Source organism: Aptenodytes patagonicus, chromosome 5 (assembly GCF_965638725.1).
Source record: "Aptenodytes patagonicus chromosome 5, bAptPat1.pri.cur, whole genome shotgun sequence".
Lineage (NCBI taxonomy): Eukaryota > Metazoa > Chordata > Aves > Sphenisciformes > Spheniscidae > Aptenodytes > Aptenodytes patagonicus.
In genome coordinates, this window is record NC_134953.1 from 32,438,121 (window position 1) to 32,582,299 (window position 144,179).

Sequence of the window (144,179 nt, forward strand, 5' to 3'; positions counted from 1 at the left end):
CTACATCACATCACAGGGGCAGTCCCACCACCTCTGTGCATGGGGCTATGGGGTGTGGGTTGAGTAGTGCCTGTACCGTTATCTCCAGCATTGCTGAAGTACTCCTCCTGCAGGGTTGTTTCAAACCAACCCCATGCAAGAGCTGCTTGCCCAAGTTTTATTTATCTATGCAAGGAGCCCCTACCTACCATTGACTGTTGGGAGACGTTGAGACTGAGCTGAAGTGCCTTGGAGAGATCCCGAGGAAAACATGACACCACTGGCCCTTTTTTTTAGCAGAGGCAGGTGTGCCAGCACCAAACCTCGGAGGGGCTGGGAACAGTCAAGAGCAGCCTGGGGAGCTCGGCTGGTCGCAGGCACCCAGAGGCTCAGCACAAAGAGTGGAACACATTCTGCCAGGGGAGGAAGATGCCAGTTATCCAGGTGACTTGACAGGCAGAAAATAATAGGAACAGGCGATTCATGAAATTACCTGATGACATTTCCAAAGTGAAATTTTAAAATCATAATGCAAAAGTGTAAGTTCTGATTTTTAATTTTTTTTTTAGTGACACAGAAATTCCCCATGCAAGCCACCCTTGTTAGACAGCTGGCCACTATTACATGCCTCTCCTTCCTCCGTCATTTTACCTGAGCCCCACGTAGCCACTCCAACATCAGCAACGACTCTCCAGTGCAAAGGATGAGGAAGACCCTTTGGCAGGTTATAATTCAGTCAGTTTGTGTTTTATTTACTGCACTGTATTTTGGGGGTTTTGTTTAAATTTTTTTGGAAAAAAAAAATTGACAGAAAAAAGTCACTCATGCAGTTCATGGAAACAGTGAGTGGAATATTCATGCTTTTAATTTCAGTATTGAATTTAGCAGCTTGCATTTTATTTTAAATTAAAAAGTCAAAATAGATTTTTTTCTAATTGCCTAAAGCAGATACTTTAATTTTAAAGCAGTACACTGATCTGCTTTTTCCAAAGCAACCTAGGGCAATAGAGACTTTGGCGTAACAATTTCAAAAGTTGACATGCTAGAAAACTCTCTTTGTTCATAGCAACTGCAGAGATTTTAGCAACATAAAGAGATGGCAGAGATTTGAAAGATTTAATAACTTTTAATTAGGCAATATTGGTGCAAATTGGCATTGACAAAAGTATTATCTGTAGAGTGCATCTGCCACCCATAATTCTCCCCTGTGAAAAACGAAACCCCTGTCAGTGCTTCACCTGTGCTTGTCTGCTCTAAATGTCAGAAGCACAGAGATGATCAGTTCTGCTTTACTGAGACCTTTCATTGCTCATCAACAATGGCAATTTATTACTCACTCAACCAATACCCACCTAAGTGATTCCAATACAAAGACATTAACTTTACTTTTAGGTCACCAGCATTAAGTTGCTGCAGGTTATAAGTGAGAGAAGCCCTGCAGGAGGCAGCAGCCTGACCTCGGCTCTCCCTGTGCCTGTATGAGAGGCTCAAAATGTAACCTCACCTACACACAGGCTGCTGGGCATTTTGCAGCTTAGACCACAGAGGCGTGCTCCACATACGCAGATTCCGCTCTGAAGCCGCAAGAGAGTCAACGGGAAGGCCTAGTGGTGAATTTAGACATGCTGAGCATCCTTGCAAAGGAAAATGCAAAGCAGCCCTCTCCCACATCACCCGCAGCCTGCAGCCCTGAACCACCACCATCCCCGGAGGTCTTTGGGACAACTGCATGGATGGAAAGTTATCCTGGGGGAAAAAGTTACAGCATCCCTTATAAGCAACTGCTTTGAGGCCAGAATAATACATGGAGATTGCTAGGGCTAAGAACAATGTCTGCTTAGAATCATTGAATCATAGAATCATTTAGGTTGGAAAAGACCTTTAAGATCATCGAGTCCAACCATAAACCTAACACTGCCAAGTCCACCACTAAACCATGTCCCTAAGCACCACATCTACACGTCTTTTAAATACCTCCAGGGATGGTGACTCAACCACTTCCCTGGGCAGCCTGTTCCAATGCTCCAATGCAGCCTCCAATATCCGATCTAAACCTCCCCCTTGAAAAGCAGCAGAGGGTGAGGGTTTACTTTGTACCATTTTTGCAGACACCATGCAGATACTCAGTGACCCAAAGAAGTAAATGAGCCAGCCCCACCGTCGCCACAGGCAGTTATGTTGCCCAGATGTCAGATAAAGGCTTGTGAGGCTCCTTTTGGGCCGTTCCCCAACTCAGCATGAAGCATGCAGACTGCCTGGGGGGTATGTTCTCCAAAAAAGATCTCCAGAATAAATATGGACCGACTACATCATCTGCCTTATCTGTGCTGTATTCAGCTGTGCATATTTAGAGTTACCAGGTGATTATATATTTGGTCTTGAAGAATGAGGATGTTCCAGTGCTGAAAATTATTTCATCTTTCCTGTAAGGAGGCCAAATACTCATGAAACCTGTGGCTTTTCTGACAGAGAAAAGAGAAGAATTTATAACTTTCAAGAATTAAACACCATAAGGATCTCTCATAAGACAGGATCCCACCCCAGAAGACTGGTGCTGCAGATGACAAGCAATAGCTGCCCCCACTACTCACTTCAAGCTAATTAAACACAGAGAAAACCACCTAGGGAATATATTTTTTCAGGATTTTTTTTTTCCCCCCTCTACTGCTTCGCAGTAGGGGATAAAGGGATGGCCAGGTTTCAAAGATGCAATAATATGCTCAAGAAGAAGAATAATATCCAACAGAAGCAGTTCAGGTAGCCAACCTACCTTTTGGCTTCTCACTGGTCCAAGGAGGACAGGAGGGACCTCCCAGGGCAGCTCATCCTGCCCAGAAAGGCTGTTTGCTGGAGCTGGTGGGCAGGAGGGGTTTCCTCGGCTGCAGACACAGCCTGGACGGCCACCAGCACTGACCGACCATCCCTCCCTTAATGCAGTAACACCATGTTGACACTGGTCCCCTCCAGCAAACAGTCACATGCAATTCAAGAACAGAGATGCCTTCCTCCTGGTTATTGCCCACCATCACTTCTTGCTGGCTTTTGCTGACATGTGCATGTCAGCATCACATGCCATGCCGCTTCTTGTGGCTGAGCGGGACCAGGACTTAAATCAGACAGATACTCCCTCTAGAAGGTATTAAATGAGGAAACGGAAGAGAATAGACAGCTCTCCAGTGGTCTGTAAATAATACATTTTAATTAAGGCCTGAATTCCACCTTAGGCCACTTACAAATACTTATGAATGAATAAAACACCTTTAATCTCCTTTAGGATTATAAGTATTACATGGCAACAGAGTGGAAAGAAGAAACATTGCACATTGTGCCACCAAAACCAGCTCATCAGCATTGCTTGAGTTCTTCTGAAGTTTCTGGTTTTGCTATTTTATGACCTTCCTAGACAAAACATCCAAACACATTTCCTTTAAACATGGACAAGTTTTGGCATAGTCCCCTGTGTCTTTTTGTGCCTGTCACGCCGCTCCAAGCACAGTCTTCACTCTGAGCAGTGCTATCAGGTGCTGCAGGGAAGAGGATTTCCCCCACTTTGTAACGTTACAGCTACTCTGATTATTCTTGAGAAAATATTAGCAGTTTTTGTTTAAAAATAAAAACATACTGTTGCAATTTGTAAGAACATCTATGCAGGTTAGACATATCAACCCCCAGTTGACTACGTTTGAATTATTAAATCAATATTTTATTCTTTTAGGAGGAAAAATATCACATCTTGTGGAAAATTATTTTTAATACAAACAAAACACAGGCCTTGAAAGTCTCAGCCTACCGTGCTTACAATCACAGCCCTTTCAGATGTAGAAAGTCTGTATTAAAAATGCTCTTTAAAGTTAAATATATTCTTGTTTTTCATGCAGCGCTTGTTCCAAGCAGAAACACTGCTCTCCTGTGATGCCAGGGAAAAGCTTTGCTCTTCAAAGTAGGAAAAGGAGAAATATATAAAAAAAGACATTTTGCTTCATGAGGTAAAGCCTGATCTAAGAACACAGCAATGTAATGCTTGCAGCTTGCCTTCCAGACCGCTGCACCCCGGCACGGTGCTGGACTGCCCGGCATTTCCTAACGCTCACCTCTCCTTCTCCCTTCCTTGTCAAGTAGTTCAGCTGCTTTTTGAGCAGTTAAGACTTGATTTAGTGTCAGTAGCAATTTATGCTGCTCACAAAGTTGGGGGAAGGTGGTGAAGAATGTAGCCTGTAACAAGTGCCCCTTGAAGTTGTTTTATGTTTGAGGAGAAGACACTGCAGAAGAAGTTTGAGGAAGAGTCAGTGGAGGTTCTCGTATCAGGAAGGACAATATTGGAATTTAAATCTCACCACAACTACGCTTTGCCATGAAAGAAACAACAGAGAGGATTTAATAGGAGAGCTGTTCTAGCTGACTACATAATACAAAAATTACTAACAAAAGATGACACTATGTTAAGAATAAGTTTGATAAATGCTGGGAATTGCATAAAAGAGCGAGTTATATATAAGGAGAAAACCCCAAATCATTGTGATTGGTTAATCCTGAAGTGGTTTGGTTCAAAGTCAATGACAGCTAAAGAAAAACGGATTCCAACAGCCAAATGTGGAAAAATTAATTTAGAAAGATATAGTCTAGTCCTTACAGCACAGCAACTCATACATAGAGTAGAACTGGAGACTCTTCAATTCAATTGAAAAGCTGCCTGAAATTTGCATCTCGAGCAAGAACGAGAACTTACAAGGACAGGTTTTTTTTTTCTTTCTAGATAAATAACAAGGTCACAAAGAAGGGGGAGTGTTCAGAGCCTGCAAATAAAAAAAAAAAGCTGAATTGGCAAAGAAAGCTGTACGTTTTTTTTATCAGAAGCTAACTAAAAAAAAAATCAAACTACAGAAGACACTGTGATATATATCTTGAAAATCATTTTCAGAGTTAAATACTGACAAATTATTCAGTAATATAAACAGAAAGAGAAGAAAAGGGGGATGTGTTGTGGTCTTCAGTGAAGATGAGAGGACAGGAACAGCTATCTAACTGTAGTTTAAAAAAACAAAAAAAAATCCTTCATTTTTCTCCCCAAAGCTAAACCCTGCTGAACACCTGGGTATGGAAATACAATGGATGAGAAATGAGTTGTAAGCAAACACAAACACTTTTGATATGACCACAGTCCAAACATCTTTAATGGGTAGAAACAGCAGGAAACACAACAGGCACAAGAAGGTTAGAGAACAAACCGAGAGGAGCAGCTCACAGCTCCATGACTGAAGTGGGGAAGAGCACTGGTTTTTTAGGCAATTTGTAGGCAAACACAGTTCACGTGATGCATCTGGGCTTCAGAACAGCTTTTGAGAAGGATGCCACACCGGCAGCTGCTACGCGAAAGGGAGGTTGTTGGGGGTTGGTGCAAGAGTGGTGGGAAGGACTAGGAAGAAGCTTTACAGGAGAGAAACACTGGGATGTGCTGCAGGAGAAACTCTAGGGCTGCACAGCATCATCTTCAAGGCTTTGCATGACCTCCAACACGTGCTAACTGCCGATGTGCTAATGAACCCCACTCAAACTTAGGAGGCTTAAATGGTAGAAACTGATAACCTGTCAGGTAGGATGAATAACAATGGGAAATGTTTAACAATAAGAAATGTGAGATCAGGCACATGGGGATTAACTTATGCTAAAACAAAGGCGGTCATCAAGCAGAAACATGAAATACTTAAATTTACCTTATACCTGTATGGTAACTGCATCTAATTATCATGTTTTGCTGTGATCACTGAAAAAAAAAAATAGATATGAACTGAGGTAGGTACAAAGAAAAGCTAAGAGATAATTGCAAAAATGAGTGTCTAACCTGAGAGGCTGGAAGAAATCTGCCTTACTCTGGGTGAGTTGTGGCAGGGCAGGGGCACTTTCTACCAACACACTAGGCAAATGACCACTAAAGGAGGGAAAGAACAGTTGTTATGTGTTTTCTATGATTGCATTTGGACTGGAAATTAGATAAAAAATAATATTGTCAACATGAAAGGACTGAAGTCTGGGAAGGTGTCAGGCATCTCTGCAGCGATGTAGGAGAGCCAGAAAGAGCTGAGAAGGGAAGACCAAAGTCCCTGCTTTCTTTGCTGTTTTCCAAATTTCCAAATTTAAGCATTTATGACCCAAGAGGTGAAGCCTGACTCTGCTGATGTCAGCAGAAACTTCAACAATACCCTTTATCTACACATTAAATTAAGGTTATCAGTTATTAGGAGATTCAGATGCTTAGAAAAATTTAAATCTACTGTTCTCAATGTCACGTACATTCAGCCAAGCCAGCGACTGCAGTGGCCCATGTGCTGACACTCAGACATTGGGTTCCCAACACATTTTCATACATCCGCCTATTTCATTTACACAGCTACATATTTTACCTTGTATCATGAAAAACCACATTAATGCACACCAAAACTACAGATAGACATCTGCAGGGTTTTGCATTAATATCTTCCCACACACACAGAGTGTAGGATGCTTGAGTAAAAAAAGTCCAATTTATAACAATTTTGACAAACTATAAAGCATTCAGTCAGGGGTAGACTGAGTATCCAGTTTACTATCTCAAGGTAACTTTTCACAAACTCTTCAAAAGCTAAATACTCTAAATCAGCTTCACATCTCTCTGCAGAAAGGTGTGAAACTCGGTCCCCTTTCTGAGAGGAAGCATTTTTTCCTGTGTTTCCAGTTGCTGCCCTGTTTTCCTTCCCAATGTGAAGACATTATTAAATATAACAACCCCAAGACAAGTAAATGGAAGAAAACCATGAAGAACTGTCTGGATACAAAACAGCTCCGATACAAACAAACTTGCCAGAAGTGTATTCATTATGAAAAGCATGTGGAGAGGCAACAATTCTGGATGTCACAGCCACTGCTGAAGAAATACAATATATAGATATTTCATTGATGGTTGGAAGGATAAATCAAGTGAAATTGCTCACAGAAGCAAACCCAAAGCATCTTGCTGTGAATCTAGAAAAGTAAATTCGTAGTCTCTTGGGAACATTGCCATCATTTGTTTTCATTTCTTTGACTTCTCTTCATTTATGCTAGAGATTAGCTCTCCCAACAATGATCACAGCAATATAAAAATGTGTTCCCAGAGGAATGGGATGAAAGTAATATTTACCAAAGTAAACCCAAGTGAAGAAATCAAAATAGGAACAACGAAGTTTAAAAAAAAAGAGCCACAAACTACTTAAGAAAGGGAAACAAAATCACTTTAACTGTTGCTGAACCACTAAACATCTACCCAAAAATCTGTAGCCTTGTTAGGCCAAAAAGCAGATAAAAACCCCAAGCCAAAACCCATAAAAACCCGCCATCAACAGTCTTTTGTATATTTTCACATTGCCCATATTGTTCAGAATTTATTCACTAAGTGCTTTTCATTTTTCCTAAAGAAAAAAACCCGTAAGATTATCACCTTTGTTTTTCCTCCTATTTATCTCATTTTTAGCCAAATATAATCCTGCTAAGTATGTAAACAAACAAATTACTCTTGAAAAAGCATTATTCAAGCTAAGCGATTGTTAGTATTTTATCGGCGTGTGAAGCTAATATGCAACAAGCTCAAGCCTTTGGCAGTCCATTTCACCTCAACTTAGTTTTAAATTACAACTTCCTTAATTTTTAGCGTTTTGTTCATAGGGGAGGCAAAACCAGAGCTCCATCTGGATATGTACCCTGTGGTCAGCTCAGATTCATTCTTCTTCCTTGAGCGGTTTCCCAATGACCCAACCAACTTATAAATATATCTGCTATACATGTCCTGTTCTGAGTATTTTTTTGAGGTTTCAGAGCTGTTCTCTCTACGCTGTTGGTTGAACTGAAAACCATTACATGCTTTGTAATGTTTTTTTCCCAGCTTGAAAATTGAGAAAGAGGACTGTTGTGGCTTAACCCGGCAGGCAGCTAAACACCACACAGCCATTTGCTCGCTCTCCCCAGTGGGATGGGGAGAGAATCAGGAAAAAAAAAAAAGTAAAATTCTGAAAAGTAAAAGCTGAAAAGTCCTTGACTAGTTGTCCTGGTTTCAGCTAGGATAGAATTAATTTTCTTCCTAGTAGCTGGTACAGTGCTGTGTTTTGGATTTAGGTTGAGAATAATGTTGATAACACACCGATGTTTTAGTTGTTGCTCAGTAGTGCTTACACTAGTCAAGGACTTTTCAGCTTCTCATGCCCTGCCAGCGAGAAGCTGGGAGGGGGCACAGCCAGGACAGCTGACCCAGACTGGCCAAAGGGCTATTCCATACCATATGATGTCATGCTCGGTATATAAACTGGGGGGAGTTGGCTGGGGGGCGGTGACCGCTGCTCGGGAACTGGCTGGGCATCGGTCGGCGGGTGGTGAGCCATTGCATTGTGCATCACTTATTTTGTATATTCTTTTATCATTATTATTACTATTATTACTATTTTATCATCCTTTTCTGTCCTACTAAACTGTCTTTATCTCAACCCACAAATTTTACTTTTTTTCCCAATTCTCTCCCCCATCCCACTGGGGGTGGGGGAGTGAGCAAACAGCTGAGTTCACTCAGCTGCCAGGTTAAACCACAACACTAGTGTAAGCACCACTTAGCAACAACTAAAACATCAGTGTGTTATCAACATTATTCTCAACCTAAATCCAAAACACAGCACTGTACCAGCTGCTAGGAAGAAAATTAACTCTATCACAGCCGAAACCAGGACAAGCAGATATCCAAAAACCCCAAGGCACTTGCCTGAGCAAAAGAACACCAAGTCCATCACAGACAGGAAATCATGGAGCAACCAAAGGAAGACACAGAGCAACTGGAGACTCCAACGAGAAGCAACAAAACCAGTTCCTAAACAACCATCACTGTGTGAGCAGATGGCAGGGCAGGAGCAGGAGGAGCTCCAAGGCGTGATCTAGCCCGTTTCCTTGTCCCATGCCAAGACTGGGTGTTGCTCAGACAAGAGAGTCAAGTGTTTCAAATGTACCAAGTTTCTAGGCAAAATAAAAAGTATATACATTGCTTTCCATGCCCATGCAGGTCAAGACATAATGGACTTTAATTGCAATGAAAGAAGTTCATGTCGGAAGGGGAAAACCCTTCCTGCCAAGAGCAGTGAGAATGGGGAATGAATCACCTGGGGATCTCTGAAATCTCTGTTTCTGCAGGTTTAGAGAACCAAAATAGCCAAATGCCTGTGAGGAGGGATTATACACAGCTGAGGCTCCTGGACACAGGGAATGGGTTAGAGGAACAGGGTATTGGGTCTTTTTAACCCTCAAATATTTCAAGTTTAATTTCCATAACTCTTTCAACAAAGCAGACCAGGATCTGGTTTACAGAAATACAGCAGTGTTGAACAAATGCTATAGGATCAAAGTCTTTTCATTTTGATAAAAGATTTTCTGGTCCTAAGAGATTCAATATGCTGAAAGTTTCACCAACACTAGCAACTTCTTTCTGAAGGTGTTTTAGCTCATTCTTGCTGCCCACATTCCCAAACTCATTTTTAGATCGGTTCCTCGCTGCTACAGCAGGCTTGGACTCTGCTGCTGATTCCATTTCATTTTCTTGGTACTTTCAAACATAGCAAAGGTTTTTTTCCTCTTATGACAAAGAAAGACTACACTTATTAAAAATCTTGTTGAAGATTCTGTTTTAGCTATTTTTCCTTTTTTTCCCCCTGTAGAAATAGCAAATTCAAGGCTCTTACGCAGTTTTATTGGCTCCTTCAGGACCACTTAGGGTCGTTCTAGAATTTTTGTTTTCTAACTTTAAAAAAAAAAAAAAAAAGGAAAGCCTCTCAAACACACACACCCCTATTTTTTTCTTTTTAATTTTCAGAAATCCAGTATAATTTGACCTTTTTCTACTTTCAACAACCAGACCATCACTGCTTATCACAGCCTCAGGAGAATCGGGCCCAGCACACCCACACCAGGAACCCCAAGTCAGCTTCTCTTGCCCAGCCCTGGCCCTGGTGATCCCTAGATGGGTCTGTGACCAGGGCAGGGCAGGTTGGACTCACCTGAGCCCAGAAGCTGAGAAATGGCTGCAGGTAAATGTAAGCCTTCATGGGATCAGGCTCGGTACTTACCTCCAGTTTAACAGATGCACATAGCTGTGAAAGGCTGGGTGTTTAGTGTGAGTGTTTCTTGTCAAAAATCCCCCATGTGTGAGTTGGAGAACCTTTGGTACAGGGGCTCAGAGGTGATCAGGTTGTTGTAAATAGACCAGGGTTAGAAAAACTGTGTTGGGTCAGGGAAGATGGGAGGGAGTATGACGCCCAGCAGCCTCCCACCCCTGCATCAGGGGCAGTGACCTGGGATAAATGAATCCCCCTCAGGTGATCCTGGTGAGCCCAGGACTTAAGAGATGGATTTCACTTGTTTTAATGTGACAGGTATTAGGAAACATGGGATTCCTGGAGAGCTGAAGATGAACAAAATTTGTAACAAAATAATTTGAACAATCTAGTCACAATCCACCCAGAGTGCTATGCCCTTGAAACCACCCTAGAAAAAAATTCAATGGGTTACTCAAGTCAGGAATAATTAGATTTTCCTCTTGGTTACCCAGGTAAAAGGAAGAGTGCCCTCATGTTAGAAGGTAAAAAGAGAGTCCTGAAAATTAACTCCTAACTCACGAAAATCTGTTTACTCCAATTTGTTCTTGTGGAGTTGTTCAGGTTTGGTAAACATCACCTCTCGCTATGCTACCACCTCCTAGCATGATCGTGCAGAATAATGATCTCCCTTTCTAGACTTAACTGCACTGGCCAAACAAAGTCTGAGGCTTTTAGGTTTTTTTTTAGTCTTCTCTTACATGAGCACCTCCTCTCCTCCTTGGTGTCCTCTAGTGATGGGGGCTGTGCTCCCCTGGTCCAGCTGCCTCCGCATCACCTCACACAGGTGAGCTCCATTCAAAAGTATTTTCGATGAGGTCTTGCCAATGATGCAATGGTAGGCTGGCCTGTTTGTCTGTCCTTACTGTATCTTGGCTAAGACACTTTGAGGTGTGCATCCCAGCATATGAAAACTTAAGATATATTGCAGAAAAGAAATAACTAATACTGGAAAAATCTTATTTCCTGAGAAAAATAACCATCTCTGACCATTTAATGGAGCCTAGCGCTTTTCAGAGTTTCCTGAAGAGGCTCAAAGCTGTGTGTGTGCTCTGTAAGCGAGCTGTGTGGATCAATGCTGCCTCCAAAGCTGTACCCAACATACAGGCAGTGCTCTGCAATGGCGCTGGGGTATTATGTATGACTCCATAGGTGATGTCCCCTGGACTTATATAGCTATAGTTTCCTGGCACCCACTATATGCTGTTAATGTATGATGGTCACACATTTGTAGCCATCATTCTTGTGTGATTTCCAAATCAGCCATGAAGTTATCCCCAGTGACAGACTGAAACGGTGCAGAGGGCTCCTGCACCTCCCTGGTGGCACCACTCAGGTGTTCCCTGGGGAAACACAACCAAACCAAGCATCAGGCCTCCTTTTTCTTTAAGAGTTGCTGGATTTGGCATCAGGGATGATAGCCTCATTTTTCACTGCTTGGAGGCCAGACCAACCTCACCTCTAACCTTGACAAAAACAGCCTCACTCGACCATCTGCAGGACAAATGGACGGACCTGGAGCCAGTCTGTATGCCGAGCTTTTGGACCCATCAAAGGCACTTGCAACCTTCAAGGCCTTCCTGACTGTAGACTAGTTATATTTTATTAAAGTAATATGACTATAAACAATAATAATTAGAATGAGAATATTAATGGCTATTATGTGCTACATACTATACCAATCCAAAGGATAACTTGGTAAAGCAAAATGCAGCTATATTAATCTTAGACTGGACTAAAAAATTGTGATAGGTGTTTTTTCTTTGACATATTAGACATGAATGCTAATTCATTTATATTCACAATGCTAATGCGTATATTTTGACAATTCTTATACATGGTGAAAGTGGTACGTAAATAAAGGGGATGTAATGGTTCCCCTCAACTCCTTGGAGTTTTCTGCATTATATACAGGATACACAAAAGCTGTTTAATTTTCTAAAGGCCTGGCTCCAAGAACAGACGCTCCTGCTTTCGGCAGAAGTACACCCCTATGAGCATGGGGGTGTCTCGCTTGCACCCACCCCAGGACCGGCTGCGCTGTATCTGCCCTCCATGCTTGCAAGGCAGGTGAGGAATCAAAGCCGGACAAGGAACAGCATCTCCACTACCACCTATAGCCAAAAGGAATAAATAGGGCAACCTTAACAAGGTGCTCTGTGATTTAAGTTAAAATCTAAAATGGTGGTGGTGGTGCTTCTTACTGTTATCCAGGTTTCTCTTTCAGCTCAGCAAAAGTATTTCTATATAAGAATAGGAGAAGGTAACGTGGAGGATGGGCTCTGCCATCATCTGAGGAGACTTCTGATGAACAATGAAAAGCAGTCACTCCCAACAAAGTCATTTTTCTTACGTATTAATAACAAGAGAAGAGAATGTTTTAATTTGAGGCACCTGAAGTGAGATTAGGATTTGTTAAGGGCATTGAGAAATTAATATGCCATAAAAATATTATTTGGGATGAGATCACACTCTTCCACAATCTTGAAGCGCTTCTCTGAACGTATTTTACCTCGGTGACTATCAGTATTTTGCACTATAATGTACCTTAATATACACATTTCCTTCTGTTGTGTCACAGGGCTAGTTGTGTTTATTTTAATATTCCTCCATTTTAAATAAAGAAAACAGAGCCGAACTTCTAACAAATACGGATCACCACCGGCACTGATCACTTCTTTTGTTTCAGAATTTCACAAGAAAATCAGATTATTCATTCACTATCATACTTACATCGTGACGAGGATTTCTGACATTGTCAGAAAATGCTAAAATCAAGAAGAATCCCCAAAATATTAATCCCCCATTTTATTCATATTTGAAATAAGGGATGGCAGTATAGGGTCTAAATATGCACATACATTTAAAACAACACAAGGGGTACAAGCCACCGAAACAGAAGAGCTTTCAGTCATAAAAGCAAGATCTCACTGCTTTTCTGCACCTTTTTTTTTTTTTAACAGGAAAATTTGCAAAACCTTATGAAAACCCCTATGAAGTCTGTCTTCAGGTCTACTGAAAGACCTACATCTTTTTTCTGGGTCACTGCTGCCTAGTCCTACCACACATACAAGTGAACAGCATTTGTCTCTACGTAATTCATGCAGGACTCCTGAGTCACACAGGGGTGGGAACAAACCAGGCTCTTCCAGAGATGTAAAAATAATTGTTAAATAAAGTTGTGAGTGAGTAGCTATCACAAGTCTCACAAGCCACGTAAAATCAAATCACATCTACCAGCTCGCACTCCAGCTCGCTCGGTCCTGCAGTATAACCCTCACTTGCAGAGGTGAGAAAAACTGGCAGCATCTGTTTAACCTGATAATGCCGACACAGCAACGTTTCCTCACTCACACCAACAGCAACTTTGGGTCAGATCTTGCTCTCATAGAAATAAATGACAACTTTTTTCATGTAGAAGTTTGAAGCTCTACACACTTTCTAAAACACATCTTACGTTATGTACTCTTCTTTGAATTATTCTGAGTTCATTTTTCCAAAGCATTAGAAAATACCCTTCATTTCCTTGATTATAAAAAATATCCAGCACACATCTAAAGAAAAATTACCATTAGTTGAAGAAAATATCAACATCACTCCTAGCAAATAGAAATCTATAAATCTAATGAGTAATAACTTAAAAATTAAGTCAACTGAGAAAATGATTATGATCACAGACAAAAGAGTGTCTTTCCTGCAGCATAAAGGAAGGGACATACTGATGTTCAGCAGAGCTGTGCTGATTTACTCTAGCCATGATATCCTACCTTCGTAGTCAGTGACTATTTTGCTCTCAATATGCTCAGAACTCCAAGTGATATTAGTGGAATTTGCATACAAATCATGAGTGGTAGGGACTCTCTCTGGTTTTCTATCTCTCAAGTAAAAACCATGAGACCTGCATTATTTTACCCAATTTTTCAAAAAGTTTAGAAACTTAAACCCCCCTGAAAATTGGCTTAAAATATTTATTAATTAAAAAAGTTAAATATTTATTTATACAAATATGATGAGAAAAATCTCATGCAGACTTTTCACATACAGTAACATAATTCAAATCATACTGTGATGGTTTTACAAAATAACTTCTTTTAGGAACTTTGACGGAGAAGCGTTGCTATCACCTGTGTGCCTGAAAGCACCATTCACGGTAAGTAGAAAGCAATTTCTGAAACTTAAGAGTTTTCCTATGGAACATATGCCAAGATTTTCACACTCTTCACTAAGATTAACAATTAATACCTTATTACTACTACTCATAGAACTGGACAGAGACGTAAGAACACCAGGTAATGAATTCCTGCATACCACCGTACCTTTAAACACTTTATGTTAACACATAAAGTTGCCAAAAGATTGCTTTAGATAATTCCCCTAAATGATGAAAATATCTTGAGATTGTTATGGATGGCATCTGCTTCTGCTTAATTACAAATCTGCATTGGATTCATAATTTGTGTATATTACAAGTAATTTGCATAATTAAAACAATTAAGGGATTGACAAATCATGGCAATTAGAAATACATCAAACTCTGGATGTTGTACAAAAGAGAGCTTCAATATGAAACATTAATTCTTTGAGAACAAAATATCCTTCAGATTCCTGCAGAACAGCCTTCACAAATTCAATATATGTTCAATAAACTCCGTTTAGAGAAAGTTTTTCTCAGGGACATCCGCTTCCTCATCAAGCTGTTGCAAGTTTAACCCCGAATGCTTTAGCCTTCATTTGAATTTCTTACTGCAGTCACAGCATGGACTTGTGTATTTATTGCCAGTTTCAGGAGTTTTTATCTCATTTTACGTAGCCTTATCCTGTTTTCTTTGTCCCTCTTTTTAAGAATAAGCATGAACTGATTGAAAAAATGCTCTTGGTCCTTCTTCTTCTGAACAAGGCGAAACCGCTGATCTCTTCCGTACTTCTCTGCAAATTCTTTGAATGTTGTTCTGCAGAAAAGAGAGACATTTTAAAGCTGTGACTTTGTCAATCCACACTCAGAGTCTTTGACCTGGATCTCACTTCACTTTTCACACAGACACTAAAAATGGGTGTTCTGGGAAATATTTGACAAGAACATGAAGGTAACCCCCTGGACGAGGGAGGCGAGACCATGCCAGAACTGCCCAGGCTTTGGACTCACAGATCAGCTCGCAATAGTTAACTTCCATTTTTTGTTTTAGAAAAATCTGGGTGATAGCTGACAGGACAATTTTGAATCATTAACACAGTACTTGCTGCAGCACAGGTTACTGCAGCTTTAATCTATGCCTGCTGCTACTTATGGCTAGTATTTCAATAATTAGCCTATAATAGAGCAGAAGACCACACCCATGTCTAATTGCAAACAAATGCACTTTGACTGTCAGTAGTACACGACACCTGATGAAATACCACGCTAGTTTGATCTTTTCTAAAAATAGCAAAAAATTAATTGTAACTTTGAGTGATGGACACAATGCAATTGAAATCCACCGGCAGCTTTGCCTGAGCATTTCATTGTCAGGTCCAGCATTTTCCAATACAAACATGGCATTTGATTGCATATTAAAATCAAGCCAGAGACTACTGCAGGTAGATGAGTTTCTTTGATGCTGTGGTCTCACAGTTAGCTCAACAAAAACATTAACCGGTAAAATGTTCTCTGTCCTGTAGGCCAGCACGATTTTGCCCTTGCAGGCTGAAAACATGGAATGTTTTCATGAAAACATGAAAAAAACAAATGCCGGAACCAGCATTTAGCTGCTGCGTTAGCCCAGAATATTCTCAGTTTTGTGGTAAAAAAACTTCTCATAATTATTACTTCCATAGAGCCTGATGTGTTGTTTGTATCTACGTGTCTAGGCAGGTAGTGCTGTACAATTACCTGCATATTTTAGTAGAGAAAACTGTAATTTCTTAGTTTCGACAATTTAACCAGACTTACAACATACAAACCTCTTTATTTTCATGTAACTTACAAATGAGCAAGTGCTATCCTAAAGCACTGCACTCGCTACTGCGCAGGTTTGGATCCATTACTTAAAAATCAAAATAAGTTATTGCATTGCATGCTTTATTTTAATTTAGTGATATGGCATTAATACTAACTTTGTTAAATCATGTTTCTCTTCCATCAAAAAACAAACCTAAATACGTTTTTTCACCAGTTACACCTGTAGGCCTAAATGAGATTTAACATTCAGGTACTAATTTTATATAGCTAATATGTATATGTGTGTGTTCTATAATTATACTATATATGCATATAAAATAAATGTGTTATGCAAAATATTGCACATTCTGGATGAGAAAGACAGAAAGGAAGAGAGAGAGAGACAGTATGTTCCCTTTCCCAGTAATATAACAAAATATCGTAAAATATTAGGGAAGAAATATCAACACAGCATTCTAACACTAGATGTACAAGCTTGCTATAAAGAGTATGTTCAGTGTTACAGCGTTCCGGCGCTGATAAGCACAAGCTAAACGAGAAAGCTTATCTTAACAAATCTTCATAAGGCAATGCCATACCTTGGCGATAACTTGGATTCTTCAAGGAGCTTTTTAAATTCTTCTTTGGCTAACAACAATTTATTTTTCTTTTCTTTGTACTCTTCTCTGATCCTGGTCTTGACAAACTGTTCAAATATCTTTCCAAGAAAGGGAAACAAGATACAGTATTTATTAACAAAGCCTTTATGGTATTTATGCTTGACCAAAGGGCTGTCAATCTCATGACCTACAGTTCTTATCTCCCTCAGTGTAGGCTGACTCGCATGCAGCTGAATCTGTTTCATGCGGCACTGATCATGTTCTCACAAAATAAGTAGCTGGAAAAAGGTATAATTTGGACAGATAACATCTTCATTCAAACATCAAGTGCAACATAAATCAAAATTTCCTGACTTTAGTGTCTTGCTCGCATTTTCATGCCTATAGCATTATTTTTGTGCATCTGTACAACGGATTGCAGTCATTTAGTTTGGATCTCGCACCTTTCCCAACTTGCTAGAATTCCTGAAAATGTCTGTAACGCTAAACATCAATATTCTGTAGGTTACCCCCCAAAAAGCCTGAAGACCTTTCAAATCAGTTGTCAAAAACCACAAGTTTACACATGATCCTCTGTACACATACACCCAAAAGCTTTAATGTGTTTGGAAAGGTCGGCTACCTTCCTTTAACAGTATTTGGTAGCTAAATATGCAGCAGGGTGCTCAGCATCAGGATTTTTGGTGTCTTGAAAAGGAGTTAAGGAGTTTACTATGTCACAAAATTCTGCCAACGGCTTTAATCACATTTTTAATACCAAAAATCTGGCCCAACTGGTTTCACACTCTGAAAAGCGTGGCACGCTAAGTTGTTGAATAAAAGGAGCTACTCCTCAAAATGCTATTAACTTTCCATACTCACCATCCTTTTCACCACAAATTACATACATTAAATATGATTAGTATGGTTACTACCACAGTTGCTTTCTCATCAGCCATGAAGATGCACAGCTGCAAATCTACATTTTATGAAAGCTGAGGTAACCAAATTACAACTGGTATTTAGTACGGTATGTGGAAAAGGGAAGAAATAGCACTGGAAAAGTAAACAACAAAAAATGGCCATGAAAGAAGTACTATGAAAAACCTAGGAAATCTAATATATTATACCGTATGCAATTGCATAAGTTGATTGTAAGAGGAGATGGAAAAAATGGAACAAATAAAGTAGGTGACACTGTTATTACTTGCCTTTTTCGTATCAGTGAAGCTATTATGAAGGTAATAAATCAAAATTAACAGATAGCTCATTATTTTAATACAGTTGTTCCTTTACCCTTCACTGTTCCTTGCTTAAACATAGTAGCATCTTTCAGCTGTTAATAATCCCTTGGAAAATATCGGTAAGTAAGCGGAGCAAACCGCAGATGTTCAATACAGATCGTTATGTTCCTCGGGCTGTGTAAGGACACCCACCGACAGCAGAGCTTGCACTCCTGGAAGTCAAACTCACCTCAACACAAGTTCAAGTCAAGAGGAAGTTCCCTCAAACGCTTGCACATCACAGTCAAAATGCTTTCCCTGCCCTTTCCAACCTATCCGCCTGACCATGGAAAGCAGAAAACTGCAGTACAGCCAGCCATGCTCCAGCACTCATTCATTCCTTCATTCCTTCATTCATTCTTTACTTTCATTGTGAGCCACTTTTCATCTCTAACCCCCTCCAATGTAAATTCATTTGCATAATTTAAAAAGTACTCAGACGCTCGCTATTCAGGCCACACAGCCAGCATCCGTGAAGGTAAATGTTTCCATAAACCTAAATAATGTCTTCCACTAATGAGTTGCACTTCAAGAAGTACTTTCATTAAATCAGGCATCTACTCTTGTCCGAGTCTAACTTTCTTCTTAAACTACTTCTTGGAGGAAAACAGGGTCTAATTAAATGGCACTACTCATAATGAACATCTAGAAATCTTAACTTCAAGCTTAGTAGCTAAAATGTATTACAGACCTGGCATGCGCTCCCAAGCTTACTGGTTTTTTAACCCTGTTTTGCAGAAGAGCAACTGACGATCACCCTCTTCCACCTTAGCTCTCAGCCCAAATTACTGTCACTCTCAGAGCCAACCTCTACCTGACTACAGGTTTCTACCTACAGGACTGCCAGCTACTCGCTTTTCATAACCCTTTCCTTAAATATACCCCACAAACGAGGTCCCCCTCAGCAGTGCTTCAAGCACATTATATTTTGTGTATTCGTGATGTATTTTTATTATATCATCTCCAAGGTTAATAAAATGAAAAAAGTAATATATCTTGATTAACTCATCAAGGTCTAGGTTTTGCCCTCGCTGATTCCCTGAAATAAACACAAAATTCCCCGCTTAGTCTCTTGTCTAGCAGTTTCTTTTATATCTTTATTCCCATATTTCCTTATTATTTTATTTCACTTTTTTTCTTAGGAAAGAAAATATTGGAAAGAGAGTAAATGAAGATGTATGTGCTCAGTCCCTCAGTAAATACCTACAGGAAGCTCTCTGGAGAATCACAAGACAATATGGGCCCCACTGCAATGGAACAGGAATAAGTACATTTTTCATTGTGTTTATTTAAAAAATGGACAATTCCATATTCAAAATTCTTCCTTCTCCAGGATGACAAAAGACTGGTAAAGAAGAGAAATAACTACAGAATGGAAGCATTCACCTTCTCTGCAACATCCCTGCATCTCTCCTAAATTTTCTAGACTAATCTGCAGCCCTCAAGTCCTTTTAGGTCCCTAGTGATAATTAATGCCCAAATAAACAAGGCAGCAAAAAGTCCACTTCCCTTTGCAGCTTGCCAGAAAAACTAAACCCATTCAAACAGATACCAGCATAGCCACAGTGCTCTATCCATTTATGTCTAGCAAGTTTAGTTATTGCAAAATATAGCAGTAAATACTGCCAGACTCCTAGAAAATATTCTAAGTAATAAAAATGAAGTAGTCTCTCTACAGTGTTTAAACAGTTCAGAGTGGAAACATTACCTTATGGCCATTTCCCTTCCTACAGCCCAGTTTCCCAGACTCAGTAGGAGTTGTTCTACAACCCAAGAGACCGTAGCTCGTCTCTATGGGCAAACTCACTTGTTACCACTTGCTTTTCAAAGGAGACAGCACTTTCTTATGAGCAGAGCCTAAATTATGAGTCTCACTGAAAAACTCAAAAAAGAAATTTTAATTTTATGTAATTCTTTTTATCCTACCGAGATAATTACTCTGTTATTACAGTTAATTTGGGAGATGTTTGCTGCCAATCAGAAGCTACGCTGGAGGTAATGCTCACCTGTTTACGTTCTTCTGAATTTAGTAGAAGGTAGCGTGGATCAAACACTATTTTGTGTAACTCTTTCTCCCATGTAGAAAATGCTGAAACCTGTGAAGTACACAAACACAGCTGCATTAAGGAATTTTAATAAGGACGTGAAAGAAGAAAATGTTCCAAGGTGAAGCAAAAGAGTAGTTCAGAAAGCTAATGAACCCTCTAAAGGATGCCTCAGAGTGGTTGGAAGTTGAATATTAATCTGTTTCTGGCAATGCTCTGGTCACCCCCACACCATTAGTATTGATTTCCTCTAGGACATCTCAGTGAGTATCTGGGAGACGCTTATTCCACATTTTTGATGGAAAGAATCTGTAGCAGAAAGGAAAATGCCATTTTATTATCCCCTTTGTACAACAGAAGCATCAATTTCCATTTAAGTAATTATCTCAGCTTTAACTCCCCTCCTCTCCAAAACTTAAACTGTAACCCAAATGAGGCTGTCAATGCATGCACACACTGAAGAACTAATAATGAACATCTTCAAAGCACCATGTTTTTGTAGCAAATGTGCCGCTTCCCTCCAACAGCACGGCTGTCACATCTCCTCCATTTCGAGGCTTCTCCCCTTTTCTGCTGAATCCAGCTCTCCGGAGTGGGACCCTGGGTGTCCACCCAAGCCTCGTGCATCGCTCACATTCCTGCAGCCACATGAAATGAGAATATCACGCTCCTACAGAGGTTCTTCCATCTTCATCAAAACCTCTTTACGGTGAGTGGGCTGTAAGGACCACCACGAATCTGAGCAGGTCCCTCACTTGCCCAGTCCCCTTTGCCCGGGGCTTTTACAAAATGGCAGTCTGGGAGCATAGCACTGAAATCCCCAGCCTGATTTCGGTACCTTATACAACATCACTGTTAATTAGTTTGTTACAGAAAACTCTGGAGTAACATAAAATATTCTAATCACTCCATCTCATTACAAAGAAGAGTAAATTCACTAAAAAAATTAAGTATGTGAAGTATAATTAAAGTAGAGTAATTAACACTCAAACAGGAAAGCTCTGATGAAGCAAAGTGGGTTTAAATGGACTGGGTTTCCTTTTAGAGTGGTTAGCACTGGAAGCTCAGAAATGTCGAGGTTCAGGGTAACTTTCCAGATGCGCAGTGGTTCAGGGCTGCCTCCTCCAAACGTCGTCTTCTCGCAGCTTGGGGTTCACCCTCCATGCCCACGCAGGTGGCGAAGTCCTGAGGTTTGGGGTTTTCCCCCCTTCAGAAGGACCAGCAGCAGGAATTCTTTTTTTTCAGGATGTCTTTTATACTCTCTCTTGAACATCAGCTTTGCTCCCACTACAAAGACCAGTTTGAACTCAAAGCTAGTTAAGCTCAGGCTAATTTATCATGTAATCATTCCCATTTATGATTTTTTGTTTAGTAATTATTACATTTCACATACCGCAGACATACACCTAAAATAAATGTTGGCTACTGATATTTATAATTTAATTCTAGCTACACGTCATATGCTGTTCAGGATACTCACTTTGGAGCTCTGCAAACGCATATAAAATATTAATATTCTGACTAATCTCCCAACATGTGGAGATGCATGCATTGTGGTCTTCTTCCCTACTATGGGACATTCAACAAGGGAACACATGCACTGGGGATGGTGGGGGTGGCATCTCTTCCCAGAATAAATAATGACTTCTGTGGCCCAGTATCACCACAGACAAAAAGGAGAAGAGAGATCTGAGCTTGTCGTGGGTTTCCAGTTCTCCACTCCTGCTCTTAACCAGAGTGCAAAGTACAGGGAAAAAACTCACAAAAATTCAACGTATTGAGTTTGACCAGTATGTTTAGAAGTGAAAGGACGTCTGTCTGAATAGCTGATTTTATTTTTAATTCACTCTGGAAGCCCAGCAATGATAGTATGTTGAGATTTTGGCTTTGACTAAAAGATTTATAAGAAAGAAAGGTAAAGTGCCTGATATTTTCAGCGGATGCATTTATCTTCATCAGCAAAGGATTCCCAACTTTCAGGAGACGTTGTTCTGGTAGAGAATGATGTCCACCCCGGACACAAGCTACCGAAACACACAAAACCCAGCAAGAAGGATGGAGTGGCAAAGGGCTAAGAGGAGGCACCCGGGTCGGCAGAAGCAAGGACCACCCTGTGCCTGAGCTGGGAGCCCCTCCCCGCGTCATCACCTGCTGCTGGCTCCGACACGCTCCCAGCATCCCAAACCGACCGATGACCCTCATTAAAAGATATTAGAAAGTGGGATTCAGTGGCTTGTCCTTCTAGAAGGGGGCTCTTTGGGTCTGTCTGAAAAACAGGCTGGGGGAAATAAACCCAAAAAAACCCTGTTTATTTGCGTTTTTTTAATTTATTCTTTAGGATAACACGGACGCTGCAAGAATTGTTTCGAGACAGGAAGGTGGGGGTTAGGACCCCTCAACCCCCCTTTTTTACCCCCAATATTAAGAAGGTAAAATCTTGAGAAAAAATACCATTTGGAATCCTTTAAAAAAGTCTTGTTTCACTGACAGCATCCCAGCAAAGACAAGACTTTCCTAGAAATGCAGACTGTAGAACGTGGATATTTTGATGCCATGGCTGTGAGGGAGCCAGGAAGAGGCTTGAATTTTCCCCTTCCCCTCAGGACTTTGTGGAAACTTTTAAACTTCCAGGAGGATATCAGAGGTTACATTTTTACATAGGAAAACTTGCCACAGACTTAAGAATAGTGCCATTGTTCTGGAGCTACACCAAAAATCACATATATTTTTAAAATGTTACAATAAATATTCTTCCGTTGATATAATTTATGTAGGAAGATTCAGAACTACTCTGAAGAATTCCATCTAGTTCAAGCTCTTTGTAATGTCATCAAGCAACTTCTCGAGAAATAACAACATTACGAGAAAAGGGCAGGAGGCGTTCATTAAATAATCAGTTTAAAATAACACTAAAGGCCTTACTGCATTTCAAGCAATGCCAACCAGCTGGTGCTAACCAGCGGCTTGTCTGGACATTTAAAAAATGCTCAGGGTGACAGCAAAGTAACTTATTATCTATACATTTTTAAATAATAGCAAAACCAAACAGTACATTTCCTGATTTTCTTATTTTTATGAGCAAGTCTGACTCTTACACTGGAAACACTTGAGGAATCCTATTATAAAACATCCCTAATACTTTCAAATTTTGACTTATTGCCCCGACTTAAAACATGTCAGCAGAAGCCTTCAACCAGTATTCATTTATGGCACTTCTGCATTCTTTAAGCATAAATAACAAAATATATTAATAAAGCGGGTCTGGCGTGGAGGTAATTTACTGTTGAGCTTCTGAAGCTCTAATTATCTACCTTTAAAGTCTGCTGATTACTAGTGATAAATTTTATAGGCTTTACTGCCTAACAACAGACACCTTGGATTTTTTTTCTTTACAGAAATTACATGAACTTCTACAGAATACCTATTTGCAGAGTGTTGGAAGGAGGTATAAAATCTGCATACACTGCTCCATTATGCACTCATTTACATTCGCAGGATTAGGACCTAAACCTGGTATGCTTATTAATTCCACTCATGCTCAAAATCATCAGTTCTCTGGAAGAAGGAACACTGTGAGATGATCTTTTGTGGAGGTGATTTTATGTTTATAAATAACGGTATCCAAAATTGCTTGTATCAACGGTAATCTTTATGCAGCCAGTTCAACACAGGTTTGTAAGTGTTACCACAGAAAACAAAAATCAGGCTGATGCTCTTTACAAAATTAGTCACCGGATGCTATTACGCGATCTGTAATTCATATTTCACCATTGGTCATGAGGCTCATAGCGCTGATGGGCTCTATCTGCAAATTGAATTTATGCTTCATCTATTGACTCATAATCTTGATTAGGTCATGGTAAAATGGCTGCAATAACTCTGAGCCCTCCCGTAACCTGTACCAGCTCCGCAGCTGCCAGGTCTGCGCTGGCCTGGATGCGGGAGGGAACCATGCTCCAGGTGCTCTCGCCTGGCTGGCTGCAGAGGGGCCACCTCTTCTTGTCCCTGTTCAGCCCAAAGCCCCGAGCATCCCACGCTCCTGCACCTCAGCCTCAGCTGGAACTACCAGCTCTTCTCAAGGAAGTCCAAGGACAGTCGGGGAGGTCCAGTGAAAAGGGCAGGTTTTCTTAACCCTCCTGAGACTCCAGTATGTCCTTTTGTAACAGACTGGGCAGATTTCGGATGGCCAGTAAGTGAATTTGGCTTCCCACTGCTGGGATCATTGGCGTTTGCGGTGATGAAACCTCTCCCATGCCAAAAAAAAGCAAAGAGCTTGCCAGGAATGTTTCTGAGCCTGGTGTTGTCTTTCAGGTGATACACACGACACATCTTTCACCCTCTGCTCATCACGTAACAAACGCTTCTGGGGTCCGTGCGGGACGCCCAGGATGGCGTGTGGCTATGGTCCCCATGCCCTGCTGAGCCACTGGTCTGCGCTGGAGGAGCTACCGCCTCTGGTTATCTTTGGGTCTGTCTATAGGAATTTATTTGGAACTGCACCTGTAAAGTGCTGTCAGTTCTGCACAGCCAGAAGAAAAGTCACAGTAAAGTACCACAAAGCCTACATGGCTAATAGACAGAAAACCCCCTCTCAATAATTCTTCCTTTGACTGCTAAGTCATAGTTATGAAATGATTCCTGTAGTGGTCCCAGATGATGCCCTATTTTCATAAATGAGATATGTCAGAGAAAGCAAGCGCATTTCTTACCCCTCTCTCCAGAAGCATGTCTCGGAAATGACTGATGCGTTCTTCTAGGGGAGGCGTGATCTGAGGTGCTGATGTTTCCTCATTTTTCTCCTCCGTTTCAGCATTCTCCTGGTCAGCAGCTTGGGAATCTTCTGTTCTTTAACAAGGTAAGAGAGAAAATAGTTCAGCAATTGTCAACTCGGGAGGGGAATTTTAACCCTCTCTAGAAAATCCTCCAGGACGGCAGGACTTCTTCGTGTGCACAGAGCAGCCAGGGAGCAGACGCTGACAGCTGAGAAGTGACCCAAACCTGCAGTTCATTATTAAACCGCGGGGCTTGAGGGCCCTGCCAAGGGACCTCCAACAGCTCGTTATGTGGAAGGATGGTCTATTGGTGTGATCAAAGAGGAACTCAGCAGCGAAATACTATGCTATATTTCAAGCTACAGAAAAGTGACAGCTTTATATAAAATTTGTCAAGGAGTGGAGACTTTAAAGGAGTGACTGAAGAGACTCATCTTGTTTTATTTTTCTTTCCTGTTTTTGTGCCCTCAGACTTGAAAGTCAACACTAATCTTTATTTTATGTTCCCATGCACCCCACGAGCTCACTCCTAAGGGAAGTAATCTGGCAATGTGTCGCTTGCACAAACCTGTAATAAAGCATCAGTGAAGAACCTGCCCTTTGCCAGTGCCAGAAGGTCTGTATTTATCCCGACAGCCTTTTTCCAAGATCGCATCTGATTAGAATAAATAGGTGTTTCTGAGAAAATACTTACTACGTATTGCCTGAGTCCCTTCGCCTACAAGACCCCCTGGATAAAGGCACGTACGTAGCATCGCTGTGCTCATTTCAGGAAAGGACAGTTTACTGCAAGTTGCAACCATAAAGTGGCAGCAGTGTAAGAGTGACGCTCTCCTCATATCCTACATAATTGGTGTCATCACTGGAGCTGAACTGTTTCACACCAGATAAATATCTACATAATTTTATCAGAATTAGAGACCATTAACACTGTACTCTCACAGCGCTGGAAGCAAACACCTATTTCCCCACTGTTCGGAGGGCTGAAGATGTGCCCCGTGGGCCCTCAGCATCTGCAGGGAGAGGTTAATTAGATGGGAACCTCAAAGGTAGGAAGGAGTCTGCTCCAGGAGGGTGATGGGATTTGAGATGGGGATATGAAACTCCTGACTTCAGAGAAGTTGGCCAACTCAGACCTCGAAATCAGACTTCTGCTCTGGGTCCATCCTGCTGTTTCTTAATGCTCTGAGCAATGAATGAGTTCAGTACAAATTAAGGCTCCTTCTGGAAAGATCAGGAGTCTTAACATGATCGCAAGGTTCAAGTAAGGGTAATGACAGTAAGACGATTCGATTTTTAGCCTCCTACGAGGCATGACTGCATTTTCTACTGATGCAATTTTCACCACTACAGAATAATACTTAGTTTGAAATTTCAACAGGAAAACACTTTTTTATTTCTAAGTAAATGAATTAGATCAGTATGTAACGTGAGCTCTAGCATATTATTTTCCTTATACAAATAATTGCATTACACTTACATTTATCCTAAAATGATGCTGTATTACTAGTGATTTGAGAGATATCAAATTGGTGTTCTTCACAGAATGACAGTGACTTTTATATCGTAATAGCAAATTTTATTCTGTGACATGATCCATGAACGGCCCAATCCCATTTCTAGTACACACAAAGAGCTTTTTCAAGCCAAAACTGAGAGAAATACAGTACACTACTCCACCCACCAAGCACCAGAAGAGCCACTCTTTCCTTCAGTCGTCCTTACGCAATTGAAAATGATGCTGCACATCACAGACTTCTTTCTCGTGCCAAAAATGACAATGAAGAATACAATTTTCTTTAGGAAATACTACAATAACCTGCACAACAAACTATGTGACTTCCTACTTGGACACATATGTGCAGCCTACCAGCACAATCTTGGAAGCCTGCAAATCTCAAAATGGATAGGGCAGTGAGACGTTTGTATATAACTGTGGTACCCACTGAAAGAAGAGACAATGGGCACAAACTGAAATACAGGGAAATCCATCTAAGAGTAAGAAAAAGCTTTTTTACTGTGAGGATGGTCAGACACTGGGGCAGGCTGCCCAGGGAGGTTGTGGGGCTCCATCCTTGGAGATGCTCAAACCCGCCTGGACACATCCCTGTGCGACCTGCTGGGAGCGCGGTGGGACAGAGACCCCCGAGCCCTTCTGTCATTCTGTGAAGAAAACCCAGAAAACCTAAGTTTCTCTGAAGATTGTTTTTTCTCTTGTAGAGAGTACAAACAGAACATTGCCCAAGAAAGATTTGACTTCAGAATTTTTAAGCAGTTTCATTATACCCCAACAAAATGTAAATAAAAGTGCAACAGCAGCTTGTGGAGCCCAGAGCTCCTAAACCTGCAGAGGCAGATTCTGGCTGGAAGCACTGGACAGAGGTTGTGCAAATGTCCACAAGAGAAAGGAGTCCTGCTATCTTCTGCAGCCAGCTTTGGGTCAGGTCCTCTGCTAGCTCTGTCACCAAAGCGAACAGTAGGAGAAGCGAAATAGCAGGTCTGTTCTTACCAATGTGAATTGGTGATCCAATGTGAACCTTTGTGTGATGACCCTCTAGTTGCATTAGAAAGAGTTGTGCTGCATCTTTGATGCAATTAGATCTTATCATTAGCACAGCACTTTCTGTATAGCGGATGATTTACTGTATGTCAAAGGAACAATATGATTTACTAAGTAACTTTACTTAAATAAAATAGAATAGGATATACAGCATATTTAAAAACAAACCCTGAAAGCATGTAACACCTCCTTTTTTAGTTATACTTAACCAAGAAAAAATGTTGATATTGCAAACATAAGTGGGTAATGGCTGTGCAGGGGTAAAAATGGGGTTCAATTCCCCGTTCTGCTGCAGATGTCAGGTGCAGGGCTGTGAATGTCCAGCTGCAACCTGCCTTCCACTTGCAGTGGATCTCTGTGCATGCCGAGCCCTGCCCGGTGCGGGAACGCAGCGTGCTGAGCCAATGTTGCCTGCCTGCGCAGTGCGGGGCTGGGCTCCAGGGGACTCCTGGCCCCGGTGTGACCATCCAGCCCAGCTGCCCGGGCACCTGCAGGGGACAGAAGCTCAGAGCATCATGGTACGGCGGGATGATAGTGCTCCCTACCTCCCAACAGCATTCTCTGTTAAATGTAGGAAAACATTCGCTGTCTTCATATGCAATTATTAATGTGTATATGACAACAATATAAATAGTTTTTCTGTCTGTCCAGCACCAAAATGAAAATTTGTTTAGTTTTCTGTAAAGACAAATCTTTTTTCACCTCTGGATTCAGTCTGGAGTGTCCATTCCCAAGTAAAACAAAGCAGAGGAAACAGAAAGTCAGATTTGGACCTTGTACATGCAGCTTGGAAGATGAAAAGCTGATGATGTGTATTCTCTTATCCAAAACTCAGAGCTTAACCAGCACTTTAGTAGACTCTACATCTTGAGAATTCCCCTTTTGCTGTTTATGGCACAGAGCAACTCAGCTGCTTTTCTTACAAGGAATTACGGGCCACAGTTTTTAAATCAGTTCTGCTTTTGGCTGACTAATTCAGACACACACAGATGTAGGCAACTGAGACCCACAGCACTTAGAAACAATAATATCAGTTCCAAACACTGATGGCAGCAGCAATTCTAACTGCTGTGCAAACAGCCATTACTAGGTCTCAGCTGCAGAGATGGGAGGTTGCCCGCTGCAGTGGATACCCAGCTGAGATGGTACCACACAATCTCCAGTGGGATATCTCAATCACATTAACGAAAACAATCTTAGAATAGCAAAAGAGTTTATACATGACTTTCATCCTGAGGATAACTAAATTCTAGTTTGAAATGCAAATCCTACAATATTTTACTTTTTTATGTCATGAACTGTTATCTATAGTCTAATATTAATACATTTAAACAAGCACTTAGACTGCATTTCTTTAGTAAAAGGTCAGTATTTTAAAGGTCCATCCATGAACCTCTATATTCTGCCATTGTTTCAGGGTACAAAGCAAAATGCCAGATCTTCACATGTTATAAAAGAGAATTTAAAATTCAAAATGGCTGTAGAAATCCTGTAGTAGTTTGGGGATGTATGTTGCGCTGACAGAAAAATAAACACTTTACGGCTTTTTGGTGACAGGTCAAACTTCTGGGGAATTGGGATCATCACAATGAAGTCTGAGAAAATGCTGTGTTGTCAAGCCAAATCTTACTTGTTTATTATGTGAATGCTGCCCTTGACTTTCATAGGACTAACTGCCCAAATACAGCAAATAAGAATCGGTTGCTACTAATCTAAAGATTTATTTTTAAAGATAGAACTTACGATAGGGTTCTCAGAGCTTTAAATATCCTCTCAATACATATCTTGCCACAAATCTCAAGTATGATAAAAGTTGTATTATTTGTTATACCATACATAAATATAGCATAATATAAAGACAAATGATGACATAAACAGCAGGTGATATACATTCATTATCATGCGCTATTTAACTTTGGTGGCATAAAGTCACAGCTGAGAGTAGTTTGTATTGCCCATGACTCAAATGACCTTTTCAAGACCCAAAGGATGCCTTCCCGTCCCGTGAATGCTCTTCTCCATGCGAGATGCCTTCGCAGCACTGGCAGACACCACAGCGCCGTTTTGCTGCCCATACCGCAGCAGGCATTGCTGGCAATCGGAGGTGCTTGCCACCATGCTGCGGGATTTCTGACATGATTGAACTTTTAGCTAGATGGCTGCACGATTTATGCTTATATATGTATATATACCTATCTATAAATATATACCACAAGAAAGATGCTACAATGCATTAAGGCAGGAGAATCATGCAGCAACTCTGCGATGGGCTGAGATTGCCCAGCTTGAACTGTATTTACCTACTTGCTTCGGGGAAAAAATATGTATATGAAAATGGATTTCTGCAAGTTAATAATAAAATATAAATTCTGCAAATATATAAAAAGATGGTCCATATTTGGGTCTCATAATTTTGACAACGTCCTTTTCAGTGTAAAGAAAATAAGAGACTACAAAACCCAAAGTTAGTCTTTCAAGTGAATAAGTCATGTAAACCCAGTGAAAATGAGACAATATTCCTTATTCACAAGTAGACAGTGAAAGAGGCACTGCCTGACCTTCCGACACATGGCACAGTAAGCCCAAGACTACTGTGATACAGTACTCTCTGAATAAGTGCATTTTTCTGGAATTCTATGAACAAGATTCTGGAGTTTTAGAATTTTATTTACGTACATTAATGGAAAGACGTTTTCACATTTTCTCAACCAATCACTGAAAGGAATCATCTTAATAGCACAGGTCACAATACTGGCCTATTATTGTCAGACCCACTGATATCAATAGAACTATTCTTAAATACTTTTACACTAAATATAAACTTTTATACTGTTTATAAAAACTAAATACTACATAAAGAGTGAAAGTACATATTTAGCATATATAAAGTATACTCTTTTATACCAAGCATTAAACACTTAAATAGTCTGAGTATTGAACTCAGAGTATCTTATTCTTCCCTTCATAATAATACAAATCCACAGAAAGTCTTAACAAGGTCAAAAGAACCATCCAATGTAGGAGGATAAGAATGACAATATAAGAGAGAATAGAATTATCTTCAATATATTCACTTGGAAAATACAGAAATTTGTTGTGCTTACTCGGCACAATGCCCTCAAAAATATAACACACTCTCTATGCAGATTTATTTTACAGACTTATTTTTTTAATGGTCCAAACCAGTATCTTAATCATAGCCAGCCCGCATCAACAGCTAATGCTATATGCAGTTACCGGCCAAAGGTTAAATAGAATGAAATGTCTTTAAGGTACTTAAAACAGAAGTGTTTACTTCATTTTCTTGCTGTTTTGGCAAAGGGTGAGGGAGTTGCTTATTTGGCACGGGTTTTTTGCCTGTTACTTCATGAAAATTTGAAACACACATGGTAATAAAGGTCAAATAAAAGCACAGTAACAGAAATACCTCCGGATATTTCTGAGCCAGTAGCCTGGAAACCCTGACACCAGTGAAAAAAAATCTGCTTCACATCAATGAAGATAAAGCTTTTATCCAATAACTTTGAAATAACTACTTATCCATACAGTCTTTTTTTAACCATTTCAAAGTATGTAAGAGTTACTCAGACAAAATAGTTGGATACCTTAGGAATGACTCTCATAATTTATTGCTGAAGTTATCCATACAGAAGAAAAGAATTGTATTTCTCTTTGCACTTATTTGTACCAGACGTTAGCTTCCAAACATTACATATAGATAAGTAAACTTTAGAACTTACTTATTTCTCTTAGTTTTGATGCTAAGATCATCATTTTCATCCCCTGGACAAGAACTAACACATTTATCTGCTAAAAAGAAATAAATAGTTATTAGATTTGAACTAGATAAATGGGAATACAAATTCCTCAGATTAACCTTTCATTTTTTGTCTTTGGCCACTGCTCAGGTATTCACTATTTTTCACTCTCCACAGAGTGTTTTAAAAATAACACATATTTCATCAGATCCTCAGAAACACCTTCATCCAAATGAAAGAGTTAGCAATAAAACCAACCATTTTCATTCTGAAAAATCGCTCACTGTTCATGTTGTGAACAAAATTGTTCATTGTCCATTTGTGACACGATTTTATTTAAATCTTGTTATTGTTGCACCTGATACTCCCTCCTCCCTTCCCTTAAAAATACAACTACAAAGACACTTCTGCAAAATTATTTCAGCCCTGGCAGCCTGAAGGATTCAATAGTGTTAATTCACAGCAGAACTTCCCTCCTTAGCCCATTTCTCTTTCTTTTATAAGCAAATATAATGCTGCTTTTCCAGAAAGTCAACCACCAGTATAGCAAGGCTATGGAGATACCAACAACCTCCACATTCACGGTGTTGCAAACGGTAACTCCAAAGCAACGTTACATTCCTGGTTTGGCCTGGACACTCGCCCTTGAAGGACTCTGAGGTTGCATTGTCAGTCGTAACAAACGTGAAGCATATGGAACAGATGTTTAGTTCTGGGATCTGAAATTTTTTTTCATGTATACAAACTGCAGTTTTCATCAACATTCAAATGGACAGACCACCAGAAGTCATGTCCACCCAGTGCTTGGTTTGTGTCGGGGACTCTTCAGTAGTTCACCATGAATTAGTTGAGAAATATAAAAATCGAACTGTATGTGATTAGCTTGGGAATATCAGAAACACCGAACCTCATCCTTTTTGTATTAGACTGGTAATGAAGACATGTCTTGCTATTTAGGAAACTATGAAAAAATAAATTAAAAATAAATATAAAATTGAACTTAGGTTATGGAGATAAAAGGTTTGAATAACTTGATATGGTGAGGTCTGATCTTCCTGAAATCAGATGAAACTCCCAAGAGATATGCTAGAAAATGACTGAACACAAATAGACAACAGTGGGTATCTGGAAATTTATTATAAACTTATTTCAAGTGCCTGTTACTTGTCCAGGTCCAATCTTCATATCATTGAAGCTAACAGAAATTTGGCTATTTATTTCAAGTTTCAATTTAAGAATGTTGTTTTTAGCTCATTTTGTTTCCCTATTTTAAGGAAATTTCCTTAAAAAAAACATGTTTATTAGTATGCTTTCAGTAAATGTTACCTTTTATTTATCTTAAGTGCATGAACACAGCATACACTAAATCACTGCAAAAGGAATGATAAAAAAAAAATAGCAGCTGTAACATTGCGGCGTGGGAAGACCAGGAACAGAGACCGCATAAGGAGGAAATACACAGCAGGTGCAAATGGACACCTTACTAACTACAACTTAAAATGATAATAAGGAGAAATGAATGGCATTCCAAAATAAGGATAGTTTGAACTCAACATTCCTGACAATATACGAGCATTATGAATACATAAATGAATTTAATAATGCTTTAAATATACATAAATTCACTGGAACTACTATGTCTTCTTGCTAAATTCTTCTTTGGGTTACTAAATTAAAAATACAAAGTAATAGGAAAAACAACCTGTAAACTCAGAAGGTGGAATGTAATTCAACAGAGATATTATAAAGCTATTAATCAGGAGTTGAACAACCTGCGGAGGCAGCGGTGGTCTTAAGTTTAATGAATTCTGAAGGTAATAATATGAAATGACAGAGTACTTGATGGTGTTTTCAGAGAGAAATGAAGTTAAAGATGTCTCTAGGTTCAGTGCTGACTGGGCAAGCACCGTCCTATTCCTACCAAATTTCACCACTATTAAAGAAAATAAAAGAAAAAGCCATGTCCGCGGGGCACCTCCTGCATTTGTCACACGCCATAGACAGCCTTTCCAGAGCCGGCTAAAGGACATACATTGTGGTACGCTCAGACATTATGAATCCTGATGGGCTGTTCTTTTAGTAAAGCAAGCAAGCGGTGAGAAGCCTGGCCCACGCAGTGAGCCTTTCCTGTTCGACATTTCCACAGGACAAGAGAAAACTCACTGGTGATGACAAACGATTATGTGAAGTTCTCCAGCTACTTGAAAGTGAACTCAAATTTGAAGCCATCTTACGATAAGATCTTTCACAGATTTCTGAAAAGCATATATAATTTTTAAATTTTGTTGTGAAAAATACGTGAACTGGGCATTTATAAAACCAAATCTTAGCTACCATATAGCCTTCAGATAAAAGAAATGTGATACAGTACACCCTGATTTCAGTGTTTACTTCCATCTGCTGGTTCCTGACACACCTCAGGTTCTCCCAGAGAGCAATGACAGCCTCCCTGAGGGAGGGACACCAATTCCTTCTCGCTTTGCCTGCATGAGTGACTGCTACGGGTATACTGTCTTGGACAAATGGGACAAGATTAGAGTCAGCATCATCACTTAAAATTTCAGTGCAACGGAAAACTCAGTAAAACATGACAAATGGTATCTATACTCTCACTCAGGAACCTACTGAATCACATCACTGGACCTCTGGTAAGATTATAAACTGACTTTGAAAGGAAAGAGAGGCAGCCGAGCACAAAATCTAATAATTGATTTAAAGCTTTGAGGAAGAATATTACTTGACAGTAATCTTTCCATGAAATCATGAAGCGGAGCACTGCCCCCATCTGATGGTCTACCAAGCTTAGTGCTGATTAATTAAACCATTCAGCTAACCCCAGCCATGTCACGAATTCTGGTTCATTTTCCAGAACAAAGAGGAAACACCAGCATTTACCAGGTGAGTTAAAGTGTTGTCAATCCATTGGCCACATGCAAAAATCTGATTTGCAATTTTGTAGAGAGACCTGGCACCCGTGTATTACACATAAGCCTAGGAGCTTACCTATGCTGTTTCTAGGAACCGTGCTTCATATTTTTGTCTGAATGCTAAAGGGTCCAAAATATTTGTGGGACAGAGTAAACTAAATCATAACTGGTTTTGAACAGGGATCATACCAAGTATGAATCAACATGCTGTTTTCTGTACTCAGAACGTCAGTTTTCTTTTAATTATCTGAGAAAATAGCTTCCTCAGCCTAAACATCTAGACCAACCATTTAGCAGGTGGAGGAACAGGAATAGATAAAAATGTTTTTCTCCATTGCAGTAAGACAGAAACATTTTAAGGAATCTTTGAGGGAAAATAGGGATATTATGGTCAGTCTGTGACCGTACTAAGACAGAGGAGTAATGACAGTCAGGGACAAGAAGAGAGAGCTGTCACCAGAAGATGTTGCACTCTGCTGTCAGACAGCTCTGACTTGGGAACATAGAAGATCAAGGTATGAAAGTCCTGGAAACGCCGTCTCTGTCCTGGCCCTGTGTCTGGTCAGCGGTGGGTCCCTTCACCCAGGTGACGTCCCCATTGGAGGGGCTGGGGTGGTGCTGGCCGAGAGCTGCTCTACCACAGCAGAGATGCCCGTGCAGCTGCTCCGGAGGCACGGGAGGAGCTGCTCCTCCTCCCCAATTCCACAGGATGTCCTGATGGGAACCCATTAGTAAAGAGCCATGACACCTTCATAAATCTCCTTAAGAACTAATACTTTGTGGAGGCGGAGTAATTGATAAATGAGTAATTTTTCATTTATGCCTAAATTATAAATGCACTTGATCTTTCAGCGGAGTGATGCGCAGATAACCTATAGCACCCCATGAATAACTATGCTTGCCAACTTTTTTTGTGCCTTTGATTTAAAAATTCTAATTAAAACTCAGTGGCAGCAACTAAGCTAAATAAATGTGGCAACCATTGTTGCAAACACACAGCTCATTTGTGTTATTTATTTACTCAAGATTACAAGCTAAGAGAAATGGTAACAAATAATTCCTTTCACCTCAGCAGCTAATATATACTAATTATAACCTGACTGTCTCAAATACTGAGCAACCACAAGTCCCAATTATATCAAGGAAGATGAAGACTATTAGCAACAATGAAAACCATGGTCATAAAGAAACTGGTGCATGAATCAAATCTTGGTGCTACTTATAGATAATAAATAAAAAGGATGGAACACATAGCAAAACACAGATTTTTGAAGTGGCACGTATCATCAGTGACTTTAGGCTCTTCTCATTAATTAATTATAGACCATGAACAATGACCCTCAGTTTTGTCTTTGGCCATCATTCCCCCTTGTCAATAATTAATTGATCTTTCAATATATCCTGTAATAAAAAACATATGCAGATACACTTTGGAATTATTAGATATACAGCTAAAGTTATTCAAGCCATATACAAAAATGATATATATACAAGCATCTGACGATTGAAATTTATATTGAAAATGTAATGACATTATAAGTTGATAAGGAATACACTAATAGAAGACCACTCTCTGTAGCTTTTCTTCAGTAACCTGCTGCTAATACTGATGACATAAATCCTGATTTACCACTCATTTTTATCTACCTGCAGACATAGTGTTTCAAGTCCAGAAATGCACGCTCACAGCCCCTGTTTTGCGGTAGTTAATTGGGAGTTCTACCTGTGGATCAAAGCGTACATTACAGCCCCCGATGGCCTGAGTGTAAAAGGCAGGTCACTTCACGAGACTGGCAGTGCTACCTTATTTTCAGTTATACAATACTACACTTTTAAAGAATGATAAAAGTCTCTTTTTTCTCCCTCCATTTTTCTAGACCTCACCACTAAAGAACAGGCATCAGCTGAAGGAGGCTCTCCAGTGAAACTGCTGTAAAGCAGAATATTCAAGAATAACAAGCAGCTAATCAAGACAAGCAGTATTTCAAATGACTGCCGTGCATCTAGATGTCCTCCCGGTAATGGCAGGTCTTATTGACACAGCTCCCACATGAAAGCCAATGTAAAGCATCAGGAAATAAAAAGAGGACTGACACAGCATGGAGCAGTTCCCAGTAACAGGGAGACCACAAAAACTGGTGAAACATAATCTTTGGAGAGAAATGTGGTGGAACAAACTATGGAGCCACTACCGCACCGGCAAGCACAGGCTGGCATGCTGGGCTGCTCCAGGACTGGTCATCAGCACAGACAAAATCTGGACTGAACAACTAAGGTATGGACAGCAGACCAAAACGATGGCATGGCAAGGAGCATGGGATGGGAAAGTCAGGTTGGGAAAACTGCCACTGCGAACTGGCTGTTTTGGGGAGGACCAGATAGCAAACACCTTGGATCACTGACAAGCCAAGGGGTGTCTTTTCAACTGCATTTTGAACCACTTAACTTGTATTACTGCAGATCAGCAGTTATTCTTTAGCCACAACTGTCCCCTTCAGGAATCCAGTGTTTAGAAGGTGACTGGCAGAGTCATGTTTAGATGGAAGCACCCACGTTTCCACCAAACCTTTTAGGACTCATTAGAGATTTACTATTGGGATTTTTTCTGCCCTCTACAACTTGGTTGGATAATCGTTAGCTATCGAGCGTCTGCTTTTGCGTAACAGCTGAATAATGCATTGGTAATGCATTCCTAATGTACATCTTGGAAATAAGTGTAACAAAACATAAAGACAGCGTCTTCTGAGATGTATTTTATACATCAAAGATTCATCCAATATAAGAAGCCACCTGTTTCTTCACTGCCAATAATGAGAATGCTCTAACCCCCAATTCAGCATTTCAGTGAAAATAAGGATTTTGCAATAAACATCAATTTTAACACAATTTATACGAAATCCCAAAAGGAAAACCCTTCTAATTATGGTTATCAAACTTTCACTGAACATATTTAGCGACCAAGTTTCATTCGACATTTGAGTTTAAATAGAGGCAAATAATCACAGGGCTTTAGTTACTTGCTGCAGCTTCAAGCTTGCGCTTGTGAGGAGGATCCTCGATGATCCGGTTTATGTCGCCGCGGTGCTTCAGGTCCACTGGCTTCTCCCAGACTGACAGCTGCATTGTAGGGTTGAAGAAGAAGACCCGGTCATCTCCAGTCCAGACTACACACCTATTCCAAGTGATAAACTGTGCTTAGATAATGTCAAATACACCCACAAACAAGAAATTAACCCGCAGCTGGCTTATTGCATCTCTGTTTGCAGTGCCTGGATGAGACTCCTCTCTGACTGACAGCCTGCCCCAGGCCCTGCCAGCCCCCACCAGTCATCTCAGGTAGAGAAACACTTTCTGTATCAATAAAACGTCATAGAAATGGTCTAAACATCCCAAAAAAGCAGTAGGTGAAATATTCCATCACAGAAGGGAAAAAGAACCAGGCGAGGAGGAACGCCGTGGTGCTCACAGCAAGAGAAGCCATAGAAAAATTCATTTTATGTTCTAAAGCCGTGGCTGAGACCAGCAAGCGGCATAAGCCTCAGCAGCGGGGCTGGGCAACCATGGCCTCAGTGCCCACAGGCCAGGGTTGGGTGGCCATGGCCTCGATGCCCACGGGCTGCAGTTGTGCCTGCTGCTGGCAGGTGGCCACGGGAGCCTTATCTGACTGTGCTGGTGGGAGGAGGTGTAACCATGGCATCCCACTGGCATCCCTGTGGCACCCCCGGGGCATCCCAGCCGGCTCCCACCACGCTCTGCGCTGGACAGGTACAACCAGCCACCACAGAAGTCTGCCACAGAGGTTTAGGTTCATTTTTATGGACTCTGTTTCAAATTTGAAAAATGTGACCAAGTCGCTGCTGTACAAACCACAGTTTCTTGACTTGGTCAGTTAAAATACGCATGACAGCAGTTCAACTTTTTGTCCTGACATTCACTTTAAATCAGCTAAAATAATATAAGTATCGCACCATCGTTAATAGACACTCAAAAATCTCAAGTTGTACTTCACTGTATCTATATGTAAATAAACAAACACAGTATCAATCTCAAGCCCGCACTTTCTGAATCGTAATGAAAACTAACAAACACCATATACACACTCTGACTTACACACACACACACACTTATAATGGGGAAAATGTTGGTCACTCTGAAGCATAAATACCTGGAAGGAACAAATCTTCTCATTAGAAGTTCTGCTGCTTAACTGTTATTAAAAGCAGGGAACAAAACTGTTTTAAAAAAAGTCTGGTCTGGGCAAAAGACTGCAAATATGAAAAATGCTCCATCACTGCGGAGTACTGTAATAAGATAATCCAACATACTCTGTGTACCACTGGTAAGACATCACCACTGATCTTGCCCAAACATGTAATGAAAAATACATAACCTCTGTAAGAAACTGTGGAGGGAGCTGCAGGGTGCCGGGAGCAGTTCGGTGTAAGTGTGTTACTGAGCCTGAACATCACAGTAATTATGTTCAGCAGAGTTAAATGTTCTCCCGATGAACAGGAGCACAGAATTGGTTGTACAAACCCAGCCATTGACTCCAGTCACAGTTACACCCCATAGAAGTTTTGGCATACTGAATTCAGTGACACGGACATGACAAATATTTTAATAATTTTCTGTTTATTTTAATGCACAAATGTTTTGGATCACAAAACAGCCTCGGAAGACAGATAGATGCTCTAATCCTCTGTTAGGCAATGATTAGGTATAGTTACGAGTTCCTACTTTGTACCTTGGAGCTACGGGGACTTCTGTTCTCCCAGAAACACTGGCCCACCAGCCCCAAGCCTCTTCTGCAGAACACACCAAGAGGGACTTCTACAGGAACACTTCCAAACCAAGACTCCCATAAATACCACAGTTGTCCCGGAAGGAAGGGAAAAAGATCCTGGCATTTAGGTGAAGAGGACAGACTTAGCTGATTAATATAAATAGGTTATTGTTATCCTTTTATTAAATATTCAAATTACAGTCAGGACGCAGGCCCAATCCTGCCCAGAAGTAAATGCCTGCTTTGAAATGCCCCTTGCTGTAATTTCTTTCATTGGCAAGTAAGCACGCTGCAGAATTTGAACCGCTTGGGGAATTAGTTGCAAATGATGGTAAACTTGAAACCAGTATCATCTTTGGGATCTGCAATGCTACCTCATGCACACAGGACTGTCGAAGCCATTATTTGACAGAGATCATAACCAGGGGGTTTGGAAACGTGTGTTTTGTCTCTGCTGGTACGCTGCTGTGCTCACTGCTCCTCTGGCCACGCACACAGATGTTGATGGTGCTCATTAATCACTGAGTATCACCAGGTCTCACGTGCCATCACCCTAGGTTAGAAACTCTGGGGTCCCTCATGACACCACTTCACTTTTCCATGACTAATATAATTTGACATTTAATTTAAAATTAATGTCCCTTTCCCCATGTACCATGTCACCTGTTCCTTTTCGGTATAATAACGGTTTCAGTTATCCACAGGGCATGCATGGTATTTTGTTTCACAGAGCACAAACTGGAAATGCAGATATTACTATGTTCATGTTTCCCCTTTAGAAATTTGTAATTTATGTATGAGTAAGGGCACAAGATGATGATATTAGTATTTTATTTTATTTCATAAAGTAGGTAAGGTTTGGTAACATTCCTGAAAATTTTTCTGCCATTAAAAATTATGGTCTAGCTACTTCTGAATGGTACTTGGTGATGTCACATCAACCATGGGTCCTGCAGAAGCATAGAATCAACCTACGGATGGGGAGTGGTTGAAGTAAATTCAGGATTTGTTGAATTTGTGTTGCATATCTAGTTTCAACCTATCAGAAAAATTTGTAAATTGTGACTGAAGCACCCTACAGGCATGCTCCATGCTCCATCATGAGCCATGGGGCAAACAAGACGTTGTCACCTCAGAACATGGGACAACTGTCAGCATGAGTACTATGCCCCATTCCTCTGGTCCCAAGGACCAGATTTGGATGCCTTTTCTTGTACCCGGAGTACTCACTGGGTCACTAAACAGTCCTCTGGAAACCCAGAAATGTAAGGTTTCTCCAGAGATTAAAATATCACAAGTTTGGATGTGAGAGTGCTGCACTTCGGTGGAGGTACCAGCTGCCCATTCACCACTCAGCAGACACTGCTGGAGAAGAGAGGGTGCTGTGAGATCCCTCTGTGGGTACCACTGACTATGGCTCTTTTCTGTAAGAATGGATGAAACCATAACCTGCCTATGATACTGCTGGACTCAAATGGTTCCTCTGCACTACACCATAAAGTAGCAACTGTCAAGAAGAGAAATGATTGATGTAAATCACGTATTTATGATGTTAAGATTAAGCGGGACATTGGATTGTGCTTACTGGTTTGCAAAATGGCACAATATAATAGTAACAAATAATGGCTGATGTCTACATGGAGTGCCTTAGCCAAAGATCCCACAGATGTCAGCCACTGAGTATAACCGGATTATTTCATGCAGCATAAGAATGCATATGGGTAAAGGAGGTAAAAAATCCATTCAGGACAGAAAGTGAAGAAAGTTTTTATCTATTTAAAAATGACAAAAGAGCTTTAGTTACCCAACATGTAGTAGTTACCTGAATGGGAACGTGGTCAGGAAACCTGGATCATGAGATACAACCTATTTTCACTGATACAACCTGAAATCAACACTAATCTTGCAAGACAGTAAGAGTCATCCACTGCCAATGAAATAACTGGGAGAGAAAGAGGATCTGGCCCTAAAAAGCAAGAACATTTCTCACGGATCTTGTATTTCCCCTTTGATCCATCCAAGCACCACCCAAGCTGGATCCTCGACACGTGTGAGATGCGGTGAGGCAGAGCCCAAGGAACATGGCAAAACACAGCTGTGCTCACAGCAGGCAAGCGGCCATGCACACCCACAAAACCAGACAGAGAAACCATCGGTTGCCTTCTGCCAGACCTGGTCCCTGGCTGAGCCGGAGCTCTGCAGCACACTGCCCTTACCTCGCACATCCCAGGGAGCTGGCTCACACCGTGTTTGTGGCTGCCTCCCCGCATTTTCCTTAAGTATATTATTAATGAGGAAAAGCTCCAGTGGAAGCTGGAACAGGAACCCAGCATTGCTACTTAACACCCAGGGTAGCATATTTTCCCCACGTACCAGACCCACTAATGCATGTTTGGCAAGGGAAACAGCACTGATAAATGGCTTCTAGCAGGTCTGATTGCATTTGCTTACCATGGTGATCCTGGCACCGGAGTGGATGCCACAGGCTTGTTGCCGTTTGATGTGCTGTCATCCTCATTTACTAGTTTAAAAGAATCCTTGAAAGACAGATAGAGATTAGTCAACAAATAAAGCCAATGCAGAAGACTGTTATTGTTATACAAATCACTCTCTTCAACGTGAAGTGGATTACCCTTATTGCCATTATTCCACAAGTGGCCTTATGAACAACCAGCTACCTTGAGAATAGCCCAGATAAACGGGAAATAATAAAAATGCTGCCCCACTTACAGCAATGCAAATGAAAACACAGCAGATACGGTTTTGTCCATGCCAACAGCTCATTTGTGATAGCGAGTATAACTCTGTGTATTGCAATATCGAGGAGAGCCACCTTGTCAGAAACGAAGTGCGGGGAGTGACGCCCGTCCTAACGAGGGACAGGGTCAGGCAGGAGGGTGCTCCCACTGCCACCAGCCCCCGGGTCTGCGCACACAGCAGCAGTGCACGCAGGGGAATGGTTGGGAAATGGCCAGGGAAGGCATGTGGGTGGCACAGGCGGCAAGAAAGCATTTGTACCAGCTCCAGCGCATGAGGCAGCATTTGGCCAAAGGGAACCACTTGCACGGGCGCAGCGGGAGCAGCTGAGCGAGGCTGGGGAGCACACGCTGCTCCGCAGAGCTCAGCGCCCTCGCTGCCATCACTGGCTGCTCACTTCTGAGCAGTTTTTCTGGGACTCCCCAACGACATAACAACACTGGCAAGAGCAATTCTCCCCGGCTTCAGCCAGCAGTAACCCACCCCGAGACCCCATGGCGGAGACCCGGCTGCACTCCTGTCCCCATCGAACCCTCTTGTGACAGAGCTGGGCCGCTCTGCCTAAGGCTGGTTGTACGGATGGAGCAACAGACAACGCAGCAGGGTTGTATGGTACAGCTGACAAGTACAGGCAGTGTTTTACCAGCTGAAAAACAGCCATTTATTGTAGTAGCTTATGGAAATGAACTGCGAGGGGGAGGTGTGGGAGGAAGGCAGTGATCTAGCTCAATGCGGTATCAAAACACAAGAAGCACATACTTAATTAAAAAGTAATAAAGCATATGTCCAGAGGTCTTCATCTTGAAAGTACTTTACAACTTAAAGCCCTAAGGAATGTGCCCAAGTACCAATGCAGCTGCAAAGGTGGGGAACACCTGCAGCGCCTGGTAGGCAGGGAAGGTTTGCTTGCAGAGAGCCTAAAGACAGCAGCGTGATAGGAATGTGCCAAATGAAAATAAACTGAACAGCAGCTCAGTCCACAGGTCCTCCTCCTCCAGGACAGCGCTCCTGATGCAAAAAGCATGTGTGCATGGAGCAGAAGCACAGGGGAACAGACACGCCTGCTCCAGGGCTGCAGGGTGGCTTCGAGCATCTTCCGCACTGCTGCTTTCTGAGCCTGAGATGCTCTTCCACACCCCCATACTCAGATAAACGTTTCCCTCTTTTAGCTTTAGTCATTTGCATGAAGTCTGCATGAGCTGTGCAGAAAGCAAGTATTTCCATTTATTTCATAGAAGCTGGAAGTATGATTCAGGTCCCTTTCCTTCATACAATAATCTAGGCTTTCTTATGAAAAGCTAATGAAGTTACACACAATATAGTATTACCCATCTGTAAGTTGCACATACTATTTGCTATCCATTTATGTTCACCTGCCAATTTTATTTAAGGACCTTGCAATTATCTGTAAAGGAGGGATACAGAAGTGCCCAGCATAGTTAAATTAGTAACACCAAAAAGGTGAGGGCCATGAAAAAATTCCTCCTTGCACCAGGGGATGACGTTGTGATAAGTGACACGAGCTGACCCTGCTCTGAGCAGGGCCTGACCCAGCTCCACAGGTCCCTGCCACCAGTGAGCTTGAGAAAATCAGACACTGTTTCTGCACTTCAACTTCTCAGTGCATGATTTTTTTCCCGGGCTGTGTCACACCTCCACATGCATGCACACACAACCCATCGACTCGCTTCTCCTCCAGCACGGGGAGAAAACCAGCCACATCATACCATCTGATACCATCAGAGTATCCCTCCTCTGATACTCTGACACTACAGTGACAGAGCTCCTATAAAGCACAAAGATAAATTAAACAGATAGCTCTGTAAAATCAACTGTAGGAAACAATCCCGTATCACCAGCACAGCTCCAGCCAGAGGACAGTCCTTTATACTGACTCTGATTTGTGCAGTTCAATAGTTTAAAGAGGTTTTTAAAAGAAGAGGAAACTCCATCGCAGACCTTATTGCCATCGCTATCCATGGGGGTACTCTTCCTCTCCGTGTGTAAAATCAAGGTCGGTGGGCAGGAGGATCTACTCGATTCTTTGCCATTATCTGTGAGGGGAAAGGATTTTTTTTTAATGTACAACAAATACATTCCCAACAAGCCAAAACTGGCAAAGAAAAACCAAACCACTCCCTGTGGCTCCAAGTCTCCTTGCCTCACCTCCTCCTCCTCACTCAGTCCTTTATTCACATGCCTACGTGTGTGCTGAGGACCATACCACCTTTCTAAATATCATGCTGTATTTTAATGGGACACATTCATATACTTTAGAGTGAGGCTTTTATTGCACTGAGCTTTTTGTCCTGCTTTCCCTGAACCCAAAACTTTTTTCCACGGGCACATCCCCTACTCCCTGGGGGCACAGCCACCCCCCGGAGCAGCAGCCTCCCCCCGAGGGGCTCAGGGCCAGCCAGCCCCCTCTCCTCCCAGCCAGGAGAACTGGTGTGCTCTGGGTTAACCTCCGTAGGAGCCGCCGATGAGTGTTTAATTGCATTTCCACTGGAAGCAGTTGTAAGAACACGTTCCTCTCCTTTACAAACAGCTGCCTCCATCCTGACATGCTAAACACTAGAAAGTGTTTCTACTGGCTACAAAATGTGTACGTCTCGGTAACAAAGAGTCCCTAAGGGAGAGTAAGGAAAGGCAAAAATGACAGCAGGCACGAGAGACAGGCCTAACAATGAGTAAAAAGTAGTTTTCACAGTAAGAAATATTAAAAAATACATTCTTTTTTTTTATTTGGTTTGGTTTTAATCGTCTTGTCCTTCCACTACTCTTAAAACACTTATTTGGGGGTTTGAGCAAAGGTACTCTCTAGTCACGTGGCCCATCCCACCTGCGGCAGGGAGGACAAGGTATATTCTTTGTAAGTTAAGCAGTCCCAGGGAAAGCGTACGCAGCCCCTTCCCAATCGTTCTTCCCAACTACAGCCATCGCCCTTGCTCAAGCGGAACAGAGCAGTGACAGCAATGGCTCCGGTGGGGAGCACGTACAGCTGGTGACATGCAGCCACCCAGGCTCCGCTACCTGGTGTGTTCCTCCTAGAAAGAAAGTCTACAGACCCTGATCAGGGCCCCATGCCACATCACTTGGATTTCTACCTTAAAGCCTGCAGAATTTTAGGCAGAGTTCAACAACAAAAAATGATGACATTTCAACTCATTTATGATAAAAACTCCATAAGCACTATATAATCATAATCAAGCGTTCCTGTGCATACGTGTCTGACGAGTTCCAGCACAGCAGTAAAATTACCAAAGGAGGCTCAAACCGCTCGGGAATGGGGACCACAATGATCCATCCGTGCCAGCATGCCTGAGTGCCACGACTCTGCACCCACAGCCCCCTGCCCCGGCTTTGCAGGGAGACACCCACCCTAAACCCAGCCACGGCGCACAGCTGTCGCGGGCACCCTGGAGAGCTCCAGTGCAAGGACACACTGCAAATATAGGGTAATATTAACAATATTAAGAGTGCTATAACAAGGACAAGCCACGACATACCTCACCCCTTATCCATCTCAAGAGTTACGGAGCACCTTCTGTCTGCCAAACGGACTAAAACCGTGGTAGAGTAGCTTCAAGAAACTATTTGCAAGCACTGCTTTTCTAGGACTGCATATTATATAGCAGATTCACATGTTAAAATACCATTCAATTAATTTTAAAATTACTCAGACTACAGAATAGGCATACATGTAACAGGAACTACACCGAGGAAAAGGCTGGAGGCTCAGCCATTTGACTCTGCTTTACCGTGGAATATATCACAATAATAAAAATTTAAATATATGTCATTTTTCTCAGAAGATGACTTACTCAATCTGTATGGGTAGTGAAAAAGAAGATTTACAAACCATATCAATTAATTTCCATATTAAAGGAGCTAAGAGTAGGGAGCAGCTAATACATATCAAAAGGGTCTCTAAATTTATCTTTCTTCACAAGACATCAGTTAACAGGGAATCAAAGCGTTACTGGCCACGTTTGTCTTTGAGTGCAATAAAGTCACACCCGGCTTCAGCCTGCCTGCAAGCACCCACCTCTGCCTTCCCCTGCTGGGCTTCTGGAAAGGTGAAGGAAATCCCAGCAGAGTCCTCAGGAAGGCCAGGGCCATCGGAGGGACAACGCAGGCACCCTGCTGGGACCAGCCCCGCAAGCAGCAGTGCCACACGCGAGCACCTGGAAAGGCAGGAGGCAACTGCTGGTGCTGGCAAACGGTGGCACTAGCCATGCTAAAGCCCCGTGTGAGGAAAGCAAACACAGAGAAAGGACACCCGAGGACCAAGGATGCATCTCTCAGTCACTGCTCTGTGAGATCTGGAGGCACAATTAGTGCACTTCGCTTAAATTAAACTCTGCTAATATATTCTCCAGCTCTAAAACATGGCAGAAGAAAGACAATGTGCAGTTTCTTAACTGTTTCACAGAGGTATTTCATTATCTTGCCCTGCGTTTTCCCATCGCTCCAACTCTCCCACTGCTGCTCCTCTGGGATATCCTTGGTGGCTTGTTCTCCGCTCCCATGCCATGCTACGAGCCAGCCCTTAGGCACTGCCCTGCGTGGCACAGCAGGCACAATGTGTCCTGTACAGCCTCCCTCCTTTCTGACAAGGTTTTTAAACCAAAATACTAGCGTGCCTTCTGGATATATGTTTGTAGAGAATGATAGGAACCTTGAGACATTGCCCTCTGCAGCAAATGTTCCTTTGCAAGTCATTGATTTTGCAGCAATTTAAAGGCAGCTGGAATAGCCCAGGTTTGGGATGGCTTTTGCAGGTGCACAGCTGGCTCTGGCCACGTTCTGCAGAAACACACAGCTGGCTCTGGCCACGTTCTGCAGAAACACACAGCTGGCACTGGGCTCATCAGGGCACCACGGCCGACCATGTGCTGGGAGCCTTTGAGGGCAACGCTGCTGAGCAGCGCGGTACGTCTCGGCATTTCCAGCTCTCGACTCTTCTGCCCTTGCCATGAAATAGTCCCTGAAGCAACAACTCTGGAAGGCCAATTAGCTGCTGATGAAACAACCACAAACAAATTGCTGTTTGGATTCTGTCACTCGAACACGGAGCAGCTTGGGACAAGCAACATGCTTGGGAAACGATGCTTAACGGACCTAGGATTTATTTTTCTTTTTAATAGGGAAATCACATCAACCCCTCTTCCAGCTCTGCTTCCTTCTCTTTTTAACTATTTCTCTAATCCCAGAAAAAAAGCTTTTTATTATTATTAGAATTATCATGTTGGTTTAAGAAGTAGCCAAAATCTTTCATTCATGTATATGCATATGCACACATGCATGAGGAACAAGAAAACTTATTTACCTAGCTGATGCCAACTTTTAATTAATCATTACGAGCATTAATACAAATACATAAATGTCAATTGGCAGATTTAAACAAACTGTTGCACAAGTGAAATTTGGCAGAGGAGTTTCCCACAGCTGATGCTGAAGAAATGAAATAGGAGAGAGAGCCTAAACCACACTCGCACAGCTCCAGGAGCTCTGGTTTGATGCAAGGGAAGGTACGACATATGGTATAATTGCTTTTGTCACAGCTGCTCTTACCCTCTCTTTAATAACTGAAGATTGGCTTCAAGTATGGGGCATGGACATACTGGTGCAGACCAAGACGGGAGGCTCTTGTGCACAGGCAGCCGTTCTCACTCCTGTTTGAACCTTACATGTCTTCGGCATGGAGACACTCTGCGCTGCCAACACCCAATGCAACCTCTCTTTTTTTCCTCCTTTGAAAAGCTCCCTCACAGCATCCGAACAGGAAAGCTGAAGCCCCAGGGAGGGACTTGGGTGCTGTAGCTTTTGCTTGAAATACAGCATCACTGGCGCAGCACATGTAGGTGAACTTCTGCAGCACGCAGTTCATTAGGCATTCACACGTGAAATATACTTCCACAAAATTTTGGACAGTCAGCACATATAAAATAAGATGGAAATAAAAAAAATTAAAATAAAACAACGAAAGAAAGTCCTGAAAGTCACTGTGCATGTCAGGAGTAATTTATTTTTATATCTATAGTTGAACATTGTGACCGTTCTCCTGAAGTATAATGTCAAGAGAAAAATAATTCAAGCTTGTGTTTCCCACCTCGAGCTCAGGAGTCCCCAGCTGACCTTGGGGCAGGAAGCACTCCCCAAGCTCAGGCTCACTGTGCTAACGAGGGATTCCGAGCTCCTGAAAAGCAAGGCGGTGGAGCTGTAACGGTGGAGGTGGGAGGGGGGCTGTGGGGAGCCTGTGCCGCTGACCCACTCTGCTTTCCAAGGAGGGTATCAAGCAGACCACTGTTAGGACTTCTTAGATCATTAAAGATTTCTTCTCCTCTGCACACACTGGAAAAGGACAGCCAGCAGCAAGACGCATGTTTACCCTCTATTGGCAGCTGGCGCACATCTTTGCTCCGGTTTACTCTTTTCTCATTAATCAACCTTTTTTTCCCCCCTCTTTAACTTAAGTGCATAAAATAAACTGCAGCAAGACAATTAAGCCACCACGACATATTTCCAACATAATCACGCAGCTTTTTTTGCCCCTAAACTTAGCAGCATAATTACCAACGATGTGTTCCTGCACTTGCTGTAACACTGCCGAAGGATGCGCTGAAGACGGGAGGATAAAGATATCTGATTAAAGAGACTTCTCTGAAGCCCCACGGCAGGTAGAGAGACATGAATAATTCACAGTGTGAAAAGTAAAGGTGAATAGCAAAACTATCTTGGGTATATCACAGAGAATGTAGGTGTATGATCATAAACATCTTATTAAAAGCAGAATTGGGGAAGAAGAGGGAAGAAGAGGGAAGAAGAGGGAAGAAGAGGGAAGAAGAGGGAAGAAGAGGGAAGAAAGATTGATTGACTCCAGAAGCAGCTATGGAGAAGAGAGAGTAAAAATTTGTTTTGCAAAGGTATTTAGAGGCCAAACCTCCATTAATCTCAAAGGAAGTTTAAAATTCTGATTCTAAATGTTTCAGAGAATTGGATTTACTTCAAGTGCACCCATCTAAATACTCAGCTTTTATTATCCCACCACTATCTCTGTAGATCAGTTCTGTCTCTCCTCACAACCTTATTGCTTTTGGTTTTTGAGATCAGTCTAAAAAACATATCTGACTGACTCACAATTCCTCCTCTGTTGCTTCTGGCTCGAGCTAAGTGTGGGATTTCAGTGCCGGCTATGTCAGCTTGGTCCATTCCCTGCTCCCGCAGGCAGGGATCCCACCTTCAGCCCATCATCACTGCTTCAGGGAAACAGATCCTGCTGTTGCCTGCACACTGTATTTCACCCTTTAATTCGTGTCTATTTTCTGCTTTGACCAGTTTCTCTGTGCCCTGCCAAACACTCTGTCTCCCCTCTTAGAATAAGTCTCCTTGAGCAGTGCTTTTTTCCTTCTGTAGCAATCGCTTCCCACTCACCCCTTTATTTTTCTGGACATTTGTAACGGAAACAGTAGAATAACAAGGACAAATTCTTTGTCTACTGTACATTACCATGGGCTACATGCCTGGTGCAGAGGTCAAGGACAAACTCATTTAATTGTTTGACTTTTCAGGCACAGAGCCAACACTGCCCAATAGATGTTATTTGCCACTACCCTGAAAATAGTTTCTTTGTTAAAGAAGGAGAAGGTGAAAAACCCCTACTGGCATATTCCCTCAGACACCATGCAGGGTGGGCAGCGTACCATCCCTACCTCCCAGATTGGCTCAGTGCATTCATTTCCCATAGAGCTGCACAGGCAGGAGCATCGCTACAAGCATTGCTACCAGCATTGCTGCCCACAGAGCAGCATCAGCTCCCACCAACACCAGGCACAGCACAGGGCCCCCCGTTCATTCGCCTCCTCCCTCCCTGAGCACGAGGCAGCTGCTGTTGCATGCTCATCACCAGGGTATTTCTATCCTCTGTACCATTTCTCAGCCTCTCTCTCCAGCTGCTTCTGCACCTCTGAGAGCTGGCCCAGGCTAAGCCGGGCTCTGAATCAAAGACCTTCGCTGATTCTTGCCGACCTTCCTTCCTGTGCTCTTTACATGTGATTCTTTTTAAATATCAAGATCTCGGCCCTGATCTTCAAGGCACTTAATGATCTGAGCTCTGAATATCTATAAAATCATGCAGAGCTCTGTGAGGGTGGTAGTTACAGCTCCACCTCTCTTGTACCTACAGTAATGCAAAAAAATGAGATTTGTACTTGAGACTGGACTTTTCCAGCTTCCAATACAAAAATAAATGCTTACTAGAAGCCAGGACCATTGCAAAGTTTACTCCTTCTGCTCCAGAAACACAGAAAAGTTTATTAATTTAAAAGTCTTCAGAGAAAGAGGGATTTAGTGTTGTCATGAGCAAAATCCAAATGTGCCAAGCCTTGCTGAACACCCAATTTTCTCTTTAGAAACCAAGTCAAAGAAAGGCTTATCTGTATTGCAAAATGAAAGCATGCCTGTAATACCATATAAAATCTGTATGCTGGCTTAATACTGCCACTGTAGGTATTGGCAGCAAAACATGGTGGCACAGGCCTCTATATGTATGCTAAAGCACTCTACATACTAGATATAAGATTCATGGCTTAACGTGTTGGTATTCTAGTTGTCTGCCCTTCTAGTCCTCCCTCAGAAATCACTACCCCTGTGTTTCAGTGCTCCTGGGCTGGAGACACTCAATGAATACATTTTTCAAGGTCCAGAGCATTTAAATTAAAAAAACAAAACAAAACAAAAACAAACTTGGAGGATGGTATCTTCTTATAACATCTCTCCACCCTAACTGTCCACCTGGCTAACGCTGGTGACTCAGAGCAGGCTGGCGTGCTTGAATTTGCCACCCAGGCACTAAGAGGTCCCAGCACCAGCTCCTGCTCTGCAGCGGCCAGGAGGCAGCTCAGCCCCGGCCCCCCACCACCCGCTGACTCTGGGTCCTGGTCACCCACGGGACTTTTTCAGGTTCCCAGCATCTCCTAACAGCTTCCTAAAGTGCATGTTTGCTTTTCTGTGGCACTTTGAGGCCGATGTGTGAAAACACCTTTATTACTGTCATTTGCTCTTAATTATGATTCCTACTTTGTTTTTTCCACTGGAGATAACGGCAGTTTGTAGCAACCTACAGAAAAGAGTGTGATCTCCTCAAAAACATTAAAGAAAAATCCATACTATACTTGAGTGAAATTATCATTTTTCTCTTAAATGTAGTTGGCAGCAAATCAAAGATGACAAACAGAGCTTCGAAAATGAAGGTGTTTTGTATGTTCAAGAGAAAGCTGGAAACAACAATATAATGTTCATCGTGTTTACATTACTTGTATGCATATAAAAATGTAACGATTGCTCGTCCAAAGTGATGGCCTCCCAACAGTATAGCCACTTGATTTAGGCAACCTATCGACCAAATGTCACACTGGCCTCGTCATCAGAAGTCATCTAGTCATCAAAAGGCTTTACAGAGTTAAATCGTCATTCAGCATGATGGATAAAATCAGGAGTGTTTGTGTTTTCAAGTCTGCCAGTAAGAAGATTATGACATATATTTGATATGAAATACATTAGAGAACACAATTTCAGTTTTCAACAAGCAACAAGCTGCAGATCAGCATGACCCTTGCACGAATCTTCGTCTTTCTGTCCCTGCATTCTTTGAACAGTTTTAATATTTCCTCCGTCTCACTTACTTCTGACAAGAAAGCAAGGCAATACAATTCTTGGTGACTTTAAGGAGTATGCAGGTCTTCAAGCACAACTAATTGTACAGATGATAAAAGAAGTAGGTGTTTACCAAAAGCAAACCAAACCAGACAAGAAACTTGTCTGGTTTGAAAACTGAAGTACGTCAAGAGAAACGTGTATGAACTTCCCCTCAGTTTTAAGGTGTCTGCGTCATAAAATTTTCAGCAATTTCCAGACAGAGCTGGAATACTCAGCAACATAAATTCAATCAGAGGATCTTATTCAAGACAGGTATAGCAGCAGGCAGATCTGCTTCAAAGGGAGCCTCCAGCTCCACTTACAGATTTGCCTAGCACAGCTGACCACAAAGTACTTTATGAAACTTTTATCTTAGCCATGGGTAGAGTTGGTGAGCCTGAGGTACCCACGAAGGAAACGGCTTAGCTGGACAAGTGAGAGCTTCTATACCAAAAATCTGTACATGAACAAACACAGTACAAGTACATTCATTTTTAGTACACAACCTTTCAACACCTCCACAACCCTATTAATCCCTAGGTGTGAAGGATCAGATAAATGACGCCTGAACTGATACCTAGTAATTCCTGATAAACGCCAGTTTTTTCCATGAAACATGGCTGGGAAGGTGTGTTCAGGACCCCGTGGTGCTGCACAGCCGGCAAGGGCTGGCTGGCACCCCCTCTCCATGGCTGTGTGCACCCAGGTCAGGCAGCGGAACAACCGGTCCAGCCCCATCACAGCATCTCACTTCCATTAACAGAGCTCCTGACTTCACAACGACAGTACTGTAAGAGGAATTTCACATTATTAGGAAAGACGTTCACAATTTCCTATGAAAATCTGATCGCTTTTTGATCGTGATTTGCAACACGTATATGTGAATCTAAATAAAGCCACAAGACTTCCTCCAGCCTTTGGGAACAGCATTGCCCCTCATCTCACGACAACACACACATTTACATGACAGTGAATAAACCAGTTTTATCACACAGTACAGCATAAAGCATCCTCGGAGGCTTCAGCCAACGAGGCTTCATGGAGCAACTATCCAAAAGATAACCTCATTATCACTGTGATGCTTGTGAATACCACTGGCATGGGAAATTAAAAGCCCAAGGATGTTTCAGAAAGTTGCCTTTTGTATCATCAAATGCAAAGCTACTGCCAATTGCCAGACCGAGTAAATAGGACCTGAAATACTCTGAATACATTCGTAATTAGCTAAAGCAAATGTCATAGAATTTGAGCCAATTTTTTAAGGGTCCCCCATTTCTATGCAGTATGGAAAGCATGGCTTGGTTGGAAGTACGCAAATATACAACATATGCTTCAGTAATATAATCAGTATAAACATAAACACACCTGTTAATGTCTGATCCACCAAATTGGTTGCCATGAACGTCACCGCCGGTGCAGACACAGCAGTTACCCGGGTGACTTGCGTCGGCATCAAAGGACCCACATGAGCATCCATTCTGGAGGCAGAACCTGCATTCAAACCATAAGGAAACCTTTTTTTTTTTTTCCAGTAAACAAAAATGTCTTTAAAAAACTCACTTTTTTTTCAGCCTTATTTCACAGAATGCTCTTTTAACCTCCTGCTAAACATTTCTCTCTTACCCGTTTGCATGGTTAAAACAATAGGTTTTGTGTTTAGTTGAATTACTGGTCTAGTCTGGCCATGACGTCCATTGATTCTCAGCAAACAAGCATTGGTGGAAATTTTAAATTAATAAAAATGTGGCCCTCAAAATAAGAATTTGCAAGGATAAATTAATGCTTTCAGAACAGATTACAGCAAGATCAGTTTTCTTATTTAAGACTAAATAACTAGACACCTCTAGTTTCTACCGTTACTCATCACAAACTCTTTGTGTCCCACTCCATCCATGGGAAATTATTTTGCCGATAATTTAAAACAGCAGCTTTATCCAAGGGAATCACAGTCTGCTCAGACAATTCACAAAGTGGAAAATCACTAAATTGCTCATATACGTTATTCATGATAAAGTAGTAATCCAGGTCTGCTGCTAAAACTATGCTAATTAAACCAGGGTACTTAATCCTTGAGAATTCGTGGCTATTGCTGAATTTGAGGTCAAACCTTGAACATTAGTTTTCCATTAACTGTGTGCGAAACCTTTTTTCAGAAACTGAAAGACCCATACCACATCATCTCATTTCAGACGTAAATTCAGGCGTCCCATCAGCAGTCTCCATATCCTGTTTACAAGCCACCATTTCAAAACTGACCTGGCAGTAGGGACGTATCCCTAGTTTAAGGCAGACTCTGGGAATAACATCTTATTTCCCAAGCACGATCCGAGCTGCAGAATTTACTGCCCTTTCGTTTCACGTACTATTCTTGTGCTATCAAACAGTTCTCATCCCAACTCCTCTGTATTTCGCAGTCACAGGGATCATTTCTGGAACCTTCACTCTGTTAGAAAAAACTCACTCGCACGCTATAAACCTCTTCATTGATTTTTGTTCCTCAGATTCCAGGTGCCAAAGCAGATTATTAAGCGTAACTCCCACCAACATGGGGACACTGGTTGCTTTTTTGAATGCAACTATAACAACATTTTATCATTAAAAAGGTCACTTTTTCTTCCTGAAGAGTAGAGTCTTGGGTATTGCCTGGGCTAGCAATAACATGAGAGGGTAATTCCTAATTGCTTTGAGATGTGGACCAGCAGAGCTGTCCCAGCCGGGGCAGAGGTACCTTCCCCTTCTGCAGCCAGAGCTGTACAATGCATCCCGCCTACAGGCACTTGAAAAGGCACGAGGCATTCAAAAGTGGGGGTATTTTAGCAACAATAATAACGATGGTGCTAATTATGCTAATGAAGCATGCATTTTGCTGTCAGGCAGACATATATTCTATTGAATATAATCTGAATTACCTGTATGAGTAAAAATATGCATCATGAAATTCACGGTGATTTTTCCTCTTCTCTCCTCCCCACCTCGTCTCCCACCCCAATGACCAGGGAAGAGCAGTGGAAGACAGAAACTCTCCAAGAAAAGATTAATATGAGTATTTTGTAGTAGATTGTTCAAATGAAGAAGAAAGTAGAAACTGGGACTACAGAAAGCCTAAAGAAAATCCAGTTTACACCATTCAGAGACTGCCCGGCAGCATGTCCATGAACCCGCCACCTGTTTCTGACTTCACCCTGAATCCCTAAGCCCAGAGGTTGCTGTAATGTACAAAGGTCTCTGGTGAAAATTGAAGATAACAGTGCCATTTTAAAGGGCTTCCTGGTGGTCCAAGCAATGTTAAACATCTGCTTTTGCCCAATGGGAAGCAAGAAGTCCACAATTACTACTGAAACAGGGAAAGCCCATGTCTTCTACCTGGACCTGGTGACATTCTCTACAGAAATACAATTCCAGTGACTGCGGGGCTATTTTCTTTCCTAGCCAGCATGTTTTCAAAGCTGTCATTTTAATGCATTTTCTCATATCACCAATCACGTGTTCCTGAAGCAGACTGGAATTCAGGCTATCACTGGACTTTGTGGGATTCACCCTCAAAACAGGTGAAGAAGAATTTAAAACACAGTACATAATTTTAATCAAATTCCAATTTTTTTAATAATCTTTTACAACGACAGAAATGGATATAAAATTACACATCTTATGACAGAAAACATTTTATAAAATTAGAAAGTCATATTCCTATAAAGGGTTAACATGGCTAAAGAACCACTCAGGGAAAAGTAAAGCTTTGCCAAAAAATAATCTTAGGAAAAAGCAGGAGGTTCATGAAGCTTTAGGAGTTGGGGCCAGAACACCAAGTTCACTGAATGTTCAATAATACATTTGCATGACACCAACTTGCTATTAGCTAGGGTGTTTTTACAGACATTACTTGGTAAAGGATGATTTATTAATTTTAAATGCAAATGAAACACCTCAGAAAACCATGACCCACATCCAGCAAGGAAAAAAGAATTAACTTTCCAAATGCGCTGAATGGAACAACCAGGAGGACAACTGCAATTTTTCTATATGAACAAGTGGAAGAGGATGATTAGCCCCAATCATCCCAGTGGAACCCCCCATTAACCTCCTCTTCACCTCCTCCCCTCAGAGGACCTCCACACCCTCACGACTCAGAGCAACGTATAAACACAGCATCACCTCTTTTCAGGAGCTGGCAGCATTATGCAGCGCAACCCCTGAACTTTGGGCTTCACGGACGCAGGATCAAGCCTCAAGAGAACTGAAAAGTCACCTTAGATGAGTATTTTGCAACCAAACACCATTTGCACCATACACCCAGGAACACTTTCATGTGCACATATATCCATATGCACAGGAAGAACCACCGGCCCCACCGCTATTGTACATCAGTATATCACATCCCTACATTTTTATTTTGGTGCCCTCCTCCTAAGAGGTTTGAAAATCATAAGAACGTAAGAAGCACATTTTTATGGGCTTCTTCCTACACTTCAGCCCTCACCTGCACCTGCAGTACAGCCCTCCTAGGACAAGGATTAATTAGGAAGCCACCATCATGCCAGCCAGCTAGTGGAAGGGGAAGAAAAGAGGGAAGGAGAGGGCAGTGCCAACGTCTCCCAGGCCCAGCGGAGGTTCATACAGGATAGACAACGGAGAAGACCACATGTCTCAAGGCACATGTAAAAATACATACACAAATCACAGATTTTCTTCAGCAATAACTCAGGTGTACATGTACATGGGTGGTGCCCTGTCTGAACTGGTGAGAGCCCTTCATGTTCCTGCGGCGGTCTAGAACAAAGCAAAACAGGTACCAAGAGATGCTCCTAGATCATTAACATCAACAGAGCAGGGGGAGGAGAGGGGAGAGAGCAACAAGACCTCTGTGGTCCACTAACTGTCCCAACAAAGCAGCTCCGTGCCATTCGCCTGCTGGTCTCCTCCCCGGGACAGCAGCACAGGCTACCTGGGGGGCACAGGTAGCAAGCAGCTGCAAGAAAAACACCAGAAAAGGAAAAATTTTATTATTTCTCCCTTTCTTTTTTGCCATTAAGTCAGGATAAGAGAAATTCCTGCAAGACATGATCAGTAGCATGATAAAGAAATTACCCTGCAACGCACTGTGATAAATTTAATCCATATTTGCTTTGATGAAATAATGATAAATAAAGCATTTATGGAAGAGGAACAGGTCAGTGTGATGTTTGTTGTGTTACCTACAGCACAATAATGTAACTGGAGGCACTTGTAACTTGGCCATCTCTGACAAGACAGTGACCCATTTTCCAGCTTGAGAGGATGTTTGGACCTGACGCAACGACAGTTTCTTTTTTCTGCTTCTGTCAAAGCCCCTGGCAAAACTATTAATTTTGATGATCTCTCTGGATATAAAGAAACGCTGAGGAACCATCAATTCCAACACTGAAGTCTAAGGTGCCTCTAATTATATGGAACAATCCACACAACAGCAGACTCACAACAGCCCCTCCAGTTTTACGGAGATGCCCAGCAGGACACAACACATGAACGGACTGAAATTCTGGTTTCCATATCCCTGGAGACCATTTCTTAAGCTAGGATTTCCATCTGTAACTTAGACGTACATTACTACACAATTAATTCCATGAGTAATATTTTATAGAACAAGAGTTGTTTGGGTGTTTTTGGCTTTTCAAATTAATTTTAATGACAACAAAAAGGACACTTTCATCCTATCGCTTCCAGAGTCATCAGAGACAGATTAAAATGGTATTTCATCATCTGGTCTCTTCTGATTCTGGTGAGGTATGTGCACATGAATGCCTTGCTGTCTACAACCATATACTCGGAAAAGGCTATGCAGCTATTCTGAATTTATCCAAAATGACCACCTTTGAGGATAACAAAAATCAAAAAATACTGGAGATGAGCATGGCCAGGAATCTCTGGCTTGTCTTTTTCCACCTTCAAATTTGCAAAGGGGGAAAGGTTCACACCTACAGGTGTGAACCTGTGCCACCAAACGGGCTCAGCCCAGGTCCCCTCCTGCTGCTGAAGATCTCCCCAGGGGGACAGGCTTGTCTCAGGCAGTCCCACACTTTCTGGACAAGCTCTTTGAGAAACGATGAGCTGATCCAAAACCTGCCCCCGAGCACGGCCAGGCATCACAGCTCACACCACTGCCATTTACTGGGGGGCTGCGTTACCGTGCAGGGAAGAAAATCACACACGACTCCAAAAAACGCCACCGATCCCATCCCACCGCTGCTTCCCATGCTTGCAGGAGCCTGCTGCGCCGGGACTCCAGCCACACAGTGTATGAACCATACATGGGCTACACATGCAGACACTTGAAGGTTCACCCCCAAATACTGAGGTTTAAAGGGACATCACATAGACGTAAGCATCCATTAGGGTATGCACATGAATTTCAGTACACAAGCAATTCTCTACACCCAAAATGGGAATAATTTTCATAATATGCTTAATTATCTCCCCATAGTTATGACATATACCACTTGAGATGAGCTCTGCTCATTTTGTTACCACAGTGTATGCTGCATGTTGAAGCGTGACTTTCCATTATATAATTTCAACTGCTTCTTTATGTTGATTTATTATCACATCCAGGAACAATAAAATTATCAGTGCATCTTTTGATGTGATGGAAGCAATTAGATCACAGCTTCCATCCATACTGGAGTCAAGCATATACTTATATATACACATATATATATTATTTCATACATGCAGATTGAGTTCAACTGCTTAGTTTAATTATATCTGATGCTCACCAAATAAGCGTGAATGATTTAAGGCAATCATAACCTTTAAGGAATAAATATTTATGCTTTCTAGTTCTTCGTGCTCATAAAAAGCAGTCTTTGCAATAGATGGATCTGGAGTACAAATAAACTCTGTGGATTGAGTTTAATGTCATAATGCAATATAAGCTTTCAGTATGAACTGAACATAACCTGGGCTGGACTAATACCTAAACATGAACCGCAAAGAACCTAACACCCACCCACCCACCCACTGTGCATTTCACGATTAAGTTTAGGCAAATTTTACTACAAAACAATACTGAGGAAGGGGAGGATAAAAGTGATCTTTTCTATGAAGTTTCTGATTACTGTTAGAGTCAAGGAGTCCTGACTAGCAAATTGTGCATTTTGAGAACATCTGTCCATTTTTAAGATTATTTCAGTGCAGACGCATTTTACTGTCGCTTACAAACACAAGTGACCTACGTCTCAATTTAACTGCAAGGAGGACATTACAAGGACAAAGGAGGACAACAGCAGATGAGTGGAAGGTTCAGAAATCTGAAGATCCTCTGCAAGTGATACACTGCCCTGATTTGCATCCCTGATGAGCAGATGCTGATTTGCATCCCTGATGATGGAACCCAGAGCAGAGAGCTGGGGTGCCTGAGGCTCTGCTGCTGGGGCTCCCCTGCCTCTGTGCATGGGGGTCTGGGGGCTCCAGGTACCCGCCTCCAGCTTGCTGGTCCCCACAGCCACACTGCCAAGCAAACCTCAGGAGCGGCTGCATGCCACCAGGAGCAGAGCAGAAGGACCATGCCGGGCACAGCTCCTGCGTTGGAGTCACTCCTCCAGCTCAGCAAACCCTCCTGCAGCAAAATCCTTCTCAACGTGAGTGGAGGGCACAGCCGGCAAACAGCCCAGAGCCAGGGCTCAGCTCCCCACCTGTCCCAGCTTCAGGGCAGGATCAGCTTCAACCCCCAGGAACGTTTTCTCCCCTCTCTGCTCCTGGGCAAGGGTAGCTCAGGGAGGCCAAGTCCCACAGCTGCTCTGGCTGAACTGGGAATGGTTACAGATGCTCTGGCCAAACTAGGAATGGTTATAATGGTCAACCCCGTCACCCGGCATGTCTGAACTGGCATTTTTACGCTGTTCCTTAAGCACCTGAAGAAGAGAATGGGAAATTCCCCATCACATAACCGACCAACTGTGCGTCACCTCCAGCAGAAACCACCACCCCCAGGCATGCACCAGGAGTCAAATGAAATTAGATAGTAGATTTTTCCTGCACCAGACAACTAACTTTTCCACCTTTGTTACTTCTAGCAAACAGTATTTAAAGGCTATTTCTTTTTTTACCCCGTACCATACAGACAGCTCACTGTTGCTAGCTCCCTCCTCTACTTGCTCGTGGCCAAAACAGACCTCAGGAGAGAGAGCAGATACATTACTGACGCTCGTGACCCAGTTGAAAGGGATAGGACAGATTTTCAGGGCAAAACTGTTCTTTATAAATGTTTACTCTGTGCCTCAGCAGACCCATCGGCTCTCATCACTCCATTACACAGCGCATAGATGTTAACGACCCGCACTAACAGGAGTCATGCTGCCCACAGCAAAATAACATGACTGGTCCTGGGCCACTCCGTAGCTGGCTACAGCAGTGGAGGTTTCTTGCTCTTGCTGTTAAGTTGTAATTCTTACCTTTTCCAATTAAACCATGGCACTTCCAACATTATCTTAAAGCTAAGTTAGCAAGGGTTTAAGCCTAATTTTCCTTAGTGTGATTCAAGAAGCCTTTAACAGCACCGCACCCAAAAGAACAGGGGCCACATAATTTATTTTAACGTATTCATATTGAAAATATGACCATGAATAGCATGGTCCTAATCTTACCCCCAGTGAAGTCAGCACAAGTCTCTCTGTTGAGCTTTATGGGCACTGAATCACGCTCCTGAAACCAAAGCTTTTCTTCCTGCAACACGTTTGCGTCTTGCAAAGTTACTCTTTATGCCATGGGACAAAAGATCTTAATGCATTATTGAACAGCATAGTCTGTCATTCATATTTATCTTAGCTAAATATATCTCAGAACTTGTTTTTATTAATGGCTTTATAAGACTGCCTCACAAACGGCATCAACTGTAAGAGCACAATGTGCCCAGGTGACGGCAGTGGCACTGGGCACATCGCACGCAGAGCCAACACAGTGAGGCACTCAGCCTACGTCGGAATCAATCAGGATAACATTTGTAAGAATTTCTAAAATTCAACTACACGATCGAAATACTTGTTTGGTGAGAAACCCACAATGAAATAGGAAATTGTGTTTCCTGCAGAGAAGGAGTGGAGGGATGGAGGGCCATCGCCACGCTGAGGGCAGGGCGCTGCGGGGCGGCACTGCCCACGCGGTACTGCTCTCCGTGTGCCCGAGGTGCTTACAAAGGTCTGCAGCTGCTCTGAAACGACCAGTTCCCCTGACGCTGGGCTTTACAGACCCAGCTGCAGGGCAGGTGATGCTCTGCTCGCTGCGATGCTGTGCCCCGAAGACAGTTACTCCTACACTCGCCTACGTGGAAGCTGTGTGGCCACAGCAAAGCAGCACCTCAGCTGCAGAGTTCCCCCTGACCCACCGTTATGTACAGCCACGGCAAGGCTTCACCTTCAGAACAAACGAGTATGGAAATACTGGATGCAAGGGTTGGACCAGGGCAGGAGACTCCCTGCATGGAAACAACCACGTTTGTTCACCTCCCCAGAGAAGTGCGACCGCTGGTTGCTCCCAGCCAATTCAACCAAACCACAGCCACGGCCGCCTGTGCTCCACATAGACACCAGCCACCGCACCTGGTGCAGAACAGGATGCTCCAGTGCCCAGCAATGGCCCAGCATGCACCGCCATCCTGTTCAACAGTGAAAAAAAGGCTGAGGTTCTCATTTCAAAAACTGAATGTTTTTCATACACCTAAAAACATCCCTATTCCATTCATCTTTTTCATCTTTTCTTATCTTTTATGACGTACTTCATAATTGCCTGTAGTTACATATTTGTTTCAAAAATACGAAAACCACATTTAACTGAAGCACTCTTTCTGTACCATTGGGATTAGATGGTTAAAGAGGAATATAAACCAGAGGCATTTTTGAGAATATTAATCCTGTTTCACCTGAAATAATCCAGCCAGGAATAGTTTTTAAAAAACTCACTAACTCAAACTTTGCCTATCCATCTACTGGTTTGCACACCTTATCAGTTACAAGAAATAATGTATAAAACTGAACCATCACCCTTCTTCATAAGCACAATCTCTCCCATGCCCTTGGTAAGAACATCCACCGGTTCATCCCCAGTGAAGGGTACCCAGGACAAGCAAGCCAGGCCACCATCACCACACACTCACGCATGCAAAGATAGGGGAATACTTTCATTAACACTATATACAAAAATGGTTGGGGTCATAATTGATCAAGATACCTACTGAGCATTAGGAATTACAAGTCATCTAAGTGATTTCAATACCATGTAACTTCCATTCCAGCAGAGCAACCCCAGCAGGTTCCCACAGACCAGGACCCACCCGCCATGGGTGCTGTTCAGGCACACCGAAACCCACCAAAATCTCTATCGGCCCTATTTCCCTTAGCTGGCATACCTCTAGAAGATTGTTTCCCAGTAAAAAACTACAAAAAAAGAATTACTCCTCCTGTTATTTTTCGCTAATAACCATCTGTCTGTATGTGCTTGTCAAATTCTGACCCACCATTAAGAGAAAAGAAAGAAAATAAAAGATATTTATTTTGATGAGGATGAAATGACAGCAAACATGCCCTCAATAAATCACACCGAATAAGAGAAATACAAACTAATTATTCAAAGCGGGAAGGAGTTGCCTGGGAGAAGGAGAAGCTGTGTAAATCTGGTCCCGCAGCCCCCTCTCCCAGGCAGAACTGAAGCACTCCGTTGGGAAGTTGCTGCTGCAGCGATCCATTTCCATCAATCCACCTACTCCAAGCGCAGGTGATAACTCCAGAGAGAAAGCACTGCACCAAAATGGCACCTTCTGGACTGTCACCACAACGGGGAGAGAAAACACCTCTCCAGCACGGTACCCCAATGCCTGCCCACTGTGTAGGAAGAAAAATGGGGAGGAGGTGGTGAAACACTGATGACAAACGATGCCCTCCCCTCAAGAGGATGCTGCTGCTGGTACCTACTCCCTGCTTGCAGGAGCCAGGCTCCAACAGCTGTCCTGCGACCCACACAGGGAGCAGAGAGCGGGAAAAGCATCTGAACAGTTTTGCTGGTTCTCACCAGGTTTGTAGCCTTGGCCTCTGCGGGGGCAGCTGGGAGCCCCCCTGCCCCCGGAGCTGGAGACACTGGTGCCTCACAGGTACCCGATGCCTTCGCTGTCAGCGCAGCATGCTGTTACCCACGCTTGGGAAACAAAAGTAAATGCCATCAAGCCAGTAGTCCAAGGATGGCAGGAACCTGCCAGAGCTGCTCTTCAAATGACTTAGTAACCATGATTGTAACTTTCTGAAACAGTGAAGCATGTTTCTTCAAAACAACACTTTCAGTGTATTTTAAGTCTGTAACAAATGCTCTATGGCAAGCCCTCTTAGCCTCCTGCATTCTGCTCATTTCAGAAGATTCTCCCCCCCCCCCCCCCCCATTTTTAAAGCCACACAATGCCCACACTGGGTGAATTAGTCTCTTTTGTTACCCGTGGGATCCCAGCCCTGCTGTGCTCCCTCCTGGGCGGGCTCGGCAGCTCTGCCTCTGCTGCCTGCGCTCGTCCTCACACTGCCAGCCTTGGCAGCTGGACAAATCCAGACTGCTCAAACACAGCCCCTTTTCATGGGCCATCTTAAATCATGCCAAAGCTGAACAGAGGACTTACAAAAGCCATTCTGTACTTGAAACAGAAGTCTCTGAGAGACCTTCAGCTACAAACCCAAATGGGCTCAGGTAAGGAGGTGCCACAGGCTGAGGACTCAGCACCAGCCCCAGTGTCACAAATGCACCTGAATGCACCCAGCCCAGCCTGCACCGACCTGTCCCTGCAGCCACAGGGGGAGGCAGTCAGGGAGGGATGGGGATGCTGCGGCAGCTCCGGGAATCTCCCAGGCTGTCGATAATGCTCCCCTGGCCCCATTACCAACCCAGCAGCTGAATTTTAGAGATGAGGAAACTCACGGGCGCAGTATTTGCTAGAGAGCAGCACTGGGCTGGAGCAGAAGGCAAGCAAGCAGTCCTGCCCCGGGAGATCTCGCAGCAGGAAGCCACAGCAAAGCAGGGATGTGCAATGCCCCTTGATCTTATCACAAACCAGCTTTTAAACACAAAAGCTTCATTGCCTGGGTGCATTTCAAATTAATTCTATGATATTTTAATAAAATCAAGACACACCATTAATGTACTTGTTATTTAAAAAACACCTTTAAATCAGGTAAGTTATTTTTCTGCTGGAGACTACTGTCCAAATGGCACCCATCATAAAGTTCACTGACTTAAAACAAGAAAAACCGATGTGCCTTTGCTGTTGAGAGATGGAGATTACACGGAGGTGTTGTTACTGAAAAGCTCTCGTCAGAGCCCACTGGAGTCAACAGAAAGACACCAAGAGCCTTGGAAAGAGGACAGAAATATTTAATGCTTATTCACACCTTAAATACCTCAGAAACAAGACAACAAATGGAAAATACATTTCAGCACCCTTGTATATACTTAATGAGTGCATACACTCTACCGTATTACAGCACCTATCAATGATGTTCCTGTAGGTACTGTCTATGCTACCAGCCCAGATGCATACACGACAGTTACAGGACACTGGCCGTGCACAGCACGAGCACCAGGCAATCCTCTTCCCGAGCTAATGACAGGCCTGTTCAGACGTCAGAGTTACCCCGTTTAGTCTGCAGGGCTCGGGAGGTCAGCGCTTTCCACTCCCATGAAAACTCTGGGGTCTCCACTCCTGCTGTTTCCCAGCTTAATCTTTTGACTAAGGCAAAGGCCCAGAAGATTTACATTGCTTAACCAGATAATGTGCAGTGCTGCTGGGCTGACTGCACTGCAGAGGCTGAAATTTGTACAGGTACAAGCTTCCTCGGTGGTGGCAGCTGCCTGCCAGTGCAGCTGGTCTCAGGTGTGGGAAAATGGGAAATTTGCTTCCTTTCCTGTAATATTTTAATTTATTCTAGCACCTTGTTTTGTTCCTGGAACACCGGTGTTTTAATTCCTCTGCTTTGTCAGAAGTTTTATTCTGGCTTGTTTGTATGCATATTCATTACATTCTGCTGTGTACAGACAGGATCACCTTTGGTTTCTAAAGACAGTGAAAATTTTCAGTGGAATAAAGCTCAAGAATGTAATTTTCAAAAGTGTGCCTATGACCAAAGAGTAGAAAACCTATTACAGTATAATTTTGTTGACTTGCAAGTCACTGATGCAATGCTGAAAATCCCACACTCAATAAGAAACCCAGCAGGTACTCCAAGACAGGCTTATTTCTAAGTCAAATGTGAGCCGCAATGATTCTCTTTCACATCCAAATTGAAATGTAATGAGAATGTATTAACAAAGAGTATTAAATATTCAGTGGTCTTGCTTGCTTGGGAAACGCTTTACCTTAACACTTCCAGAGGGACCCGCAGAGAAATGCTGATGTAAGGCAAGCTTTGGGGTTTGCCCTTTTGATACCATTTAGAAGAATTCCACTTCTGCATGGAAAAAATCAAACAAAATCCAACGAACCAACCCCAGAAAAGCCTAAAGCGGGAGACAACCTATAAATATGAAATAAAAAGCTAATATTGAATCTAAACACTCAAAAGAGCTTTCCTCACAGTGGCAGATATAGCTGCTGTTTCCTTTTGTGGTGAGTACCGACAGAAAGGAACAGTTTTGGGAGCAGAGCACATTACTGACGAACTTGCCATCAGTTCCTTATTTATTGTTGATAATAATCCTGAATGCATACAAACTCATGGAGCAGATGAACACAGTGCTGTAAAACTCGTTTACAGAGACGAGAGGAGAAATTCTGGTACTGAGCACATCAAACCCTCCCTTGTCTTCCAAGGGTCAGAATTTTACTCAAAATTTTCCTGGGTTCTGTGGATTTTTCAGACTAAAATCTGTGCTCAGCAAAGGATGGAGCACCTATTGATAACCTAATGGGATATAACATCAAATTAAGAGAAAACATAACAAACCAAACAACCCTTACGTATACCTGAAAAATAGCCACAAGTGCACCGGGTGTGCTGCAAATGGATAGCTCCTATTGACTGCATGGAGACCCCTGGTTTGAAAGGTGGTCTTAATTCACAAACATGAAAAAAATGTGTTACAGCACTGCATCCATAAGAACATTAACTGTAAAAGGGACACACTGCATCAGAGCAAAGGTCCGTCCCAACCAGCACCCTGCTCCCAGCCACAGCTAATTGCAAATGCTGCGGTAAGAGTGTAGGAATGGAGGAAGGATGTAGTGATAGACAGGGAAAAAGTGTCAGAAAAAACCACAGAGATAGCATAATACTTTTGTCCACTAACGTCTCCAGTAACTCTTTTGCACCCATCAAGATAAAACCACACAGAGGCTTTTGCATTGACGAAACTCTTTAGGAAGGAGTTCCAAATATTCTATGTTTTGTTTGTTTAACGTCTGATAACTCTGTGTATTCGTGAGAGGCCGACACTTGCTTACACTCCCCACATCTCCCATGACCTTACAGGTCTCTATCACGTCCTCTCCCACCCTGCCCTTCATCCCTGTTCCAGCTAAAGGGCACAAGGTTGCTTATCGTTCTTCTGGCACTGCCCTGAACACCGTGCAGCCAAAGGGTCATCAACAAACAGGAATCAAAACCTGTATTTAGATAGAGATATATACATACATATATCTGGCTCATTCAAAAATAATCAAACTATTGTAACACTGCCAAATTACAAAACTGGTTTAAAGAAAAGCATGAAACACTGAAGAAATCTTAACCAAATTCCTGGAAACTGCTGGAAGGAACAGAAAATTGAAGAGCAGATGAGTGAAACCATGCAGTAATCAATTCCGCAGCAGCAGCTAACGAGCACATCTACATTGCAGGGCAGGCACGTGCCAGCCTCATCCCATACCTGGAAGATGCTGCCCTCCTGTGTAGACACAGCCATCGCAACACCGACACCGTGACAGGTAAGAGGGAAAGGTGTCTGTGCCCAACGCAGCATCTACATCACCTTGTCACTACAGTGGCTGACCGATTTTACAAAATACTCCTCGCTGTCTGAGGCACTGAGCTTAAGGCATTAAGTCTGAGAGGGATTTGATACTGGGCACTACGCACAGCCCTTGTCTGATTTGAGAAATGCATGTAATACCCAGCTGCTGCTGTGGGTACTTTGGAGCTAACTACTGGGAATGAAAATCCAATGCACAATGCTGCAGGGAAACCACAGCTTGCTTATAAAAATCATTGACAACATTTCACATTTAACTAATTTTTGTTGTTCCTCTAATGTCTCCTGTGGGATTTGGACTTGAACTGAGGGAAAGAAACGGGTAAAGTTCAAAAATCTTGAAAAAGAAGATAACCTAAAGAACTGTGTAACTAGGATTGAGCAGGTCAGGTAAGAAGCATCAGAAGGAACCCACTACCCGATATAAACCAAACCCAGCAGAAAAATGCAGTCTTTCTGCTGGCAAGGAAGGTCAGAGGCAGAAGAGGCCACTGCAGGATGGTTCGGTAATAAGGAAATAGAATAAACCCATATCTGGTCCAATTCTTTCATTATTGAAATATTACTTTGGAGGAATTTGCCTGTTCCCAGCCTCAAGGGCGCTCACCCAGGTGAATGACATCGCCACCAGCTGCGCCAGGACAAGGTGATGCGGACACTTGTCATCCTGCTTTCCCCATGAGGTCCCCCCCTTTGTTCATCGTGGTCCGGCCAAACTGTTGTCAGTGACAGGGAGGATTAGTTTGTAAAAATTCCTGGAACATTGTCCTGGTTTCGGCACGGATAGAGTTAATTTCCTTCCTAGTAGCTGGTACAGTGCTGTGTTTTGGATTTAGGATGAGAACAAAGTTGATAACACACCGATGTTTTAGTTGTTGCTGAGTAGTGCTTACACTAGTCAAGGACTTTTTCATTTTCCATGCTCTACCGACTGAGAAGGCTGGAGGTGCACAAGAAGCTGGGAGGGGGCACAGCCAAACTGGCCAAAGGGACATTCCATACCATGGGACGTCATGCTCAGTACATAAACTGGGGAAAGCTGGCCGGGGGGGGCCGCTGCTCGGGGACTGGCTGGGCATCGGTCGGCGGGTGGTGAGCAATTGTACTGTGCATCACTTGCTTTGTGTATTATTATTATTATTATCATATTATTATTATCATTTTATTTCAATTATTAAAAACTGTTTTTATCTCAACCCAAGAGTTTTTCTCACTTGTGCTCTACCAATTCTCTCCCCCATCCCACCTGGGGGGGGAGGGGGGGGGGGAGTGAGTGAGCGGCTGTGTGGTGCTCAGTTGCCGACTGAGGTTAAACCACGACAAACAAACACACAGTTTACTACTGAAAAGAGGAGAGCAATGAAATTAATAATTTCAATCACTGTGTCTAATAGCCAGTAGCAGTCAGACACAGAAACACACCAATTTATTTTTATTATTGCTGTTATCATTTTATGACCCCAGAAGTTAGTGAAGATCAGGGCCCAGGGATTTGCTTCCTTTAGAAGCAACATCCATCATGATTAGGTAATTTAGGGCAATACTGCTTATTTGCAAAGAAGAAGAGAAGTCTCTCTGCTTGAACAAAGGAGGAATTGAACAGCAACAATAACAACAAAAAAAAAGTAAAATCAATTTTTACAAACCATGCAGACTCCTCCAGCTACATTCAGCCCCTCAACTCTACTTCTACCTTCTCCTCAAGGTCACACCACATTTTTCCTCAAGGCCATTTTCAGTTGGCTAAAGCCGAGGCTGCCTAGAAGCCACCTTTGCTGAATTGTCTTTCCTTACTCTGTTTCTTTGAAAGACCCAGATACATTCATTAAAAATACTCAGCACTTTTTAAATCTGATTATCTTCTTCCTTCTGCTTCAGATTGCAAAATGTGTTTCATATTTTGAGCAGAGACTACCCTCACTGGTCTGTAAAGGTGCTGCTGCGTGAATCCTTGCAAGAAACGTCTTCAGCACAGCTGGCACAGACACTGCCCAGCTGCTAAAAGGTTTAGCAGAGCCTGCCCTGTCCTCCCTCCCACCCCTAACTGAAACCAGCAAAAAGTCAAAAGTCCGGCAGAGCAAACCTACCTAGCCTGTCTCCCCTCCTTTCCTCGCCTCCAGCATTGGGTTACTGGAGAAAATCTCCAGCACACTGCAACACATTGTGATGCTACACTAGGAAGGCGCAGTGACCACAGCCAGCTGGGGGGGGCGGGGAATGGCAATCTCTCTATAATTTTCCCTGGCATTACCATTAAAGTAGTTACACAGAGTAATGATTTATGGTGCATACCTGTGCACCACTGCTGAGCACTCCCTCACCTGGAACGTGCTGATGGCCCCTTGACTTCTCGGTTGGAAAGCAGAGAGAAACTGAAGCAAATTTAACAATGAGATGCAAACAGGATTTGTTTGTTTGTTTATTGAGAAAGACAGGCCATGTATGAACAGCATTTACACCAGGAGTTTAAAAGCACATTTTCCACAGACCCCATGTAAGCCACAGCCAGACTTGCTGGGTGAAACAGTGCAGGATTCGCCCTCATTTTTCCCTTCCTCCTCATGCGATACAAAGTGTAAGGGGGCTGACCTGCAAGCAGTTTTTGCTTGTTCCAGTGAATGGAACTGAACATGAAGCCAAAGCCAAGCCAAACATGTACTGGTTCAAAATGAACCCAGAAAGGGAGGGCTGCTGGTGAGGAGAAACACCTGGAAAGCCGGTTAGCACAGCAAGGACCTTTATGAGCATGGACCATAAAACTGCCTCGTACGGCCTGTTTTTCAGCAGCAAATGTATACAGATCTGTCATTAAAAGGGATAGTTTCCATGACACTCTTTAGAGGAGACAAGCTGTACTGCGAGTATGTGCTGAAGGCACCCCATGGGAGAGCCGCCCGAGTCCCAGCAGACAGCATTTCACCTTCTTCAAGGGGATCAGGATAACACCAGCCATTCTTATGATACTTTACATGGATGTCTAAGCAAGTCTTTACGTAAAATAATCCCTGAAGCATCAGCAGGCCTTATAAGCGACAGGCTATTCCATCCACAGGGTAGGAAGGTGAAGTAGCACATCCCCAGGGATGCCCGACTCCCAACGCCAGCTGTGTCCCACCTGATGCACAGCCCCAGCTGAGGCTGGCGAGCTGTACAGCCCACGGACCGCTTGTGTAGGCGGGGAGAAAAAAGGACAAGGATTTTATAAACCAAGACTTTTATAGCTTCCTGTCCAAATAGAAACAACACTCTAAATTTTGGCAGCATCATTGCTTTTGGCAGAATTACCCTGATTGCTTTGCAGTTCTTTGTCCAGGTTTCCTCTAGTTTTATTTTTGAGTTTTCCTATTTTTAAATTAAAAAAAAAAAAAAAAAGGAAATTGCTATTGAAGATCTATTTTGCCACTGTACTAGAAAGTAGCAAAAATAATACATTCAATGACCTGGGATGGAAAATAGAAGAATGGCAATGAGATGGAAAGGTGAAGGGTGATACCAAAATGAATCTATGTTTCTAGAAAGGAAAAGCTCTCAGCATGTTACAGTACTGCCTGACACAGACACAAGGGACTCGAGGGTATCACAGCAAACTAGAAAAAGCATTAGCTGGCTTATGAATTTTGACACTGAATTTTTTTTATTTTTTTTTTTTAGTTAAAAATGGGTAGTGTAGAAGCTTAGTCACCTCATTGCTATTCTGTCAGATTAATAAATTGCCCTATAAGGAGATCAGATTAGTATAGGACTTTCACTCTTCGGCTAAATAAAAAATAGTAGCACGACACATAACTACAGATGGATAGATATATATACACACACACATGTATTCATGCAGCAGAAAGACAATATGGAGAACTATCACCAGTCTTTTCTAGAGGATACACCCATTTTTCCACCTTTACACCGGAATTCAGTTAATACGGTATCAAGAATAATCATTTAATTAATATGAAATAAACAAATTCCAACTTCTTAATTACAATTGTTTGACTCAGAACGGCTTTAGAAGGTAAATGTGGCAGAAAGCTCTTCCCCAGCAAAGCACCAGCAGCACCCCCCAAAACACTCCATGCACTACATCCCTCGCATCCCTCCCCCCTGACTGGGAGGGACTTGACCCCGATGGCACAGTGCTACTGAAGGTTCCTCAACCGGCCATCCTGCTCCGGTGGCTTTTACAGCCCTTCTCAAGCCTGACTTACAGCGTACTTAGCTATTTTATAGACAAGTATATATAGCTTTGAACAGAAACCCAGACTGAAGATACCTTTTAAAAAGCAGGCACAGAAATACGACAGCCGCACTGAGGACCCAGCTGCCAACAGCATCAGCCCAAAGCCCTTCATCCCTCAGTCATCACTAGACTTTTGGAAGGTCAGTAATGAGCTGTTTAGTGATGAGCTTTCATCCCCCTGGAGCTGCCCCAGCACGGCTCCAGGCTCCTTAACCTGGCTCCTACAGAAGCAGAGTTTATTCATCATACCTTCTTTTTAGGGGATATTTGCCCAAACATACCTGTGTTCCTCCACAAACACATTTGAAACCACTAGTAGCTCTTGTACAAATCTGAAAACAAAGGTCGGTATTTCAAAGACTGAATGAATACCTCCGTATTCATGACCCGTAGGGCAGGGAGGAGGAGAGAGATGCTGTAAGTGCTCGGACTGAAAGAAGGCAACAGGCAAAATCTCATCTTTCCTTAGTGCCCGAGCATCCACGAGAAAGGAAAGTGCTCTGAATGTCAAAAAAGCTTCAACTGAAGTTTGCACTTATTTAAATACCAGGAGGCATAAATCTGTAGGAAACTAGCCCTTATTAGGTCAAAGAATTACTTAAGGAGGTAATTGCCCACCTCCTTGCACGCTTACTGGCCAACAGACATGGCTGTCTCAGCAATCAAGTGCAAGTCACCTCTTTCGACTGCCACTGAATTACCTTGCTTTTGGAAAGCCTTGTTTTACTGTCCTTTATCACTGAGGAATTAAGGGCTGTTTGGTTTCATCTGCAAGGACTCCACCCGGATTTAATTCCCAGGGATTTGCTGCAGCAAGCAATGTTCCCCCGCACGTCCCCACTGAGCTCCCGCCACCTCTCCGCCGGTCCCCGCTGAGCAGGTCCCCGTTGTCAGCCGTGCCACCAGCCAGCGGGTGCAGAGCCCCCGGAGTTCAAAGAGCAGCCCACAAGCAACCGAACCAGCTGTTTGAACAGCGTGCTGGGGTATGTCTCTCAGACAACAGCAGGCTCCTGACAGAAAAGGCCCTGTGTTTGGAAAATATTTACATTTCATTACAATGATCCTCTGTTACATTTGTGAATGCCAGGCTGGCAAGTGAATTCCGCATAAAAAACAGATTATTGGAAAATATTTTCCTCTACATTATTAGTAGCCTTGCATGTAATGAGACGATTTCAGGGATCACGTACACGACAGCTGTGCCCCTGAGCAGTGGGAGAGGCACTCGCAGAGGGAGGGGAGAGCAGCAGCACAGGCAGCGTGGTCCGACTCCTTCTGCTTAATGCTCACAGGGGGAATTTTCATGATAATCTACATAGGAAATGGCTGTGATGCCTGAAAAAGGTGCTTGAGAAGATAGATTCAGCTCTCAAAGTACAGTTAAAGTGGAGAAAATAAACATGTTTGTTTTGAATGAGAATATCCTTACTTAGGATGAGTACAAATGTGTGTATTTACTATGATGGCTCACAAAACAAATATTGTTTGTTTAGTTTTAAAAACTCAGTCCTTTGACTGCGGCAGCATTTCAACTCAGGAATCTGCCCAAGCCCTCCACCGCTTTCCAACAACCAGACAGCAGCTCTGACGCACACTATGATTCTTCCCTGCATTCCACAAGAAAGTTCAATAATATTTTTCATAATTGGATTTTCAAGGGAAGTGGTTTGGGGATCTTTGACTGGCAGGTCCCAGAAGTCACCCAATGGAGACCTGGCCTACAGTAGATCCATTGATAGGATAGTGACCTTTCAGGGTGTCTGAGTAATTCTTCAGGCTTCCTAAGATGAGAAAATAATCTCATACTAGTTATTGACTCAGCATTTCTATAGAGATTAAGTACTTCACGATAAAAAAGCAGCCCACCCTTGTCTTACCTTGGCAAACAAAACTGACAGATCCATGGCACCACTGTGGTTAAAATTAAGATCAACCCTCCAACTCTTACATCCTCCTGCATGCTAATTCAGATTCCTTGAAAAACTTCATTTCTCATGGGATTTTGTGACAGGACTGTTGTTTCACATTTCATCTCACTTGTGACAAAGCTTCTCATGATACAGCCTCCCTTAGACATGAATCTACTACATGGCATTAAGCTTTAGGGTCCTGTAGCATTTTCAGACACACCTAGCAAAGAAGCAAAGGCTTCAACCTTACCTTTCCTTTCCTCTAGCTCTCTCTTTTGGGAAAGGGATGTTTAAAAAAAATGAGAAAACGTTGGCTCATAATACAGCTTGACACAGGTTTCTGTGCTAGAGACGGTAATTTTTGCTACTAGGGAGTAGGGCTGGAGCCTAACCACCTGCTGCTGGGCTGCGCGAGCAGCTCCGTGTGCAGGTCACCGCAGGGGCTGGACGATTGCTGCAGCCACTGCCTTGAGCAGCACTAATGGTGCGTAAGCTGAAGCACAGAGATGCTGCTCTTGGGCAACTCTAAAACCACTGTCCAGAAGTCATCTGGAGCAGTTGCTGGTGTCTGAGGTTGGGGCAAACAAAATGAATCCATTCTACATGTTTATTCACCCACTACAAGCAAATAGCTTGTGCTATTTGTTAAGTGCCTAATATTTCAGTAAAGTTAAAAAACTTTTCTTTTCCTACAAACAATTTTAGCTTGGAACACCTATTCTGATGCAAGACAGTGAGCACAGAGAGTCCTGGATGTCTAGTGATGTTTTTCCTGGGGTGGAGAACAATACCTACAGTTCCATCAGTGAGAGATGCTCTCCGCATAGTATGTGCTCATGATTGGCCTATAAAGCCAAGGGGCTTATTTCCAGTCATGACCCCTCATGTATAAATTTCTCACAAATCTTGATGGAATCAACACTTAGATGCAAAATAAAACCTAAGACACAGAGCCCCCAGAACTCATTCCCACTTTACATAGGTTTATCCAGACCCTCCCCGACGTCTGTATGAGCAAGCACTCAGGGAACACCTAGAAGGTCTAACACCAGTGTCACCAGAGCGTTGCACGGACATGGGTCCAGATTCAGGGGCCACCCCCTGTTTCACAGGCAACTCCTCAGCACAGGATGCTGCTGCTCTCCTGGAGGGCCATAGGAGTCGGCAGGCGGGGGAGCTGTGCAAAGGCTACCTGGCAGCTTACCTACCTGCTCATCCGCTTCCTTCTTCAGGGTAAACCTGTGGAAATCTCTGCAGCAGGAATGCTCACTGAATTACTTTGACCTCAGCTTTGGCATGCTCTTAACATGTTTCTGTCAGTTTCCTGTATTTGGAAATAATTGGAAATATTTTGTTTCTTTGGAATAGATCAATTAATTGGCAATGCCTATGGAAATGTGCTGGCTTCCTCGCTAATGTGCAGCAGCTGCTCTCCTCAGACTGAAGTCATTACTCCTTAAATATCTGTTTGAAGAAACAAATCAGCAACAGAAAATAAATGAAACAGGGCACCTTCTAAGGTGCCAAGAAGGATAAAAAAAAAGGGATCCTTCTTGAGCCAAACCAATCCATACTAATGCAAACTTACTGGAGTGTTACACTTCTGATTTTCTGCCAGCTACACAAACAATAGCTGTTCTGGGCTAGAAACATTTTTTATCATGAAATGTTAAAGGAACCAGAACATTGCACCAGATCCAGATGAGCTGGGAGGTATAGGTAACAGATAAAGTTTTCTTCTGCAAAAATGTATTTTAAAAATATGCAAAACGTGTGCTTAAAATTATGCATGATATTATAGTTCATTAAAGAGAAATTAGGGATCCTAAGAAAACAAATCTGTTTGGCACCTTTTTTTTTTCCTCACCAGCTTCCCTTGTTTTCAGTGATTCTCAGGTCTGGCTAAGCACAGACATCAGAACACGGGCTAGTTACAACTGCAAAGAGAAATTAAAACAAAGTATGTTTCACCTGATATCAAAACTGAAATAACGTATGAGATCATTGTTGATGAATATCCTCTCTGAAAAGCAGGGAGGCTTAGAAGTGCTGAAAAACTCCCTTTCCCCTATTTAAAGGGCACAACTCGGGGTTCTCACTTGTGCCATTTTCCCAGGTCACAATTTTATTGCATAAGGTGTCCTCTCTCTGGAAATCTTCTACAATGAATGTCAGACTGCTCTCCAGAAGTGCACAGGTTCAATAACTCTGATCTGTTAACAGTGCCATCAGTGCACAACCCAACCCGCTCAGATTTACAGACAGATTTGGGAACTTGAATATTTAATTGCCACTAACTCCATAACTTTAAGGCCAAAAGTGGAAGTAACACTGGTTTTCTGGTGGTTTGTTTTGTGGTTTTTTTTTTTTTTCTTCGAAACCAAAGGGAGAAACGAAATGCAAACACGTCTTTACGGTAAAGGCAGGACTGCACATTCAGCAGTGCTCCATGCATCAGAAATGAACAGAACTGAAATTGAAATTTTTTGGGTGCAGAATTGCTTGTACAATTGACATTGCCCGCCAACACAAATAGCTAAGGTTGAATAACAGTGCATGCTATTACAGATAAATCATGAGACAGACTGTTATTTAAATCTCTGGGATCCAGAAAGCACAGACCACAGGCATGCACCAAGACTGCTCTGCAGCCTGAACTCTCTTCTCTGGTCATGCTGGACACACCACAGCAATTCACTGCTGCCACCACCTCCATCATCTACACCCACCGTTCCTCCAGCCTGCTCTACTCTATGGCTTCTAAACCCCATCCTGAATTCAACCTTTTTCTCCACCCTCATGTAAAGCTGAAAAAAGGAAACTGTTCCTTTATATCAAGAGTCTGACCCAGGCACTGGTGTTACGGGGAATAAAACCCCCTCTGAGCCAGGCTGGCAGGATCAGACCTTGCAACCAACAGGGGCCATTCATCTGCAGCAGGCTAAATTGTACAAGTCAGTGTTAAATGCTCACTAGTAACTTATGAAGCAACTCAGTGCTTCTACTATTGTAGTTGTTTGAAGGAAAATCCTGGGAGCATTTTAGTATTTTCTAGCTATATTTTCATTGTCCAGGAAGCACTGGGTTACATCTAATCTGAATCAGTGTTTGTTTTCTTCAAGAAAGAAATACACAAAATTTAATAGAAAAACAATATTATGAGGTGCTAAGAGAAACTGATAAAATTAAAAAAAAAAAACCACGACATTTGTGAGTTTATGGGGTTTGTCTTTTTATGTGCAATGATCCCTCGTTCCCTTAAAGATAAAATAAAAAATAAATTATCATGTAAAATAATTGGCAAGCTGAGTGTCACTTAGTTTCAGATCATTAAATGAGATATATTTTGGAGCAGAGCCAAATCCTGATAATATGGCAATTACTTCTATAGAGCCCAGTCAAGATCATAGAGCACTCTCCTCCCGCATCTTCATTACTGTCTTGTTTTAAACTTGGGTCTTAAACTATCTAAAGAGCTTTTGGAAAAACAAAACCACTGCTTTCACATTGCTGCTTAGTAACGGCAGGCTCGGTGTCATCCTTCCGAAGCCAGAATTTGCACTGCATTTCTAGATGACTCGCTTGAGTGCAAGACACCAGCATGGACCAACCCACCCCAGCCCACAGAGGTGGACGGACCAACGGCCCTTCTCATGCAGGAGGCTCCCAGACAAAGTCTTCCACTTCGGGATGCTCTTAAGTCTCATGCACTGATGCACAGATGGGTTTGGTACCATTTATTCCTCCTCCACCTCCTCTTTTTAAAGTGTTTGCTAGTTCTGCAGAAGCCGCATTGGGGTTCAGGAGACTAGGAGAAGTTCAAGAATCTCAGTTTGGGTTCCCATTTCCAACGTCCTGGCATTGCATTTCTTCCCGTACTCCAACAGCAGGTTCTCCACTGCCAGCTTTGTACAAACTGTTATTCCACAAATAGCTGCTGGAACTGTGTTTTGAATAGCAGAAAGCTCAAGGTTTCTCTCTGAAGATGTATCTTGGCTCTGGCGTGTGTTATAGAAACAAGTGCTGGGCCCCTCCTCACCTGGCACAGGCGGCTGGAGGCGTGCCGTGCTGGGGAGTGTGTCCCCCAGACTCGCCGCGGTACAGAGCCGTGCCCTTGTGTCCTTAACTACATCCTACATCCCTTGTCCTTTATAAAGGAAGGACAGAGATGACTGTCTTCATATCCATGAAGAGAGTAGAAAAATGGTCAGACTGCCCTACATGATTGCAAATTATGATACTGCTCTGCACTGTAAGATTTTCATTCACTATGATTTTAACAGGACAATTGATTTTTAAAGATGAAGAGAAAATAGGATTTCATCTCATTTCATGCAAGTGGATATTTACAAGATACAAACCATAAAGACAGCATGGCTACAAATATTAGATTATAATCTGTGCTAGACTGGCATGGTTTTAAATTATTTTGCTTCTGCTAAAGCTTACACCAGAAAATTTTTTCCTTCAAAATTATGTGTATTGGTACCAAGTATATATTGCAGACACACACACAAAAATAATAATTTGAGGGAAGGAGAGCAAAATCAGCCACTTTTGTGATGAGACATATTTAGCAAATTGTTGGTGTTCTCCAGCTTGGATTCTCTGTCACCTTGAGCCTTACAGGATGACCATACAACGTGCGGACAGACAGACAGTGACAGCATTAAGGTAACTGGGCACTCATCTGACACATACACAGGCTCCTCCTGTAATGTGCTGCCATGACTTTCCTTAAAAAAAGGAAAAAAAATTCTTTCAGCATAAACCCTATAAAACCATTATTGACTGAGTCTCCAGGAAATGCAATCCCAAACTGAGTGGGACATAAACAGCTGCTTAACCAGAGATAAAATTTGTCACTTTTAATAAAAAGAAACCGGGCACACAGGTCCACAACTGTAAAATAAGAGGGAGGGAGGTGCGAGGCAGAAATGCTCCTGGGAGCCGCAGACAGCTGCATGCTGCCCAGCTCAGGGTACCGGCAGAGCTCCCTCCCCTCCACGCAAGGAGCACAGGGAGCACCGTGGCAGGGCAGCTCCCTGAAAAAGAGCAGGGACTACACATGCTCAAGTAGGTGCATCGGTCCATGACCCACGCGTGATCCACACACTCACAGCCAACTCCAAACTCCTAATCAGGGCTCACCGCTACATCTTTACCCTTGTCCTTCACACCTAACTAATGCCGCAGTAGCAACCACAAACCTAAGCAATGCTAATTCAGTCAAATGCCAAAATGCCCACAGAAATCCCAGAGCAGTAACTGGACATCTCAAGGCAGAATCTGGCTTTTCAGGAAAGCTGAATCAGGAAGTTTTCTGAACTTTCCAACTACCTATTTATGTCAATTTATGCAACTAAAATGAATTTGCCAGAAAGCCTGGGGGTATAAAAGGTTCAAAAATTCCACAGCCCTAACCAGCCCATCAAGCAGCAGAGCTGGACACCCAGGGCACCCTGACCTCCAGCCAGGTTTTAATTTCCGTTACTTTGCCCCTAGTAGAAAACAGAAGCTGGGTAAAGACCAACATCAAAGAGAAAATTGAGACATTTTTTGTTTCTTCTTCTCAAAATTATTTTGGCAAACAGAAGCTGTGATCTGAGGAAAGACACCAAATTCTCCTCGGTAGGACAGGTTTGGGTGTCAGAAGTGACCAGACGGAGAGAGATGGTGGCACAGCAGCCTGGCAGAAGAGCTGTTCTAGAAAACAAGGTAAGGATGTAACTTCATGAGACGTAGGACTGCTGAAAAACAAAAGCTGGCTATGCCATGCTCTTGGGAAAATGCAAGCACATACACTAACCAGATAGCTGGAGAAAACTGTCTAGAAGTGAAGATGGCAAACCACCAGCAGAAGGCATCAGGAACATCTGTGGGAATGCCACGGGCAGCTGACCCTGCCCAATATGTTAAAATGATTAAACAGAGCCTCAAACACTTCTGCAAAACTCTGAAAGTAAATTTGGACATCTTTGGGTCAAGAGAGGAACCTACAGCTCATTCTTGTTTGTAGGTTGGAAGAAAGGTGATGTTGCTCCTCAAACATTTTCCTCACGTGAAATGGTTTCCTTCCACTAACAGTAGTACTCCTCCCTAGTTACATCCAATACGCTATAGAGCAAGTCCTACAGTCTTTCTCAAAATTTTCTTTCTTCCCTTTACCCAAGCTCCAACAGCCTCACTCCGTATTTGTTCCCACTATAAAAACTCTGTGGCTTTGCCCTTGCTCTCCACTGAGGGTAGGAAATGCTAAAGTCATCACATACCTCCAACAACAAATGCAAAATCCCTGCTGGCACGGAGCCGAGCACACCAGAGTCCTGCACCCTCCGTAGCACAAGCAGTAGCTGCATTTTTGTTTCTGCAGGATAATTTTAAGCTTTCATTTCAGTATGCATTGACATAACCACTCTAGGAACAAGTAAATGATGAAGTAAATAGCTCATTGGAGTGGGAACTGAAGATGTGCAGATAGAAAGTCAGCAAGTATTTCTGTAAATCTGCAGAGTAAGTACTAAGTTTCAATGAGCATCTTCTGCCAATGAGCCGAGCTAGGGTAATATTTTTCTATCCACTTTCTCTTCTTTTAACAACCTGTTTTTCTGCAATTTCCAATAGATGAGCAGAGAAACAAGTCAAGTCAAAGTGGCTTCAAAACCAAAGTGAAGTCAAAACTAGTCAAAACCCCTTAAAAGCTAACAGCTGAAGTGCCACGTTTAGCCTTTTTTAAAAATTGTGTACTGTATTATTGATGCTTATAAATACCATCAGTTAAAAAATAACCAAAGAAACTCTCCCTGACCTGAGGGAGGGGGAAAGCGATGATACAAGAACCAGCCGCCCTCTCCATGGCTGCCCCATGGAGGGAGGATGCGCACAGGGCACCCGCATCGCATGCTACTGTGCCACCAACCAGCTGGTTTTAGTGGGCATGAAATATCCCCCTCCCAAAAAAATAAACCTTGTACAAACCTCCCCACTCCCCTCTCCGCTATGGTTTTGCCATTCAACAGGCATTAATTGCAGACAGTTACAACTCTGATTGCTTTTCGAAAGTCTTGTTGCCACATTTGGGAAAGCTGAAGCTTCTCGATTTAAAAGATTTCTCAGAGGAATTATTTTTAGATGGGTTTTTAGGGTCCTCATTTCTTCCCTTTTGGGGAGAAACGGTTCTTCAAGTCCATACACCCTCCCCAAGACATACCTTGCCCAGATCCGACTGCACTCCACCCCACCTCTGGTACTGCCTGAGGTGATCACATCTGTGATCTCAGGCAGGAATTATTCTCTTTGTGCATGACATCAGCTATCTCCTGTTGCTGGCATTTAACTGAAAAAAAGTCCAAATTTAAATGAGAGCTCTGCGACCACCAAAAGTTAACACAAACCATTTACCAACTTTTAATGAGATTTCTCATCACAATAGCCGTAAAAGCAAGAATCATAATAATGGTATTAAAAATGACATATTTAATAACAGAAATAACAAGACTGTCAAACACCACTTTAAGCCCCATAGTTAGAAAAGCAAATGATGCAAATCCCCAAAGTCTCAGCTGGTGTCCCCGTGTAACTGCTCAGCTGTCTGGACTTCTGTTAATCCAATGCTTGAGACATTTTGCTTGAGGTCAGATTCCACATCTTTAGAAGACTGAAAATACAAATCCTGTCCAGAAGTTTTTTCTTATCTTTTTTATTTTTAAAGATGAACAGTACAATCCAGAAGATACCCAGGTTCTGAGCCATCAAACACCGATTCCCTACCTGAAGTCATAAAGGTGGAATTCCCCATTTCTAATATTTCAGGTTTTCCTGCAGCGTTACAGGTCGGGCGGCCACAGAAGGGAACCAAGAGATGCCCCTAAGATTTCAACCCTGGGAAAGATCTTGATATATTTAGTAACAGAGGTCTTCAGCACCATTTACAGTGAGCTTCCTAACAGCTGCATACATCAAGTGTGAAATTAGATTCCCTGCTTTTGCTTTCATTAATTAACTCCCAGAATCCATCTCAGTAATCACAGACTGTACGACACCCGGGGCTGGAGCTCCAGCTCTCCCCCTTCCCGGGGAGTTCCTCCTCCTCCTCCCAGCAAGGAGGCTGTCCTTACTGACAAACCCCTTCAAACCCCCTGACCACTGCCCGGGGCTACCCTGGCACCGACTTAGTCATTTTTCTGTATTAAACCAAAGACGTGTTCCTTCTTTCAAAAGCAGTAGCATTAGAAGCAACTATATTTTTCCATCTAATTCTGCCTACTTTGATAATAGGGAGGGAATTCCACAGAAAAAAAAAAGGCCAAGTATCAGACTAGAGAAATCTCATGTATTTTATGCCAGTAACCTGAGTGGACTTCTCTTCCAAAAAGCACCCCTTAAGTCTTTAAATTTTGGCAACACCGTTTTCAGACTAGATTGAGCCTCTGCAATACTGATGCGTTAGGAGGAGGCAGCCCAGTGAAATTCCTCCCACAAGCCTGTCCATGAAAATTAATGTGAAAACACCACTGCTCATAGATTAACTGTTAAAAAGAATAACAAATATTTGTTGCAATTCTAGTCAACAGAGAAAACTAGCCCCAAGTTTTCACTCTCTGCCTTGCACCGTGCGATTCCTGCTCCGAGCACCAGCCACAGCCACCGGCCAGAAACAGCCAGGAAAGGTGCCCGTGCCAGAACAAGCTGCCAGGTGCCGTCCCCAGCAGCACCTTCATCACCCGACCCAGCTGCATGCATTTATATAGGTATGCATGCACGCACGCTATCAACACAATGACGCACAGTACAGAAAAACAATCACCTTTACTCACTTTTTCTCCTTTTTTTCCCTGCACTGATATCGTTTAAGCTGAACCGTGAGACCCTTCCCTACACTGGGTGCCCAGGGAAAACCAGAGTGTCCTCAGGGACTGCTGCCCTCTAGCTCGCTCTGTGGGAAGGGAGATAGGACAGCAACAGACACCAGAATATATACTGGAAACCACAAACAAACAATTCCGTAAGGCACACTTCTCAGGATTATTCTGAATTATGACAAGTTTCTGTGAGTTACTGAATTGTTTTGGCATCGTGGGAAATGGCACTACTTCAGCGGCACAGCTGGAACGCACCATGGCATGTGGTTCCCGGGATAAACTCGTGCCATTTACCATCCCAGAGACTGTATCTCACATCTGCTGTTCTTCTTACATTAATACCTTTCTGGTTGAATATTGTCCTGATTTTCAAAATACTGCACTGAGAGAGAAAGTATCAAGGTGGTATTTCAAACTAAAAAGAAATCTTGCGAGAAGTGTCCCAAAAAATGAGGCACCTAAGAGCTGGATCCCATTATCAGATGATAATGATGGCGATGTTTGAGGCAGTATGATTCAGTATGAAAACAAAAAATACTGAAAACTTTTCTAGCTGACCTGGGCTGCGAGGGAAAAGGCACAAGAAAAGACAGTAAGGAAGGGGAAAATAATAAAAAGGGAAATGTTCTACCCACCAGGTAGAACCTCCTCAGCAGGACAGAGCCCACCGTGTGCCTTGTTGGACCTGAGCACAAACCCGAGATGCCACTAGAAACCAGGAGGAAGAGCCTGGACATCCCGGCACCTACAACCTGCAGATGGGGACCAAGCAGGATTAAACAAACTTCACTGCCTCACTGGGTGGTAGGACTGATATTCATTTTAATTTCCGTGATCGATATGAGCTCACCACCACATAATAACTAAATAAATTCCTGTAACACACCTTGGGAACGGCTGGCCAGTACTGTACGCTTGCAGAGGAAATGTACACAACAGTACTGAGTCTTCCTACAGCAGACAGCGAAAGGACAGTTATCTTTATCCTTTCCAAGGCAACTACAGCCTTCTAAACCCAAGCAACCCAGTGAATATGATCCTCTGGACAGCAAACAATATGCTAATTCAGACTAAAAGAAGTCAAACACTACCATTCCCCTAGCAAAATCATCTTTGCCTACAGTAAACAGAGCGCACCTGCCAGGCATAACAAAAGCCAGAGTTGGATTTGTGCAATACTGCACAGAAAGTCAGACTATTCGTTTGTTAAAAGCGAATGAAATCCGGATGCTTAGTTTGTGTGATTTACAAAGCCCATGGAACTAAATCGTCCTCTAGATTTACCACCAAAATAAGCAACGTGTGAAGTGAAACCAAGCTCTTCTGCTCACTTAAAAAAAAAAAAAAAAATTGTTTACCCTTTTATTTTAAAAGACTGTTTCTTCTGTGCTTCATTTTCATAGTTAGTAAAACCAATGCCACCCAACAAAAGATGACACCATGTAGACTGTCACTCCTAAGTGACTTATTGAATGTAAGAACAAGCATCAGTAGCTGGCAGCACTGGGGGCTACGGCAGCTGCGGGGCTCTGGGTCCGCGGTCTATCTCCAGCCCAAGCTTTACAGCTATTGAAGATGGATGGATGGCCATCGCCTATCACCTCCGCAGCCAGGAGACCCCTCTCAAGCAATGCTGCTCCTGAGGGATGCGCAGGCAGCTGCCTGTGGGTGCACTGCCTCCTGCTCACAGCCTTCCTTCCCAGGAGAGCTATTCCAGGGAGAGCAGGTGATGGATCCGGGGAATCGCCCCACACTTTCCCGGCTGATGGATACTGGGCAAAAGATCCCTGATCTCCGCTGCATGATGCTAGAGGAAATTATATGGATTGCTGGGACGCAAAGACCCGATGCCACCATTGCACAGGGGAATCACTCACTGTCACCATCCTTCCTGCTAGAAAGCCTCTCCTGCTTGGGCTGGGCTGGAGAGAGGATGGCACCATGTCCTCTGTACCGGGTCCTCACACAAGGGCCACCTGTAAAAAGGCAGCACACTAAACTCTTCTTTATTCTGCCATCGCATCTTATAGATCCAGAACTAAACCAGCACGTTCTCAACATTTGAATTATTTATTTATATTTAAAATGATGTAATTATTAATATTGGTATTAAAGAAACAATAATTTAATTTTTTCTGGATTTTCATTTTAAAGATTACTTCCTCTTCATTGCCTTTTATAAAAGGCACGATCGCAGCATTACTATTTTACTCTTCAGTAAAACACAAATGAGATGTAACTGATGGCTCAGAGGAACAGCATTTGAGCCACCGTGTTTTTCTAGCAGTGGTTCATATGTGTTTCTAGGGACACATGTCTAAAACTCCACCGAGATCACTTTAGGCACCGCTGGCTCCTGTTGCATTACAGAGCATAATGCAGTCCCCTCAAACGGAAAGAAAAGTTAATATTAGATTTCCGGCAAGTTTCCCAGTGCAGTAGCACCTAACCCAGGTGACCTCCACACGCAGGGGGACCTCCCAAGCCCAGGAACATGACAGCCGGTATCGGATGAAAGGCTCCTTTTGAATTATTCACGCGATCCATCATATAAAATTGGAAAATAAGGACGTAGGTCCCCAAAGCCAAGTGCAAGATTTATGCCGAGTGCAGCTCGATATATTTCACAGGTAACTGAGTCTCCAAGGCGGCAGTTCCCCAAGCAGAGGATGCACTGCGATGCACCAGCAAACACGGAGGAGGGCTGCGGCGTGCCCGTCCTGCACCCATCCTGCACCTGTCCTGCGCCCGCGGGAGCCACGGGCCACGGGGCTGGGAAGCACCTGCCCATGCCAGGGACGGGAAGGGGACGATGATGATCACCCCACACCTTTCATCTCCTGTAACGCTTCTCACTGCTCCTTTATATGGTCCCATTTGCAAAACTTTTATGATTTATTTCCAGCTTTATGAAAACTAACTCCAGCATAAAATTTCAATCTCTTCGTTTAATAGGATGTAATTCTGAGAGAATACACTAAATTATGCAGTATCAAACCTTCAGAACTTCCACTTTCTCTCCGTCATATCAGAGTAATTATTTCCACATGAACTAATCCTTTGTACTTCAGAGTAAAATCTTCAAATACATATTTCTAGGAGAATTTGAGTTATAAATTAGGTTTGGAATTTTGAAACCAGTAAAGTAGAAAACAGAAATGCAATTCCCTCTTTTTTCAATTCTTGCACAATTTTTATGATAGCATCTGAGCTGAGATTTAAAAAATAACTGGTTCTTGAAATCACGGTAGGAAGTCAACACAATACAGGGCTGGCAGGAAGGTTTTTCTTTCCTGGAACCGTGGGGGTCCAGTCAGACTTTTCTCTGCAGCTTTATCCATTCTCCAAAACAAACCCAAGAAAGATGGACTCTCTGCTTTGGGCTATTTGCTGCCAGCTCCTCAAGCCAAACAGCACGGCTCCTTCAGTAAACCTTTAGCTGAATAGTTCTCACCCCTGTTTCTTACTCCAGATTTTCGTGATATGACATCATCTACCTTACATATCACCTTACATAACTGCTGCAGGGCCGGTGTGCAGAGGAGCTTCCGGCATGGCGGCAGGCAGAGCCTCCTCCATACTGGCACTGGGGTTTGCAGTTCAGAGAAAGTCCTTTATCCAGAGCCCCCATGTTTGCCTCCTGCACAGGGTGAGGGTCAGCGCGGTGCCAGCACCAGCCTTTCCCCGGGGGCTGCCAGACCTCCTGCCTCATTTGCAGAAACATCATCATCGCACTTTGCATGCGGTAAACAGAACTAAATTTGCAATAAAATCAATGAAATCCTATTTAGCTACTCTAGGGAAGCAACTACGGCACGCTTAAAATTGTTGAATTTCATTAATTTTCCTTATTTATATTCTGGCCAACGAACTTAGATTCATTTTACCTCGTTAAATTTATTTACACTTATATAGTGGGGCCTGATTGAGAAACACATGAAGTCAACCAGAAAACGTCCACTAACTTCTAACTGTAACTGGTTAGAAATACCATGAAAATTGCTATAAATTTGTTTCCCACCATCTAAGAGGTTGAACAGGCATAGCTGTTTTACTGGATTAATAATAATACAAACCCTCCCATTCCCTGTGTCCTCCCTCAGGGCGTGCCAGCCACCCGTGTGTCCCTGGGGCTGGAGGACCAAAGCCACCAGCAAAAGGGCTGGCAGGTCCTTGCCAGGGAACCACCCTGAGCCCTCAGCCTTGCAGACCTCCCCATCTGCTTTGAGCTGCTCATGGGCAACAGCACATAACTGCTATGGTTCCCTGAAATTTATATTTACATTTAGGTTTCTTTAGAATAAACTTCCGAACAGGTATTTCTATATTATTTTTAATTTCCAAGATTAAATGTAATGGCATTCTTAAATTATCTGAAGGACGCTTTTGTGGCATGGAGTTTACTCAGTTCACAATTGTATTAGACGAACTGTTTAGGAGAAAATTAACGACCTATTAGCCTTTCGAGAACCCATTCTATTGCAGGGAATGCTGTGAAATTATTTCCTTATCTAGCACATCATTCTGACCATTTTCTACCAGAAGGTACAGGATTCTGCAAATGCAAATTCTACAAGAAGAGATCAATCCACCGAGACCACAGAATTTCTTCCTCCATCAGACACTGGTTTTGCACTAAGTTTACACAACATACAGAGCTGATTCAGTACCGCAAATTCAGGTCAAACATTGAGAACATGTCGGTTGAAACCCACACTACAGCTTCATTTTACAACATCAGAATAAGCCAAAAAAAAAAAAAATCTGAAAAATAGAATGAAGTTGCCTGAACATATTGTGAAAAATAATTAGAAAAAAAAGCACGCATTTCTCTTCTCACTGATAACATACTTAAAATTTTCTCTAGTGGAAGAGAAATGCACACACAGTAACATCAGTCTTGTTGCATCTTTCCATCTTTTACATGGAAATGCAAAATTTGCTCCTTTGTACCACTCTCAAAATCTCTACAATATTTCTGGTTAGTATCAATAAGCAGTTCGGAAAAGAAGGCTTTGTGTCATCGTACCTTGAATTATTTTGCATTGCAGCAACATTACATTGTAACTGTATTAAGCCTTGGCAATGCATGCAAAGTTCCTAATGGTTTAATTGCATAAATAAATTTAAGAAAACAACAGCAGCAGCCACCAAAACAATGTGTTCCTTCAGCTCCGATTTAAAACTTGCGATCGCAAACAGTAATTCCTGTCCATTCATCTTCTCCTGGAGGGGGGCAATCTAATGACTCTCTTCTTGAAACTATTACGTTATCCTTGCAAGGCCTATTTCTTCTCTTCAGTCAATTTGTTTTTTTCTTCTAAGACTTCTGCTCCAATTACAATATATCAAGTTTAGTGAAGACTCTGCTTTAAGCTACAGAAATCTCAACTAAATTGGAGTCTGCAACTAAATTTGAGTCTGCAACAGAAAAAAACATGAAGCAGGAGAATCCCTTATTGAAAAGTCTTCCGGGGGGGAAACGGTGTCTCTTGCAGCTAATGAGGAGGAGCTGAGCTGATTTGAAACGAAGTGTTTGAGCAAGGGTGTGAAACACACACCCCGACACACGAAACTGCCCCCAGACCAGGGATCATGCTTCAGGAACATTGGTGGGCAGGTTAGCATCTCAGGGGCCGTATTGAAAAGGAGACTTTTCCTCTATGGATCCTCAGTGGTGCCAGCTGCCACAGGTGGGAGGAGTTTAGCCCGTAAAGCAGCGAGCAAGACCTGCAGAAATCCCACCAGTCCTGCCCCCATTACAACCCCTCGTCTTAGGCGTGAGATCAAGAGAGAGTTAGGGCATCCACATCCTGCCAAGGCAGGACTTCAAAACTCCTGAGACAGAGATTAATATAGTATGAGGCTGGACAAATAATCGCAAAGCATAAAAGAGGAAGAAAAGTGATATATAGTGTGCTTTTAGCCGACTTTGTGTGCCGTGGCAAGGGGGGCTGGCAGCACTGTGGCCCACCACAGCCCAGGAGGCCCGTCCTGCTGGGGAAAGAGCAAAACGTGACCAATTCAGACAAAGTTCCTCAAAGTGCCTTTCCTTTCCGCAGTGAAAATTGCTAGCTGCTATATTAGTATTAATCTTCCAAGTATCAGCAGCAATAACTGCCTAAGTCTGCACCACTTGCTTGTCTCTTGAATAGGGAAAAACCACCCCACAGGTATTTTAACAGTGTAAATGCTATTACTAACACATGAAATCTGATTTAAACTCTCTCTACAGCAGTGCAGTGGCATTTTTCGAAGAAAAAAACCTACTACTTGTTTTAACAAGCAGTTAAACATATAGTAAATTAAGTCTGACTTTCATGACATTTACCAAGCAAACAGTTAGGCATGAATGAAAGGATTTGGGTTGTTTGTCTTTTTTAACTACTACATGAAATATTTAATTAAGTTTTTGTTATTGTCAATATCTTGATATTACATTCAAGACACTGAACCAGTTTCTTCTGGTTCACACTAGAGAAAATAGCTGTTTACCCAAGAACATGGCATAAATGAAGCAGGACTAATTTGTAACTGATACCAGCTTGGCCGTAGGATTCTTGCAAGAGATAAGATGAAGTACCGCAGCAGTACATTCCCTCTGCAAGTGTATTTTTATCCTGCCAGAAGATTTTCCCTTCTAATTCTAGTCAGTCATGTCAATGATATTCCAGGAAAAGGAGGATTAGAGATGTCTTTTCCTATAGATAGGCTCAGACAGACATCATCTTAATGCCTTGGAAATCGCTGTCTATTTGTATAGACTAACTGCATCATGACCCATAAAGCCAGTTTAGTCCATCCATCCATATTTGCATCAATAAATGCTCCATGATTGACTTTATTTTTCAATGGGGATAGTGTAAAAAATTTGCAACATCAAAAAGTTCTGCCTGATATCACTCTGCCTCTCCTTCTCATACAATATGTTTGCCTTGGTAACCCAAAGAAATGGCTGAATTTTCACACAAAGAACCATCTCAGGAGCGATCGTCCCATTTCTTATAGAGTCTTAATTGGGCAGCTGAGCACTTGCAGTTTCCAGCAGGGATTTACTGTCCAACGGGAGGAGAAAATTGATACCCATGTAAGTGTGATCTCTGGCATTATATTAGCTCAGAAACCCACTGTACATGCAAGCCTTCCCTTGCACGTGCCAACACAGATATGAAACAGAAAAGTAATTTTATGCTGAATATTAGCTCGAGTAGGAAGTTATCACTTTAATAACTATAAACATTCATTTGCTTGCTTCGTTACACAGCATTAAAGCTGGGCAGATCATTTACAACAAGCTTGTTAGAACTACTCAGTATTCAAAGTCAGGCCTGTTTTACTGCGAGACACATAGGACACCCAGGAAGGGAAAAGAAAAGCTTCCTGACTAGATGAACATCACATTTCTGGTTGGAATATTTGGAATTGCTCATTTGATTTTCCAAAATCATTACTTCTTGCTCACCTAACATCTAGGAATTCAGGTATACATAACGGCTAGACTATCTTAAATAACAAATGCACGTGGAAAATTACCACTGAGTCAATTGTCTTAACGATGGGAACAAATACCTGGGGAAACAGAGCCCTGGGGAGCGCACCCGGACTGGCAGAGCAGGGAGAAACGATCCAAATACCCAGAACTGCACAAGCTTTCCAAGTATTTACTCACTGGGTTACATTTTTTTTAATCAATCTTGTTAAGAAATGAAAGAAAAGCATTTGTAGTTTCCGCAGAGGTTGGACAAATTTCCTCAGGACAAATTTCCTCAGCCCAGCTTTCCTCAGCCCCGCAGCTTGCTGGACCACCCCAATCCCATCAGCTGGGCGCTAGGAGGAGATCAGCAGAACAAACCTCCAGGTAACTGGAGGGCACTAGAGATGTCTAACCTTACTCCTTAATTTCTTAAATTCCGTTCCCCAGAAAAAAATATTTCTTACAGGCAAATTTTGTCTCGCCTCACTCATTCAATCTCACCTACGACGGCAGTAAGAAACTGAGGAGGGAAGATGTTAGGCTGAGCTTAAGGGTTTCACACGAGTAACTCTGCTGTCACAGTACCTTCCCCCCAATGTGCGTTGAACCCTTACTAAGTGCTGTGACCCCTTTGAAATAGCCATCACTTCTGTTTGCTGTGGAAGAGAAGCTGTTTCTTCAAAAAAACACCATAAAAATAATTGAGTAATTGTGGTTATGAAAATGTGTTTTGTATCAGCAGAATTTGCTAATGAAGCAAGCTGACAGACACATGAAAGAGCATGTAGAAAAACGCTGGCATTAAGAGCTGTTTTTAACATATAATGTTGCTTGGCCGTTAAGGTACTGATAGGAAAAATACTTAGTCACTTCCTAGCTGTTCTGTGGCAGGCTAAAACATTAAATTTAAACCATTAAATAATTCTGAAAGCAAGGGAACAGGTGGCAAATGGTTTATATGGCAGATGGTGCCTTTTTAAATATTTGTACTCACTGTTAATTTACGGAGTCCATAACTACAGACTCATATCTTACCTTTTTCACGCAAATAATTAAGAAATTGTATGTGAAAGTAAGGAAATAAATACCCCAATTCTTAATACGGTAGCCACAAAAGTGGTATTAGAGATTACTAGATATCCCATACCTGAATTACTCTATGTACCTGCTTACATTCCCAAAGTTTATTGCATTTGGGTTTTTTTTAAGATAGTCCTCTTCAAAGACTTGGCTGGAAAATTAAGTTCTCTTTGCCAGCAGAGCACGTAAGCATGAAGATGCAGCACAGCGAGTAGCTGCATCTCCACAAGCTCCTATTTAGTCTTTATGTTAAATCTGGCACAAAAACTAAGTTAACAGCAAGGCTGACATTAAATCTTTAAGGGAACATTTTGCCTGGTATCTGTATGAGCAGAACCACCAGTAGATGAAAAAAGAAGAAAGGAAAAAAAGGAACGAATAGCCCAAAACGGAGCTCCAATAGCATTGCTGGAACCTTCTTCATTTTAACTCATTGATGTGAAAACAGTTGACCCTGTGCTCAGCAGACAGCATAGGAATATTGTGCTAAGACCTTTCTCACTGCACACTGTTTCTGAACAGCTCCATCCCCAGGTACTTGAGTTTTATTCTAGTGAATATTCCCACGCACGATCCTCAAGACAAGGCTGTCCCCAGCACGGACCGTTGGAACAAAACCCATTTCAAAGGAGAACTGAACAGCAAGTGACACTTCCCCAGGCTGGGGGAGGGATGGAGGCGACGCTCCATGCGCGACCATGCTCCGTGCGCAACCATGCTCCAGGCCCATCCCTGCATCACCAATGACCTCCAGGCTCCACTCTGCTTTGAATCTCTTCCTACTGCTGTTGCTGATGAACTTTTACACCCTCTCTTAATCCCAACTTATGGAGACTAGAGGTATTCAAAGAAACATGAATTTTTTCAAAGAAGCGTTTCTCATAACACACTTGCTGCTTGCAAACAATTTAACTTAAATCACGAGGTTCTCTAGAAAAAGGATGAGCAAAAGGATCATTTAACAAAAGAGCTAGAAAAGGTCCAACATCTTTTGGGATGCAAAACTTTCAGAAAGCAAAAGTTGCATCCCAAAGGTCACGGTACCATGTATCAAGTCTGCCATGTATCAAATCTGCCATGTATCAACATCAGATTCACTCAGCTGGCTTCCCTCTGCTTAAGGATGATTTCCCCCCCGCCCCCCCCCCAGGAATAAGAGTATTTGCTAGTATTGGAATTTTGGTATTTTTTTTTCCACCAGACACTAAGGATTGAAGCTCATTAAAGAGAGTGTTCAGATGGCTACATTAGATACACAAGGATGTTTCAATGAACAGCTTAGAAACGACTCAGCTGCCAACATTTTCACATTTGTTTAGCCAACAGGATTGATATTGTGCCTCCAGCTTGGTTGAGGCTTGTCTCAAGTCATCATAGATAAAATGCAAGGTAAAATAACTACATCTTATCCTCCAGAAGCTGCCAGATGATAATTGCAGCATAAAGCATTTCAGGTTACACACTACCACCTTGAACATCCCTCTCTGCAAGAGCAAATGCTGGCTGACCACAACACAGACCTCCCTCAAAACTGACCGCTGGAGGTTCGACAGTGTTTAAAAAGAAAGTGAAAGTGGTGCCAAAGAATTAATTTTATCATTGCAGGAGCTCCTAATTATTACAGCTTTAACCACTTTCAGAAGGAAGTCTAGTCATAATATTCAGGATATTCGTTATTAGAAGATGGCTAAATCAGCATTTTATCTGGCATTGCTCTATATACTGTATGGAAGACACCGCATAGATCTCATTTCTTACCAGCTTAAAACTAGGAAAACTGCTCTAGCCAAGTTTTCCAAGGGGCTGCCACCACTGCTCTGCATTTTAGCGTTAGAAGCAGAGCTCGCCATAAGGGAATGGTACTAGACACTGTGTTAAACCCAATGAAACCTCAATAAAAGAAAACAAGCACATCAAAGATGCTGTCAACAAAGGAAAATTGAAACGTTTAACTTAGTTTAAAAAGTATCAGGGAGAAAATGGACTTTTGTAAACAAAAATGGCATCAGTGCAGCATGCTCAGAGGTTCTTTGAAACTGCTGCAATTAATTAAGACAGAATCCTACATTCTGGCGGACAGAAAACAGAATAATGTGTCTCGCAATTGCCAGATACCTCTCAACCTTATTACAAAACTGATTGCCACGGGACTTGTCTTGAATCATTTAAGATGGGAATGGCTGAAGAGGAGAAAATCTGGAAATCAAGTCTAAGTTTTCATCTGCAAAAATTTCAAGTATCATATTCCTACACAAACTAATCAAGCTGCTCTCCAGAACAAAATTCTCTGATTTTACCTAGGTATTTCCACACCATTTACTTTTTCTTTTTTTAAATCAAATGAGAAATGATTAACCAAACCAAACGAAACCAGACTAGAAAAGCAGAGAGCAGGAGGAGATTGCTTTCTTCCAGCTGTTGGAAACAGCAGCCCAGACCCCTGAGACGTCCCATTACATCTCCCTGGGGCACAGCTAGAGGAGCCAGCACCATTGGCTGCCATAGTTCAAATACACTTTTGACTTTACATTCTATTTTAATTTTTATTTCATTTTTCATTTTTATTTACTTTTTTTTAATTTCAACTTTTTCTGCAATATCCTGGAGCCTCACTGTTTCCAGGCACCGTTAGCTTTCCACATCACATTTGGTCTGCATTTAGCTTTATCCTTCTGCAACACCACATGCAAGGATTTCAAGATTTTTCAGTCTTATCAAACACCTACTCACCATTTGTAGATGTGACCCTACAGCCATTCAAGTCATCAGCAAAGCCCCCGCAGATTTTACTGAGTCAGGACACCAGGCACTTTGGTGGCCTTCCCACACCCCAGTCCACGAGAAACATGACCACTGACATCATTTTTGAAGGACAGGGAGGAATAACGTGCCTTTCAGGTGGCTAAGAAAAACAGATTTGCTCTATCTAATATGACCAAATAAAATAAAAACAACAACAACAACAACCTCCAATACACACATTCTCCATCCACATTCATCAAAGTCAAGAATTTTTAGAGTGCAGGTAGGACTGGGGAAGGAGAGACACAACCCTCTGCTCCCTCCTTTTCTGCTTACAACATCACTCTGACGCCTCACTTCCAGAAAGTTACTTCAGCAGCAACTTACCTCTTGCACAAATTGCACGACCTGTTTACACAGCTCCGAACCAGGATAATGGCAGAAACCATCTTTTAGAGATCAGAAACAACTGTTGTCAATCGTATGAGCCGTAAACGAGCCCAAACAAAAAATGAGAATGACACTGGTATTCAATTTCATCCCCCGCAGCATCAAGACAAGGTTTTGTAATATCATTTTATTCAAATGACCACATCATACTGAAATTCAATTGGGTTTCTGATTTTAATGGATATTAACAAATATGTTAAATGTCAAGTCCAGAGGCATTAAGAGCAGAAAATTCATGTCCTACGCTAGGAGGGACTATGGCTACAGTGGGCTCTCGAGCCAAAGGAAATGTCTTACGGCTAGAAAACAGAAACATTTCCAGCCCACTGACCCCCAGGATGGTTGATTTTGATAACGTCTGGTCCAGGCAGGGATGCTGTGCTCTGAGCTGGCATTTAGCCTCAGTGCAGAGGCACTGAGTCCTCAACCTAAAACCACTTGAGTATGAACTTCTGAGGGTAAGAAAAAGTTGTGTGTGTCTGGCTTTTTTTTTTTTTTTTTTTGATTGTTCACTGGGGGTCAGAGCCTTGCCTGTATTTTCGTTTTGCATTACATTGTAACATGCAACCATAGTTCCCCAGAAGATCACAGACCACTTCATGTAGAGAAATATAGTTCCTCAACCTTAAATATAGGGTATTTTATGTTTCTTCTCTTCCATAAAATTATTTCATTGTTAAAAGTTTCTACGATCAGCATGGTGCCAAACTAATAGCAAACAGCAAAAATGATTACAGAAGCTTCTCCTGTCACAGAGCCAAGGGACCAGTGCATCCCACCCTCATCTGCTTATCCCCAGGTCCAAAGACCCAGCGGGATCCTTCACAGCATCCGGCACAGGGAAAGGCTACAAAAGGTTTTGAATTCCCCAAATATCCCGTACTCTATTATAGCTCTACTTCTGATTTTCTTTTACAAAATGTAGAATAAATTGTATTAAAATGAGCTTATAAAATTACCACCTCATTCTGCATACTTTGAGTTCTCCTTAGTCCACGGAACCTGGCAATTTGCTTCAAGGAAGCTCCAAGAAATTCCGTCTGCGAGGCTGGAAAAACACTGGAGCCTGGATCCTCGCCCAGCCAGTGCCCTCTACCATACCTCCCCAACAGCCCACCTTGTTTCACTAACTTGCTATTTCTTAACTAAGTTTACTAATTAGGCTGGCAGAAAGTAACACAGCCAAACTGTAAGGCTGCAAAACTAATCATATTAAAAGGCCTCCTTAAAAGTAAATATTCAGTTATAAGATTATTGATTGAACAAACCACTGTGATTAGAAACACAATGCTGCAGAAGGTAGTATAATACCGGTCTCCAGTATAATCAATTAACAGTGTATAACTAAGCACACAATGTTCAGCCTTACAGGCACCAATATACATGCAGATTTAAGTTGGAAATAATTTAATCTTTTGTTCCCTAAGTTCATTCCTATTACGTGAACATTGCCTGCATAAACTTTTGACAAGGAGAACATGGAAATTTCATTAATTACCATGTTACTTTATAAATCACACATGGATCAAGAAAAATGCAGCTGCCCCCAGGGTCCACAGATTACGCTATCTCCAAGATGTATTTCTCTTTGAAAACAATAAGACATCTTTAATAAAGGCTAACGCACAGATGTTTTTAACTGAGAGGCCGACAGGGTGATAAAGCATGCTCCACACTTGGGATTACCTGTACATTAGATTACGCTTTCTTGATGCTTTCCCAGCCATTAACTTACATGGCAATAGAGACATTTATTTTTGACAGCAGAGAGCTGCCTTTGGCCAACTGACCATTTTTGCTGTAAGTTAAGTTGAATCCAGCTTCAGCACCTTGCCCAACGTGTTTCAGCAGCGGAGAGCAGGGGCAGCCCCTCGGCAGCCCCAGCGCGCTGGGTTTAAAGCTTCTGCACATGCTTCTCCCCCCTTTTCACTCACACCTATCAACACCTGGCTCCTTCATTAGCACTCACAGAAACCCTCACCCCTTTTTTATCAGGTAGCTATGGCTGTACCTTCCTGGACCCAGCCAGAGGATGCCAGCCCAGCTGCAGAGCCATCCGTGCCCCAAGGGCACACGAACACTCCTTCCCACCCACCCACACCGCACCCAGCCAGGGAAGCTGTTCATCAAGCTGGGGTTGACAAAGGTAATCTAAACCCAGCACCTTCGAGCCCTCTTCTCCGCCAGCGCGATAAAAAGGAATTTCATAAAAATGTTTTATGTAAGCCTTTGCAAAGGCACTAGCCTTCTCTCCAGAGATGGTGATTAATAGAGAAAAACGGTTAGCTGAATCTCAAGTTTATTGTACATGAACTGGGCATTTTCAAGCTTTCTTTTCTGAAAAGCTACTATATATTCTGTAGGAGAAAACACCCAGAAGTGTGTGGTTTACTGTGAATGATTGATAATAGGATGATTGCTCAGGCACTCAAAGCATGATATTTGATAGCCTATCATACACTCATTCGAAAGGAAAGCAACAATTATCATGGCCTGACATGTTTATCATTGCAGAGCTGAGCCAGTTATCAAAGTGGTAGAGCTTCCCGGCATTATAATATTCGATCATGTCTAACACACTTCATGCGGAGCTCACCGCCGCAGCCGTAAATCAAAAGTCCTGCACCGGCTCCTTCCCAGATCACCCAAGCATCTCAATTCAGGGAAGAACACATCTGGCATGTAATTCTGGTTTGCAGCACAGATAAAGAATGATTTTTTCTCCCATTTGGATTCCCCTCTAAGATGCTCACTTACAAACAGGAAAAATGGTTTCTGTGGGTCAAATAATACTCCATGGGAAGCACCACCATGCCTGCCCTATAGCAGCGATTAACTCTACTTTCTGTTCTTATTTCAGTACCGTCCTTCCTTGACAAAGTCTGAAAGACTTGTACCTTTAGTCCTATGGGTCAGTTTGCTCTTCAGACTCCCTAAACACAAAACCACTGCCATACGCCTGGCAGGCATTTATCTGGGTGATTCTAATGACTGCTCAACAGGAACAATAATTACTGAGATACATTTCTCATAAAAAGATTTCATCTGAACACCAGAAATCGTAACTGCATACCTTCTGTGAAATTCAATCTCACTGTGTCTTGCTGTGTTACACTTCAAGTACCAAAAAGATGGAAAATGCACTCTAATTTAAATTTTTAACTTAATTGGTACATAACATTTCTAAAATATAGCCTTAAGCATTCAAAGAACAGTTTCAAAAATTATCCTAAAGACTTTAAATCAGTCAGACTTCCACAGGGCGTCAGGGATGCCATAGTACTTCCCCAGCTGCCATATTCAGAAAGTTGTTACACACAGCCATGCTAAGAAAACAGCATTTTTTCCAGCAAGCAACTACATCTAAACCTATCAGAAAAAAAAATACAAAACCATGGCTACATTATTCCGGCATATTTTATATTATAAACACTCAAGCAATCTACTTAAGTCTTAATCAAATATTACCGTATGTCGAGCAGATACCTTTCAACTGCCAACACTGCAACCTGAGGATCTGCTGCAAAGACTTGGTGCCACTATGACCACGTTTTCTTACAGAAGTCACTATGATGACAGAGGATGCAGCTCAGTTCACCTACTGCCTGCAAACGTCACAGCGTACATAAACTTTGCAAATGTAGATAGAGTTTTGAACTCACTTTTAACACACAGTTTCAGAGAACACTTCTAAGCAGCACCAGAAAAAATAATTTTAATTCTGGATTACAGTAATGCCACCTATATCCCCTGAATATTTAATTTACCAAAGCACACCAACAGCAAAACTCATCCTCAGAAGCCTCTCTCTGTTGCAAAGTAAACATAAAAAGCTGCTCATTAGTGCCACCAGGAGTGACCTTACCTGGAAAAGGTGAAGCCAAGACTGGAATTTTGATAGGGGAGAAGGTCAGCACGTGGCAGGGCTGGACGCTCGGCGCCGAAGGTCCCTGGGGGGCTTCAGGCTCCACTGACACCATCGCGGTGGTGGCCGCAGTGGCCAACGCCAGGGTCTGATTGCCACCGACCGGTTTAAGGCTATTCTGGCAACCACCTGTGGAAGAGTGAGATACAACAGATTTTATTTTTAATTGGAAACCAGTGGATTTACCTAAGATTATACGTTTTCAGCATTCTGAATTTCAATGCAAGATGGAACAAAAGTCTGCAACATTTCCCACCCGGCCTCCACTGTTTGCATGTCCCCCTTAGCGAGACACTGGATTTTGAATTATGCAATATATTTCTAAGGACTCTCAAAGCCCCTTTCCTAATCATTATCCTTAGAGTCCTAGCTTGTGGTTGGTGCATTTTTAGATATTAAAACTCCATATATGTGAACATATCATTATAACCTAGAGGGACAAGACAGTAGTGAGTCATATATAAACTGTGCAGAGTTATTAAATTTAAATGAAAAACCTCAATAAAAAAGTCAAATATTTGAACACATCAGTCGGTATTTTCTTCAGCTCCCACAACTTCGTAACAGCGCATGACCACCCTTATTCTGACTTTTCCTAAATGTAAGTTGTCTCATTTAAAATCTGAATATTTTTGTTACTTGTTCTATTAATCATCCAATGTTACTGTTATATGCCCAGCTTTTCTCCTGTAACGTGCATGCAAATACCTGAGTTTTAGAAGTTTTACATACTAGTATCCTTCATCCTGAAAACACACCATGCAGGAAACTTCAAACGGTTTCACATGGGAACTCAGAAGAAGTCCCCCAAATCAAGGCTCAAACGCACTTTAGACTATGTAACATTTACCTTTAAGTCTAACAAGCTTTGGGGGGAAGACCTTCAGAGCTCAACCTTGGATAAACATGTTAAACAAACAAGAAAATGAGTAGTAAAAATCTTAAGGAGAAAACCTAATTTGACAAACACCAGCTGTTACTCCCTCTACACTGAGCTATGTATTCAAAAATTAAGCAATCATTAGCTTATTATGTCATTTAGCAAATGTTTTCAGTTCATGTGGAAATCCTTCAGGCAATAAGAGCCAACTGTAGCTCTGCAAAAAATCACTATTTGATCAGACTCCTCACTTCAGGCGTTCCGTGAGTTTGTAGGAGTTCTTTTTCTACGTGCATCTCTGCAAGGAAAACAGGGAATCAGCCCATGACCATGGGAAGCGTGACCATCGGAGCATCGGGGTGGGTGATGCAGCCCCTCTGCAGCACCACTGCTCTGGGTAAGACAACTGCAGCTGACCAAGCCCGGTTAAGATCATATTCCCCTACACAGCTACATAGCCCAGACACCTCATCCAGGCTCTTCCATCCTGCTCTGGCTTCAGACACCTAAAAAGTTTTGACTTTCAGACACCGAGTGCTGTTTTGCTCTCAGTTAGTGTTGGGGAAAGAGTGGGTCAGTGGGTTTTGGAAAGGAACCTGCTTTAGTTGCAGCTAAGTGGGGCTCCTGAGGCTATCTATTATACTAACTTTTGCTCCTAACTCTTTATAAACAGTTATTTGCCAACAAAATAAGCTCTCTGCATTAGCAAAACAGAAGTCAAATATATTCAGTAAGCATCACAAAAAACCTTCTATTATTTCCACTGCATTTGTCAATTCCAAGAAGAATTCATTTAAAACACCTGCATATGCACTAATTAACATGCACGTAGGCAAAAAACCACAAATACTAAAATTGTGACGATTCAACCATAGACGGATGAAAAAGAGATTATTCTGCCAGAGTCACAATGGAAATTTAAAAAAAAAAAAAATCAGTGTCCAACTAATCCAACTGTTTAATATAAGTTTATTGTTTATTCACCTGAGGACTAGAACAGACTGTTAGGTTAAATACCTGGCCTCCAAGAGCCTGCACTCATTCCTAATTCCACCTGTTGGCAGTTGGGAAAAATCCACAAAACATCTTCTGTAACTCTTATGAAAACTAATGTTGTCTAGAAAAATGACTTTTCTACTGGTTTCCTACAGGGTACAGGAGCAGAAGGGTTATTTACTTCTCATTTGATTCTTTTTATTTTGGAGAAGATGATGCAATTTCCCCAAAGAGCCCAGGAAAGCAGCAGAATAATGTAAGCCTTAGTTGCTTGGATAGCCAAAGTCTTCCACCAGCACAGATGAGTAATGCTCCTGAAGCAGGGCTTCCTTGTTAAAGTTTCATCAATCCCCTTATTAAAGTTTCATCAGTCCGTTAAAAGAGAAGTTTTGGTGATTTCCCCGCTTTTGATGAAGTTCTCTCTCCCTCTCTCCTGCTAAATAATTCCATGAAGAAAGGACTACCTCTATAATTGTTAATACTTGAGGGGAGAGCACAGACAGGGTGTCTGGGGGTCATCAAGCCCACTCTCTTGCTTTGCACTCAACTGAACAATCGTCTCAGCAATTTATCAACCTCTAACTTAACATGATTTGCCAAAGCAACTGGAAGCTGGCCCAGGACATGACTTGCTGAGAGCTAGGGACTTTCATCTGCACTCAGTGTAGCTGGAAAAAAGTAGTTCTTCTCAGAAACAAACCAGATTTTGCTGTAAGTATTTCCAAAAACTTCTTGAAAGGGTTTTTTAGAATCATCATTCATCACCCCACATTTACATGAATTTCAAGAGTCAAATGCCTTGAAAATAGTAGTAAAATACTATCATCGATATACCCTTGAGGGAAAAAAAACCTGCAAATTTTTTCCTAGCAATGGTGGTTTCCCCAAAGCTGTTTTTGCCAAGTCACGCTACATCCTGGGTAGTAAGGTAATACTTGTCTGCTGACGTAACAAACCCTATTTCAATGTCCTTCCCCAGCCTTCCAGCTCTGCTCTTCTCAGGCAAACGGATTAGGGGGAAATATCCAAGATGGGTAGCACGTTTTGATGTGAAGCAATTGAAGAGCAGAGAGCAGTTGAAGAAGCAATGAAGAGTTTATTCAGAGATAATTAACCAACAGTGGTGAAACGCAGTGAAGGCACTGGAACCAGGCAGCAAAGCCATCACAACAGATGACATGCGATCGCCAAACAGTCACCTGCTAACATCCGTGTGGAAAAGTGTCTACACACACAGGTGTAGAAGAGGAGCTGTTTCTGTTGTGCCTTCTCTTCTAGCACAGCATCATCTACATGAGTTTGTGAATTGTACCCAATTTCCTGATCTAGAAGACCCATTTTCACATGGCAGACCTGTTCCTGCTGGCTACATAACTGAGCTGCCAGGTACCATTCCTGGTGTAGCACAAACCAGCCTGGGCCACACTGCCACATCTGGCCAGCACACGGCTTGACAGAACAGCACAACTTCCACTGCCCAAAGCCAGCATTTCCTTCCCGGGGTTTTCAGAGCACCAAGAGCAGGCTGTGAGCCTTCCCCACACAGGTACGCAAACTAGACAGACAGAAAGACATGATGGTCCTATGGCACATGCTAAATCACACAGCACGATGCACTGTCCACAAGTAGTCTCCATCACCTGCCAGGGAGGAAGGAGACCTTCGGCGATATAAAGGCTGACCCCACTGAGACCCACGAGACATATCACGTCCAGACAGAGCGTGCTCAGCATCCTTTCCAAAATCCACCAAAAAATCCTCCACTCCCCCCAGTCTGAACCAGTGCCCTCTCTACACTCACATACGGTCTCTGCAACCAGAGCACACCAAAACTGCTTTTTGGCTACTGACATTTTCTAACACATTAAAAATTGAAACCACAAGATTTTCCTCCTTGAAGAACAAACACCCAAAATAATAGAAATTACTTTATTTAACAAGACAAAAGTAAAGACTATTAACACTTGTGAGATATGAAGATCTACTCTTACCTAAAAAGGGTAATTCAAGACCTTCCCTTTCAGATAAAAAGTATCGGTATTGTGAAAACTTACTGTACAGACAATGTAATGGGTTTTAAATCGCACTTGATTATTACGGTCTTTCAGTCTTTGTCTTCAGTTTTGCCTACAGGAAAACACCTTTACCAACAGGTTATGAATATCTTTCCCAAAAGACCCACATTAGAAAAAATGAGAGGAAAAAATTTCAAGCAGGTTAAAGACCTTTTGAACTTTTCATCTGTCTTGGAGAAAAAAGTATTAATACACATGAGTATAATGTTCCTTGTAACTTTTTTTAATGATCCAACGAATCGCTGGGTTTTGCTTATCCTTTCAGCCCATGAGCTACTGCAAGTGCCCAAAGATTCTGTAAGAGCTCTTCTGCATTAGGAGGTCCTCCTTCGGGTGAGGACCAAAGGACACCAACACAGACACTGACCTGGCTGCCTCTTCTTTTTTGCCTGGAATAGCCCAAAGACACAATTGTAACACAAATGGATTTCCACTGCAATGTGCTGATCTGTCTCTACGCAGATAAATGCACACCAAGCATATGGAACCACACAGCACTTGATTTCTATCAAAGTTTTCCAACCACCAAACCTCCTGTTTCAGTGCTGTTTCCCATGCTAATCTGTGGTAGTTTAGCATGGGAAAAGAACACCAGAACTCAACGCTACTAGGAAAAAAATCACACCAAGTACTAAGTAGCTTCCTAAAGGATCTGAAATGTTTTCCATGTATATTTAAAATAAAAAGATATTTTGAAGGGTTTCAATTTAAATGTGTATGCTATGAAAGTCATAAAATTAAACACCAATTCAATTAAATAGAAGTTAAATACTTTGACCCCGGAGTTAATAAAAGTTAGTAATGCTGAGGTCCTAAACCTCACCCATAGAAGGACGTATACCATTCTCACTTCTTTTTAAAGCAATATGCAAGCTCCTTATTTTTAGTCATAAACCAACTGATCACTAACACCCTGACTGTCTGTATCCCTGTTCCTTTTGGGTTTCCCTGCCCTGGTTTTTCCCTGCCCGCCCTGGCCTCAGGGACAGCACTGCTCTTCAGGTACCCACACTGCTGCCCAGCCCCTCTGTTACTGAGTTTTTGCTGCATCCAAGCACTGCACAGTCCCAGCTGCTATTTAAAAAACTTAAAAGTCCATCATTTTTTATTAGAAAGCCAGTTCAGAAATGTTCACTGAATCTCAGCTATGCTGCCCACATCAGCTACAGCCTGGAACGGAGGGTTTGTGGGATAACACAGCCACAGCCAGCCGACCCCACCAGTCCAGCCCGCTGGCATGGGATCTGTGCGTGGCGTAGGGCTGCAGCGCAGCACACCAGCCTGAAGTCAATACATTTTGACAAGGGGTACACTTGTCACAGAGTAAATTCCCTGATCAGCTATTGCTGCCAGATGGGTCGAGAGGAGGGAGCGATAATAAAGAGCTGACATGGCAGCTCCATCGCACCTGCATCCCCCATACGCACCAGCCCAGGGAGACAGATCATAACACAGCCTGGTGAGAATGCCATCCCGGCACCATGGCCAGTTTAGCTCTAAGGCAACAGCCGTCACAAAATACTTAACACTGCTTCCAAAGATGTATGAAAGAACAGCTCCAAAACAAAGAAAAAAAATTGAAACGTGAATTATTGTTTATTGCCCCTTATTCCCTCTCCCTTCATCTGTAGAGTCTGTGAACTAAAGTCTCTTAGATGACAGTTCTTTATTAGACTTACCAGAATTAAAATTGACAACATCTGTCTTTTGATGGGGGGGGGGGGGGGAAGGTAGTTGAAATGGGCTAAAATGACTGTCATTACTTGATCCTCCCTCCTTGAAGACAAACCATTAAAAGGGGGAATACCATAACAAAAACTGTGTAGAGATCGGTGGTTTCTGCCCTAACCCTCCCTCACCCTCCCAGCTCCGCTGCTGTGGGGAGGCACCACACCATGGCCATCAGCCTCCACAGAGGGAGGTCCTGCTTTCACCACCTTCTCTTCACCAACAGTGGTGGTGTCAGAGAAGCCATCTTGGCCAGCTAATCCATTAAAACACAAGGTTTAAAAAAAAAACAAACCAAAAACAACAAAAACCGCGCAACAGGGCAAAACCTGACAATTTACAGAAGAAAACGAGCCTTTTCTGCTTGTTTTCCCCATTCCTCCCAGCTGGAGGGGCAGGCACCCAGGCAGAGCCACCAGCAGGGCTGCGCCCACAGCTGGCAAGAGAAACCCCCGTCAACAGCCGCCCTGGGCCCGGGTACAGCAGGATGCCAGGAGGAAAACTTTTGCTCAGAAGTATTTCAGCCATTGGTTACAAATCCGGTATTTCTGAAAACCCTACATGTTGGACCATTTGCAGAGCTGATAAAAATGATCACTTATACGTAAAAAATGATAGCTAAGATTAAAAGGTTACCGATTATAAAAATGTTACGTTTGAAGACATGAGTTTTTTAATAACATAGATATTTATACTACATATAGATACACATAAATATACTGGCTTCAGTACATCCAAGGAGATGCTGGCTTGGTTCTGATTTTCCTCTCTCAGGGCTGAGAAGAGGGGGCTGCCGCCAGCTCCCTCGGAGCAGGACAAATAGGGGCACACGCTCCCTGAACTTAAAGGTTGAACTTCAACTTTCTTAATAAATTGTCCCTCACGCTGGTAGAAGATCAGATGCAAGATGCCAAGTGAAAAGAGGTTTTTAAAAAAAAAAAAAAAAACCAAAACCAAACACAAAACAGGGGGAGGTCCAAGTTTAGTGAGTCAGAGGTAAACTTCCTACCTGTAGACATTTTGTGAATATTTGGATTTATTCAAACGTTTTTTGGATAATTCCCCATAAATGGATAGCAACTGGGAAGATAAGTTACTTTTACAATTGTTTTATTCATCAATAGGATTAGAAAGCTGTTTACTACAAGCCCTTGGGATCGAGCACTAGCTATTCTCCTTCCTTGCTCCACTCGGCTCTCTACCATTTAAAAGATACTTCCCGGTACTATAAAGTCAATAGGACCAATATGCTTCAGCAGACTGAGATGTCATTCCAGTTGGGTACTTTCCATAGAATAAAAGTATCTCTAAAAGGAGGAGGAAATGGAAAGTGTTATTTAAAATGAGCCCACCCCTACATAACACCACGCTGTTGGAATATCTAATGCAGGATATCACTAATGCCAGGCATTTGGGAAGGCTCACTTGGCCAGCACCAGCCAGGGTCAGGACGGCACTCCAAGTCAGGACAAAAATACCACTTTCTCTCCCTCAGCAAAGTGCATCCTTGAAGTGACGGGTTTGAGTTTTGAAGACGGAGACACGGTTGCTTCTTGGTTAATCCCCTCCTGTCATTTCACAATCCAAACTTCACTGAACAGCAATTTATAAACACCCTAGCCCGCCCGGTCGCCCGGGCGAGCCCACGCCTGCGTGGTGCGGCTGCACCACGGTTTGGTGCTCTCCCTCCGGTGCCCAAGAGCCACCTGGAATTTCACTCCTGTTCCTGTCCGCATGCAATGCACCCCCACGCAATGCCCCCACACACATCAGGGCTTGGCGCCAGTCATGATTTTAATGGGAGCTTCCGATGCCTCTTGCAAGGAACTTTGTCTTTTTATCAAGCACAAATACTTGGAAGACCTGTAGCACATAAATTTATAGCACCAGTATTGATACTCACAGAAGGCAGATGACTGAGAACCTGCTGGCCCCGCTACCTAAGTTGCACGTGGTCTGAAATGTCAGCTGCTGAGCAACTGAAGCAGTATTTATCAATCAATAAAACGAAGCAATAGATTGACTTAAATAGCATATTTATCCCAATGCAAAGGAAAACATATTGATATCCCTATCTTCCATAGCCCAAAGGGAGGAAAAAAAAGCTTATTGTCTTTTCCATTTGTAAACTCCAACTATTGCAATAAATAAAATACCTGGCTCCTCACAAACAAGAACAGCCTCTGCAAATCACTGAAAAAAAAAAATCAGGATTTCTTTATAATAAGGTCTTGGGGACAATATTATGAAAGTGTCAGAACTACAAGCCTTCCCCATAAACACGTTAAATTATAGAAATAAAACTGCATGTAAGTGAAAAAGAAAAATCTTAACTGGGCTAAAGGTTGCACTTGATTTGGGTAGAAAACAGAAAAAAACACCAAAAAATGCACAAACTTAATAAGCAAAACAAAAACTTTGTAGAGGCTGTGACTGAAGTCAAGCATTCCCAGAGACTTAATAAAGTGTTCGCCTCTGCAGTGCCTGAGTGCTCTACAAATAAAGAGGGTTTTCATGGCATTTCAGGGATATTCAGCTTCCTGCAGTGCTATTCTTGTTTTACAAGCAGGGAGCCCTAGCACATGCACATTAAATATAAGAGAATCCAGTCTGAGAGGCCCAAAACCTGACTACGTATATACACATGTACTTCAAATATAAAGCTTGTGTTTAGCAAATAGAGAAGGTCACAGGTTGTGTCATGTATTTCAAAAGTATTAAAAAACATAAGCAAAGGGAACCCAAATTTAACACAAAGCAACCACATTTCTTCATAGATTTGTAATGTCTGAAGCTTAAACTGAAATTACCTAGAAAACTGTATCTGTTTGTACATGTGTATATGCATATAAATTCTAATACTGATACTTGCTACAAAAAACATTGGCTCAGTTCTGTAAAGATTAGTGGGATTAAGAGAAAGAAAAGGACACTAACAGGAAGGATCAAAATTTTAATCTACATAGGATCGGTAATGCTAAAGCAATTTGGTGAAAGAATATACATGAACTCTTCGTCCTGGCATTTCTGATTTCAACACCAATGGATGAAAAAGCAAAAAGATAGGTATTGAGCAAAGAGCCACTGTGGAAACGTAGAGGCAGCAACAAAGCTTTGACTTAGCAGAAAATATTTTCTGTTGAAAAATCATTCCACAAAAGAAAAAAAATAAAATATCTGATTTAAGAAGACTATTTTCCTTCAAGGAAACCAACACTGAGAAACACTGAAAGTCTTCATTCCAGGTTAGATTGCCTCTGTTACAAACGAAAAAAATACTATGAGCATTTTGTTAAATATAAAAACCATTAAAAGGCTTTCACCTCTCCAGCATCTCCTCCCAGCACTCACGGCTCTGACAAGGCTCCCTGAAGGAGACCAAGAACACAATGTGTTTGCTATAATGCATTCTTCTGCATATACCTTAGCGGCTATTACTGAAGACATCCATAGTACCAGGGCCAGTACAGCACTCAAGATCAGTAAGAAAATGCAATTTCTGTTGAAATGTGCATTAAAAAATTTAAAAAAAAAAATCCATTTGAAGACTGTCAAACATTTTAAAATGGAAACAGATGTTCAAGTGTTACATTTTCCTTTGCTCTGAGTAGAAGTGCGGAAGGCAGCATCCAGGCTCCATTTACCCAACAGCCTAGCTGAAGCTCCTGCACTACAAACACTCTATTTTCAAGGTTACGCAAGGCCCCAAATTGCTGCTGAGCAACCGCCCACAACTTTAACCCCTAAAAACTCTTGGGGGTATTTATTCAATAAGCCATTGGCAAGATTTACAGAAGCAACCTTTGTTTCTATGTGCTTGCAGCACTGGTTGTGGCCAGGACTTAGTTCAGGCATGGATGGAAATTCCTTATCGCAGGCTAAGGGTCTCCCTACAGAATTCCCAAGTCTGTATGTAGACAATCTGTATGTAGACAATCTGCTCAAAGCATGATACCCTGAAATGAGCTGCAGAGTATTATGGTCTTCAGTAAGGAGCCCAGTAATGACCTTATATTACTCGTTCTACTGGAGTGCCCACATACTGTTGGGTTTAGCATCGCACTGGCATTTCCTGGAGAGCCAGCAAGCTTTCAGTCCCTGCAAATGCTGGAGCCTGCGCCATACGGGACTGTGCACACAATTACGGGAGACAGACTCACTAACCTTGCATTTCACAGTCACCCTTCAGCAAGCAGAAGGCAAACATGGATTTCAAGGGCTATAAGCTGAAAGCCACCATCTCAACATAACAAAATCACTGCATTTCTTATGACCTCAGTCGGGACGCTTCCCTCGCTCCCCTCACTGCCCAGCCACTGCCAGAGCGGCAGCCTGCTGCAGGCTCTGCTCAGACAGGCTCTGCTCAGTGCTCTCCCACCGGCGGCTTGTGAAGCACTTCTGGGGAACTTCACTTCTTGAAGAGATGACAACACACTTGCATCTCTATCTCCTGATCCCTCCCTCACAGGAGGCTGGATGAAAGGCTTGTTCTCCAAGGTTTCCTGGGAAAATCTTCTCAAACACACCAATAAGAATACACCCTTTGCAAGGAACCACTGTCGGAGATGCTCTTGAGAGCCAGGAATGCCAAACTGCAAGAACATAGCTTGAAACATTTTTAAAACTGCTTTAATAGCATCGATAATAGCAAAAGCACTGAACATCATGTACCAAAGGGCTACAGCTTTCATCTAACGGGTGCCACCAAGGGGTCTTGCAGGTGCTCCCTCACCCCACATCCAGTGGCCACCGACCGCACGGGGATGCGTGGAACACACAGATGCCATACAGGCACACCTGACTTGGGACCAAACCAGCCACAACTTCATCCACACGGCAGAGAGAACAATGCAGGAGACAAAAGTATTAATCCTTTCTCTGCAAAAATATCTAGATGCTGCCTTCCTCACAAAAAATGCTGTATCCAGTAGACATAAAACAAGCTATCATTCCTAGGTGGGAAAATAAAATGTCACTATTTGCTTTAGATATACAAACGGTAAGTACATAAATTCATGTTTTGCAATATGCGCAAGAATAATAGCTGCTTTCTTTTCTTACAGAAAATAACACCTTCTAGTAGCTGGAGCTCACAGCTGTTAAATTATGTGCATTACCATCCACCAAACTCCAATACCTCATTCCTTTATCTTTGTAACATTGCTGAAACATTGAGAAAACAATTATATCATTACCAATAACTGTGGAAGGCAAACCTGCCATAAGACAGGCTTTCAAAATGAATACAGGCGCATAGCCTGCAAAAAGCTTATTAACTTCTCAGTTTAAACCACTTAACTAAGCAATTTGCTCTCAGTATTTTTATTACTCTTCATATTAAGTGTAAAGATTATATAGGAAATAGTTCAAGTACTACCATAACACTTCCCAGAAGCAGCTCCTGATTACGGCTGTAGCGCACTGATATCGCCATCCTGCAGTAATGCTGTCACCACGCACACTTCTCTGCACAAGCTCTGGAGTTCACACACAGCCAGGGATGTTATTGGGTTAGCACTGATCACATCAATCAGAAGTAAGATTTAAAGAGGGATGGAAAGATTTAGAAAGATGGTTGGGGGTCATCGTGCTCCTCCCTGCAACTCTTCCACCCGAACAGGAGCTCAGGGGATTCCTGAAGAGGTGGCAGACAACGCTGAGCATGCTGCCGGAGGAAGAGTTGGATCCACCTGAGGATTTCCTGTGAAAACAAGCTTGAGTATGCATATATTGTCCAGGGGGAAGAAAAGCTTCTTTTCTCTGTGCTACTCACAGACCACAAACGTGGCATCAGACTGGGAATGCCCCTGTTCTTGCCAGGCACACTTCTCAGGCATGCCTCCCTAACCCGCTGCCAGGTACACTCTTGTTTTATATCTGAAATATTGTATGTGATAAAATACGTTTATGCATGTTTAAAATATTTCAATATTTTTAAGATACATAAAAAAACAACAGGCTGTCACTCTGCTGCACAGAACACCTCCCTCACCATTGCGCCTGTCCTTAAAAAACACGCTTCAAACAATGCATCCTGTCTGGGAACACAGCTCGACTATTCCCCATGGCATCCCAGGAGGAATGCATTAATATAATGGGGTTTTGCCCATGGCATTCTCATTTCCAAGCGCTGCTGAGCAGCACTCCAGTTGAGCATCGGGCAATTCTGGCAGGAGGAGAAGGCAGCTTACTGCAACGGATTGTTAAAACATCAAAATATGGAACAGATTCGAGTGGTTCAACATGTTTCAATACATAACAACATTCACTGCTAATTAATCAGTCTGGCAAATGAACCCAAACAGCAAGGACCTCTTCCAGCACACTCTCACTGAATCTCTGCATTACTGGCATAATACAAGAAAACCTCCTGTGTGCTATACAGTTGCAAAATAAGTACTTTATAGGGCAAAGACCAATGTAAGAGGGGCTCTGCTGTCAACCGAATGGACACTACCTTCGATCTAAGAAAGAAACAATTGACAGCAAGCCATTAAGAATGGCTTCCTAATTCTGAAATTAAGAATATATGTTAGGGGTTTAAACATCAGTAGCATTTTACTTCTTAACCTTTTCTATGAAACAACTGGTAGTTTAAACTACTACTGTAGCACCAAAACAGAGAGATTCAGCTTTACTGCAATGTATTTTCTGTTCTTTTCCAAGTTAGCTCTTCTGTTAACAGCTGTGACATACCCGAGTTACGCAGATTAATGGAATTTATTTCACAAATATCATTGTGCGTAACTGACTCTTAATGAGATGATGGATCAATTGCTCTTCTCTACTGATAGCTGTCTACACAGACCACACCAAATTCTTAAGATTAGCAGCCAATAGGAGAATTATACATGAACTGTGTTGGCAATTTCTTGTTTGAAAATAAACCAAGTATGTTGGGAGTGGCTGGCCCCTTCATTCCAGAAGTCAACAAACAGTTATGGAATAATCTGTTACAATCATCTATAATTACACACGGTCTTTTCTTTCTTTAAAAGTAATTTAGAGGATGAAATGCACTTTGCCATCAAGGTTCAGATCAAGCAAGAGATTTTCAGCTGAATGGAATGAAACCCTTACTTTAGAGAATGGTTTAAGCATCTCTGGGAGATGCATTAAAAAAAAAAAAAAAGGTAAGTACTTAATTATTTATCTCCTACTGACCTGGTATCAGCTGAGGTGCCAACACTACTGTAGGAAGAGGCCTGGAGGCAGCAGCTGGCCTGGCTATAGCCATAGCTACTTGATTTGTCATTAACAGAGGTTTCTCATTTCCCTGGAAGAGTCTTGATTCCTCAGGATGTATCCACGCTGAATCCAGAGCAAATGCATTATTCAAGTATATCTGTCCAACATAAATAAATAAAAGAACGTTAAGGTTTGAGACACAAAACTCAGAAATAAAAGTGAGAATAAAGTATCTTTAACAATATTACAATACAGATAGTATCTCAATTCAGGGACAAACTTGCAAAAATAAATTGATTTCTGCTCCATTAATGTTGCAGGCTGAGTCTAGCTGACCATCTACAAAATTAACTGGCTTTTAACACAACTAATCAGCTGATGCAGCATCACAAAAAAAAAAAAAAAGAATAGCTGAAGGCAATTGTCTCCCAGACACAGTTACTCTGGAGCAAGCCCATCTGCAATTCAGAGGCTTCAGCCGTCTTCTACATAGGAGAGATGGGGGTGAGGGAGGGAAGTGGGATAAAGTCACAAAGTTTTGTTTTAATTATTCAGCTAGGTAAATGTACAGATGTAGGTAACTGTGGGCAGGATGAGGGCACAGGACCACGAGTGACACCCTGGCGCCGGGGACGTGGCAGCATTCGCAGTGACGCTACCGCTGCCAGCACTGTACCGCAGCATCCCTTTTGGGGAAAAACAGTGGAAGTACCAGGAAGAAAGGGCAAATGGAAAACTCTCATAATCACATCCTATAGTAAAATTATAACATTCTACTGAATGTAATAAAGATAAGTATTAAAGATATTTTAGTCTTTTTATACCTTCAGAAAAGTGAAGCCGCAGCTACTACTGCTGAAGTAGCCTCCTCCATTAACCGTCCCTTACAACATACCTCCTCCATGGGGTTTTGCCTGACAAACTACTGACCTTTCGCATGCCTTCGGAATTCACAAAACCCATAACATTTTTCAGCCTATACACTTTAGCCTTAAAAATACTTCAACATACCAAGATGAGACTTACTTTGCAGTTTGGTAGCCTTTTATCGATCCAGTTTTTCCCAGCATGAGGCGGAACCGTAGATGTGTACACAGGTGGAAAAACAGGAACAAATTCCACGCTCGAAGAAGGTGAAAATCCTATGATTGGAGAATGAGCTCCAAATAGCCACTTAGGGGAAAAAAACAGGAAGAAAAGTTAACAAAAGGATTTTACCCTGAGTAAACTGATGCTTTTCATCATTTCCTAATTATATAAAAGATGAGTACAGAAAATTTCAAACATGTCTCTTCAGTCCAACAACCATTTGTGGGTTTTTGGCATTCCATGGTGAGCGACACATGGCACCGACATTATAAACTGCTTCAGAAAGCCACAAATCAGTAGCCTGGCAGTAAAGCAGTACTTGGCTAATGGCTGCTAGTCGCCAGGGAAGCTTGGTTTTTCTCTGCTCAAACAGAATCTCACATACAAAACAAAAACATCACTAGAAAGTGTTTTTAAAATTCGTCTCAAAGCAAACAAGAACTAAAGGAATGTCAGAAATGTATTTCCTCTTAACTTAAAGTCGTTTGGCAAATGGGTTCCCACAGTAAAACCACCTCTGCAGTTTATTTAAGTGGTCTCACACTGGGGAATAATTGATGTTACTGTTTCATTAGACCCTGCACTACCTATTTTCTCCCTCCCACTCACTCTGCACCCAAACCACAAGAGACACTCAAAAAGGCTGGAAATCTTCACATGAAATCGAGCGGCTACTACAGCACTCAAATCTCTGTTTTATTTTTACTTCTATCTAGTAAAAAATATAAAGACAAGGCAAAACTATGAATACAGCTTCCGATATCTCCGCTGCAACAGGATAAACACTCCAGCCGAAACACTTTACTATTTTAAGCAGCCTTACGGCAGCAATTAATAATTGAAATATTCGTCAGGGAAAGCAGTGATGAGACAGATTGGTTCAACTGACACGACTCAAAACTTTAGTCTTTATGAATATTCAAAAAAAACCAAAACACTTGACATTACATATGACTGCGCGAGCACTGTTGGAGCATTTCTTCCTTTCTGGTCTCTATTTGCAGAAAACGCATCCTGCAACCGGCGATGACCGGATGATGGAGACGAGCCACGCTGGAGAGACCGGCAGACCCTCTCCCAGCCCTTCTCTTCCCGGGGAAAACACCACTGCAGGTTTCTAAACCCGGTGGAAGCTCCGCGCTCCGCGACACGCCGCACCTCTGGCGGCGGCCGCCCCGCACAGCAGCGGGGAGCGGAGCCGCGCACCGGCGCCCACAGCGCAGCGCTCCGCGCAGGGGCAGCGGGCAGAGCCCACGGGGCAGAGCCCACGGTACCACCCGCGGCTCCGTGGGCACCTGTCCCGCCTCCGCCCCCCGCCCGGCGCGCCCACTCCCACGGGCGGGCGGCTGCCGGCGCCGCGGCGGCCGGAGGCTCCGTCCCCGGGGCTGGCGATGGGCTCCGGACAGCGGCGACGAGAAACTTCTGCCCCCGCGGCGGGCCCCGCCGAGCCCCCCGCCCCGTCCCGCCCGGTCCGGTCCGGTCCGAGCCGCCCTTACCTGCCCGTGGAGGAGCGCGGCGGCGTGCTGGTCGGCGGCGGCGAGCAGCGGCAGGAGCGGCTCGCAGGGGACGCGCCAGCCCGGGGCGGCCCGCAGCAGGGCGGCGGTGGGGGGCGCGGGCGGCGGCGCCGGGAGCAGCAGCGGCGGGGGCGGGGGGGGAGCCCCGGCGGCGCCGCCGCCGACCCTGACGAGCCCCGCGGCGGCCGGGACCACCCAGGCCCAGGGGGGCGCCGGGGGCTCGGCGGCGGGGGGCCAGAGCAGGGGCGGCGGCCGCTTGGCTGCGGGAGCCGGCAGCATCCTACATGGCACGGGGCGCGGCGGAGCCGGGGCGCCCCACGCTCCGCACCGGCGCCGCCGCCGAGTGAAACTCCACTTCGCGGCGGGGCGCCGCCGGCAGGCTCCGCCCGGCGCGGGGAGGGGAGCGGAGGGGAGGGGGAGAAGGGGGGGGAGCGCGGGGCGGGGGCCGCGCTGGGGCCGCCCCGGGGGGGGGCACCCGGTAACCGGCCGGGCGAACCTCCGGACTCAACGCCTCCGCCGGAGGAGTGCTGCTTTTGCTGTGGTCCTCACGGGGGAAACAAAAAAGGCTTTTCAGCATCATATCGCATTAAGGTTTTTCACCAGCACCTGGCATCTCAGGTCTTTCTGTGCTGCGGGGAAACATCTGTCCTGCCTTTGGGTGAATTACGGCTCCCCTCTGGGGTTTTGGAGGTGGGGAGAGGCACCGGAGAATGGGGCGTCGAGGAGACGCGCGGCATTACGGAACAACACGTGGGCTGGGCACGGCGCCTCTGCCAACCTCCCCACCTTCCCCAGACCACACATGTGGCACGGAACGGAGAAAGCTTCTCCAGGGGAACCGACAGCGGCATCGGGCCCAAATATCCCATGGACACCCACTCAAATGAGGCCCTTCTCCTGTCTTCAACAGAAATAAAATCCTTGTAACAAATTCGCTCACATGCCGCGGGAAGCGAACCCTATACCATTGCTGCTGCTGGAGAAAGGTGTTTTGGGAAGCAGGTGCACAGCACGGCGCTGACCTCTGTGGGTGCTGCTGCTGAGAAGGTGGGGAAGAGTCCCCCTTCCCAGGACACCACCACCACACACCATCCAGGCATGCCCTCTGCTTCTGCCAGGCTGTGGAAGAAGCCGTTGTTAGCTCCTTATTAAAAATTAAGCCTTTGGCACTTGGTCACAGTAACCTCTAGCAGTTAGGAGTGTGTCATCGTACTTCGTGTAATGATTTGAGGAAAAACAAGCCCCGACCGCTGCAAATGCCTGAGAGCAGCTCCCTTCTCTGGCCCAGTTCAGACAGTCCCTGTGGTAAGCAACTTGTTTGCTTGCAACATGTGGCCTTGTTTCTCCTCCTGTCTCCTCCCTGCTTTCCATGGTTCCAAGGAGAGAGGAGCTGAGCAAGCCTCTTCTAGCTGCTGACGGCATCACAGCTTCCAGCCTCTCCAGCAAAAAATTAAAGGAATGAATAACAGTAAAGCGGGCTGAGCCTGAGTTCACAGAACATACGAACGCTTCAACTTTATGGTTTAAAATCATTGCTTACATTTCCCTGCCAAACCACCAGCGCTGCTCCGGCTCTCCATCACAGCAGCACGGCAAGTGCTGCGCAGTGAGAAAAGGCAAATAGCCGGCTGCACCGGTCCTGAGTTTTTAAATCACCACAGTCCCAGAGTGCCAGAGCGCAATGGAAAACTTACTACGTCAGGATCACGCAGCTGTACATAGGCAAACCAGGGGCTTCTTAAAACTGCACGGAAGAAAGTCAAAGGTGTCAGAAATTATTCTTTTCTCCTCAGGCTCTAATTTTATTTGGTCTAAAATTACCCTCAGAGAGATACTGGGAAATACAGATTTGAGTAATCTACAAAGTGACAGAAATCAGATAAAGAGAAGATCACTTCTAAATGTTTTAGTGCTTGGCTATTTGTAAAACTCAAAAATCACTTCCTGGTAATTGTAAGTGAACAGAGAAACAGAAACACAAAGACAACAACAACAAAAGAAAAAGAAAGGTTGTTTCCTATGAAATGCAGTGGTCCTTGAGTAGTCTGTTTTAAATGCGATAGTTCAGCTATAAAACACTGAAAATAACAGCAAAATAGAACATTTTCTTTTTATTAGTGGCTGAAGATTTATTTTTGGGAGGAAAAATGTTGAAAGAGAACTTGAAGAAGTTCAGCAACTTCTTTAGCGTCTGGACGATGCTCTTAGTCATATGGTTTAGTTTTAGGTAGTTCTGCAAGGAGCAGGGAGTTGGACTTGATGGTCCTTATGGGTCCCTTCCAACCTGAGATATTCTATGATTCTATGAATATTAGATGGGAAAGTCTGTATATGTAATGTGGCTTCAGAAAGTCCAAGCTCCCTCGGGTCAGTGGGGGTCAGAGGAAAGTTTCTCATCTGATAGACAGACATGTTGTAGCCTGGCTGAAGAATGCGCACACAAGCATCAGCTGCTTTTTTGTTTAGGCTTCCTTTTCCTACACTTTAAAAAATAGTGAACAAAATTATTGTTGCCTTCCTCCCTGGAGCTGGGGAAGTGTTTGGTGTTTCCCAGGCAGGTTGATGACAAGCCCATGCACAAGAGGCTCGTCGTGGTACAAGCTCAGTGCTCTCACGCTGCAGTCTGGCAGGGGAGGGGTGACAGCAGCAGTGAGGGGTGACAGCAGGAGCGAGGGGTGACGGCAGGAGCGAGGGGTGATGGCAGGAGAGAGGGGTGACGGCAGGAGCAAGGGGCTGCATCACCCACCAGAAACAGGCGATGTACGCTGCCGGGGCTCTGCTTTTCCCAGCCAGCCCAGAGAGTGGCAGTGATGCCGAGTCCAGCGTCAGCGTGGAGATGAAGCCAAGCCTGCAGTGAGCGTTCAGGCAGCGATTGCCATTACTGGGGAACAGCCCCCCAGCAGTGGTGCCTGGAGGCAGAGGACAGACTCCGCTCACCCCTGCAGAGCGCTGGGTGACGGCTGGGCACTCGCTGGCTCTGGAGCCACACTTTACAAAGTGAAAAGGTTCAGATAAAGTTTTCACGTTCTGGACTTACTCCTCATACTGGTACGCGCAGGATCTGCATCATGTTCATCTTCAGAGCATGGGGTGGCCTCCCCTAAAGAATGAAGCGGCATCTCTAATGCTCCTTACCACCAACTGCTTCTTCCCTCTCCAAAGCATATGCAGTAGGTTGCTTCGTTCTGATTGGGGGCTGCCCTGAACACACATCTTCCTTCTGCCCAACCCTTGCATTTTCCATAAAGCAAAGGCTGGAGGGATGTCCCTGCGTTCGAGTGAGAAGTAACATGGGTCTGGGTAGTTCCCCGGTTCCTCATGGAGCTTATTCCCAGCGCCTGTGGCGATCGTGCTCTTCCTCTGCTGACGAGGTTGTTGCACATTCCCGTGAACCAAGGGGGCATTTGCGGTCATGTTAAAACCTGATGTGCTTGAAATGGTGTATATCGCTGAGAGGATGGTACAGTAACCCACTTGTCATTTCAGCAACAGTCCCTTCCAGTCACCCCAGCTACAGTATTAACTGACTCAAGGAGTCTCTCCCCAGTGCTCAGTGCTGGGTGAAATTCGTGACAGTGATGCTGGTGGGCTGGAGATGCCGGTAGTCCACTGGGGCTGACGAATGGGAAGGAGAGGGGGAGCAGGGATAAGGTAATAATCTATAAATATGCACAAGGGCTGCTGACAAGAAGAAGGAATTAATCTGTTTTTCATGCTCCTGGTGGACAGAACAAGAAGCGGCAGTCCAAAACTGTAGCACAAAAAATCTAGTCGGGGCCTTGGAAGAGTTTTCTAAGGGTGAGAAAGGGACACAGAAGGGCAGGAGGTTCCTCCTCCAGCGCAGGTCGGGGAACGAGCAAGGAAGCAACCTAGGCACAGCTCCCTGCCAGGAGTCCAGCGCACCACATCCTGTATCAGCCTTGGGGGTATAACCAAACTGGAAAAAACCTCACATGTCAGCAAAGAGGGTTTATTTTTCGCCTTTTGTGACAAAAGAGAGAGTTAATAGAAAGGCCATGGTGAAAGAAAAGAGAAGTGTTTGGGGCATAACTTTTTTCAACTATTGCAACTTGAACTTGGAAGTGCTTTGGGGAAAAAAAGTCACATGAGACAATTAATCAGTCTCACATCTGGTGCACACGTTAGCCCTCAAATGCCACAAAGTGTACTTGAAGTAGCCAAAAAGCCAATTTAGCACTGGAATAAAAGGTTTAAACGCATTATCTTCATTTATAAGTCTGAAAAATGGGTCTAAACAATCAAAAAGGGATCCCTTTCATTAATATCTAAATTACAGACTTTTCTTACTGAGGACATTATTAACCACTTTTCTTCATGCCGAGGTTGTCTTGTGAGACAACATCAGGTAATGACCAAACTATTTTGCAGAATAGGTGATGTAACTCTCCATTGTACCACAGTAGCCATCCGTAGGGATAAATTTAATTTGGCATGACACACATGAACCGGAGTATCCTGTACCATGATCCAGAAGGCATTATGTAGAACCCCCTATATACAGATATATTTGTAGCCATGTATAGTTGAACATGGTGAAGTTGCCTGTAGATGATAGCACTGACCAGAATCTTGGCAGAATTACATGCTTCAGCAAATTCCTAATAAATTTGTCCCTGCTTCCGTGTGCTATCTAAGCTCAGGGTCCCAGGGAATGAGGTTTGGGAACGAGGTTTGCAGCTATCTTTGCCAGCATCTGCCTCTCAGGTTAAACTGCTCATTTCGTACCATGCAGAGGGGCTGGAGCGAGAAGAGGGAATCTCTTCTGCCATCTTTGGGCATCTTGTGCTGTGTGAGAAAGCAAGTGTGAACACAAGCAGATTTTTCTTTTGAGGTACTAATCCACCTGATTCACTCCTTCACAGCAGTGCAGCAATCAGGAACCCCATCTGAGGAGCTCTTACTTCTTCCCAAGCAGAGCTGTCAAAATACCCGGCCAAACAAATGACCTGGCTAGGTGATTATTCTGTTGAGTTTTCTCATAACAACATAGACTAATAGTCTGTCCCTTGGGTTAATCCTTATCTGCTGCATTAGTCATTTGTTTCCAACAGCGGTAAATAGCAGATATTTCAGAAATGTATCAAATAAACCCACTATGCACCTAATTGTGCGATACCATACTACGAAGGGAAATGAGCTTGAGTCCAGCGAGCAATCAGCTTATAGTCTGTAGCATGAGGGTTGGTTGTTCCTACGTCTTTTATTCTAGCTAGCAGAATCACAGATGCTATTTTTATTCTCCTGTGCAGCTCATCTGAAGCTTTGACAAATCTCCCTTTTTGGAAACGGTGGCTACCAAGCAGTAGTCCCTCTATACCTGGATAGAGGGATTAAACCCCAATGCCTAAACCAGTTAGGTTCTCATGTGATTTAGCTGCCAATGCCTGTGCCGAGGAGGAGCTACGCAGTATCTGTGAGTGGTAGATGGTGGAACAGATTTCACCGCTCCTCAGAGCACGAGTCAATCCTCCACTGAACAGAGTCCCCAAGGCAAACACATCAAATGAAAAATCCTGAAGTAAAATGACCTTTTGTTTCTATTCCTGTAATGTGAAATACCCGATCTCTGATCTGATTTTTGCTAAATTCCATTGATTTCCATGAGCTCCATTTCAACCCCATTAAGAGAAATCACAGAACTAGGAGTCAAATGAATAGTAGCTTCAGTGCAATAAAAATCACTGCAGGAAAACATGCATGATTCGTAACTTCAGCCTTCCTAGGAGCCCTTTTTCAGTCTCTGGGGATGATGAGAATTGCCTTGAGACACCTGGCTCCCCAGGAGGCCTTCCCCAGCTCTCTGGCAGGAGGTGATCCATGGCAAACCTGGTTGGGCAGTCAGACCAGCACTGCTGAGTACCCAGAGGACACAGACACCCTGAACTGCAACAGGAGACAGGCAAGGAGAATTAAAAGGTCAAACTGCAGAGAAGAGTAGTTAAACAAGGGGAGACACTTCAGGAAACTACAAACAGATCATCTAAATGAAGGGATCTCCCCACTTAACAAGACCTGGAGTAAGAGGTTATAGATATTGAAACGAGCTGGTGTGAGAATGAGTGGCAGAGGAGCAAGCAGCAGGATTTGGCCATGGCCTGCAGACCTGACAGAGCAGCTGAGGCTTTGCGGATGGTCCTGTCACCCCGGGGACTGTCCTGCAGGTCAGCACAGCCCTCCACCAGCCTGGGGTCGGGGCTGGTTTACAGCTTACAAAAAGGTGAGTGCCAAAAATCATCTCTGGGTGGGGAAACAGGTGGAGAAGCATTGCTTCATCCCCAGCCTGCCCCAGCAGACATCAACACCTTCTGCTGGTGTGAATGAACTGAGTCCTCGTAATGCTGCTGGTGATTTCTGAAGCTGCTCTGCCATTGACAGTTTTCCATTTCCAAGTTAGCCATTTGTTCCTTTTTCACTCTGTCTTCAAACTTGCCAGCCCTCAGGTTTCCTGGTGGTCCCACCAGGAGATTATGGCTAATCTTCACCTTGCTGGGTGCTAGATTAACCCAATGGCAGTTTGAGCAGCTGTCAGAGAAGGACATGATTGCACAAAGATGATTAATTGGCAAGTTAAGATGTTAAATATGAATTTCCTTTCCATTAGACTTCAATCAATTTGTTTTCCAATTTCTTATACAATATTCTTAAGCTTTTTTATACAAAGATGGAGTTATTGATATCAAAATTTCAAACTCTGGTTATTTAGGAAGGGAAAACAAATGAGAGACTATTGCCCTTCAGTTGCATGGTCAACTGAAAGCAGGAGCGTGGAGGGGACAGGCATCTCCTGCCAGGACTGCTGGGACAGCTAAACCCATTCACTAAAATCCTAAATTTATTCTAATCATGTTGGATGCAGAAGTCAAACATGCCTTTTTTTCTTTAAAAACAGAACAACTAATGTATAGTCCAGAGTAAAGCTCTGCAGGGTTTTGCCTATAGGAAGATCAATTCAGGCAGCTAAGAAAACAAACAGAAAGGCATTCAAACCAAGAGAAATATAAAAAATGACATATTTTGTATGCTTATCCAAGAGACTAAGTTGCTGGGAACATTTCCCTTTTGAATTGAAGAGTAAAGAGCACAGTCATTTGAGGCAAGATTTGCTTTTTAACTGGTCAGGTGGAATACATCTCTGGTCTAATTTTAACCCTCTTTGGTAGCCATTCCCAGTTCCACCCCACAGTGGCAGAAGGATGAAAAAACCCTAGGATAAAGATATCTACCTCCGGCCACCCTTTGTCCCAGAGCACTCTCGAGAACACACACAACTCACTTTGATCTGGGCCTTTCTTTAAAAGACTCCAAAAAGTTTCCATGCTAGTTTGGGACCAAGCAATCCATAGATGCATCAACCCATCTCCCCTCTACATCCAGACAGATCAGATGAGGATGGCTAAAACCCATCAAAAAGGAATCCTCAGTATGCACCTGGAATTTGTGTAATACAGTCAGGGCAGTGATGCTGCCCTCAGGCACCACGTGTCAGTTTGTGAAATTTAGAAGTGAAGTAGCTGCTTTTGGCAAAGCATTATATGAAGGGAAGGGAGCTTCTCCCTGACGTCTGGGAATGGATATGAAGGAGGAGCTCCCTCCCAGATGTGTATGGTCACCTCCCCGTAAGTACAAGCATTGCTGAGGCAAGTGTGTTGACCCGGTGCTGGTCCACATGCTCAAGAAGGGCCCTAAGGGGCTTTCCATAGGAAATATTCCTGGTAGGCATTGCTGACCACAAGCAGAAAGAGACAAACTTCCTTATTCCCTCCTGTCTTTCAGAGCCTACAGATTGTCTGGAAGGAATCTGTGGATCTCAGAGGAAACATATTGCAGAAAGGTAGCCTTCTCAGAATCAGATTTGCATCTTTTTAGCCTTCCAAAATACTGAGGCACTGAGGGTTTGAAGAGAAGATGTTGGACTGCAGCTGGTACACCCCAGAAGAGAATCAGTAGGGGTGTTTTATTTGTAACTTTTCGAAAGAGGGATGCTTTCCTGATTTACATTCTTCAGCCGTCACTGAAAGCCTGGAGATCTGGTCCTCTGCATCACCACGTGTCTCACATGCATTTCAGGTACCTTAGGTAGCTAGGAAGAAATTTTGAGCATTCCAGGGTCTCAGTGAAGTCAGATCAATGAATTCACTTACAATAACTTGCTTAGAAATTAACTGTTTCATGAACTTCAGCAAAATATGTATGTGATAAGCTCAAAACATCTAGCTAGTCAAAAAGCTGTGGATTCCAAACCAACAAACAACAGATGGTGCCATCTCACATCTACCTACTGCTCCAAAGAGATACTTGATGGATAGTCAGATGAAATCCTTGTAGAAAGACTAACAGTAGGGTTTATACTATAAAGAATCAAATTTTTTTGGTGGCAACTAGTAGCTAGTTTATCAATAAAAGGTGAAGAGCAGTAATTAAATCTGCACACCCCATAGCACTAGCAGGGCAGGCAGAAGATACCACAGTCCAGCAAAACAGTCTGTCACGTACTCAGCAACTTGTTTATTTACTCTCAAAAGCAAGTTGCATTTCATCCTGGAGAGATAAATAATTGTCCTCTTCTCACTGAAGACCACTCAGCATTTTAACACTGTGGTTTGCACGAAAGTTGGAAGAAGAGGAGTCTTCGTATCAGTTCTTACAGTCCTAAACAAACATTTGTTATGGCTTAATCTCCAATTTAGAAAAGATCAGTTTTCCAGAAAAGACATGGGAACAACACTGCATTAACTGATAAAGACATCAGACAGCAGAACAGCCCCACAGTTTATCTGACAGTCACAAGGGCCTTCCTGAAACCTGCTTTATTCAAACTCAGCGGTGAACCTTAGAAATAATAGGAACAATAGGAACAGCTCTGAAATGCGGGTAACATTGAGAACAACAAAAAGTGTGGTCAGCTTTGCAGCGGGCTGGAAACAGTCATTCGTCACATCGTGTCTTGTAGAAAGTCTTCAGAACTGCCCACAGGGCACTATTTTCTGTCTCAGAGCTGCTGTTTCCAGCACGCACAGTGACTGCTGGTCCTCGAAGGATGGTCATGCCATCCACCAGACAAGGAGGACGCTTCTGGGTGCAGAGTGATGCCCCACAGCAATGTTCTGGATGCAAAGTGGGAGTGTTTGAAAGGTGCTGCACCCACCCACCACACTACTGTTGTACACAACATGCACCAAATCAGTTGGTGAAGAGACAGTAATGTTTCATGCCAAGGACAGACTTTTCCTAATTATCATCAGCCCACACGCTATTTTCACAAATTGCTTAGAAGGGCTTATTGCAAAGGCAGCGTTATGAGACAGTTGGTTACACTGAACTCAGGTTATTTAAAATACATGAGGGGAGGGAGGGTGAGTCGTGGGCACTTTGGTCTCCGCAGGTGGAAAATCATTACTACCTCTACTTTTTACACATTATTCCAAGGTACAAATACATGGTTTTGGCTTCTTAATTAGGTGTTTTACCTCCCCATGTTAACACGGTCATGTCAAAGCTCATTGCAAGTTTAAAACTTCACTTTATCAGCCGAGCAATTTCATTTTTATGAGCTTTATCCTCTTTGTAGTAACTTTAATACACTTTCCTTACCTAATTATTTCTCTTCCCAGATTATTGCTCTTAAATAACATCACTATTATTCTGGATTCAGTGGTGGAGACAGCATACCAGATCACATACTTCTCCCTAAAACCATTTTGTGAACCAAATGTGGAAATATCAATGTCAAGTTACAAAAAAATGTACCAAGAACTAATTATTCCATCTGGAAACCTTCAGCTTTAATTTCTCCAACATTAAATCCCCCAGTATCGTTCTTCAGTCACTCAGCTGTAATGGGTTCTGCTCCGCTCCCAGAAGAGCATTTCGCAGCGCTTTCAGGACAGAGCTCTCCCGGTCTCTCCTTACTGCAGCTACTTTTGCTCGCAGCCTAATTACCCATTTCAGGGATGATTTTACTTCACAATTGGGTATTAGCTTAGGCCATTTCTTCCACCCCCAGTCCCTTCTCCTGCAATTCAGGACAGTGACTGGCAAGCCTACGAGCAGGGCTGGATCCTGCATTTCGCCTCCCCCCTGCCGTGAGCTTTCCCTGCATTCACAAATGGGCTCACGAACAAGGCAGGGATCACCTCGCAGCAGCAGAGCCACCTTCCTCTGTAAGCAGCTTAGGGCTGGATAAAAGGTGTCTGGTTTTTCATACATATTAAAGTGCTCAGCCATTCACTTAGGAATTAGGTAGAACACAAAACCATACTAAAAACAAATGCTTGCATTAAAATCCCTGCCTCTGAGCTGGGTGCGTGCTGCTGTCCTCCTGAGCAGCCACTGCTGCTGTGCACGGGAGGCACTCAAGCCCGAGAGGAGAAATGGGGTCTGCAGTCTGCCAGAAACCTCCGGCGCCTGGAAGTCCTCTGGCCAAGAACAAAACCCAGTCCAAGTTTCTCCGGTAAGTGCTAAGCTCCCAGCTATTACACGGTAAGCAGATACCAGTACACTGTGAGCAGATACCAGTTATATCTCACAGTTTGGTTTTGGGGGTAGGACTTGGTCCTGCTGCCTTGGGCACGCACTGTCTCAGAGGAGCAGTTGTGCTCCATCCCCTGAAGGGATCACAGCATCCCCCCAGTACTTGGGGCGTGCAGCTCAGAGCAACAACACAATATACAGCAGCAACAGCTTGCAGCTTCCCCCACCTCCAGCGAGGAGCCCCAGGGGAGCGGGAGGAGATGCTGGGGAGGGTCCGACTCATCTCCTGGATCCAGTTCCCAGCCCCAGTGCGGGAATGGGCAAGGGGGAGGCAGGTGATGGTGCATGCCGCTGGACACTGGCGCACCAAGAGTGAAGGACAACTCCTGCTTCCAGCCCCATCCCTCCACCCCACAAGGGCAGGCACCGCTGGCTTCTCACACCAGGCCCTGTCCTGGATCCATCCCTGCAGGGCTCTCATCCACAGACACAGCAACAGGGCTTGGTCCACCCTCCGCAGGGCTCCGGAGCTGCAATGCCTCCCTCCTTTCTATGGGGAGCCTGAGATCCGAGGCTCTGTCTGCTGGCTCAGGATGCAGTCACCACATCAGGATACGGTTCAACACAAAACAAGCAACCATTGATAAAGCCGAGCAATTGGTCAGGCTAGCAATGGATGCAGAAGAGCTGCTCATTAGGACTCGCCAGCAGCTTCTTACAGTTTCAGGGGAGAGAGAGAATTATTGATCACCCCGCTTCACACATGTTGTGAATAACATTGAGCTGTGGCCTTCAGCCTTTAAAATTAGGGCAGAAAACACTATAAAAGGTTATTTTCTTATTTCGTAAGAAGTTGTTGCTTGGAAGGAACTTACGCTAAAAACTGCACAAAGTGTTAAATCATCTTGTAAAACAGCCAAACATGAATTTCCAGCTCAAAGATGCCACTGATGTTCTTGCCAGCTTGCAGAGAGCCACGTGCAGGTGGGCACGACTTTACGGCCCCCAAGTTAGGGAGAGAAATTGCTCAACGCAATCCAAAGGAAAAGACTGAGAAAGGTTATGGAAAGTGATGGAATAGTTTTATTGTTTCTTTTTTACTATTTAATAGGAAAATTAGAAAAAAGAATTTATTTCATGTACACTTTTGCTTGCAGTTTCTAGTGGTGCATTATGCCACTACATGACATTGACTTGAGTAGCAAATACAAAAAATAATTCCCATCACTCAAGATCAGGCTGTAGAAGATCATCCCGTACCCCAGCGTTGCCGTATTTCTCTGGGCACCTGCCAGGCAGCCTCCCCTCTCCTTCCCGGCCTCAGAGGTTTGCTCAGGCTGGTTTTAACTTTGGTTCTCAGGTCTGTTTTTTCTCTTCTGAGATGGTTAGGCTGATTCCACTGATTTCAAAATCTTAAAATACTTTTTTGGGCTGTTTTGTTGCTGTTGTTTTTCAGCTAGCCTTTGGAGTCCATCTTCCCTCTTTATTTCTCTGACACTTTGGTCAATAAAAAAACGACAAAAAAACACAAAACAAAAAAACCCTTTAAGGACTGATTTTATCTCTGTCCATAGTAGGTAAATGCATACTCTCTTCTCTCTAGAGATCTCTCTAAGCTGTGCATTTCTGTCTTTGGACTGAGCATTACCAGCATCATAACTTATTTATGTTTTGCTCAGCTGAAGAGGACACCACCTCCAGTGTTAAAAGGAAATACTGGAGGGCAGAGGCGAGCATTATTTTCTTTCTTGCCTTCTTCCCTTTATTACAGCCGGAGACTCACTCTGATCCCTGCTTTCTTCTGTCCGTGCAGTGCTCTGGGGAAGGAGGGCTCCACAAAGAGTGCACGCTTCCGCAGCCGGGGCGGATGCACTTGCTGTTTTAAGGTGATATTCCCAACGGACGGTTCTTCACAATATCTCATTCATGTCACAAGCCCGATTTGTATTTTGTTTGCTGCTTGAAGAAATCATTTTGTTGAATAATGATCTTCCTTGTGCAAGAACTTCTATTTTCAAAACAGTCTGTGGAGCGGCTCATCTCTTAATGACTTTTCCTACGGGCTATGAGCTGACATCAAGAACTTTCTTCACTTCGCTTCTTTTGCAGAAGGATTCATTGCAGATGCCAAAGTCAGCTGTCAGGTGCAGAAAGCAGCAAAACCACTCCGGAGACATAGCATTGCAAGATGAACTGAACGCAAGCATGTTTCTGAGATCACCCACAGAGACATCTCCTAACCAAGAACCAGCTCCAGGTTTGGAAGATTGCACAACATTACATTTTCTCACAGCTTCTGCTGCTCGCTTGGTGAGCTCACAGTGGCTGAAATTCAGCCATGTGAAAGCACAAAGCTCACGTACCGTCTATCCTGACGTTGCAAGACTGAACAGGACCAAGTGACACGGTGCTTTGGGCTGATGACTGTCACCAGAATGGGAATCCTTATCATACGTCCTTGGAGTCCCATAAATACCCACTGTATTTATTGTAATAGCCAGTGGTAACTCCAATAGCCAACTGCTTGATTTCTCTTGCTCTCTATTCATTTTTCCTTATCTGTCTTAACATGTTAAGGAAAAAAGGACCCATTACACTGCTCTGAAAATAACGCCATAGGTTCTTATCTCAAAACCATATACCAGCAATGATTTTGCACTAGTTATAGTTACAAGTGGATATTTTTTCTTTGTTTATTAATACAGTTAGGCAAGATATTTGGCTGTTTCATCTTTCATGAAATCATCTACATGTTTTTCCCCTCTGTTTGACAGACCTGATCAGAGTTCTTAAAAAACCCAAAATGGGCTTTGCTGTAACATCCTTTCTCCTTCCCTTGGAGCACATCTACTTTTGTTTCTAAAGTCTTGGTAGCAATATCACAGAGTCTATTATTTTGCTTCTGAATGCTTACTTCTGCTGTGCCATATATACTTTGTAAATTATAAATCTGCATCCAGCTTACCTAAAAAAATCTGTTGGACCAAAGTATTTCTAGCTAATCATTATCATTAAACTAATCATTACTGCATTCACATCAGTTCCTTTCGTTCAAGTAATAATGTTCTTTGTTATTTCATCCATCCATAATGACACTTTCCTAACTTTATTTTTATAAGATTAGCTCTTAGAAAACATTCAAGTATGTTTTAAAGAAATAGATTCTAAAAAGTCATTGAGACAGAATCCCAAATTATAACTTTTTTCTCCTGTAGGAAAAGGAATGTACAAATGGATATGATCTTAAATTTTCGTAAGAAGATGGGAAGATGGAAAGAGACAGGGATGGAGAGAAGAATTTCTAAGCAATTTTAAAAAAATCAGTTAACACAGGTCTTTAGCAGGAATACACATCTAGCCATCTTGATATTGCTCATTAAAAAAAATAGACAAGAATAGAATCACTATTACTACTCAGTAAAGACTTGTGATTGATCTTGTAAAATAATTTAATTCTCTAGACACCTTGAGGATTGCAAATTTAAGACAAGAGTAAAAATTCTTACATTATAAACCAAAAAAAGAACCCCGTGCCTGGCACAACTGCAGAGTTGTTCATGCTCCCCAGCTGCAATCCTGATTTTTTGTGCAGAGGTCACCAGGGGTGACAGAGAAGGGTTTTTTTCTCCTTTTCAGCATGGAAAAGGCTTCCTCTGAGTACGTCCATATGTAGAAGAAAGCCAGGAACAAGGGAGAAAAACTATACACGTTACCACAGCAGACTTCTTGTGCCTTTCTTCTCCAAAAGGACAGCTAGAGGTGGGGAAAACTGTCTGCTTCAGGCTTGGGCTTTAAGGAAGACTAATAATGACTGAAATCCTCTCTTCGTATTAGAAAATTCCTCTGCTCTGTAATTTAAAAATAGCCTAAGCAACCGCTGGTAGGGCTATTCTACTAGGGAGGGGAAAAAAACCCCTAAGTTTCTTTTTAGGATACTTTTGAGCAGACAAAAATTGCAAGAAAAAGAAGTATTTTAATAAAAGCAAAGCTCAACTGACAAGCAAGCTCCTAAAGGGAAAAAGTAATCAATTCAAGAGAGTCCTGCTGGTAGATGGCAATTACATTATCCATGGCATTTCTTCTTGGTAATTGAGTTCTGTGTCTCTTGTTGTGACCCCACATAAAAGTGAGGGGGAAGGTCCCTGAGCTCATCACAGTCTTTTGTGTGTTTGTTTGGGGTTTGGTTGTCAGGGTTTGGGGTTTTTTTTTAAGTCCTTCCTGAGTTCTTCATGGGGTCTTTCAGAGAAATCTATATATAAAAACTATAAATACACTAATGGCCTTGTTAGACCATGCTGGGGTAGGGTGGACTTGGTGGAAGGAGCTGAACTGGATCCCCAGTAACTTTCTAAAGAAAAAAAGCCTGAATACAAATATTTATAAGTGATATGGGCAACCTTTTTAATAATAGAGTTAGCAGACCACGAGAGTTTAATGCCATTCCTAAAGAGTTATTTATCCACTTCGATAATGACATGATTAACTTTGTGGCCTGCCCTCTCCTAAGCTCTCCCATTAAAAATCCTTCCATATTTGTGGTAGCGAGCCAGCAGAACTCAAAAAGTTTCTCATCAGGTGAGGAAAGTGTAATGTTTCCAGTAAAGGCCATAGGTGAAGTTTTTCTCTGAGCTAAATGAAGCATCTCTTTTGCTAACAAATTAAAAATAAATAAATAAAAGTACTCCCCACCCAGCCTGTAACTCAGCCACAAGCATCATCCCTCAAGCTGCACCAAACATGAACCAGCACTACCTGTGAGCCAGAGTCCTCCCTGCCAAGGAGTCTTGACCAGAGATTTACTGCTGAGCACTGGCCTCCACAGGTCAACATGCATGACCTTGGCTTTTGGAAGCCTCGCTGAGGTCCTCAGTGAAGAGGTGGTACCTGTCTCCATCCATGGGGGATGCAGCATAGGCATGTCTGTCCTGCATCGCCAAGTGATGCAACTTTTATATCTAACCAGCTCCTGCGTGTCTGAGCAGTCTGAACTGAGTGGTAGATATTTAATATCACAGCACTTCAACAAACGTTTTAGTTACCCATATCTTTTAAAAATTTCTCAAAATGTCAGTGCTATTTTTACACTCCTCTGCAATCCCTCTGAATTTTGCTATTACTCTTATGTCGCTTTCTTATTTTACTTTAAGTCTGTCAATTATTTTTCCTTTGGTACGAGCAGGAAAGATGTCCCTGGCTGTGATCCCATGAGCGATACCGCTTTCAGACTCTCCTCTTATCTTGAATTTCAGCAGCCCAGTCCAGACCACAGCCCAGCTCACACCACACCCCTGAGACCTTACTTTATTTTCACCTCCCCTTACTCCACATTCTACACCTTAGAAAAAATAGTGTCTTGTATTTATCAGTTTGGACAAATAAATGATCAAAGTCTTTTAAATGGCTCTTTTTCATTCTCTAGGAGCTTTATGGAAACCCAAACATTTAACCACAACTGGGTTTGATTCCTCCAATCTCCTCTGAGTTTTTAACAGTGAGGGGCAGTTTGTTTAGCTCCCCAGTCCATAGTAAAGCTCAGAGTCCCCCTGAGCGGGACCAGGAGATCAGCTGGCAATGCTGCACTGCTGGGAGCATGCAGGGTTTTATGTAAGAGCTGAGCATGGTCGTACAGAAGTGGGAGGGAAAACCCCCAACACACCAAACAATGAGAAAAAAATCCCCACCAATCCTGTGGCAGGGAAATGCAGCATTTCACACAGCTCTGCTTAAAACCGGTAACATTAATGCATTATCAAACTCTCCAGTTTGTTCAGTTTCTGTCAGAAGCACAGAACATTTCATGCTTTCATCTTCCAGAAATAATTTGACAGTACTTGAAGATTTGATCGCTCTGATTATGTTATTATTGTTTGTTGAATACCAATAATAGCAGGCTTAAAAAAAAAATTCTTTCTTCACTCCTTGTTTTGTAGCAAGGAGATGTGCTGTGACAGGCCATTGTGGGGGAGACGTGACATTTCTCATGACTTCCCAAAGCGGGTGTTGGCGAGTGCAAGTCCATGGGATGGAAGCGAGCAGGAGGATTTCCCATGAGTTCCCCTGAGCCTCCAGTGCTTTCCTGCCAACCCTGGTGGGCACCAACATGGGGCCAGAGTCTGGCTCAGCCACAGAGCAAGGGCTGATGGGTCCTGCAGTGGATCATCGCGCAGCATCAGTGTTGTGCTTCACACCAGTTCACTCTGCTCCTCCAAACACTTCACATGCCGAGCAAATCTGCCGAGTTTTGTTTTTTTTTTTCCATCTACTAGGAAGTCTTCCAAGCCATTAATTTTAAAGAAATTGGCTGTTTCCTACAGAAAAAGTGATGTGCCTGATTAATCTCTAGATCCCTCATATCAGGGCTTTGTCATTAGGCAGCTTTCTTTCGTATGCACCGCTTACTCCAGTAATCAAATAAAATTGCCAAGCCGTGGCATTAAGGTAGAGTGCTGCTCTCCGGCTGCAGAGCTAATGTTCAAATGAAGGGTGCTGATGAGTGTAATAGTGCTTGGACTATTAGCAGCAATATTTATGTAGCCCCGTGAATGTGCTATTCCTTCTGGGGGCTCTGCATACAGGGCTGGGAAATCATCTTGGCCTTCTCTCTTTTTAGTAGTGAGACTTTTATCTACGTCTCTCAAATGGCAAACTAGGCTGCTACCAAGCCCAGACCTCGAGATACATTAGAGAGTTCAAAGGGAAGGAAGGAGTTTGTGACTTGATCTAGCGTGACAGCAAGGAAGGAAATGAGAGAGCATGTGTGCTCCCTTCTGTGAGAACATGCAAACTTCTCCAGGAGCTTGATGTTCCTCCTAATTACAAGTGAACTACTGCCTTTGAATATATACCCATCCTCCCTCTCTTCCCAAACTCTCTACCCATCACCTATGTTGTAACTTCATTAGTAGTAATGTCTGTATTGCCCTGCCGGCTTCAGGTGAGGATTTCAGCTCTCAACTCACAGACATACTCTGAAATAAAGTAGATCTTCTGATGCAGTTAGAGATCAAGTTTTCAGTTTATCCTTATAACTGCTACAGCCCTACAGACTGACCCAGCATGCCTGAGTCCCATTTGAAGCTTCTCTGCAAGCACTGAGGGGCAATTCACTAAGACAGATACATGCCCTGCTGGCCAGGCCTGCATGACAAGACAACCTACAGGTACCCGATACCACCTAACACACCTGAATGCAAACAAGCATCGCCCACGCATCCTCAGTATGCAAGAGCCCTGGCATTTATTCTCCCCTCACCTCTGCAGCAGCAGAGCCTCACAAGTCCCCAGAGCCAACCAGCCCTCAAGGGGCCATTTGTTTTCCTAGAAGTGTCTTAGTTCCTATGGAAAATGTTTGTGCTTCCTAAACACAGGAGAAAATAGAACAGAGTACTTTAAAAGGGGCAGGACATATCTGGTTTGTATAACTGTGACCCAACTGTCTGTCTCTGGACAGGGCTTACGAGTGGTGATTTGGTATTGGGTCTCTAGAAAAACAGTTCTGTAGATGAATACCAGCATAGCACACAAGTGAAAATGAGTGTATTGGTTTTTTGCTACCAAACGAGTAGTAAGAAAACCATCTATTCTTTAATTTGGGTATGAGCCTAAGTTAGTTTTAGAACACGATCTTTAGATGATTGAATGCTTCTTAGGGACTGAAACTCATTATTTCTCTCTCTGCCAAACAGGTCAAGGGCTGTTCCATCCCCTTTTCTTGGTCAAGTACATACAAGTTTGTCCTTGCCCCAGCTTCTGTACCAGGCACGACAAGTCTCAGGTTTGCCTCTGGTGTCACAGGTACAGTCACACACACAGAAACTGGCCTTGGAGGATTTTCTGCCCAGTTACTGATGCACATCTGGATGCCTCAGATCTGAGGGACTGAGCAGAAGAGCTCACCCTCAGCAGACCACCATCCCGGTACAAGTCCCTGAGCAGACTATTTGCCAGACTGACCCAGGCTGCAGATGAGAAGAGGGAGCTCCCACCCTGTCGCCCCTGCACCCCCAAGAGGCACTGGGGAGGAGCAGGGTGCGCCCACACCCACGGCATGCAGGCTCTGCAGTGGGGCTGCAACGCCAGGAGGGGTTTAGGAAAAATACAAAGGAAAAGGCAACGTTTTAAAATAGGCAAGTTGTAAGTCCCCATAGTCACACAACTCACTGGCCCAACGAAGTCAGCAATTAATCTCTGGAAAACAAAACCCTGACTTCAGAGACTACCCTGCTCCAGAAGCAGCTTTCCAAACACGGATCACTACATTTGCACAGGTCTGTAACGGGTCTCTTCAGGCTGACAAATTTAGTTTTGAAGTGAAGAAGTTATTAGCAATAGGTTACTACACATGGTTTCTCTTTTAGAGCCTGTCTCACTGCTGTAAGCAGGAAAAAAAATATTACACTATACCAGAATGATAACAATCAAAAAAAAAGTTACTCTCATTTCTAAGTAGTCACCCTAAGCAGCATAGACTTGTGTTGGGATCTTCCCAGAAAGAATTGCCAAATCATCAGATGCGATCAAACTGCTAGTCATAACAGATGACAACAAGCCTGTGTTGGAAGCTGCTGCCGGGGCTGAGCGGGAGCTGGCTGTTAATCTCAGGGAAGCAGCGCAAGACTCAGCAAAAGCCAGCACTGTGGCACGCAGCGAGCCCCCGGTCACAGACTGCTCCTTCAGATGCACATGTGTGCAGGGTGCACACAGGTGGGAGTATCCCTCCACAGGGAAATGTTCTGAATTAATATGACATTTTAATGTTATGGCTCCACTGTTGAAGCCTCTTATATTGTTAGAAAAAGTGTTGACTCTTCACATTAAAACAGTTCTAATCTTAATACAACAACTCTGTTTCAAATTGAAGTGAATTCTCTGTAAGAGAGGTGAGTTTTCTATTAGTCTCAAGCAGCACATACACTTGGGACTGCTGCATCGAAGCACTGTGAAAAATTTAATTTTATAAAGTTTGTGGCTAAAAACGGTGCAGTACCCATTGTAAATCCTCACTTATCTTAGAAATGCACATCTGGTGGTGGAACACAAAAAATTGTTTGAATTAGATAATTTTTGAAGCAACCTCTGGAAGTGGAAGCCATCCCTCCCCTGAGCCTTCTGCTCCAGCACAAGAGGACCCTCCGCCACGTCTGCTCAGCTCATCTGTTTTCACATCACTGTTGAGACTCCCTACAGCACTAGCACATGGCAATGCGGGATGAAAACTGCAGCCTGTGCAGGAAAGGCTGCTCTGCTCTCCAGCGAGGGGCACCGATGTGTTTCCTGACCTGCGCTGCAATTGCAAATGACAAACTTTTGCAAAGGTTTAAGAAAAGTTTAGTAAACATTTCCTGTTCCCTACTGATACATGATATTCAACAGAAATCAGAAATGCCTGTTTTAGCCAGTCCTGCACACTGACAAACAGATTTTGTTCGTGCGATGAGTCTAGAGCCAGATGAGCAAGGCGTAGGATCAGTCTCGTTATTTCCTTCCTCATAACCTTAATTTTCCTCCTTAATACAAACACAGCTTTCTGCAGTTATTGAAGTGGTTTTAATCCAATAAAACATAAGCAGCATAGATCAAAGAATATCCCAGAGGCACAATACGCAGAAAACTGCTCATGTAAAGTTCAGCAACATAAAATGCAAAGCCTATTTACTTCATACGTAGACAACCCAAAGGTGAGATATGCAAGACATGTCTGTTGCTTTATTCCCTGTGCCGTAATGCTGTCTATCCAATTAAAGTGCATTTGACTAATCACCAGTTAAGATATTTCAATTAATTTAATTAACATGTAATAATTTTACATCATACAAAGATAATACTGTAACTTGTTTTCAGATTAAATTCTAGATTATTGCAGATCATGTCCATTCCTAGATGAAATGCAAGCTACTTTTCTCCCTAGCACCTTTTAAGAACAGGCACAAATTCTGGAAATCTGAATTCATTAAGTGAATGTATGGATTTCATTAAATCCATAGGTGTCAATTCATCCAAGACTATTTATGTGTTTCTTGAATTATAAAGGGCAGATGCCAGCAACTGGAATTTGACATGAGAATACTCCCCATGCCCAGTTACGGTGCTGGTCAGCTTGTCCCTCCCTGGCTCATATCACTTGGATGATCAGACCTGATTCGAGTCTGGTGGTTCACCAGCTATCATGAAGGGCAACCAAATCAACATCAGTTGGCTGTCATTTCTGACACTACTCCTGGTATTTCAGCTTTTGTTCAGACCCAGAGAGAGTTTCTCTGGAGCCCATCACCCAGTCCCAGGCCCCCAGTTCTCGAAGGAAACTGGGAACCAGGAGAGACCACTTCCTAGGTGTCAGCAAGATGCCTCCAGCAGCAAGGCAGCTTAGCCTGGGGGACTTCCCACTGCCAGACCTTCTCTTGCATTCCACACTGGCCTCTTTAGAATTCTGCTTTGGTCTACTAGAAAGCATAAAAAGAAGAAATAAAGATCACTTTCAAAACAGCAATCTTGATAAAAGGGTAAGTAATAGCCCATAGTGCTTTGAAAAACGTTTGCTTGTCAACATCACTTTCTGTGTGAACACAATGATAAGAAATTGTCTATGGCACAAGTCAGGTCCAGTGGAAAGGGTAGGGGAAAACCAAGTCATGAAATGCAGGGGTGGGAAAGGAGAGAAAAGTGACAGAGCAAGGGAGGGCAGCAGCAGGAGCAGGTTGGGATAACATTGTTTTCTGTAATTCCACTGGAGTTTGCCTAGTTTTCTTTATTCTTTACTCTGGGTGTCTCTACCCAGGTCACAGCAAGGCTACTTCTGACCCAGACCACCTTCCAGGTAGTCAGAGATGAGCTCTCCGTTCCCCCCCAAACTGTTGTCTGACTGTGACTCTTTGTACGCTGCTACTCAAACACCCATGTTTTCTGTTGGGAGAGCTTTAATCACAGTCAAAACACCTCCAGGTATCTGCTGAGCTCCCCTACTCAGAAACTGTTCTCCACCATTCATTGGTCACGTGCAAGGCTTTGCACTCCCTGTAGCAAAAGCAAAAGTTACACTTAAAGCCTTTTCTAACTCATTAATAGTTAATTTGATTCACTGACCAGACTCTCTGGCAAGTCTCTAAAGCAAACACTGCATTTGGTAGGTCATCAGCACAGCAGAGAGATTAAGGTGATTACCTGCAACAGCACCAGTCAGCTCCTAAGTATTTTGCCCCTCTGCAGAGGTTCTCACCTATCTCATCAGAAATTGAACACCACCAAATACCCATCATGAGCAACTCCTGCAGAGGACTGGAGAACATGCCTTTCCTTCATTGTCATGCAGTTGTGTTGTTGAAGGATGAAACCGGTAGAAGTGTCAGTGTGTGAAATTCCTCTTTGAAAATAGTGAAACATGGTTTAATACCATCTTTATGAATAAAAAGGAAAGTATACGTTATCTATCCTGAATAGATCCCATGCTTTCTAAATTTAAAAAGTTAACTTTAAAGAGAAATTCCAACTCAGTCAAATGAAACCTACTTCCCTTTGAATTTCCCTTCTGGTACCATACATATATGGTAATAGTTCTGCTAAAGGTGGCCTAATCAGAGGTTACACTGCACCAACTGGAAAGTAATCCCCATAAAAATCATGTCAGAATTTCTCTTAGGAATCCAGCTAATGAAAGGACAAATAAAATGCCAATATTATTTCCAACCTTTGAAAGTTTCCTTTCTGAAGAGTTCTTTTAAGTGCTAATTAATCAAATCAGTGATATTTTTCTAGGGTCAGTGATTCATTACTGCTGCACTAGTTGAAACTGAAGAAGTCTGAAATATGAAACTAAATAGATCATATTTCTTCCATAGATGGTCAAGCTGAATTTGCAGGAAGGGTAGACATTAACTTGAGTCAAATACATTCTGAATCACTTTTTTCCTCTCTCTCCTTTTGATAGCAGTACAGTATTAGTGACATGAGATTACCAGAAAACTTTCCTTTGACATCCAACCAGCGCTTGACCGGTGCAGATCAGCATCACCAGGTTCACCCTTCCCTCTTGTAACTAACCCAACAAGAGCCTGAATGGGCTGAAGGTCATCACATCCCCAGCAAGGTTAGTATATGAACTTAGCCATATTCTTCATGCAGGACCAAAATCTGGTTTTGACTGCAAGGATGTGGAAGATGTTTCTGAATTCAAGGCGAGCAACAGAAGTCAGCTTTCTGCACAGATAGAAAACAGGGAGTGGATGTAACCTCACACCAACTACCTCTCTCCACCTTGGCACCCCTCCTATCAGAGCTTTTTAAAATGTGTATCTAGAAAGTAATGCTAAGAAAATAACGTCAAAGGGAAATGCAAAGAAAGTAATGTTAAGAAAAAGCAAACTGATGAAGGACCATCAAGAAGGGTAAGAAATGGAAAGAAGGATGAGTAAGACCAAGGGGAGAGAAAGATGGATACTTAAAAATAAGTGAGAACAGTAAGATAAAGAAGGAAGGAAAATAACGAGAAGAAAAAGAGAACAAAGAAGCTCAGTTAAAAGAAAAACAAGTTTTGAACCATCTCACAAATGAATGTTTTTTACATGATGAAACCAAGGTTAGGCAGAACTTGATTTTTACCAAATGCTTCAGCTGAACATTGAAAGTCAGCTACATTTCTGCACAGAAGAGGGGAAAGCAAAGGTAGCCCTGGAAAAGTTCAGAATGCCACAGCTGAATTTGGGGTGGGAGAAAAACCAGCAGACGTGATGGTAGCAACACGTGTGATGTGAACTGTTACATATAGATAACTTTATAGGTAGATAACTTCTACGTATTATCCTGAAACCTTGTACTGATCAACTGCACACGCGTATGCCAAACACCAACCAATTTAATTTATCATCATATTCCTAAGGAAACACACTCAGACATTAACCTAATGCAACTGAACATTTGAAGAATTTGTCTTCATCAACAAAATAAAATATGCAGGTCTTTCAGATCCTCAGCTGGAAGAAAACATTTATGTAATTTCAGTGCCAATCTCAATGCCACAGAAACGCAATTTAGGAATTGACATTGAGTTATTACAGGCTATTAGATTTTTTCTGTTTCTTTTTTAATTAATGTCTGACTTCAAAATAAAAATTACATGCAGAAACTTCTACCTGCAATTGCACAAACATAGTCTAAAGTTTGTCACGAAAGAAAAAAGTTGGCTGTTTTTTTGGGGCAGCAAATGCTGCTCAAAATCTCCAGTTTTAACAATCTTTGTGACATGTAAGGTTTGCCAGAGAGTACACAACATCACGGGTAACATTATAGGTAATAAACACTGTTCTAACCAGTAATTTGTTGGAGATTATAGGGAAGAATTATTATTACTTGATGCTGCTTTCAGTGTATTTTTTCAAATCTACAGACAAAATACTCATAATGCTTTGGGTATTTCTCCACTTCAGGGCAGAATTAAGTGCTGGATTTTTCTTCTGACACTGAAAGGTCCAAAATCAATGCATTTATTGGTACTAATGCTCCTGTTAGCCCCTTTTTTCCACAGAAAGTGGTTGAATACCTTTGGCTAACTATGCCCCATTTCCCATCTCATTCACATGCTGCTTTGCACAATCAACTTTTCAAAAGTGTCAGCCTAAAACAATCACGTGGCCACCAGCGTACAGAGCTTGTGGGTAGAAGAAACATTTAAATTGTTCAGTCCTTTGAGTTATTAAATAAAAAGAAACCCCAAGTGCTTAATGCCATTTTTTGAGGAAATATTATGTCCCAAAGCATAGATGATGATTTATTTGCCCACCAAATGGAGCAGGAGCTGTGCAACAAGAGCAGGATAAAGACTGAGGTTCCTCTGACAAGTTGAATAAATCCAGATTAAGAGAGATGTTTGTAGAGCTCTGGGTTTGGCTTAAGCCTAGTGCTTTAGGCTTCGTATTTCTACCTTCCCATTTCAACTAAGCCTGCAGAAATACAACGGTGGACATTGACAGAGTGATGTTCCCTCTGCTGAAGCCAGACGATGCCCTGCTGCTAGTGTCTAGTGCACGGTGTGGAACAGGACACATGTACCTGCACCATGCACAGGTACCACACCTCGCAAGGACTAACAGAGCTTACCAAGACAACAACACAGCTCTAGGTGCCACCTGGGCAACCACACATGAAAGTTTGTTATATTTTTTTCATTTTAGATAAAAATATATAAATGAGGATTATGGACCAGATGCTGCATTTTTGTTCAGGAAATCCCCTAATGGACCTTAGCAGGTCCAAACTACTGAAGAGCTTAGTAGTCTGTCCTGGGTGATGCTATACAGGCAGCTTCCAATGGAGAGAATAATTATTAAGGTTGGGGTTTTTTTTTCCCCCACTGACAGTTGAGGAATGTAAGAGCTTGTGTATGGATGAGGTGTTTTCTGTTCTTAAGCAATAAACCTTTAAAATCTGTATAAGATACCAGATTAGCCAAGTGAAAACAGGAAGGGTTTTTTTTCCAGAAGAACACACATGAAAGGACACTTTTAGTGGAGAAAATATTGGCAATGATAAAAGCCCTCTGCAACCCTCTCTGTGGTAGCCGGATTTGATGAGTTTGTTAAAATTAAAAACATAATGTATATATCCCCACTGCTGTTGTAATGTTGATTCAAACCCATGGAATTGTCCTTCTAATTTTATTTCTCCGAGAGACTGTTTCAAGCAGGTTTGCCTCCAGGCACCTAACTGGAAATATTCCCCACAGCCTCCCATCCAAATAGTATTAGCATTTTGCTCCAAAGGCATATATCTCCACAAGGCTTTGCTACACTCATGACTAGTAATTAAAAGATTCAGAAAACCTTCAGGACTACACCCACACATATGAGAACCACATGGCAACCTGCTGCTGCTGAGTCCCTGATAACAGCCTAGTTAATTTTCTATAAAAGAACAAAGTTGAATAATTACCTCTACAAACCAGTTCCAGTTTTGTTCCTTTGCAACCTTCCCAGCCACGTGCACACAGCCATGCTGGGGGAGGATGGATGTACGCTCCCATACAGGAAAAATGGCCAGAGCTTTGCTGGAAGAGTTTGTTTTGTATAGATTTTTATTGGAGTTGCAACCTTTTATTAAATATTTCTCTCAAGCACAGGACTTCTCCAGTAAAGCATGGCTGGTTTACCTGCAAGCACAGGCTGGTGTGGGTCTTCCCCTTGTAGGTCCTCATGCAAATTAAATGAGCACCTGAAGCTACAGGGGCAGCACTAAGAAAATAAGCTGCCAACTCCTGCAGAGAACAGAGCTATTAATCACTGAATTGAAAATGGAGAGGCAACACCTTCAGGCTGCAGTTGCCCAAATTTGCACCCACTGGGGATGCAGAGAAGAGCCATCCAGCACACCACCACCTGCATGCTGTGAGCAGTCTGTCCTCAGCACCATCAGCCCTCAAGATTAAGGACCACAATAAGTCTTTAAAACAGGATGATACCAGTGAGGTCCTGCATTATTTTATGGAGAATTGACTTGGAGAGTAACTTTCATCCAAATTAAGATGGAAACAGGACTACTGGATACAGTCAGATGTGTGACACAAGGAAGCACCCCAGAGCACAAACAAATGCAGTTATGGCCAACCCACAGCAGCACCCCTCTCCCAGCCGCTGCCGCAGACACATGGCACCCAGGGGCTCCTGTGCAGCAGGCATGAGTTGGCAAGAAACGAGCACTGAGCTGAGAGATGGGCTAGGAAGAGTGAAGGAAAAAAAGTCAGGTCCAAATTAGCCCAAAGTGGGAAAACAGAAACAAATTGAAATGTTAGAATAATTTATAAAAAACATTTTGTTTCATTTACAAATGGCTCTATTATCTACTTTGTAATCTTTGTAGCAATGGCAAGGAAAGAATAAGAGCATCAGATGAGAATTATGGGGTAATGTTATTCATAAGCAAGCCTTATCTGTCTCTGTACAGCTTGCATATTTTTTATAAATAGCTAAATTCGTTAACCATTCGAAGTTTGGAAGCCAAGAGATTCGTGTCTCACCTCATTTCTCAGAGGAAATGGATTTATATCTGCCATACAGCTGACTTCTAATTAGTCAGAGGTTTTCAGCTTGGTGATTCTGATGAACCCTCCACAATATTGAATCATCAGTTGTGTGAATACCAGAGTCCAGCCACTGACACTGTGGAAATAACAGGTAGCATTTTAAAAAGGAAAAGGTAACTTGCTGACAAAGCACCATTTCTGATCCGTGTTCACTGAAGGAAAACACTCTCCCATCACTGGATTAGACGATGCCAACAAAAAACAGTGCATTTTCTTCCCTATTTGCTTCTCCACATGTAGATTACATTCTTCAACAAAAAAAAAGGGCAAATTTCAGCAATTATGAAGATTCCTATAATCAGGCATAACAACAGTTTTAAGAGCTTTAAATACAAAAAGTCTAGTTTTTTAATATGCTTTAAATTGCAGATTAAAGTAGGCCACTGTCATTATGACTTTATTGTCTACTTTAAAATTTTGCATGGTTTAAAGTAGTAATTTATCTTTTTATTGAAAGCTTCCAAAAAGTCAAGCTGAGAATGGTTTTATTCCCTTTTATCTAGGGAATAAATCATCTAACTGATACAAACATTTTCTTTAAAATTGCTTTTTCCACAGTTTACTAGACTTTTTATTTTGAAGGAAGCAGTTTAAGGAATTTTTCACTGCAGTTTTAGTGATTAATAATTAAGCTCACATGGTTTGACTATTTTCATGATTTCTAAAGGCAAATCTTCATATTGCCTATCTGATGCTCACCTACAGAAATGAGTAACATGCATTTCAAAATAAGAGAACAATGGGAAAACAATGTGTTACAATAATATTGATTTGTTTAAAATTAGACAATTACTCTGAAAACATTAGTGGACTGGCTTCCTTCTTTGCTTTGGATTTGCATTGCTTTCTCACCAGGGCAGAGACAGTGAGTGCCTGAAGAGGCTACGGAGACGGGAGCCATGTCAGGGCATCTTGCAGAGACCTTCGGCGGTTCACAGCGCTCAAGGTGAAGGACGCAAATGCCCTGCCCGAGAAGGGCTCTTGCGAGATGGGGCCATTACTCTGGGAGAAACCCTGTGCTCTTTTCCTTCCAATCTCTCCCTCAATCCCTTGGGTTTCTGGGAATTCCCATTTACCCCCAGTTGTAGGTATATAAGCCGGTGAAGCCAATGCTTGCTCAACTACCCTTGTGTGCTGAGGTTTATATACTAGTAGCTGTGAAAAAGACATATTTCTTCTTGAGGATACCTCTTGGCATGCTACTAATTGGCTGCCTTCACGCGATATTTGCCAGTACAATATTCAAATGAAGCTTCCTGAAGGCAGAGACCTCACAGAAAGCAGTGACTAACTAATATATGGTTAAGTAATCGTGCAGACCATGTGAGTTTGGGGCCCTCCTCCCCACCCCCTGCCACTTTTTTGAGGCTTCGCAGAAATAACAGTTAACGGCACCCAACAAGACAAGAGCAGGAATGCAGGTCAGAGAAAGGGGCACTGCAATAAGTTCATAATCTGAGGACACAGCTGAGAAAGCTTTCATTTATTTTATTTTTTACTTATCTAAGCTGAATTTGGTTAAGCTTTGCAAACTTTTTGTTATTAAATATCAGGTAACAGAACTTAGTACCCTGAGCTAAGCAGCACACTCACACAGAAAGGTGCCCAAGTATTCTCATCAAGAAAATAATTTTTTAAACAAAATAGGGAATATCATCCTTATTTTATAATTTGGGGAGCTGAGGTAGGCTGAAAGTCTTGCCCTGGGTAAGGTAGGTAATTTAAGATCCAAAGTCTTAACACGGTCATCCTTAGCCCTCATTTTATCAAGCTATACTTCATTATCTCCTGCCTTCTGTTCTTCACTGGATGGTAGCATTTCAGTCTTTTTTATGCTTAGCAATGGGCCGTAACCATTGTAATCCAACATAAATCCATCTAACATTCCAATAGAGACAATAAAGAGATAGATAAGGAACAAAAGTTAAAGATTCTTTGTAACATGTTCAGAAATGAAGGAATAAAAGCATGTGACAGAAAACTCTCTGAAACAACATCCAATAATTGGCAATATTTACAAGAGATACATCACTAATGGTTCATTTAACTTTGCAATATCTTAAATTCACTCATTTTGTGAAACTGGAATTATTCATAAGAGTTTATTACAAGTAGATTAATATTCATTGGACAGTTGGCAGAAGATGTATGCTTAAAGTCTCTGAATTGTTTTGCAAAAGAAAAAGAACCATCATTTTGTGAATTTTGGACAGAGAACTGATTGCAATCAGTATTATCCAGAAGTTCATTAGACACTGAAACACTCTGTGTAGAAAGGCATCATTTAAGTTAATCACTACCTGGTTGTCAGGCAGAGAACAGCTTGCCGAGTTCAATGTTTTATAGTCTTAGATTGCACATTACATCTCTCTGAAAAGCAAGGATTTAGAAATGTGTTCATACCGCTTATTAGAAGTAATATTTTTGGTTTACATAAACTTTGATATAGCCAATTCTTGAAGTATTTGAGAAACAGCAGTTTTCAAACAGAGCAACACAGTTTAGATCTACAATCTACCAGGCTCTCAGAAACACCTCTCCTCGCCTTCTTTTGGTGAAGACTAGAATACATACGTTGTTTACTAGCGAGGTATCAGTTTCAACAGGATTTCTACAAGTTCAGTCCCTTACTCTGCTTTGTTTCTCCATTCACTTAAATCATTGGCAAGTCAATACAGCAAACACCACCAGGATGTGGTGGTGGGACTGGGATGCCCAGGTCTGTCAAAGGGCTGGTGCTCTGAGGACCGCTGCAGACACCGGTAAATTGTTTAGTTATTTAACTCGCACCAAGATACACGAACAAAAATTAGCAGAAAAGATGTATGCATTTAAAAATAGGCAAGACAGCATTGGGGTGCCCTTATGCAAAACACAAACAAGGAACAAAAACAGAAATAAGTGATTTGTTTCCTGTGGGTTTATAAATGTGAATTGGAGGACCGGAGAGCTGACCTCCAGCAGCTGACACGCTTCCCTGTGCATCTGGACCCGCAGACAGCAGACACCGCTGGCACACAAAGGCTCCTTCCCAACACCTGCACAAGTCCACGGACTTATGTAAAGCAGCAGACTAGCAGTTTTTAAAAATACATCTCAGCATTAATCCATCAATACATATTATTTGTCTACTACTATATATAAATAATGCATACTACTAAGTAATATTTCTACCTATGCATGGCTCCAGTTGATCATGGTAATCACATGGAAAATGAAAAAGTAAAAGTCTCATTGCTTGCCCCCATCACTTGACAGGAGCATCTCTTTTGTACCTGTGTTAGCCATCAGGATGGGAATTGCAGGAAGAGCAGACATAAAACTGTCAAATAAAAGAAGACACTGCAGTAATGCTCTCATTGTGAGACAGCAGGGAATAAGAAAAACGTGTCTTGGATCAATAAAAAAGCATTTGCGCTTCTAGAACTTGTCTAATTCAGAAATCTCCAGAATTACAAATGTTGCCTCATGCATGCCAGTGACTACTGCTATCTCCTGTTATTAATGGGTTCTTTTCTCAAGTCTTCTACTTATTCATGCACCTTTTTTCAGCTCGACAGCACCATGACACTCCTAAGTGTGTCCTATTTTCTTTTATTTGGTTTTGCCCCACGATGAAGACAGAACATTACCTAGCAGATAAAGCAAGCACACAGCATGTACACCTCTGTTACAACCTGTAAAAGGAGATTTCACCATGAAATCCACTGTTCCTCTAACTATGATTCTCTATTGAGAATTTATTAAGCCCACCTTTAGGTCTCTTCTCAGTAGTGCATTTAATGCAGTGTTTCACAGTTGGCTGCATAAATCACACCATGTCAAATTACCTTATAGCATGTAATTAATGATGACAGCTGCAAATGAATGCATCTTGCATCATCACATAAGGCTTCACTCAGGAAAAATCAAATTTGATTGTGGCTTCATTAGAAAAAAATGTTTTGTAATACACCAGCCATACCTGCACTTCATCAGTAGCACATCCCTAGCAAGACAAGTGGTCTGCTCACAAGGAAAAGTCGTAAAGTTTCTGAAATGGCTTACTTAAAGTATGTGTCTCATTCCAGCATTTAGACTTCTTAAGTAAGCCTGGAATTCAATATCGAATCTGCTATTGCTTTTCTTCGCTCCAGGCTCAGGCAGGGATCCAGACAGCCCCACACAGACCAAGACCTCTCCCCTGGTGATCAGGGGAAGGACCATTTGCTCCCATAGCAAAGGATTTGTCAGAAAACGTAAAACACAAATCAGGCAGCCTTACTCCTCTCTTCCAAGTCCTTCCTTTGGAGACTACACGATAGGGGTGAGTCAGGGACTTCAGTCGTTGATGCTACTGCAACGTCCAGATGCTCATAGGAGCACTTGGACAATTTGGATCATCTACTGTATCCTTGCTGTATGAGCATAGAGACCCAGTTTAACTTTTCACAATATTTTGCTTTTTTTTTTTACTTCTGTCCCGCGCTGCCAGGTCCAAGCTGTGTATAACCAGGGCAGAAAAGCTCTTGCTGCAGGAAAGCCATGAGCAGCACCAGCCTTGTTGCAATGAAGCCCCCAGCCAGCTGCCTATTAAAGCACCATTGTCATGTAACTTCTCAACATGAGATCATTTTTACAGGCCAACAGTAAGGCCAGGAAACACCATGGCTCATGCTGTCATTCCCACATTTCTCGTTCCAGCCTTGGTCTTCCCCACAAATGCAGCGGGATGACCTCCAGCAGGGCAATGGATCTGCTCCCCTGGCAGCAGGCTGCCACTCCAGGAGAAAACTGCAATAATGGTATTTCACCATGTCTGTTTTCTTTGTTTACTATAAAATTATGCACAGTGGGGTCAGTGTTTCACCTTGAGTAGTGGAAAGATGATTCTCAGCTGTATTGAATTTTTTTTTTTTCTTTAAGCTTGAACATGCACCCTGAGAAAAAGGACACTCCCTCACCTGTCCCCTGCTTCTAAAAAATAGAGGGATTTGGAGAGTTAGGAGAAGGGTACAGTGCAACAGAAAATCAGATCAAAATAAAATGAAAAACCCATTGCACAGTCAAATTAATATCTAATTTCTTACAATACTAACAACATAGAAAAAATGCCATACATGAGCTTTGGGGTTTTTTTTCCCCCACCACCATCACCTGCAACCCACATAGCATAAACATATGCATAATGTTATTCCATGGGAATCCTTGAAACCAGATAACTTTATATGTATATGCAAAATCAACACATATTTGAATTTCACAATGAGAACAGGGCTTTCGTAATAAGTCTATTTTTGGTCTAGGTATTTATAACTATCCTATACTAA

At 42.8% G+C, this 144,179-nt stretch overlaps 1 protein-coding gene across 1 annotated transcript; it reads right to left on the minus strand.

Moving 5' to 3' along the window:
• Positions 1 to 12,914: 12,914 nt before the first annotated feature.
• Positions 12,915 to 112,595, minus strand: TCERG1L (transcription elongation regulator 1 like). The gene is made up of 13 exons (XM_076339247.1): positions 112,299 to 112,595; positions 110,740 to 110,886; positions 109,690 to 109,870; positions 96,787 to 96,975; positions 52,575 to 52,700; positions 43,470 to 43,564; positions 41,205 to 41,290; positions 36,988 to 37,142; positions 31,026 to 31,095; positions 24,663 to 24,798; positions 19,915 to 20,004; positions 16,626 to 16,744; positions 12,915 to 15,061 (listed from the first exon to the last, which is right to left on the minus strand). The coding sequence occupies exons 1-13, from the start codon at positions 112,593 to 112,595 to the stop codon at positions 14,905 to 14,907; spliced, it is 1,848 nt and encodes a 615-aa protein (XP_076195362.1). The 3' UTR covers positions 12,915 to 14,904.
• Positions 112,596 to 144,179: the final 31,584 nt, after the last annotated feature.

Excerpts from the sequence above, each read along its gene's own strand:
- TCERG1L (XM_076339247.1), bottom strand. The coding sequence starts at position 112,595 with ATGCTGCCGGCTCCCGCAGCCAAGCGGCCGCCGCCCCTGCTCTGGCCC. Across the intron at positions 109,871-110,739 it reads AAAGGCTACCAAACTGCAAA|ATATACTTGAATAATGCATT; the intron begins GTAAGTCTCATC and ends TATGTTGGACAG. Across the intron at positions 15,062-16,625 it reads GAATCCAAGTTATCGCCAAG|AACAACATTCAAAGAATTTG; the intron begins GTATGGCATTGC and ends TCTTTTCTGCAG.